Source organism: Plutella xylostella, chromosome 12 (genome assembly GCF_932276165.1).
Source record: "Plutella xylostella chromosome 12, ilPluXylo3.1, whole genome shotgun sequence".
Classification (NCBI taxonomy): Eukaryota; Metazoa; Arthropoda; class Insecta; order Lepidoptera; family Plutellidae; genus Plutella; species Plutella xylostella.
Genome location: NC_063992.1, coordinates 472,879 through 591,342, shown reverse-complemented (window position 1 = coordinate 591,342; position 118,464 = coordinate 472,879). Strand labels below are relative to the sequence as shown.

General features: G+C 40.4%; 10 protein-coding genes across 12 annotated transcripts; 4 read left to right on the top strand and 6 right to left on the bottom strand.

Moving 5' to 3' along the window:
• Positions 1-334: 334 nt before the first annotated feature.
• On the bottom strand, positions 335-71,648 carry LOC105393502 (apoptosis-resistant E3 ubiquitin protein ligase 1). 3 transcript variants are annotated; one of them, XM_048624794.1, is made up of 18 exons: positions 71,377-71,648; positions 53,066-53,231; positions 34,930-35,138; positions 32,845-32,984; positions 32,309-32,449; positions 27,069-27,180; positions 24,166-24,347; positions 23,319-23,517; positions 19,353-19,549; positions 18,547-18,714; positions 17,984-18,161; positions 16,853-16,998; positions 15,722-15,865; positions 14,578-14,748; positions 13,663-13,815; positions 12,161-12,355; positions 1,683-1,858; positions 335-1,401 (listed from the first exon to the last, which is right to left on the bottom strand). In XM_048624794.1, exons 1-17 carry the CDS (start codon positions 71,540-71,542, stop codon positions 1,688-1,690), a joined length of 2,838 nt encoding a protein of 945 aa, XP_048480751.1. In that variant the 5' UTR covers positions 71,543-71,648; the 3' UTR covers positions 335-1,401; positions 1,683-1,687. The 3 variants fall into 3 exon arrangements, with proteins under 3 accessions (XP_048480751.1, XP_048480750.1, XP_048480749.1); XM_048624793.1 differs by lacking the exons at positions 335-1,401; positions 1,683-1,858; positions 12,161-12,355; positions 27,069-27,180; positions 71,377-71,648 and adding exons at positions 26,606-26,717; positions 69,801-70,192 and having other exon boundaries at positions 13,404-13,815; XM_048624792.1 differs by lacking the exons at positions 335-1,401; positions 1,683-1,858; positions 12,161-12,355; positions 27,069-27,180 and adding an exon at positions 26,606-26,717 and having other exon boundaries at positions 13,405-13,815.
• Positions 71,649-72,525: 877 nt separating this feature from the next.
• Positions 72,526-73,938, bottom strand: LOC105391327 (peroxiredoxin-5, mitochondrial). Its single transcript, XM_011562791.3, has 3 exons — positions 73,757-73,938; positions 73,399-73,665; positions 72,526-72,900 (listed from the first exon to the last, which is right to left on the bottom strand). The coding sequence occupies exons 1-3, from the start codon at positions 73,859-73,861 to the stop codon at positions 72,703-72,705; spliced, it is 570 nt and encodes a 189-aa protein (XP_011561093.2). The 5' UTR covers positions 73,862-73,938; the 3' UTR covers positions 72,526-72,702.
• Positions 73,939-74,265: 327 nt separating this feature from the next.
• LOC105391329 (transportin-3) lies at positions 74,266-85,338 on the top strand. Its single transcript, XM_048624548.1, has 13 exons — positions 74,266-74,539; positions 74,671-75,564; positions 75,756-75,935; positions 76,266-76,444; positions 76,945-77,158; positions 77,711-77,866; positions 78,416-78,642; positions 79,125-79,286; positions 79,816-79,971; positions 81,684-81,868; positions 82,618-82,724; positions 84,124-84,260; positions 84,530-85,338. The coding sequence occupies exons 1-13, from the start codon at positions 74,420-74,422 to the stop codon at positions 84,588-84,590; spliced, it is 2,778 nt and encodes a 925-aa protein (XP_048480505.1). The 5' UTR covers positions 74,266-74,419; the 3' UTR covers positions 84,591-85,338.
• Positions 85,339-85,953: 615 nt separating this feature from the next.
• LOC105393493 (chromatin assembly factor 1 subunit B) lies at positions 85,954-89,669 on the bottom strand. The gene is made up of 7 exons (XM_011565264.3): positions 89,476-89,669; positions 89,081-89,317; positions 88,551-88,759; positions 87,785-88,054; positions 87,317-87,523; positions 86,884-87,029; positions 85,954-86,714 (listed from the first exon to the last, which is right to left on the bottom strand). Exons 1-7 carry the CDS (start codon positions 89,602-89,604, stop codon positions 86,101-86,103), a joined length of 1,812 nt encoding a protein of 603 aa, XP_011563566.3. The 5' UTR covers positions 89,605-89,669; the 3' UTR covers positions 85,954-86,100.
• Positions 89,670-90,631: 962 nt separating this feature from the next.
• On the top strand, positions 90,632-93,251 carry LOC105393494 (60S ribosomal protein L44). The gene is given in 3 exon segments (NM_001309095.1): positions 90,632-90,667; positions 90,810-90,983; positions 93,086-93,251. Coding segments are annotated over 3 exon segments (315 nt in total). The 5' UTR covers positions 90,632-90,664; the 3' UTR covers positions 93,224-93,251.
• A 314-nt stretch (positions 93,252-93,565) lies between these two features.
• Positions 93,566-94,686, bottom strand: LOC105393495 (WASH complex subunit 3). The gene is made up of 3 exons (XM_011565266.3): positions 94,517-94,686; positions 94,265-94,429; positions 93,566-93,915 (listed from the first exon to the last, which is right to left on the bottom strand). Exons 1-3 carry the CDS (start codon positions 94,571-94,573, stop codon positions 93,625-93,627), a joined length of 513 nt encoding a protein of 170 aa, XP_011563568.3. The 5' UTR covers positions 94,574-94,686; the 3' UTR covers positions 93,566-93,624.
• Positions 94,687-94,846: 160 nt separating this feature from the next.
• Positions 94,847-96,560, top strand: LOC105393496 (pre-mRNA-splicing factor SPF27). Its single transcript, XM_038119536.2, has 5 exons — positions 94,847-95,009; positions 95,128-95,291; positions 95,518-95,730; positions 95,926-96,079; positions 96,348-96,560. Exons 1-5 carry the CDS (start codon positions 94,935-94,937, stop codon positions 96,474-96,476), a joined length of 735 nt encoding a protein of 244 aa, XP_037975464.2. The 5' UTR covers positions 94,847-94,934; the 3' UTR covers positions 96,477-96,560.
• Positions 96,561-96,992: 432 nt separating this feature from the next.
• On the top strand, positions 96,993-98,758 carry LOC105393498 (ubiquitin thioesterase otubain-like). The gene is made up of 5 exons (XM_011565270.3): positions 96,993-97,147; positions 97,241-97,540; positions 97,728-97,949; positions 98,119-98,229; positions 98,614-98,758. The coding sequence occupies exons 1-5, from the start codon at positions 97,040-97,042 to the stop codon at positions 98,698-98,700; spliced, it is 828 nt and encodes a 275-aa protein (XP_011563572.3). The 5' UTR covers positions 96,993-97,039; the 3' UTR covers positions 98,701-98,758.
• Positions 98,759-99,159: 401 nt separating this feature from the next.
• Positions 99,160-101,872, bottom strand: LOC105393499 (putative E3 ubiquitin-protein ligase UBR7). Its single transcript, XM_011565271.3, has 2 exons — positions 101,577-101,872; positions 99,160-101,236 (listed from the first exon to the last, which is right to left on the bottom strand). The coding sequence occupies exons 1-2, from the start codon at positions 101,739-101,741 to the stop codon at positions 99,338-99,340; spliced, it is 2,064 nt and encodes a 687-aa protein (XP_011563573.3). The 5' UTR covers positions 101,742-101,872; the 3' UTR covers positions 99,160-99,337.
• Positions 101,873-102,100: 228 nt separating this feature from the next.
• Positions 102,101-103,040, bottom strand: LOC105393500 (radial spoke head protein 9 homolog). Its single transcript, XM_011565273.3, has one exon. The coding sequence runs from the start codon at positions 102,964-102,966 to the stop codon at positions 102,151-102,153; it is 816 nt and encodes a 271-aa protein (XP_011563575.3). The 5' UTR covers positions 102,967-103,040; the 3' UTR covers positions 102,101-102,150.
• Positions 103,041-118,464: the final 15,424 nt, after the last annotated feature.

Here is a 118,464-nt window from a genome sequence, read left to right as displayed (position 1 = left end):
TCAATTCTTATGTTGTACAGATCATGGCATTGTTATTGTTTGTGTAGTGTCAAGTGTCACTTAGTGACAGTGTCAGTAAAATTTTGACGGCATTTGTTTCTGTTCACGCATTTTTCTAGCCGTAAACATTTAAAAACTTAAAAGTTTAGATGAAAATATGCATAGAATGAAACGTAACACATGCTAAATACGTTTAGCTAAATTACAACTTCAAATGAGCCGTGCAAGACAATACAAATTGTGTTTAGTATAAATACGTTTATTGAGATAAATGCGTTTAGCTAACTAAAATTAAAATATCTTTAAATAGGAAGTCACGCAAGCCGGCCTCAAAGTGTCAATGGAATTTTAGACACGACACCAACAAGTAATTTTTCTATTGTTAGTTCAGTGTTGGTTTTCATTGGGGTTAACAACAATTAAATGTTGATAAAATTACAACTTTGAGATTGAATTTAACTCTACTTGGTAGGTACTACCGTCTAATGTTAAATATTTCAATTTATTTACAAATAAATAAACAATTTATTATATTAATTAAAATATAAAATCTGCATAATATTTGACTAGAAATAAAAGATTCACAGATAGAGATTAACAATGGTGTTTTTTGATAGGCCTGAGTTAGTTTGAATGGCGATTTGATCAAGGGTGACATTACACTGCATACACTTAAGAAAGCTAAAGTAGAATAATTTGATTGTAAAATTGGTTCATTTCTCAATATAGTCTCAGTGTAACTACACCCTAATACTTAAGAAGAGTTCTAGATTATTCCTACTTATCTAATAGTATCTACGATACACGAGAGGTATTTGTTTATTTACATATAAGATAATATTAATACAATAAAGTACTTGAGGGAGACATAACTTCCGATCCATTTCTTTTCAAAAGTAAATAATTTCCTTTTGCGTCATTACTTGTGAATAATTTACGTATGAATTTTCCTGCAATGTTGCCGGCACTAACCAAAAACTATAACGGCTATGGCGATCTTATCTTACACAACCAGTTGACAATTTCACGGATTGATATTATTGTCATACATTTTCAATTCCATATTCAACCACAAAGGTAGAAATAGGCAGGAGTTAGCATTAATTTAGCCTCAACAATTTAATCGGTTAATAAAGAGACTAGAACGAGATCAATTAATTAGTAATTCGAGCATTTTTATAAATACAAAATTGTCCTACGATGCTAGACTATACCTACTACACTTATAAAAAAATAATAAGTTTGGACATTTTTGTTTAAGTTAACGCAAGCCAACGACGACGAAGGTTAATAATAGAAAGTACAAGTTTATACTTTTTACCTGCAAAGTTTGGTTCCTAACATCCAGCACATCCATTGATTGATTAACTGAACTAAGATTTTCAATCCCCAACGATGTTTCTGTAACAAAAAAATATACGCATTTTATATAGGTTTTTCTCATTTAACACAGACTGTGTTTGCATTCGGCCACAGTATTCGTCAATAAATTTTGATTTTAGCACAATGGTGTATGTTACATTCTTTTTTAACAGCGCCGACGACATTACATATTCAATTTATAATTACAGGTTTCATCAAGAATCGAAATATTTTTTCTTTTTGTCTCAACGTGCCCTTTTTAACACCATTACAGTGCACTATACACAGCTGGTTGAAGCACGTGTGTCTATAACCCTCACCGTGTCTATATGAGCGGGAACCCCTCGCCACCCTCGTTGATGGCCCACAGCAGCGCGCGCACCAGCTGCTCGTAGCTGTCGTAGTCCGGCAGACACAGCTGGTTGAAGCACGTGTGTGCCGTGGGCAGGGCTCCGAAGGTGGGGGCTAGAGTGATCTGGAAGCGCGGGTTGAGCTCCTGTGGGGAGAAAAAATCGTGAGTAAATTTCTTACAGAATCTCCTAGCTGCTCATGTGCCGACAGGGACCTCAAATAGTACCTAACTAATATTTAATCTATGTCTCAAAGATTTAGCGGTAGGCGCCGATGCTACCAGATCATAAATACCAACACAGATAGCTATGATAAAAATGATATTGATTGTGATTATTAAAATAACTATTCATAAGCTTTAAAGAACAGCAATTTTCTAGGCAATAGAATATTCTTTATTTTTACACACACAAGAACAGAATTACATAGCTTATATACAAACACATAGGTACAAAAAAGGCGGTCTTATCACTAGAAGCGATTTTTTTTACAACCTTTGGGTAGAAGAATCTTTATTTATTTATTATTTTTATTTATTTTATTTATTAAACAATGAAAGTACAATTTTATAGGATCATAAGATCGCAGTAAGTTGTCTGCACACTTCACTAGGCAGGCCCGTGCTGAGTGAAGGTTCTGTTCCGTTCCTCATTATGCTTTAAATTTTATTAATTATTATTGATGCGTAAATCCCTTAAGGGGTATCGAAAGATAGAAGCAAGTGGACTGTATATGTTATTTTTAATAAATTGACTTCCTCGTGGCTGATCAACAAGTAGAAGGCTTGAACATACCTGCAAATTCCAAAGTCGTATGCTCCTGTCACCAAAGTACGCTCTCCAAAGAACACAATGCATCCAGGGTATTCGTCACAAGATTCACAAATCACAATTGATATTAATTGTCCAATATTGTCCAGTAAAACAGAAAATTAATGCGGAAGAGTATTTTTCACTCATAACGCGCCGGCGACCATCGATCAAGTGACGTCGTATTCGCCGGGTTCGGCGCCGCCGATTGGCCGAGGAGAGGTCCGCGTTTCAAACGGACCAATGGCGAGCAGGTTCACATATTCCCGTGTCAAATACAGGATGCTCAAGCCAAAAGCAATGTTGCCATGTTTCAGCAACCACAGGAAGTTATAGTAGAAAAAGGAATGTTACAGTAGAAAAATATTATGAAATTAAATATTAAGACCGGCGTAACCATTTCCCCCAGCCTTGAAAGGAAGCCTTTCAAAGTTTCAATTGAACCTTATTAAATATAATGATGTATTTAATTTGTTAAAATATATATATATATATATACATTATATATGAAAACATTACAAAACCTACATAAACTATCTACCTAACTTTGTTAACGCTATATTATATTTACTATTGAGTTGGTAGTGGGCAAAGTTTTACAACTGGCCTTTGGTAAATGCCATGCTTTGTCTTTACCGATGCTACACGAATGACACCGTCTTTTCCTTTGAAGGTTTGAATTATGACTCCAAGAGGCCAATGTAAAGGAGCGACATTATCTTGTACAATCAATACTACCATTCCTTCTTTTAAGGGAGAGGATACTGTGTTCCACTTCTGCCTAACTTGTAGATTGTGTAAATATTCTCTACGCCATCGCGTCCAGAACGACTGCACTAACTTATCCAGAAGCTCATATCGAGATAGAAGATGTGGAATGGTGTCAGAAAAATCACATGCTGGTAGAAATTTGAGTGGAGCTGTATGTAAGAAATGAGCTGGTGTTAAAGCTACTGGATCTGAAGGGTCTGAACTAAGAACAGTGAGAGGCCGTGAATTTAACAAAGCTTCAATTTGAGTGAGAACTGTTTGTAGTTCTTCAAACGTTAAAATTTGCTGACCAATGACCTTGAATAAATGACTTTTTATACATTTTATGTTACTTTCCCAGCATCCACCAAAGTGTGGAGCATTTGGCGGAATAAATTTCCATTCAATACTATTTTCTGCTAACTCCTTTTCCCAAACTGTTTTATAATCTTTCGCTAGGAAGGTATACAACTCATTCAGATAAGAACGTGTTCCAATGAAATTAGTCCCGTTATCACTGTAAAAACATTGAACCGGGCCACGTCTAGCCAAAAAACGCTTCATAGCTGCCATAAAACAGGCTGTGCTTAGATCACTAGCTAATTCTATATGGACTGCTCGAGTCGTGAGGCACGTGAATAGGCAAATGTAAGTTTTTCTACTTCTGATACCTCTACCACGACAAGGCGTTGCCTGGATTGGACCGGCATAATCACATCCGGTATGAATAAATGCTTTACCTACTGCTTTCACCCGAGGTGCAGGGAGATTCCCCATTATTGGGAATCCCGGTTTAGGTTTATAGCGAAAACAAACGTTGCATTTTGTGACAATAGACCTAATAACACGTCTAGCGGATAGTATCCAATATTTAGCACGGAGTACGGAAGTTAAAAGACCAGGTCCGGTATGTAAACATTTCCAATGGTAATATCGAATGAGCATTTCAACCACATGATCATTCCCGGGAAGAAGAATAGGATGTTTAGCATCGTAACCTTCATCTGAATTTGTCAAGCGGCCGCCAACACGTACAATGCCATCATTTAGAAACGGAGTTAATTTTCTTAAATTCGGTGAACAACATTTTTCGTTTTTTATATTTTGAATGTCCTCGTTAAAGTGAACTGACTGTATCTCTCTAACAATTAATTGTTCGGTAAACTCTAAATCTGATTGGACAATCCTTCCACTCGGTATTTTTTTTATGAATTTTAAAATATAAGTTGCAACGTTCAAAAACCTTTGCCACGAAGAATAATTGCGAGCCAATTTATAAAAGAATGGTTCTTCATTTGACTGTTTTGTTGTTGAGAGTGAGACCGACTTTAACTCAGGGACCTCTTGAGTTTCACACGGTACAAACGATTTAATAGGCCATTCATTTTTTGGCAAGCTAACCCACGGGGGTCCATGAAACCAAAGATGATGGTTCACAAGCTGAGTTGGAGTTAATCCACGAGATAAGCAGTCACTCGGATTTTCGTTTCCCTTAACGTGAAAAAAGTGGTCTGGAGACAGATTGTCCTGAATTTTTGATACCCGGTTGGCAACAAATGTATGCCATCTATGTGGAGAAGAATGAATCCAGTGTAAAGTTACGGTGGAGTCTGAAAATGCCAAAACAGAATTTATAGGATATCTCATAGAATAAGTTTCGAAAACCCTTTTCACTAACATTGAAAGCAATAGCGCCGCACATAATTCGAGACGGGCTAATGACACTATTTTCAAGGGTGCCACTTTAGATTTAGCACATGACAGCATTACTGTTGTCTGGTCATGTTGATTATCAACTCGGATGTAAACCATGGCACCATATGCCTTTTCACTCGCGTCTGCGAAACCAATAATAGTTACCGAGCAGTCCTCTACTACTCCTATGTGTCTAGGAAATCTCAGTTTAGCTATTTCGGGAAGTTCCCTATGGAACTGATTCCAGAGTCTTATAATTCGTTGAGGAGGAACATCATCCCAACCTATCTTTGCAATCCAGAGTTCCTTTATTAAAAGTTTTGCATATAGAATAATTGGTGCCACTAGACCCAAAACATCAAACAAACGAGCTACTGATGATAGTATGTTTCTTTTAGTGCAAGTACGATCGTCGGTAGTTACTTTAAACGCGTATTCGTCATCAACAGGGTACCAGCAGAGACCCAGAATCTTTAAAGTATCATCTTTATTAAATTCGACATCTTGTAACAGACGGCTATCTTTAGGTATTTGCTCTAATATCTGTTGTGAATTGCTACTCCATTTAACTAAGTCAAACCCCCCAGCCTTGAACAACTGAATTAATTCCTGTGAGGCCGTTATAGCTTGTTCAGCATTTATGAGTGAACTAGCAACGTCATCCATGTATAAGTCCCGATATACTATTTCTTTCGCTACAGGATACTTATTACCTTCATCTTGAGCCAGTTGTGAAACTGTGCGTAATGCCAGAAACGGACTACATTTTAATCCAAAAGCCACCCGGTTGAACTCTAATTCGTTTACATTGGCTGTGGTCACTGAGCTGTCACGGGAATCGCTGTTGCTTGGAAGGGGGTGATACAAGATTCGTTGAAAACGTCGATCTTGCGGACGAACACCAATTTGAAGATACATTTGCCTTATATCAGCCGAAATAGCGATTGGAAATAATCTCATGTTCAAAAGGATGGTGAACAAGTCACGTTGAAGATTGGGACCCGTATGTAATAAATCATTCAAAGAAAATCCACTACTGGATTTAGCACTAGCGTCTAATACAGGCCTAACTCGAGTAGAGGTTTTATCATCTCATAAAATCGCATGATGCGGAATGTAAAAATGTTTACCGTCCATGTCCTCTGAAGTTACAGTGGATAAATATCCTTGATCCATATAATCCTGTATGACATTGTCATACGCCCTTTCTAAGTCAGGTTGAACACTGAACTTACGTTGTAAAGATGAGAATCGGCGTTTAGCTGTTTCTAAAGAATTACCGAGCAAATCTGGGCTAAATTTAAACGGCAAAGCTACCTCGTATCGTCCAGAATCATCACGGGTGACATTTTTAGTATAAATATCTTCGCATTGTTTATCGTCGGTACTTAGAATATGTTTTGAATCTATTTCATCAAGTTCCCACATTTTGCGAACTAAAGATTCTATTTCACAAGTAGCCACAGCATGACAGGCTACAGAAGTCATGGACTGACTTTGAGATGCTGTAGGTGCGTCCCCTAGAATGATGTATCCTAAAACAGTTTCTAATGCATCTGGGAATCCGTGCTCACCAGTCACTTTACCTGGGCGTAGCATTTCAGCAAAGAGGCTCACTCCTAATAACAAATCTATCTCCCCAGGTGTGCCCCAGGTGTCATCTGCCATGGGAATATTTTTCATACTGTTGAGGAAGTTTTTATCAACAGGGCATGTCGGCAAGTCACTCGTAATTTGATTCAACACTAATGCTTGAATGCAAAATTTTGAATCGTTGAAACGAGAGCGAAAACTGACGTTTACGCTACCCTTTACTATCTGTGATGCACCGCCAATACCTTTAACAGTGATCGGTGTGCTAGATTCTATATTCAGTCCTAACTTTGTGCGACATTTTGACGTTATATAATGTTTTTGCGACCCAGGATCTATCAAGCATCTAATCATGACATCTTTACCATTACGACCGGTGGCATAAACCTGTGCGGTGGCGAGAACCTGAGTCATGGGTTTCGAGTCAGGTTTTGCAGCAGATAACGAGCAAAACGATACAGCTGGATTTTCCTCATCCTGTAGAGGTTGATCGGATTCAGCCTCTAACCTAGGTACTTCTTCTAGTTCAAGTGAATTCAAAACTTCAGTTATTTCACTCTCCTGATTTATCGCTACAGCTGCAGTACTTGATTGTACCGGTTGTACCTCGTTGCCAAAATGAAGTAACGAGTGATGTTTTGCATTACATTTTCTGCAAAACGTGTTGGAATTACAGTAATAAGCAGTATGTTGAGTACTCAAACAGTTAATGCAGTAACGGTTTTCCTTCACGAATTTAAATTTATTCAAAGCGGAGAGGTTAGCAAATAACTTACACATATATAGATGCGTATGCATAGCATTTTTACAAAGTTTACACGTCTTTTCTGAAAGAGAACTCTGTTGCGTAGAAACAAGCGTTCGGGGTGACGAGTGGTAACCGCGATTATTGGGTAAACGGCTGCTGGCAGCGGGTTGTGACGTTCCAGCGTTATTACGTGTTGGCGGCGCGGTTGACTCATTCGTGCGGTATAAAATTTTAACTTGTTCTCGTAAGAACTTTATAAATTCGTCATACTTCGGTACGTCTGCCTGACTACGAATCGCGGTTTCGAACGCTCTTGCGGTCTCGGAATCTACTAGTTTTAGACCCATATAGACAAAAATAAAATCACTCAAATCGCTAATGTCCAGTTGTTTAAGCGCTGCTATTGTTCCGGCGTATTTATCAACAACAATTTCTAATGTAGCTGCAGAAGGGTTGTTCATTCTTTTAAGAGCAAACAACTGGTTCAAATACGTCGTAGCTAAAGCTCGATTATCTTTATATTTATCTAACAATGCCTGCCAGATTATAGAATAATTCTCTCCTGCGGGAGCGATTCCAGCACATATATTTCTAGCCTTCCCAGTCAAATGGCTCATGAGATATTGAATACGCTCTGAATCTGTCAAGTTATTATTTTCATGGATGACGCGTTTAAATGTTTCGTAAAAATACGGGAAGTTCTGAATTTCTCCATCGAACGAGGGCAATTCGATACGAGGAATTTTTATATTAGATTCCTGAGTACAAGGAGTCGAGGCAACTGGCGTAGATGCATTTCGATTCTCGAGTGTATTCAAAACCTCCTTAATGAAATAATATAATTCATCAAAGGCTGACAACGACTGGTAGTTAATCATATAATCAGGATCTATCTCCATGTTTAACATGTTTATCTCATCTACTAAAGTTACGAATTCATTTCGTAATCGATCAACGCCGCGCGCTTGAGATACAAAGTTATACCGCGACTTTTCGTCCTTTTTTGATGCTAACTGAAACGTTGAATTTATTTGAGAGAAATACAATTCCCGTTTCGCTTCCAGTAATTTTATTTGCATAGCTTGCCTATCCATGTTGATACCCTTTTCAGTCATGTAAAAAGATTATACCTGCACAATAACTAATATCTAGTTATAGTACCTACAACTTAAGACAATAAACAATTATCTACGATAAAGTTCACGTAGTTATATCTTAAATACGTTTTAACGTAACGCAATTAATTGCGAGGACTGGAATCATTATAAATACCTAAATCTTGGCCGAAATCGTTCAATTACTCACATTAAATAAGAAGGCAAGTATTTATGTACCTACTAAAGATTATGCATTAATCGTTATACCCCATTTACACTCTCGCACGAGTGGCGAGGCGAGCGACAAGGCGAGGGGCGAGGCGCGAGTGTGAACAGACGCTCGTGGCTCGCCTCCTCGCTCGCCTCGCCACTCGCGGCGCTCGCGTCCGGAGCGGTTTTTGGGGCACGAGTCAAAGGAGCTCGCGTCGAGCTCGCGTCGCACGCGAGCGGGTGTTTACACTCTCGCGTCCGCTTCATTCTGGCTTCTACATCGTGCCGCGCAGGTTGTGTTCGTCGTCGTATAATTATAACGTAGTGTTTTTTCCTCAGTTGTATAATGGATTGGACGCAAGACGAAACATTTAATTTCATATAAATAAATATTTTAATAAAATAATAATAATAAAAAAACACTAAAACGTAAGAAATAAAAGCAGTACTTACCTGCTTAGATAAATATTATTACTGTCACATAGAATAGGTCTAAACCATGTCTAAACCTTAAATTATTTCTTACGTTTTAGTGGTTTTTTGAGGTCGTTTTTTTATCATTATTTTATTTTATTACTTATTTATACTTAGTTTATTTGCAATAATTGACAATCAAAATTAAGAAGCAAATGATACCTATAAGTCCTACTAGTCAGTAGTAAACACGAAGTAGTTGCTATATTATATACCTACCGTTGAGGAGTTCCCTTGACTACCTTCCGTTTCCATCATCAGATCAGCTCAAGGTCACCATCATATTTTTTTTAATGTTAAAAATATAGATAAGTACCGATGTACTTTCTAAATTTCATTAACTACAATCGGTTAATAGGTACCCAAAATGGAAATTCATAGCCTGTTTTTAACCCTTTACCCACCCTTGGAGGTGGAATCAAAATTTGAAAAAAATGGGACCACATGGGATCTCAAACCAATACATAAAAAAAAGAATTTTCAAAATCGGTCCATAAACGGCGAAGTAATCGGTGATCATACATAAATTCTTTATTGTTGCGGCTAAAACTTCGACGTCCTCCATCGTTGCTAGCTCAAAGACAACTGAACTCTGCACGAGAGTGTAAACACCCACTCGCGTCACACGCGAGTGGGTGTTTACATTCGCGCCTCCGCACGAGTGACGAGGCGAGCGAGGAGGCGAGGGCCGAGGCGAGAGTGTAAATGGGGTATTAAAAAGCGCGCGAACGTGATGAGACGTGTTCGGAGCGCGAAAATGACCTCACTCACTACTTACTATACGAATTAAATTAGAAAAAGATGCGAATCAAAGCAAGCAGGTACCTAATTACCTACATAAATCCCTAGGAGAGCTAAGTAATAAACAAAGTTAAACACTAACACTTTACTGAAAGCGTGCGATACTAATGAATATCTACACTCAATAAACAAGTACCTATGTAATAACAAGTACCTATAAATAAATCCCCATACTGTAGGGGGCGATGCGAGGCGCGAAATACGAGCACTAATAAATAAACAAATAACACTTTAAAGCAAGCGTGCGATAAGACTACCTACCTACTCAAACAGGTAAGTATGAATATTATTCCCTTACAATAGGGCGCGATGCGAAGTGCGTGCGAGCACTAGTAAATAAATATAACACTTTATAGAAAGCGTGCGATATAATACCTACCTACTTAGACAGGTAATAAGTAAATTCCCTTACAGAAGGGTGCGATGACTTGATCGATGAAAATAAATATTATAGGTATACTATACACCGTATAAAACATGTAAGTATAAACCTATCTGGCGCGGCGTTATATCTACTTATACCTACAATAATTTTAACAAGAAGTTTTACTGAACCCAAGCGAGAAGTACCTACCTACTTACTGCTTTGAAAACCTACAAACAACGAACGTTATAAACATACCTACCTACCTCGCCTATAAGGACGCTAACCTTGAATGAAATGAGAATGTAATTTTCTAGGTAAAGGTTGTAGATTCTTACAATGAAATAGTGTTAAGTACTTACTTATCCTACCTGGTTGGTTATACGTTTTAGTTATTTAGCTATGAATTACTTATGAATTTGAATAGGGCGCAATACCTATATGTATAAAATTAATTCTTATGTTCTCGTGGTAAACAAGCTAGAGTTAAAGAAGTTGTTATTGAAAACTAGTAAGTTAAATAGGCAATAGATACCTATGAGGAGCTGTTGTCGTTTGTTTTAACTAAATAGGTTTGTTTAAATAAATCTATGACTGCCAGTGCTGGCAATGGATGGTAGCCATTTTGAAACTCGAAAATGCGTAATTTTAAATTGTGAAATAATGGATAATGGGGTGTTAGTACGAATGTTATGTTAATGAAATATATAATGAAATGAGGTTTAATTCACTGTAGTTATATTTTAACAAGGTTCAATGCTACCTTGAGTAGGTAAAGCCAACTAAAGTCGATTTCCAATTGGATTATAACTTTTTGTAATCCTTAGGCATCCGGCTCGAAGGACCAAAAATATGATGCGTAAATCCCTTAAGGGGTATCGAAAGATAGAAGCAAGTGGACTGTATATGTTATTTTTAATAAATTGACTTCCTCGTGGCTGATCAACAAGTAGAAGGCTTGAACATACCTGCAAATTCCAAAGTCGTATGCTCCTGTCACCAAAGTACGCTCTCCAAAGAACACAATGCATCCAGGGTATTCGTCACAAGATTCACAAATCACAATTGATATTAATTGTCCAATATTGTCCAGTAAAACAGAAAATTAATGCGGAAGAGTATTTTTCACTCATAACGCGCCGGCGACCATCGATCAAGTGACGTCGTATTCGCCGGGTTCGGCGCCGCCGATTGGCCGAGGAGAGGTCCGCGTTTCAAACGGACCAATGGCGAGCAGGTTCACATATTCCCGTGTCAAATACAGGATGCTCAAGCCAAAAGCAATGTTGCCATGTTTCAGCAACCACAGGAAGTTATAGTAGAAAAAGGAATGTTACAGTAGAAAAATATTATGAAATTAAATATTAAGACCGGCGTAACCAATTATTAAACAAAAAACTAGGTACTTTAAACTTAAAACTTTATAATGGAATTTAGTCAGGTCATTATAATTTAAACCTTGATAGACCAAAAAATAATAGAGGTTAACCACCTGAAAGCCAGCGGGCGGCAGCTGCGAACATCCCGTAGTGAACTGCAGCAGCCGCGCCCGCTCCTCCGTGGTGAAGTTGGCCGCCGCCCAGAACCAGCCCATGAGGCGGCGCTGGACCCGCCCCGCCAGACCCGAGTGAAAAATCAGCCCTAAGGGTGCTTACATAGAGAGACTGGGTTCCCTATATCTACCCGTCCCGCGGTAACCTGCTGTTTATCTTTCTGCGTTCCCGGTTTTAAATATTTCAAAATCCCATAAAATCCCTTTAATATCTCAAGATACCGGTATGGGTTGATACAGGGAACCCGATTCTTTATGTAAGCACCCTATGACGTACGTGTATAGTGGTACACCTACATTTCTTTTGGTGGATCAGATATCAAAACATTAACGCATTCGAAGAGCTTTACTCACCTGGAAGCCAGCAGGCGGCAGTTGCGAGCATCCCGTGGTGAACTGCAGCAGCCGCGCCCGCTCCTCCGTGGTGAAGTTGGCCACCGCCGCCCAGAACCAGCCCATGAGGCGGCGCTGGTCCCGCCCCGCCCCCGCCACCAGGGCGTGAGCCTTCCAGTCCGCTACGGAGACTTCGCCGGACCCGCAGATTAGCAACTGGAAAAAAGTGATATACCTTGTTAGATAAGATAAGATATTTTTTACGGAGCAAGCAGTCTTGCAGGTCAGAATCCAGTAATACACCGATTATTGTTGCACCCTCTGAGTGGGTATGGGTAGGCAGTTACCTCCAGCTCGTTCTCGTCGAAGATGGCCAGCAGGTTGTGGGGATGAGCGTGGCGAGCCCGCGCAGGAAGGCGGCGGTCTCTGAGTGGGTAGGCAGTTACCTCCAGCTCGTTCTCGTCGAAGATGACTACGCAGATGTGTGCTACCCTGATCTCACCGAAGAGCTACTTGATAAACTCGACCGTCTGCTCAACTTATGCATTCGCTATATTTTTGGCCTGCGTAAGTATGACCATGTCACCGATTTTCGTAATAAACTCAAGTGGCTCAACATCCGTCATCGAAGGAATGCTCATATTGTTTCCCTAGTATATGGTATAGTTTATAATCCTTGTGCCCCCTCTTACTTAACTGATCGCTTTTCATTCTTTGACTTTACTGACCGTCCTCAACGGTCAAGTCGAAATTTGCTCTTTCGTACCCCAGAGCATAATGCGGCAGGGTATTCGGATTCTTTCACCGTGTCAGCGGTTCGCTTGTGGAACCAGTTACCATTGCATATAAGGCAATCGCAGTCCATAGAAACCTTTAAGTCTAAGGTTCGTCTGCACTACCTCCAGAAGCAGAACAATCAGCAGCAGATCTAATAAATAGTTTATCTGTTTTTGTTGTAGTATGTAAGTGAGACGATGATATTATTATTTTTTGTTATAGTAACTATATATTTAAATTATGTATGTAGGTATACGTTTATTTTATAATATTATGTATAAGTAAGTATATATTCTAGTGTTTAACAATATAGATATTAAACAAAATTAAACTGTCCTCATTGTCTTTCGCACTACCTATCACTTTCTCCACAACGCCCAAGGTTAACTGGAAGAGAATGCTTTTAGCATTAAGTTCGCCTATGTACAAAATTAATTTATGTGCAATAAAGAATTTAATAATAATAAGATGGCCAGCAGGTTGTCGGGGATGAGCGTGGCGAGCCCGCGCAGGAAGGCGGCGGTCTCTGAGTGGGTAGGCAGTTACCTCCAGCTCGTTCTCGTCGAAGATGGCCAGCAGGTTGTCGGGGATGAGCGTGGCGAGCCCGCGCAGGAAGGCGGCGGTCTCTGAGTGGGTAGGCAGTTACCTCCAGCTCGTTCTCGTCGAAGATGGCCAGCAGGTTGTCGGGGATGAGCGTGGCGAGCCCGCGCAGGAAGGCGGCGGTCTCTGAGTGGGTAGGCAGTTACCTCCAGCTCGTTCTCGTCGAAGATGGCCAGCAGGTTGTCGGGGATGAGCGTGGCGAGCCCGCGCAGGAAGGCGGCGGTCTCGGCCCGCACCCGCGTGCAGAGGCGCCACTGCGCCAGCGCGTCTAGGTAGCGGTGTTTGTTGGCGTTCGTTACCTGAAAGGAGGGAAGGGTTACTGGTGTGAAGGTAATGCTTGATTATAGGCGCCTGGATGAAAATAGACGCAGGAAACTGGCAGTTTGTTACGTGCAAGCACTGAAGACGAAGCAAGTGTGTTATAAAGATACTTACTCCCTTTTTTGCCATGCTGTTAGGTACGAAATTTCCTCTGAAATCTGAGAATGAATTTATGTTTTGAAACACCCGTCGAGAAGCCGGTGTCTTCATAGCCGTCACTCCCATCGGCTGTATGGCGGAACCTTTAATCCGTCGCGTGCTTTTGCTAGCGGCGTGACGTAGCAACAGGTCGCACTGCAGAACAGAGTCGCGAGCACAAGTTTCGATCCTCCGTTAACGTTGTGTATCGTCAACTGTCACTGTCAAAATGTAAGGCAAAGTTAGTTCCAAAAGTGACATTTGTTTTTTCCATATGTTAGGTGGAATTTCACAAAACGCTAAACGTATTTAGTAGCCTGTCATACGTCTGTCAGTTAGTACAAAATGTATTTAAAATTTTATTTAAATACGTTTAGTGTTTGGTAAAAGTGACCCTTCGTGTAGATTCGAAAATAATATCGAATCCTGTGCTCGCTGCACTGTAGGACGTCTATCAATGTCAATTTTAGAACTAACAAATTTGTCTTATATTATTATTTTGACAGTGACAGTTGACGACACCGTTTTTTCCATATGTTTGTGTAGTTACGCAAATAGTATCGAATCCTGTGATCGCTGCACTCCTCATGTAGTGCACTGACCGGCGTGACGGAGCCGCGCGGCAGCAGGTCGCGCTGCTGCAGCAGGCGGCCGCAGCGGTCGTACACGTCGTCGCAGCAGAACAGCTCGGCCGCCGGCGCCGCGTCCAGGTCCGTCTCCAGCACGTACTTGATGAGGGATAGGTAGAGCTCGGGGTCGTCTTGCTCGAAGTACTGCATTGGAAAGGAAATACGTTAGTTTAATTAGAATTATACAGAAATTTTACCTATATCTTTATACAGGGTGGCCCAAAGAGTGACGTCCAAAGGAAAATGTTTGATTCCTTAGGTCAAGGGGTAGCCAAATCACCCCCATGTATGTTCAGCAATTTTTTGTAGTTTAGAAGTTATGATTTTTTAACTAATTTTCTACGAAAATCGACCTCAGTGGATCAATTATGTTTTATTATTTTTTTGGATAACTTTTTTAAATTATTTTTTATTTTTGTGTCATCCTCTCAAGTTGTTCTTTTAACCATAAAAGTTTCAGCTTCCTAGCTGTAATGTAAGTTAGTTATTTTTATGTCGAAAGTTCAAATTATATCATCGAGCTAGACTGCTCTGAATTTTCTACTTGAAATTAAAAATTGAAATAGATATTCTCATGGTCCCTCATTAATTTTAAAAACTCCGCAAGGTTCCAAAATAAAATAAAAATAAACTATTGCTTAATGGGGTATTATTTGCAGAAAACAGCCTTCAAAGGTACTTGGGTGGAAATTACCTAAGCTCGATGATATAATTTGAACTTTCGACATAAAAATAACTAACTTACATTACAGCTAGGAAGCTGAAACTTTTATTGTTAAAAGAACAACTTAAGAGGATGACAAAAAAAATAAAAAATAATTTAAAAAAGTTATCCAAAAAAATAATAAAACATAATTGATCCACTGAGTTCGATTTTCGTAGAAAATTTGTTAAAAAAATCATAACTCCTAAACTAGGTACCTAAAAATTGCTGAACATACATGGGGGTGATTTGGCTACCCCTTGACCTAAGGAATCAAACATTTTCCTTTGGACGTCACTCTTTGGGCCACCCTGTATGTAAACCTAAGGCAAAGTACATACGTAAATATAAGACACCGTCATACAAACACAGTGACATCTAGCGGCTCATACAGGCACTATCTTGTACTAGTACCTTGTAGTGCACCCGGGTGCCGATGATCATGGCGAGGAAGGAGCGCGTGAGCCGGGCGCGCACCAGCTGGCGGTAGGAGCCCCCCAGCGCGCTCTCGTACAGACACTTGCCGACTATCTTGCCGGCCAGTTCGAAGTGCTTCAGCTGTGAACAAAGTAAGTTGGGAATAAAGTAAGTTTAGTACTTAAGTTTCGTCAGTCAAATCTGATCTCTAAAGTGGTGACCCCGACATGATAAAATATGCTTTAGTGTTCGTCTTCTATTCGTCTGTAAAAGTATCTTATAACGGTCTTATTCATAAAAAAACCTTAAAGTAGGTTTACTGAGCTCAATAGTTACGGAACACATTAAGCCTATTTGAGGTTTCGTAAAAATCTCTATTCATAATAGTTCCGTAGACCTTCAATAACTATAGTGATGCTAATAGATTTCACAGACCAAACATTTTGACATTTACCCTATTAAGTTGCCGGTCCGACGAAACCATAAACAAAAATAGCGAAAACTTTCATTCATTTATCAATCTCTATTATCTATGTTAGCCACGGCGCGGCACTTAAAAAAGTTTACGTTGGCTTAAAGGCGCAGTTGGCCAAGCCAAAACCCACAAAAAAATAATTAAATTTTTACGTTACCATGGCAACTTATTTTCAGCAAATATTAACTCACAACAAATGTCAAATCGTCAATAAAGCAGAACAGCTGTTGACCGGCCGCCATGTTTTTGTACAAGAGGAGGTTTACGGAAGGTGTCTAGTAGGGTCCAGCCAACTTTAGCATATCAAGGTTTTACGAATCAGTTGGAGAGTTCTTTAGCGCTATTGATCGTTTATGAATAAACATTTGCTTATAGCAGGCCTATAGGTCTCCCGTAACTTTTTATGAATAAGACCGTAAGTTTGTAAATATGAATGGATGGATGTTTGTTACCCTTTCACAGAAAAACGGCTAAATAAAGTAGGATGAAATTTTGTAGGCAGAGAGCTGTCACCCTGGATTAGCATATAGGATAGGCTACTTTTTCTCCGGAATTCCCGGGGGAAAACCTTTTAAGGCGGTCCGAAGCTCGCATGATCAGCTATTTCGTACACAAAGATGGTGGGAAATAACCAGAATAATCAATTTATATACCTTCAAATGCGGCGGTCTATCAGGGTTGGGGTGCACGAGGCCGGTGGGCGAGTCGTTGAAGGGCACGAACAGGCCGTGCTTGCCGTCGAACAGCTGAGTGCAGAGCAGCGAGAACCACTCGCGCCGCACGCCGCCCCAGTCCACGCCTGGAATACGTGGTTACGTGGATTAACGTTTGTGGAACCCTAGTGATGGATATGATCTTATTCGAGAGACTGTGGGTTAAACCATAGAGTTCGAGACGAGTGTTAGAAAAATACCGTATTTGTATTGTGTTTTGCTGCCCCTAGACACTGCACCTTTGTGCACCTTCCGAAAGTGACCTTCGTACCTCGGTTTTGTTGTGTTCCCGCTGGTATTGGGTTAGCCTCGGACTTTCTACTTATTGCGGCTAGCTATAATTATTTAGTACCGATTACCGAAATGTTTTCGCTTTAAACTCGCATATTTTCTGCTTTTACTTTTAGGTACTGCCATCTTTCGGATGTCTTTTTACATGATTGCGATCTAGTGCACCTCGCTACAGGAGCAGTGTTGTTGTGTCTATTTATTGCAGACACCGCTTTCACTGCCATCTATCGTACTTATTGCAGTAAGCTATTGTAGATCTCCCATATTTTTCGTTTTCTCTGCCATCTTTCGGTAATATTCGGTAGCTTTTCGCAAGCTTGCGCATATCGACTTTAGATGTCGATACATTCTGTCTGAACCATAGTATTTTTTGCGCGAATTTTCCATAAATTTTAGACCTTTTTTCCGACATCCTATATATCTAAAACTGACAAGTGCTACTTACCCTGTTCCTCCTGGAAGCTGACATCAAAGTTCTTGCACCAGTCCTGCATGGACAGATGCTTGGTGGCCTTCAATGAGGACGCCAGGGCAGCACGGGACACGCGGATGGCGATCTAGTGAATCTTCGCACCGCGTTATAGGAACAGACTTATCGTCTACTTATTACCGCTACCGCTTTCACTGCCGTCTATCGGAAGCTTTTAGCAAGCTTACCTGTATCGAGTTTAGATGTCGTTACATTCTATCTGAACCTTCGCTTTTTTCCGCGAATTTTTCCACATTTGTAGACCCTTTTTCTGACACCTTGTGAAACTAAAATTAACAAATCTCACTCACCCTGTTCCCCTTGAAAGCTGACATCAAAGTTCTTGCACCAGTCCTGCATGGATAGATGCTTGGTGGCCTTCAGCGAGGACGCCAGGAGCGCAGCACGGGACACACGGATCGCAATCTTGTCGTGCGGGTGCCGCGCGTGCACCTTGCGCACCTCGCTGTAGAAGTAGTCTTGCTTGTTCTGTGGGGGGAGGGGGGTTAGTGGAGGGGTTGAAGTTTATTAGGAGCTGTATACTGGTTTAACTGCGTGGACAATGGAAGACTTGAGATTTTTTATGGTTTTTATAGCTTGATAATAATTTCTCTTTACAAAACAATATTCTGTTTACAAAATAATAATACATACCTACCATATGGAATAATAAGATGCAAAATAAGGAAGTTAAAGAAAGAGAGCTATCGGTACGTTTAATGCAACAAAATAGAATCGTGGTTTGCGCAGAAACGCTCCATTGTTAGAGCGCTTGTAGACGTCCATTACCATCGTAGTCAAGTGTATACAACGGACGTCTAGCCCTTAGATAGCTAGAGTGACCTCTAGGCTTCCAGTCCGTGTCCTACTGTACCTTGAAGCTGTCGTCCCCGCCGCAGTGCTCGCTGCGCAGCTGCGTGAAGGTGGCGGCGATGAGGTCGCGCTCGGCGCTGCTGAGCCGCACGGGCGGGCCCGCGCCGTCCTCCACGGTCAGCACGCCGCCGCGGGAGTGAGGGTTGTCCGGGTCGGGCGACAGGATTAACTGCGGGGAGGAAGAAGTTCTGAAGGTTGCCGATAGATGGCGGTGAAACGTAATTAGTAATATAATAGATTAAGTCTTACGGCGATGCCGCATGACTGAGGAAGTGCTTTTAATGTAGAAGATAGGGCATTTTATTGTGTCTATTTTATCTATTTTGTCAAGGATGCGTTTCAAATCCTTTAATATTATTCGTTCCTAAATGTATTCGTTTCTTAGTGCGCGTATCTATACGCGTTCGTTTCTAGTGCGCGAAATACGTAGAGCGGATTTAAATGCATTCGTTTCTTATTGCACGCAATAGACAGCATCTATTTATGCATTCGTTTCTTAGTGCGCATCTAAATACATTGTGCGCATCCTATTGTGTCAAGACACAATAGACTAATAAGTCTATTCCGTCAAGAATGCGCTCTGAATCTCTTCTCTCAATCGCCATATTGTATTAAGTACCTTCGTTTCTTAGAATCTTAGTGTCATATATTATATATATATGCGAATATCATTCATTTCTTAGTGCGCGCATCTAAATGCTTCGTTTCTAAGTGCGCGCAATAGAGCGCATTTCAAGTATACCCTCCGAATCCCATCATAACTCCCCATGTAGCTACACGGCACGTCGGCACGCGGCGCACACGCACCCGGGTGCCGGGGCACAGGCGGAAGGCGGTGATCCTGCGCGGGATGACCTTCAGCACGTACTCCTTGAGCACGAGCTGCCTGCTGGTGAGGCAGCAGGACACGGCGCGCGGCTTGTTGCCGGCGGCCAGCAGTTGCGCCGCGTAGCTGATGTGCTGCTTGCAGGAGATGTTGCGTTGTACTATGGCTGTGTCCGATGCTGGGGAAGGAAGGGAGATTTGTTAGATTTTTTTTGGATAGAAAAGGTATTGGTTTGCTTACCAGTTGTTTCTGTAACCTAGGGGGATATATCAATGGAAAAAGCATAGTGTTGGATATGAGTAATACGCAAGGCGGCTCAGTTCACACTGGTTTATTAAACACCTTATGTCGGTGTCGCAGCACACGACTAGTGACACATACATATATACACATACGCATCATCCCTCCACCAATAGCTTACAACTAATACAATTAACATATCCTAGAAATACCTCTTATAATCAACCTTCGGTATATTTCTTAACCCTAAAGTAAGACGCGTTGGGACGGGTTCCATGTCTGGCGGCGGCGCGTCATCATCGTCATCATCATCAGCGCGGGGGCTGGCCGGGCCGGCGGCCGGCGGCGGCGCGGCGCCCGCGGGCGAGCCGTCAGGACGGACATCAACAGGGCTTCCGTTCTCCAGACTACTTCCCTCCCCACTAGTAACACTTGTGTCTAGATCGAAGTTATAGTGTTCATCTAACTGACCTTTAAACAAAATTATTTGGTTTTTATGTCTCTTGTGCACTATACCATTACTAATGTCCTTTATCATAAACAAAATCGATCCCTCTTTCTTTAAAATAATTCCCTTAGTCCAATGGAATCTATTTTTATTAATATATTGTTTGAACAACACAACATCTCCCGGTAGAAAGTCTTTCCGTATGATTCCGCCGTGATTATCATTCTGTAAGGACTGTTTATGTTGCACTTTGTTAGCTAACGGCGAGGGTGAGGGAGGCGCGGGGGGAAGCAGCAGGTCCAGCCTGGTGCGCGGCTGCCAGCCAAACACCAGACTGGCAGGACTTTCTCCTGTCGTTGAGTGGACGGAGCTACGATAGTCGAATAGATATTTGAGTAACCTATTATTCACATCATTCACCGAGCCGCCCGCTGAAAGTGCGCTCTTTATACCCTTTTTTACAATTCTTACGCAACTTTCTGCCTGGCCGTTGCTAGCTGGGTGGTACGCCGGTGTGGTCACGTGACTGATTCCGTTCAGTTTGCAAAACTGATTGAATTGTTCGGAGGTAAACGAAGTTCCGTTATCACTTACCAAAGTTCGCATAATACCAAATCTCGACATGTACTCAAATAATTTGTTAATTAAATTGGTCGACGTGATATTGTTTTTCATATTTACGCATTCTACCCATTTAGTATATGCGTCAACAATCACTAAAAACATTTCATTGTTAATCGGTCCTAAAAAATCTATGTGTACTCGTTCAAAAGGTTCGCTCGGATAAGGCCATGAAACAATAGGCGATCGCGGTGGCGTCGCGCGGAGACTTAAACAAACACTACAGTTATTTATCATATTCTCTATTGTTGTATCAATTTTTGGAAACCAAAACTTAGAACGTGCAACCGCTTTAGTTTTTACAATTCCTAGATGAGAATTATGTAATTCCGACAACACTTTTTGCCGTAATTTTTCTGGTATTACTACCTTGTGGCCTCTCATTAAACATCCCCTTTCATACGATAACTCTAATTTGCATAAAAAGTATGGTTTAATGAGCGGATCCTGAATTTTTCGTGGCCACCCGTCGCATACGTATCTAATCACCTGCTGAAGGATGACGTCATCGTGGGTCTCTCGGCTCAGCTGTTCGCGAGTAACGGGAAGCGCCCCCTCCACTACGAAGTTCACGTAGGCGCTCGAGCTGACGTCGCCCGCGCGCCCCGCGCCCGGCCCCTCCGACTCCTGACAAACCGGTTCCGGTAGACTGGCGCGAGATAAATAGTCTGCACTGTTTTCAGCACTTTTTACGTATTCTATAACGTAGTTATACGAAGATAAAAACAGTGCATATCTTTGGAGTCTGTTTGCCGAAACTTCTGGCACTCCACGCTGACTACCGAATATAGCCAGGAGCGGTTTGTGGTCTGTGCGTAGAACGAACGGCTCGGACCTTGCATATAGGTATTGATGATACCGGCGGACGCCGAATATTATGGCCGTCGCTTCTTTTTGGATCTGCGAATATTTGCGTTCCGCGGCATTTAAAGTGCGAGACGCGTATGATATAAGAATATTGGGGTAGCGTTATCCTTTAACTTTAATTTAATTTTAAATTTATTAAAGCATCCTAACCGGTTTTCGAAAACGTCTGAGTATTTTGCTAATATTGCGGATAATGAATTATCCTCTGCACTGGTAGGTTGATCACAATACTTAATAGGTGATAACTCTAATCCAAATTTTGATATAAAGTCACGACCTAGAATTGGCGGACCACCCCCTACGATAACATACACGTCGAGTACGAAGGCTTTACCCGAGTATGTTACTGGTAATTGTGCGGTACCTAGACACTTTATTTTTCCACCGGTATAACTTGTTAGATTTTTCCTACTCTGACCTAATGATACTTGTGAAAAATGTGAATAATAGGTCTTGTCAGATATAGCTGTAACTGTAGAACCGCTATCTACCTCAAATTTTAATTGAATATTGTTAATTAACACTGTTTCGATCATCGGCGCCCCGCCCGTGCAACGAATTACAAATAACTCACCATCGTCACCCTCGCTGTTAGCTTCAGCCTCCAAATATTTGACCGTCTTACACATCCTTCTCAGATGTCCTCTCTGGTTGCACTTGGTACATTTAAATTTTGCGAATCGACACACATTGGCTTTATGGCTCTTTCGACCACACACACTACACTTTTCCTCCGAAGGAACACTGGACCTATCAGGGTCTCGACCCTTGTCGATTTTAAACACTGCATCGGAAGCTGCGGCGGCTGGCGGCGCGGCGGCGGCGGCGGCGGCGGCGGCGCGCGCCGTGCGCACGCTGCTCGCCAGCTCCACCGCCTTCGCCAGCGTCAGCTCCTCGATGTCCATCGAGAATAGCTTCTCCCGCTCGGCTCCCGGCGCCATCCCCATCACGAACTTGTCCAGGAGGGCCTCCTCCAGGTTCTTGAACTTGCAGTGCGCAGCGAGGCCCCGGAGCCGCGCGGCCCACTGCGCGTGCGACTCGCCCGGCTGCTGCACTGCCACGTAGAAGTGACGTCTCTCGGCGAAGCCACAGCGCTTCTGTGTGAAGTGCTGGTCCAACGCCTTCACGATGTCGTCGTAGTCCACGACGTCCAAGGTCTTTGGTAGCACGAGGTTACTCGCCAGTTGGTAAGATTCGTCGCTGAGTGCGCTGAGCAAGATGGCGCGACGCTTCACGCCCGCCTTGTCCGACTCTTTATCCAGTTCATTTGCAATGAACCATTGCTGCAGCCTGCTCCGGAATGTCACCCAATCTTGGTTGTGGTGATCAAAGGTGGAGATTGCACCGAAAAACGGTGTAACGCTTGCAGCCATTATTGCCGGTGAACAATTTTCACACGCGGGTAATTTTAAATTCGCGCTCGTCGCCACTGTTGGATATGAGTAATACGCAAGGCGGCTCAGTTCACACTGGTTTATTAAACACCTTATGTCGGTGTCGCAGCACACGACTAGTGACACATACATATATACACATACGCATCACATAGGTTCGGGTAATTATGCTCACGATTAGTCAGGTGATAGGTACGTTTTTGTGCTCACAACATAATCCTCACGAAGTTCACCTTTACTTTTACTTAATTTAATTAACAGTATTCCCGAATTTGAAACCGAGAATACGAGACTAAAGTCTGCAAATTCATCTCTATATCTCACTTACTCACATTCACTGTACGTGAACACAACACAACAAGCGACAACAAGCTCACCGGACAGCACAATGAGGTCTATATTCGCGTTGTGCAGCGGCGCGTCCTCGTACAGCAGCGTGGCTCGGTACACGCCCGGCTCCGGTACAGTCAGCGACAGCGTCACCTGCACGTTCACCGCGTCGTACGTGAACACTCCGCAGGCGGACAGCTTCGGGTCCTCGGGCTGGCCCAGCCGGTTCATGCGCAGGGAGAAACCCTGGAATGGTAAATCAGAGGATAATTAGAATCTATTGTGTCTGGTATATCAATGGGCCACTTATGCTATACGCAAAAGCTTCTTAGATCCCCTTGGAGGTGCGCGATCCATGCAAAACCACTCAAAGCCATTGGTGTGCGCTATTACGACGAGCTCAGAATACTGTCCTATGATTCGTTCATATTAATTTCAATATGCATATATGGCGGCCATTTTGATCAAGTTTAGTGTAACTTAAAGTCTAAATAAATCAAAACAATTTGCAACACAGCTTTCATCACTCTAGTAGGGGGGTGTCCCACTATACTCAGTGTGGTCAGTGTGCGGCACGGGGTTGTCCCACTGGTCGCGCGGCGCCACGTGCACGCGGCGGGGGTGTCCCACTATACTCACAGTGTGGTCAGTGTGCGGCACGGGGTTGTCCCACTGGTCGCGCGGCGCCACGTGCACGCGGCGGGGGTGTCCCACTATACTCACAGTGTGGTCAGTGTGCGGCACGGGGTTGTCCCACTGGTCGCCGCGCGGCGCCACGTGCACGCGGCGGGGGTGTCCCACTATACTCACAGTGTGGTCAGTGTGCGGCACGGGGTTGTCCCACTGGTCGCGCGGCGCCACGTGCACGCGGCGGGGGTGTCCCACTATACTCACAGTGTGGTCAGTGTGCGGCACGGGGTTGTCCCACTGGTCGCGCGGCGCCACGTGCACGCGGCGGGGGTGTCCCACGCTGGCCACGAGCGCGGCGCCGCACAGTCGAACCCGGGACCGCCGCGCCACCACCGCGCCCGCCACGAACCACTTGCGGTATGGCGAGCCGGATACTGGGACGCCGCCTGAAGAGACAAGGGTGTGGGATGGTGAATATTGAGCTAAGGAGTACGTGTTATTATTTGATATAAACTCCGCAGTCAAATAATTAATATAAAAATTTATGGACTTGCTATCTATTCATGTGTCGCTCAATACTCCTTCCTCCTCCTATGTAACGGCCGCCATTCTGATTCTTTGTCTGCGGGCGCAATATTATTTTGGTAATGTAGGCAGAGGTGCTGCTGAGGCTATCTGGTGAAGATTGGGGAAATGACATACCTCTACGACAGTAGTAAAACATTTATTACAGCTTACTTATGTCCAGCATCGGATAATGATGCGTATCAGTGACTAAAGCTGGATTAGCGTTTGACAACGTAAATTACTACCCAATCAGATAACGGTCAGTGCTGGTTGCCCAAGGTTGCACTAGACGTAAACATAAACATAGATAACAGTTGATACTCAAAGAGGCTCATTTGCCATGGGTCTATACCTCATGTGATGATGGCTATAATGTGGCAAGTTACTTGGCGACCCTCCTTGCGGGGTGAAAGAAGTGGCGGGGGCGAGGTAGCACGACATGCTACACACGTAGAAAAGTGTGCCCGGATTAATCTCGCGATAGCTTGTAACTATTTCTGACGTAAGTAAAATTTTATTCTATGAGTGTTCCCGTAAATGTCATATTTAGCTTAAAATTTATAGTTTGACAGCATTAAAATTTGGATGTTTACCTTCAGAATATCTACCAATTTGAATTTATTTATGTAAAAGTGTTTTATTTTATAAATCAATTTCCATGTCACTTTCATGTTCACTCTCTGTTTGAACTTGTTCATCGTCGTCGTCATCCTCATCTTCATCATCGTTTTCATTAAATTCAATTATAAATCTAAGACAAAAACCAAAAAACATTATACCTACTTTGAAGTACGAGTATAATGTACTAGAGTACGCCAGTCATATTAGTTCAGTGTACACCTATAATATTTTATGTTTAATTTACATTAAATTATAAATAAACAATAACATACCTGTCCAATACATCGTCAAATACTCTATCAGATTTATAATATTCGTCTTAATTTTTTATGACATGGTCGTCACAATTTCTCCACTTTTCAGGCGAATAATTAGAGAAAAGCAACTCTAAGTCTCTTCATCTCTTTATCTAAGTTAGAGTCAATCGACGTTCTTGCGAGCTCGCCTTTCACGTACCACACACAATAGGATTTAATTCCAGGTGGTATGGGGGTAGGCGAAGCACGATATGACCATTTTCTTTCAAAATTTCATCAATTTTGTAATTTTTCTCTGTGTTTTGCTCATTAATTACTTTCATTAAATCACATAAATTTTGGTTGCTTTCCTAGTTACAAGAACTGACAAATGACGCACTGTCATATGGACTCTTCGTCTTTGTTGTTTACTTTTTCGTATCTGACTGCGCAGTACCAACCTTTAGCCGCGTAGCATGACTGATCCGGTACGCTGTTCTACAAGAAGCCCCTATATTGAGACATTATACGATTTTTTGTTTTTAACGTTATTTTGTTGACGAATTATAGATACCTAATAATAATATAATGATAATATTAAAAAGGCCTCAACACTCATCCTAAGACTAATGGTCTCAGGATCAATAATCTCATGTGGGTCGCACTCAAATTATGACGGACTATATAAGACATGTGGCCGCCTCGGCTGCGCGGCCGAGACTGCCGTAACAATGACATGCAGTGCACGCGTTGCCCTTCACCGCTACCCCTCCCGCTACCCGCTGTCGTCTTGGGTACCTCGTCCCCTCCGCGTCTTTCACCCCGCAAGGAGGGTCGCCAAGCAACTTGCCAATCTATAGTACTGACCGATCATGACGGAGATGATGTAGAGGCCGGCGGTTCTTCCGGAGAGCTTTTCCATGGTCCCTATACCTCCACAGACGTCATAACATGTTGTCCACGAGTACTGACCGATCATGACGGAGATGATGTAGAGCCCGCCGGAGAGGTATCTTCCGGAGGGATTTCTTCCATGGTCCCTATAGCTTCACAGACGTCATGACATGGGGTCCATGAGTATACTGACCGATCATGACGGAGATGATGTAGAGGCCGGCGGAGAGGTTTCTTCCATAGCCTATAGCTTCACAGACGTCGTCACATGTTGTCCATGAGTACTGACCGATCATGACGGAGATGATGTAAAGGCCGGCGGAGAGGTTACTTCCATGGTCCTATACCTCCACAGACGTCATCACATGTTGTCCACGAGTACTGACCGATCATGACGGAGATGATGTAGAGGCCGGCGGTGCGCACGGTGAACTGCACGCGAGCGGTGTTGGCCTGCGCCGGGTCCGCCGCCGAGCCCAGCTCCATCACTGTTGATATCACTAGTAGGAGCGGTGGCAGCTCAGTAGGGTAAGCGCCCGCTTCTCACGCCAGAGATGCGGGTTCGAATCCCGGCGGTGACATGTACCAATGAGTTCTTTGAGTTTAAGTACAATATATACCATCGCTCTTACGGTGAAGGAAAACATCGTGAGGAAACCTGCATATCTAGATTTAGCACATGTAAACCCACCAACCCGCACTGAATCAGCGTGGTGGGAAATGGTCCAAGCTCAGCAAGGCAGTTTAGACCTTGGGAATATGCACAAAGGTTCTATTCGAGAGAGCCAGGTGCAGGTACTAACACCCCCATAGAGAATGGAATAGATATCACTAGTAGCCAGTACTGACCGATCATGACGGAGATGATGTAGAGGCCGGCGGTGCGCACGGTGAACTGCACGCGCGCGGTGTTGGCCTGCGCCGGGTCCGCCGCCGAGCCCAGCTCCATCACCGTCGATATCTGCGGGGGAGAGAGGTGTTTGTGAGGGAGAGGTTTATTTATTTATTTATTTATATTTGGAAAACCAACCAGCAAAATACAAGTTTATGTTACATGGGGGTTATATGACATTTCAAGCGAATAACAGGTTTTCACATTTTTCTAATTTAGGCACTTAATTTTAACTAAGATGAAACAGTGACTTAATGACATTGTAAAACTGAAAATTATACAATTTTATAGTCTGAAGAAAAAAAAAAACAAGCAAAAAGAAGTAAGTTGAAGACTATCCCCCAAATTCATAGTGATTTTAGATACTATAAAGTAAGTTTAAAATTAACGTTGTGATATACGAGATTTAACTTTTTGACTGACGTAAAGAGTCGAAACTAGTCGACACTAGTACGATTCAAGGTACTTAAATTTAAACCTTGTTGTAAATTTACAATAGTGTCTATGAATTTGAGGGTAAAATATGTAAAATCTTACTTATGTAAAACCATATAACAAGCAGTATTATTTAAATTCTTATACATATTATTATGTGCATACTATGTTTATAGATTATATATATATACGCCCAATATAAAATATATAAAAGTAAATATATTCAATATGACAATACCACCGGACTATTCGGACTTATCACCGATTATTTGCACTACATGGGATCTAAAAGAAAGTTTATTATTATGAAAAATGTCAGCATCCTGAAACACGTTATTATAAGTACGAAGTAGACGGGTCATAATTGCATTTTGGCCATAATTAGTGGTGTGAGCCCTGGGAGCAAATATTGCTGTATGTCTAGTACGGTATTGTGGTGTGTTAAATGTTATATCTGCTAGTAGCTCAGGACAGTCCACTCTTCCTCGTAATATGTCAAACAGAAATCCCATATCCAGTAGTAAGCGTCGATCATACAGGGTTAACATTATGAAATCGTGACAATTCCGTGAATAATTACCGGAATTATTGCGTGTTTGGTAAGAGGTTTGCGTACCAAGACGGAGCTGTTTTCTCGTAATGTGGCATTAAATAATTACGACATTATTACTTTAACGGAAACATGGCTTTTGGACAGTATATTTGATCACGAACTATTCGACAGTAGATACTTTATCTGTCGTCGTGACCGTGATTATGTGAAGACAAAGCAAACCCGCGGTGGCGGCGTTCTGATTGCAATTAAAAAGGAACTACTATTCGAACCTTGCCCCCACTGGCACTCAAGCGCGGAAGATATTTGGCTAACCATTAAAATAAAAACTCATAGTCCAAATAAATATATAAAACTACATTTATGCTGCATTTACATCTGTGCAGAGAATGAGGGAAATTCCTTTAAATTGCAAATACATAACTTTACAAATAAATTACAAAATATTATGACTAATAATTCTACAGACCATTTCTTGATAGCAGGGGATTTTAACATGAGTTACATTACGTGGACTAAATCTGACGTAGGTGTGACTCCTTCTTACATAAATAGCGAGCCAGCTACAGATCTTATTGATACGCTATCGCTGTGCAATCTTACTCAGTTTAACTTAATAACAAATAAAGATAATAGAATTCTCGACCTAATTTTATCAAATACCACTTTAGAGGTTACCCAATGTTATGACCCGTTAATTCCGGAGGATCCTTATCACAAAGCACTCATCATTGAATATATTTTAACTGATTCATTGCCTCTTTCCTATTCTAAACAAACAAAATATATTTTTAACAAAGGCGATTATGCTAAAATCAACACAGAAATTGAAAATAAACCATGGAATCTTTTGTTTTCTTCTTTATCAGTTAATGAGGCGGTAACTTTATTTTATGACATAATTTATGAGCTTCGTGATAGGTATATTCCTACTCAGTCTCGTTCCAAATTTAATTATCCCGTGTGGTATAGCACAGCGTTAATCAAAATTCTAAAAGAAAAAAATAAATATTTAAAAAAGTTTAAGACGTACGGAAATTTATCAGATAAATGTTCGTTTGATCTTTTACGATTAAGAGCTAAAAAAGTAGAACGTGACTGTTATGAATCATATTTGACACTAGTCGAAAACTCGCTAATTGATAACCCGAAAGTATTTTGGAATTTCATTAAAAATAAACGTGGTGATTCCGGTTTCCCATCGACAATGACTTACTCTAATACATCATGCGACACTGGTCAAGGAATCGCCAACTTATTCAGTTCTTATTTTAGTTCTACTTTTTCAAGTTCATCGAACTGCACGGTTAACATAAATAACACGGACAATTCAGGAAACTCTGCTGGTGATCTCCACATAATTACTGTTGAAGATGATACTGTAGAGAAGCTTCTTTGTAACCTGGATATCAATAAATCCGCGGGTCCAGATGGGTTACCAGCATCTTTCCTTCGATACTGTGCTAGCTCTTTAAAGGTTCCTATAGGCATTCTTTTTAGAAAATGTTTCTCAGAGGGTAGCGTACCTATTATTTGGAAGTCCGCGTTTATAAGTCCAATTCATAAAAAAGGACCAAAAAAGCTTGTTGAAAATTATCGACCTATTTCTAAGCTCTGTCTTATTGCCAAAATTATGGAAAAAATTGTCTACGATCAGATGTATTCGGCTTTAAAACCAATATTTTCACCGCAACAGCATGGTTTCCTTAAGGGAAGATCAACTGTCTCAAATCTAGCTTTACTGAATGACTGTATTACTGAACGTATGGATAGGGGTGACCAAGTTGACGTAATCTATACCGACTTCAGTAAAGCTTTTGATCGAATTGACCACGCGCTTCTTTTGAATAAACTTCTAAGACTGGGTATAAGGGGTAACCTCTTTAGGTGGTTTTGCTCATATGTCGATAACAGATCGCAAGCTGTTGTACTCAACGGTTTTATGTCTCCTTGGTCTGGCATTCCTTCTGGCGTTCCGCAAGGGTCCCTTTTAGGGCCCTTACTGTTTATAATTTTTGTAAATGACATAGACTCCTGTTTTCAGCATTCTATGTGTCTATTATTTGCTGATGATTTAAAATTATTTCGCACAGTCAATAACATTGAGCAACAAAATCTTTTACAGGAGGACCTTATCAGATTTGACCACTATTGTCATACTAATAAATTAGATCTAAACATTTCAAAATGCTACACAGTATCTTACACTAGAAAAATCCATATTTTCCTATCTAATTACACTCTCAGAGGTTTACACATCCAGAGAAGTAATAACATTCGTGATTTAGGAGTTATACATGACTCGAAATTGGTTTTTGATCAACATATAGATGCTATAACTACAAAAGCTTTAAAATCCCTAGGTTTCATCATGAGAGTCTCTAAATCTTTTCGGTCATTGAAATCTCTGAAGGTTCTCTACTGTGCTTACGTAAGAAGTAGTCTGGAATATGCCTCCCAAATTTGGAACCCTCGGTACAAAGATTACGTCTCTAGATTGGAAAAAATTCAGAAAAAATTCATACGGTTTTTAAGATTTAAATTCCACTTGCCAAAGGAATCATATGAAATGTCTTGCAAACGCCTACACTTACTTCCACTTTATATAAGAAGAGAAGCTGCCGATATTTCGTATTTAATCAATATAATTAATGGTAAGACTGATTGCTCAGATCTAGTCGCAAAGCTTAAATTTTATGTCCCTAGTCGCCTACCCCGTCACCATTCCATAATGCAAATTCCACTTGTAAAAACTAATTATAGACAGAATTCATTTTTTATACGTGCGAGTAATTCACTTAATAAAATTTATAGCGATTCAGAGTTTGATCCATTCAGTAAGAAACATAGTAATGTTAATAGATACCTAACAGTTGCTTTTGTGAACAAAATAATAATTTAAGTCTAAGTCTAAGACAGTCTACCTAATAATCTTATCTAGTTTTAGTTAACTTAGTTGTTTTTATTAAGTAAAGATATTAGTGTTTTAGTATTAGTGTGTGTTACAGCTGGTGTCGTGTAACGCCTACGTATAATAACTAAGGATTGAGTTCTGGAACCGGTCTCAGCGCTGAATAGCGAAGAGATGGGTTCTAGAATTCAATCCTTACCATTGGAACCATATGTGGGAACTTGTAATTGGCTAGTAGCTGTTTACCTGATATGTTCATATTGTGTTGTAGCTGTAAGTTCTCCAAATATTATAAAATAAAATAAAATAAAATAAAATAAAATAAATTTAAGTATTTAATGAATTTCATTTGTAACCTTTCTATTTGATCTTGATAAATGGTATATTGTGGTGACCATATTGGACTAGCAAACTCCAACACACTTCGTACGTAAGCATAATACAGTGCTTTGATGGACTCAGGTTGGGAAAACAATTTTCCTGTGCGTATAACAAATCCAAGGTTTTTATAGGCTTTGCTGGTAATTAAGTCAATGTGATTACGGAATAATAATTTGTTATCCAACAAGACACCCAGATCACGCACCATGGCCACTCTCTCAATCATAACGCCATTAAAATTATAATTAAATAAAAGAGGGGTTTTTTTTCGTGTAAAAGTTATAGTTTGGCATTTTTTAACGTTTACTTTAATTTTGTTACGAGTATAATATTCAAACAGTTTATTAAGTTCTGACTGCAGGGCGATACAATCTTCTTGGGTCTTAATTCTTAGGTAAACTTTTTTGTCATCAGGTTGGTTGGTGAATAGCTCCGATGGAAGAATGTGGGGTATTCGGGATGAAAAGTGGTGTCGTCAAAATCTCTTTGATTCCTTCCTTCCATCCTTCTTCTTCTTAGCGTGTAGACTACAAACTAAAACAGTCATAATTGGATTAATTGGGCAACAGATACTGCACTGCCGGTAGCGGTGGGGTGACGTACTGCTTCGACACATATACATATACACACATGTATTCCTCTCGAAACTTCCTCAAAGACTAAAGACAAAGGTCTTAAATCAATGCGTCTACTGACTGGTATGGAAAGAGCCATGCTCGTGGTTTCTCTTAGGACCTGTGATCAAAGCCGGTTTAAATACTTCCAGGTCACCCAAGGCTAGTCATATCCAGGCTCTAGGATTTCGTGGTTTCTTTTAGGACCTGTGATCAAAGCCGGTTTAAATACTTCCAGGTCACAACCAAGCCATATCCAAGCTCTAGGATCCAGTCCAGGGATACTCTCATCTGTTCCCTTACCTTCCTAGTCCCGTGCGCGATGTTGACGGCGAGCTGGTCGGTGTCGCACACGGGGTAGGGCTGCCCGTTGCGCTGGAAGCAGTGCACCGTGAAGCACATGCAGTCGCCCACCTCCCGCGGCTCCGACCAGCCCCACTCCACCTGCGACAGGGAGAGGTTATGTAGGAGTGTGTGACGCTAAATAGGAAGACGGTCTAGAAACTTCCAACAAATTGGAAGTACTAACAGGCGTGACGTGAAGAAGATGGGACAGGAAAAATTTATTTTTTCGGTTCATCGGCTCATGTTTAACTATTCAAGCTTGGGGTGCAATTTGCCTGAAATTAGAGCACGAGGGGGGAGGGGGGGGGCTGTACTGACTCACCTTGCAGCTGGGCGGGTGCAGGTACTTGCCGGTCACGTACTGCAGCAGCGAGTGCTTGGCCTCGGGCGCCAGCGCGGGCTGCGTCACCGCCGCCAGCGTCACCAGCCCCGCCACCGACACCGACACCACCAGCATGCCGCCTGCGGGGGGAGGGGGGGCTGTACTGACTCACCTTGCAGCTGGGCGGGTGCAGGTACTTGCCGGTCACGTACTGCAGCAGCGAGTGCTTGGCCTCGGGCGCCAGCGCGGGCTGCGTCACCGCCGCCAGCGTCACCAGCCCCGCCACCGACACCGACACCACCAGCATGCCGCCTGCGGGGGCAGGGGGGGAAGGGGTTAGTTGAGGAATTACTATAATATGTAATAGTTACATAACTAGTTTGGGGTCGGATGGCCATGTGTGAGATATCCCCCCCCAAATTATTATTATTATATTATTATGTGGGGATATCTCTCACATGGCCATCCAAACGCAAACTAAGCAGAGCCTGTAATATGGGTATCAGAAAGCTGATGTCGTACGAAAATCATATGAATCAAACGAAACAGAGATATCATTTCTTACATTTTTCTACGGATCGGCACGATACCGACAGTTAAATATTGTATAACCATAATATTATAGTAGCGTCTCCCGAATACCCTATTCTCTACGGAACCCATTTTGTTCGTCGCTTGGACCAATTAGACTAATTAAATTTTGGTTTTGAATTACTTGTAGAAGGCCAGGGAAGGTCAAGGTGAGTTTAATTTAACCTCAATTACATGTTTTTCAATAGTACAAGGCAATTTATGCTGTTTTCCTTTATAACGCCACTATTCCAAGCTACTGTAGCAAAGTAAACAAATATCCTCTAAACAAATATTTTCTTTCAGCTTTTTTGCTACTTGATTATTTCAACTTGGCAACTCAGTCAATGACCCAGCGATGGGGTAACCATTCGCTATTGATACTAAAATGACCGGACACTTGCCGATACATCTGTTAATCAGACTATTATTGATGTATGAATAGGTATGTGAATTTGCATTGTGCATATTGTCCAGAAGAAACGTAACAGGCATATGTTATAGATCCAAACTTAAAAAAGGCATCGTCAGCGTCGTCGACGGAATTACAGCCAGTGAGGCCCAAATCCGATATCCTGTTGTAACTTTCAACTCTGTTGTGTGTAGAGTTTAATAATGTATCTTGATTGCTATCATAATAAACCGCCTATATTTTTAATACGCTGCTATTTTTTCACATTGTCACCCTACCGGGGTGGCCAACCTCCGTGTCGAGTACTCTGATCAGAGTAACTAAATACATACTCTCTGAAGCTCCGCTAATATATCTAATTTCAGACTTGTCTCTCGCTATACTGTGAGCTTTTTTTGTGACGAGTTGATGTAATGGCAGATAGATTACTCTCATTTACAGGGTCTTTAAAGAGGTTGAGTATTGCCTTATTAGATGGGTTGCTGTTGCTAGCCTCTTTTCGATCTTACTAGTCCGATTAGTTTAGATTAGAATGAATTCGTAGGTACACAATTAATATACGTAATTACGTTTTCAGTGCCCTTCGCTATTTAACATTAGCTATAGTATATAGAAGTTATTTATACCAATACAGAACAATGAGACCGAAGATTGATGTCGCCGAGACCGACTAGCGGACAATTTAATGAGTTTCCATTAATCTGAGAAGGGGTGAGCTTAAGTCTCACAGTAATCTTGGCTCACTTAACAAGGAGTTACCCGCATTCCCTGAGGTGCGGCGGCTGAATTATACCAACAAGATACTTCGCTATTGAGGCAAATTGTATTAGACAGGATCTATTTAGCTCGACTGGTTTACTGGCACCACCCGAGGTGCTCTCATTCCATAAATAAATGGATAATTCCTTTAGGACATAAGCGAGTTCGGAATAGGAATTTCATTTATAAAATAAAATAACCTACGTCTTTTCTCAAATATTAATCATAAAGCAAAATTGGTTGCGTAGGTGGTGCCTTGATAAAATTTCGGATAAAACGTTTGGCCTTTAAGATTTACTCTCGAATATTAATTCCATTATCTAACAAAGGTTTATTGAAGTATGTCTGAAATATGTTCATATTTATGATTTATAAAAGGTTAAAGTTTCTCTCTGCAACTCGGGTAAGTTTGGTGGTAGGTGATGGCCTCCACACTACTACCTGCACAGGCACCCATGGCCTCCGTTGTGTCCCAACAAAAACATCTGCGACAGACGTCCGCTCAACCTTACTCACCCCAAGTCCACGCATCCTGATGCCGACTATTCTTCACGACCGCGCTCCACAGGTCCGCCTTGAGCGTCTGCAGCTCCTCCTTGCCCGTGGGCAGCGAGCGGCGCGCGGCGCTCCACGGCGCGAAGTCTTTGGCGTCCAGCGCGTGGCGCGCCGTCTTGTCCTCCAGCCAGTACACGTCTTCGAGCGAGGACACGTCCAGGCTGAGCAGTCTGCGGGGAGAGGGAGGGGTTAGAGGGATAGGCGAATATAACAGAAGTAGCTTTTCCCACAATCTTAAGTCGCTCCACTCACTGCACGAGAGACGAGGCGGCATCGCGGCGGCAACAAAGAGGCGAGACTTCGCTATATTTTCTATATGCGAGCCCAGTTCGACGCTTACGACAGATAGTCGATTAGATAGTCGAGACCGCCTCGACTCTAGCAGTGGGCGCCTAAGGCCTAAAGGGTTTTAAGTGGGAATTCCGGTATAAAAAGTAGCCCACGTGTTAGTCACTTTCATACATGCAACACATCTGTGTTTGAAAAAATAGGTGCTCTGGGGATTGAACCTGGGATCCTCAGCACAACTTTCGGCAGCTACTATGTATATAATGGCCAAGTTGACAAAATTGTATTTTTTGGAAGAAAGTGGTAAAAAAACATATTTTGCTATCCATTGCTTTGTTATGTATATGTCGCAGGCATCTGGTTTAATCTCCTGTTTGATTGAACCGCTAGCCCGTTCATTGGATGAAAATTACAACTATGTAAGTAGTTTGAAATAAGAATTATTTGTACCGCCACCAACATTCCCTGTGTATAAGAAATTGTTAGCTAATTATAGGCTTGTTCGTTCTGTAACTGGTGCCTTCAGAACTGCTCACGCAAAATTAGAGTACATAAAGTGAACACAACTACATAAGCATACCTAGACATAATTTAAATTTTATTTTATTTATGACTGCAACGTCTATGACTATAGTTAGTTAAATAAACGACACAAATCATTTCATATGCATGTAGAAAATGTTCCTATATTTCATTTTCTTTAACGTAAAAGTTGTCAGAACAAAGGAAGCCCAAATCAAAACCATGCAATATCTGCAGCAGTTAATGGAGCCATATAACGTTGCATACCTCGTATTTCCGTTTACATACTACCACATACTGGAGTAGTCTACATAGTGTAGTGTAGGCACCGCCGGCATAGTGACAGTTTCCAGATCAGTTTGCGGTTCAGAGTTAATAATAAAATAAATATGTGGGGACATCTCACACACGGCCATCCGACCCCAAGCTAGGCAGAACCTGTGTTATGGGTGTCGGACAGCTGATATATCTACACAAATACATAGATAGATAGATACTAAATATAAATATAGTTTACGACCGCCGCGGCTTTTCATATGCGGTGCTGTTCCGGCGAAACCCTCTTATCAAAGCTTTGTGTTTACACAAAGAAAAAAAAGCTTCCTTTGTTCGCGGAAAGCCGCTTAAATGTTTGCGCGCGGTCGCTCCCGCTTCATGGATAGTGCTGGGCGAAAAATAAGCTTGATAAGATTGTTGTATAAGCTATTAATAGGCTTCCCAATTTTAATTCGAGTGTACAGTCTGAAGGCGCGTTCACACTGCTTTAATGTAAAGGAATTCCCATTCAAAGTTCGTGTGCCCACGGCGTTAACACTATGGGAATTCTTTCATTGTGTTAGGTTGTTTGCCCTAGGCTGTAATGTTGTACCTAGTTTTTTGTAAATGATTGCAAAGGTATTGCAGGTAACCTACATGAAAAAGTTTCTTTCTGTTTATGCAGTTTATGTATGTAGTTCGTACAATATTCAAAATATAGCCATCCATTACAGCACCGCACATAAAGTGCACCAATAACAATAACACCAGGACATAAAGTGAACGAATGAGTTTTATTCACAGCCAGGTGTGGGCCACCGCCGGCCGCGCCGCGGGCTGTCGGTGTTGACCCAGTTAGTGGTCGCACATGCACAGCTAAGTGCAGCGAGAGTCACCACGGTTTAAGCTTATGACGGGACATGGAGAGTAACAGATCGGTCCAACTTTAGACGCTTTGATATTTAACATCAACAAATATATTTATAATAATTTTAGAACACGATTTTAGAAGAACACGAACAAACCAATGATCAAGGCAAAATAAGTATTTAAAGATTGTTTCTAAATCCATAACCGTTGCCTTATTTTTCAGGTGATTATGAAAGGCATGAGTAAAACTTACACAAACACTTTACACAAATAATTAAGTATATTTACAAAATATTTCCCCGCTAATAGTCACTCTAGTTTCGAATCAAAGCATACACACACACACACATGCACACACAGATGTGTGTTTGTAAACAAGCTCGCGGGAATATCGCCGACGAGAAATGTTCTGAAATATGAATAGCAAATACTCACAGTTGGGCTTTTATAGCGAGAAGGGTCGACGCCCCGTTACACCGATACACTTAGGTCTCATGCTCGACTGAATACTAGGCTGTATTTTATTCATGTAACTACCCAAGCCAAAACAAGTATAAATACAAGTATAAAAATAGGAGAGATACTTGTTTCGGCTTGGGTAGTTAGAACTATCTAGTATATTAAGGTGCCTAAGTGCCAGTTTTTTGATCCGTGGTCAACTTTAACCATTAGTTAAAGGACGTGTCAAGCATGACAGTTTTTTGATCCCTAGTTAACTCAATCATTGGTCAAAAATGGCGACCATTAGTTAAAAACCACCCAAATTTGTATGCAGCTGTCATGCTTGACAAGTGACTTGACTAATGGTTAAAGTTGACCACGGATCAAAAAACTGGCCCTAAGTCAAGAGAGTTGTGATATACAGAATGTTGCAATAGTGGTATAGAAAGCTGAAATAGGGTGACTCCGCGGGTTCATTTGAACAACTTTCAAAATAAAGCACCAGGTGACTTTTTATCACAGAATACCAACGAGAAAACCATTAATTTTAATACAGTAACATTTAATTGTATATCTATACTTCGTGTTAAAGGTGTTTCTTGTACTGTTATATGTTATAATACATTTTATTACTTAATTATCAACGGACACGATACATTATCTAAAAATACAATATCAAAGATATATAAACCACGAGATAAATACACGCTTTAAGTCCGCCGCCCTATAAGCTGAGGTTAAATATCTTACGTAACATTGCTAGCGGTAGTGATTTATGTGCAGCGCCTAATGGCCGCTCGCAGGATACGCTAAATTGCCGCTTTTATGCTAAACGCGTGGTCACAGCCGTGAATCAAACCCGCGCCCGTAACATGACGAGGGTGTGGGCGGGACGATTATTCTGAGCTTCAGATGCCGTGTGGTGAGCGAGCGGATCGTCAGTGCCGCTTCAAGGGTTCGTTATCTACGTAGTTAATGTGACTTTATCGCGATTCGGCATAACTATGGCGCTGTGATTGAAGGAACGCGCATTAAACAAGAGAGTTTATCCTCTGACTGGTCAGCGTTCCGGCACATCCACCGTTCTGAAGGTGATAACGTTTTAGTTCTACATACATAAATGTATTAGCAGGAAAGCATTGCCCCAATAATGTAATCAATAATATATTCTATTTTATTATTGATCATATAGAATCACGACCACAACAGAAATATTTTTACCGCCAGAATACGCTGACAGTTTGTTAACAAATATGAGGAAAATACTGCGAACGGATAGCAAATACTTTTTGTAAGTGAGATGCCATTAATGTGTGTGTTTGAAGGTACTGTGTTGTGCACATTGGTAGTGTGAGTAAGGTGTGTGTATGGATGTGTGTGTGTGTATGTGTAAGCCACAATATTAAACACAGGTAAAACGGCGTCAATGTTGACCTATTTTTTATCTATAGCTTTAAAAAATATTTAAACAATTAAGAAAAAAATAACGATGATGATTAACGATTTTATTTATTGTTCATTTGTACACACACATAAAATAAATTTAACTACTTAACTTATACTAAACTATCTATATATTTTACAAATAAAAAAGATAATAATATAAAATACTTATAATAACATCCTGAAAATATTTGTACCCCTGGTGGGACCCGAACCCACAATCCCCGATCCCCACGATGATGATGTTTTTACAATGAAATAACCTTCCGGGAAACTTTTTTCATGAAGTCGAATTGCATAAAAATCTATTTAAAAAATCTGGACGGCTATCAACGATCTTAAAATTCTTAATGTACTACGACACTTCGTAGCCGGCAAATTGCTACGAGCGACGCTACGAGCTACGACCGTAGCCGAAGCAAATAACTTATTCCTATCGGCCTAATAAAACGCGACCACGCGTTCACTGCATTCGAGAGTTGAGTGCCTCTGCTGGCTTGTTATAAAGATGTGACCAGAATTATCCTAACTAATATTATAAATGCGAAAGTAACTGTGTCTGTCTGTCTGTTACTCTTTCACGCGAAAACTACTAAACGGATTTGAATGAAATTTGGTATACATATAGCCTAGAGCCTAGAGTCTAGACCCTGAGAAAGAACATAGGCTACTTTTTATCCCGGAATTCCCACAGGATTTTTTTTAAGGCGAAGCGAAGCTCGCCGGAACAGCTACTTTTAGATAAATATTCTAGTTTACGACGCGCTATGTGGTTTTCAATAACTTTGTTCTTTACAAATTGTTGAGAATGAATTAGTTATTTATTCAAAGTCAATTAAGTACTGCTGTCCGTTTAAATTATTTTATTCATTTTAGAAAGCCATAGACAATAACTCGCTTTGCATTACCATGAAAATAACCAGGAATTTGCAATGATTTCAAAAGGAAGGATAGGCCCTTCAGTACATTTTACTCAAACCTTCTTCATACAAGCAAAATAACTGTTATCTGTCATAATTTGTTTGAACTATGTCAGTGCCTAGCAACTATCTTGACGACGTAACCTTGTACGTGCTTTAATAATTTACCATCCCGGACATTGTTTTATTATTTGCAGGCGCCATATCAATAATTTAAGACAAATCCAACTACTAAAATTAAAACTGTTTTGGGCTGTGGACCTGTAGAGCGTCCCGTACAAATGGACTAAAAATCACGCTCCAAAACGTAAGTGTGTGCAACAAGAAAATGTTCTCGGAGGATAGTCAACAAAAAATGACGTCCGCACAAGGTTACAGCGCGCGGCCATTGTAGACTTTGGTAGTAAAATAATTATCACTTTATAATGTGTTTATTACTTAATTTAATGGTAATTACCGATGATACGATATTCGATGTTTCTTTTTGACCTTCGTATAATGGTGTTTGCAGCCTTTCACAACACAACTACATATTTATCACAAGATTCACAAGACCATCTCTCGGCCACAGACAACTGTCGACTGAGGAGCGTTGGCCCTAAAATTACGATTTTAGGGCCAACGGGCGGGTTCCATTTTTTTGAGTGGGAGGCCCTGTCCTTACGCTAGTAATATATATGTCAATGGGAATTTGTGAATCATTTAATTGAATTCTTATTTTCTAGAAATAAATTGGGGATTGGTCAAACTACCTACCTACAAGTACATACATACATAAATAATGAAATAAAACTACATCAGGTGGGCAACTCTATCTGCCTACACGGGTTATGTATATTATACCAGGAATATTCTAAGCGATAAGGCGTATGCTATAAGCGTGCTACGCGGCTATGCGAATGCTACGAGCATGCTACTTGGCTACGCGCATTCTACGAGTGCTTACGTACTGGCTACGGTGCTACGACAATGCTACGCAGGTGCTACGAGGCTACGGATGTGCTACGTGTATGCTACGAGGCTAGTTGTATGCTATCTTTTCTTCACTGTAAGAAAATTTATTATATTTAAGATTCAATATATATTATACTAGCGCGGGATAAAACTTGAACACGCTCAGGACACAGTAATGCCTTAACCGCTGAGCTTCTTTCCTTCGAGCCCAAGCGCATAATTATCTTGATGAACCCACGGTTATTCCACGTGCATATATCTCAGTGAACACTACTGAGGCCGCTAGTGCCGGCACTTACGACACAAGCTTCCGGCAGCGGCTGAATAATTCCCCACTTACCATTTATTTATGTTCCGACCATAGACTTAGTATATACCGGCGTATACTAAGTCTATGGTTCCGACAAATACTCGCCTCGCCGCTATCCGCCTACATCACCGACAGGTTACTTACTGCCTCAACTTACGCTTAGATATGGTTATTTTAAAAGTAATTTATGATACGGATAACAGTTTTTTACGTCAACGGAAAGTTAAGTTGTTGTAACCAAAGTGCATCTTTATTTTACTTCAAAACTTAAACTTGATAGTGATAAACGAAAATCGGAGATGGCGTTAACGTGTACTAAAAATATCATTCAAATACATACACGTCATGTACTATACACACCCTAAAACAAACATCAAGAGTTGCCTCCTCCACATTCTGTTTAATTATGTACACATCCAAGAAACACGTTTCATTTCCCTGAACCCTTATTCCATTAGTGTTAGAGCCTATTGGTAGATATGCCAAGTCTCTAATTTACTCGTATTTCCTCAATGGAAAACCGTGTGTAGTGAAACGGAGGGACGTTCTAATATTCATTACATTACTTTAGTGAAGAGCTGCTGTTTCGTTTGATCATCTCAACATACAGTTGATATATTTATGGGAGACTATTTATTTCCAGGAATTAGATGAAACTTAATTAGAATACATAGTTAGTTGACTGTGGGAGCTAATACAACAAATAAGTAAGTTATGACAAAAGCTACACGAGGAGACCCAAAATTGTGAACTAAAATAACATCAATTCTGGGAACAAGATCCATATCCATAGACAAAAGTAAACAGAAATCTTAACCAATCACATTACTTTTCTTACATTTTGATGAAAGGAACAAGTAGGCCGACTAGCAAACAATAAAGAGGAAAAATAACAAAATGATGAAAAGAATACATTATCTGAAATTGAATTTGGAATGTTCAAATTTCGAAATTGGAAGCGGTGTACACGAGCGAGCATTAGCGAAATGTAATAACCTCGGAACAATGACCCTGGGAGAAGTAACTGACGAGCTTCACGTCAATTAATATTTCATGGATTTGATACTATTCAGCCAGCACGACCGTCCACAGCTTGAAATGAGCTGATGGACGCTCCAATATAAGTGATTTATCCTCACGGTCTCATGGTCATGTACCCAATGGCTTACAATTCCCGTGTTCTTAACTAATTCGATATTTTAAATTCTCAATAATAGGTCGTCATATTATCATCAGTTCAACAGGCAGATTGACTCCTCACACGTATAACAGTCCTATTTTTCAATCGAGGTAAAAATCCTGACACGCCATCACCCACAGTGCCACCCCGGGCGGTGCAGTAACCCAATAGCGGGCGCGCGAGGTAACCGCATTAGGCCGCCTGCCGCCAATCTGCGGCCGGACCAGGCAGCTGCTAATCACAGTGACATACATTGTATGAATTTAACAGCTTGAGCGCAGGATTCGTTTTGAGTCGTAATAAATAAGCTATACTGGGGCCCTATCGCGAAGTTAAAATGTAATAACATTCAGGAAGTAATTAGTGTCAAATTACAATCCGAAAATCATTGTTGTTTGTGCAAAGCAAGGTTCGCGATAGGGATCCTGGATCACAAAAATACAAAATAGCGATTCTGAAGGCCAACTTTAATTATCTCTGGTAGCAATTGTGAAGTTTTAAAAGCGAAATCGGTGATAGGTAACGCTGGAAAGTCAGAGTAAGGACTCCAATGCTGGCTAGTGACTATTACATTAGGGAAATTCAGTTATCGGTTATTACTTATTACGCGAAGCGATGGGCGAATGGAAATATGTTATGCAAAATTGTTGGAAATTGGGTTACACTATACAAGTACACAGGTACCCTCGAAGCACCTACGAGTATGCCAAAAACCTATAAACCAGTACGATAATTCCTGATTTTATAAAAATGTCAGACAAAATTAGAACTTTCGTATTATAACTTATACTATACTACTAACGCAAAGTCCACGTAGGTACATAATTATAGTTAGTCAGTCTAACAGTATCACGTAGTCGTAGTTTTACTATTTATTTGTACATTTTGTATAACACATTTTTTATGATTGTAAAGCTCAAAAGCTCATTTCATTTTACTGGATAGAATATTATCAGGTCTATCTTTACGGATTGCTGGTTTTATAAAAATGCAAATTTTATGCTAGTGTGTGAATTTTAATAAAATGCTAACACATACACACTTGACTCTTATAAGCTCTACGGTAAAGGTCGTAGGTAGGAACATAATATACACATGTAGAGATTTTAAAAAGTTTGTCTGGTAGAGATTACTGTAAGCAATAAGGCCGCCTCTTTGTACCTTCTGTTTTATTTTGTAATTTTCGTTCTTAGTGCAAATAAAACCTAAAACCTAATAAAGTGTATTTGTATTATGTTAATAATAATATTCGCCGTCATACTAATATGTATATATTCGGCATAATGATGGTGATTTCATTAGCGGGCTCTTGTCTGCGGTGGGTCGGCGAGGATGAGTGAATGCGACAACGACAAAATAATTTATATTCGTTTTAGTGGAGTAACTGCTTTTGTTTTTGTACCTATATCTTCAAAACTTAAGTACCATTATCTGGTAGTTTCATGGCATGGCCATGTCTCGTAAATAATATAATGAAATAAAATCAGTATTTTAATAAATAATAAACTAAATGACACAAGGTGGTGATATAGAAGGTCTCGGTTTTGCAGCTATTTCTTACAGTCATGTAATTTTTCAGGTAAATTTTATTAAAATTCTCGGAGTTCATAATTAAATCTGCAATGTTGCAGGCACTATGCGGGTTAAATTAAAGCTGGCAGAGATGCGACCGACGCCGGCATCCCTTCATGAAATAGAGATGGTCACCGAATCACAACATTATCTCCAGGGAATAAGGCTGAGGTGGAAAACGGGTTTTCTCCGTTATATTGCATAACAGAGATTCAGGTAGGTATAGTTTTATTGTTAAATGATTGTGTTACCGTATACTTAAGGGCCCGTACAGGGTGACGTGCCGCGCCAATTTTGGGTTTTCAATGCTCTTCACACAGCACACGCAGTGACACGCACACATGTAAGTTTGCACAGTGGGTCGATAAACTTTTACTCGCCAACTTTATTGACAATTATGTTCAAGTACATTTTGGGTGATTTTAGAGTAAGTAAGTATAATTCTTACTTACACTGGTAGGCACCAGGAAAGAGTAGAAATTAATAGGGGTGCCACTTTACTCTATACTCGGAACCCGATTAGCTTTCTCAAACAAATGTGGTATTTACTTGTAGAAAGGTAACTACAAGTATTAAGGGCCCGTACAGGGTGACGTGCCGCGCCAATTTTGGGTTTTCAATGCTCTTCTCACAGCACACGCAGTGACACGCACACATGTAAGTTTGCACAGTGGGTCGATAAACTTTTACTCGCCAACTTTATTGACAATTATGTTCAAGTACATTTTGGGTGATTTTAGGGTAAGTAAGTATAATTCTTACTTACACTGGTAGGCACCAGGAAAGAGTAGAAATTAATAGGGGTGCCACTTTACTCCATACTCGGAACCCGATTAGCTTTCTCAAACAAATGTGGTATTTACTTGTAGAAAGGTAACTACAAGTATTAAAGTGTAGATAATAAGTTTCGGGCATCCTCCAGCCAACTGAACCCCGACGACAAAGCAAAGTAAATACATAGTGTCGCAAAAGGGCTATACTAAGCCAAAAGGGGATGACTCAAGGGGTCATTCTGAACAACTTTTGTTCTACGAGATTTGCAAATTCGCGAAAAAAAATATTAGTTTTCCATGGTAAAAAGTCACATGTCCAACAAAGTTAATTTCCAAAACTCGTAGAGCAAAAGTTCAGAATGACCCCTTGTCTTACTCCTTTTTACCGGACTGCCGAAAGAGGAGGGTAATGTTTTTTGATTGTATGTATGTATGTTTGTCTGTTTCTTTGTTCTCTCCTGTAGCCTAAACGGCTTGATAGATTTTGATGTATGAGGTATTGTTAGAAGCGTATTGATGGCGCGATGGTTATAGGCTATGTGACGTTCTATTAAAATGTACATAGCGCCCTCTAGAGGACATAACGTGATGATCGAAAAAATAATAATTCAACTTTGCCGTGTAAGGTATCAAATGAAAGGGCTTGATTTTCACATTATAAAAATATGCATATTGAAGGTATTTAAATAACAACATCAAAATTATTGAAATAAAAAATGATCATGAACTACTGACGTAAAATTTCATAAAATAAAAACAACTAAAAAGTTACAAATAAAAAAATACAATTATAAACAAACGAAAAACCCGACTGTACGCTAAAAACATGAAAACAAGTCCCAATGTTAATGGAAAGTATCGCAGGCGGGGACCAACTTGACCGCCACTCAAGGCCGTTTTCTAAGTAACATTCAGCTAAATGGTGAACCCTCTGCTGGTCCCCGCCTACGATACTTTCCATTAACATTGGGACTTGTTTTCATATTTTTAGCGTGCAGTCGGGTTTTTTGTTTGTTTATAATTTGTTTAGTACTATATACCGCTTTTTCAATACCTGTAAGTAAGTAATATTTTTTGGTAGCAGCATAATATTTTTAATTAATTTTAGGGTTTCTAACGTCAAAAGAAAAAAAGCAACCGTTATAGGATCTCTTTGTTGTCCGTCTGTCACCGCCCTTTTTCTCAGAAACGGGTAAAGATATCAAGCTGATATTTCACATAGATGGGGAGTAGAGATGCCACGAATATTCGGCAACTATTCGGTATTCGGCCTATTCGGCCAGTTTTTTCAGTATTCGGTATTCGGCCGAATAGTGCGTACTATTCGGGCCGAATACCGAATAGTAAATCATGTAAAAAATGACTTGTTATTTTAATCAAAATTGTGTTTATTTCCAAATCACAACATTTTAGTACTTAAGATTAATCAGTAGTAAGTTGTGCTGGATAAAAACGAGCATTTCAGCATTTTTGGTAGCGCACGATTGCGCTTTTCATTGTAACCATCCTCAGAAAATAACCTCTCACTATAAACGCTACTTCCAGGTGAAGAAAGATAAGTTTTTGCAAATTTCATAAGGTTCGGGGATTGTTTTTTGTTTGCTGACCACCACTTGTAAGGATCGGCCATCCGATCTAGGCGAATTATTATCAAATAAAAATTCAACTCGTTTGCCACAGCATTCTGCCTCCTAATAATTAGCATTTCTCATATAATCTGTAGTGACTTCTACAAAGCAGTTCCAGGAACAAAAAAAACAGGTTGTAGCGCCGAATATTCGGCGGCCGAATATTCGGCGCTTCAGCCGGCAGCGTCGCCGAATATTCGGTATTCGGTATTCGGCCAATTCACTATTCGTGGCAACACTAATGGGGAGTAACCAAAAAAAAATATTATGGTACTCCCTGTCCCACACAAGTAAATTGGGGCTTATATTTTTTCCAGTTATTTTGATGTGTATCCTTTTTTTTCTTTGTTGTTTTGTATAAGTATGTGTTTGTTTTCTTTAAATCTGTATTTTTTTTGTTGTTGCTGTCTATGTGTCGAATAAATGTATCTTTATCTTCAAGTCACGCTATCTATCGTTTGTTTTTTTTGTGGCTACTGTCTATAGAAGAAATTCCGTCATTGACAATTTTACGTTACGAATTTATTTTTATTTATTTTATTTTTATTTTTACATTTTCGTGGAGAACCAACAGCATTTTGTTAATAAATAATTATTACTTATGAACACATAACAACTTGATGCCATTAACAGAATGAACTTAGTAAACCCAGTAAACCTAACACATCCAGAGGAAAAATAAAATCTCTTTCTCTCTCTCTGAAAAACATACCCAAACTGCCCAAACTCGATGCTTTTAGCTATTAACATCTATGAAATAAAATTGAGCCACCACCGTGTTACAGCCCTCATCAGATCCTCACGAGGCCATACCTCAACCAGCACCAAGAGACTGTATTTTTGATCCCTAACCTAATGTTCGTGGGTATTGTCATCACTTAGATCCATTCGCTATATTCCTGCTCCTCATCAGACCTTTACGAGACTGTAATGTCACGAGAATATTGCACACTATCTAATTTAATTTAATGTATTGAATATACTGGAAGAATTATGCTTCCTCAATTTCAAATCAAATTATGTTGGTGTCATAAAAGTTGAAAAAGTGCAATGACAACCAATGTGCAGTGATTTTGTATCTGTACACGATAAGATCGCTAGCTGTCAGTGCTGCCTAAACCGACGTGACCCTTCTTTGGAGGCCAGCGGCCAACTGAGTCAAACGTCACTTGTGTTTATGATTTTATAACACAGAAAGCCGCCATAGATATTTGTATGAAGATTTGAGGGAAAAAAATTGCTCAAGTTTGGGATTAATTTACACAAAATAAGTGTATGTTTATTAAAAAACAAGGTATTTAGCGCCTAGTCCAAGCCTTTAACTTTATAATTTGATAAGAATCATATGAAAATTCTTGATGATTACGACACAGTTGTTACAATACGGGAGTGGTTTTTCGTCATATTCTGAATTTAATTTACAGTTATCCATAAGCATTTACTTAAATTCGAATGATTCAGCACCTAGCTAGACTCTTCGACTACCGGTGTGATTTTTTTCAAGGCTGTAGAGCATCATTTACTACATAATTCTATGACAATGCCAACCCTCGATTACCTATTGCTGACCCTTAAAGTGTAGATAATAAGTTTCGGGCATCCTCCAGCCAACTGAACCCCGACGACAAAGCAAAGTAAATACATAGTGTCGCAAAAGGGCTATACTATGCCAAAAGGGGATGACTCAATCAGTCATTCTGGACAACTTTTGTTCTACGAGATTTGCAAATTCGCGAAAAAAAATATTCGTTTTCCATGGTAAAAAGACACAGTCATGTCCAACAAAGTTTCTATTTTGATGTATGAGGTATTGTTAGAAGCGTATTGATGGCGCGATGGTTATAGGCTATGTGACGTTCCATTAAAATGTACATAGCGCCCTCTAGAGGACATAACGTGATGATCGAAAAAGAAAAAATTCAACTTTGCCGTGTAAGGTATCAAATGAAAGGGCTTGATTTTCACATTACAAAAATATGCATATTGAAGGTATTTAAATAACAACACCAAAATTATTGAAATAAAAAATGATCATGAACTACTGACGTAAAATTTCATAAAATAAAAACAACTAAAAAGTTACAAATAAAAAAAAACAATTATAAACAAACGAAAAACCCGACTGTACGCTAAAAACATGAAAACAAGTCCCAATGTTAATGGAAAGTATCGCAGGCGGGGAACAACTTGACCGCCACTCAAGGCCGTTTTCTAAGTAACATTCAGCTAAATGGTGAACCCTCTGCTGGTCCCCGCCTACGATACTTTCCATTAACATTGGGACTTGTCAAGAAAACTCAACAGGGGTTTCCATACTAAAGTGAACAGGACTGAAAACCATCACACTTTTTACCTTTAAATTGCGCTAATTTTGTTAGTTTTTCTGTTGAATTTTGTCCACCTTTTACGATTGTTTTGGCCATATCTTGGTGATACCTAAATCGATTTGATATTGAAATATCTCATTTGAAAGCTTATAAGTTGACAATGTTTTTAAGCTGAAGTGCACAAAAAATTGTTGTATGAAATTCTTTTTTAATTTAACTTATTTCTTTTTAGGTTTTGAATATTTTAAAAAAATGTTTATCTATTTTGAGGTATTGTGTCTAATTTAAGTCAAATAATGCACATTTCATTATTTTAATAAGTTTATTAAGATGTTACTAATTCAAAACAAACAAAAAAAGTATTGAAATATGGCTAGTTTTTTTATTTTCGGTTTTAAACATGAAATTTTGGCAAAAATTCAAAAAATCTTTAAATATTAAATATCTTAGAAATGGTTAAGTTTCGGATAATGCATTATAGGGTATAATCGACTGGAAATGCCTTCCTCTATCACCTCCTGAAAGGATCAGGTCTACTTACCAATAACCCTGTATACCGCTTTTTCAATACCTTTAAGTACATTTTTTGGTAGCAGCATAATATTTTTACTTAATTTTAGGGTTTCGAACGTCAAAAGAAAAAAAGCAACCGTTATAGGATCTCTTTGTTGTCCGTCTGTCTGACTGACTGTCTGTCACCGCCCTTTTTCTCAGAAACGGGTAAAGATATCAAGCTGATATTTCGCATAGATGGGGAGTACCCCAAAAAAAATATTATGGTACTCCCTGTCCCACACAAGTAAATTGGGGCTTATATTTTTTCCAGTTATTTTGATGTGTATCCTTTTTTTTCTTTGTTGTTTTGTATAAGTATGTGTTTCTTTTCTTTAAATCTGTATTTTTTTTGTTGTTGCTGTCTATGTGTCGAATAAATGTATCTTTATCTTCAAATCACGCCATCTATCGTTTGTTTTTTTTGTGGCTACTGTCTATAGAAGAAATTCCGTCATTGACAATTTTACGTTACGAATTTATTTTTATTTATTTTATTTTTATTTTTACATTTTCGTGGAGAACCAACAGCATTTTGTTAATAAATAATTATTACTTATGAACACATAACAACTTGATGCCATTAACAGAATGAACTTAGTAAACCCAGTAAACCTAACACATCCAGAGGAAAAATAAAATCTCTTTCTCTCTCTCTGAAAAACATACTTAATAGCCTAAACTCGATGCTTTTAGCTATTAACATCTTTGAAATAAAATTGAGCCACCACCGTGTTACTGCCCTCATCAGATCCTCACGAGACCATACCTCAACCAGCACCAAGAGACTGTATTTTTGATCCCTAACCTAATGTTCGTGCGTATTGTCATCACTTAGATCCATTCGCTATATTCCTGCTCCTCATCAGACCTTTACGAGACTGTAATGTCACGAGAATATTGCACACTATCTATGTCAATGCCAACCCTCGATTCCCCCTTGCAGACCCTTAACAGAGCCATGTATAGTGTCAAACTTTAAATTTTTAAGGTATTACAAATGAATACGCTACGATAGCGGTGGTAGCTCAGTCGGGTAAGCGCCCGCTTCTCACGCCAGAGATGCGGGTTCGAATTCGAATCCCGGCGCTGACATGTACCAATGAGTTCTTTTCTGAATTTAAGTACAATGTATACCATCGCTCTTACGGTGAAGGAAAACATCGTGAGGAAACCTGCATATCTAGATTTAGCACATCTAGATATGTGAACCCACCAACCCGCAGTGGACGAGCGTGGTGGGAAATGGTCCAATCTTAGGAAGGCAGTTTAGACCTTGGGGATATGCACAAAGGTTCCATTCGAGAGAGCCAGGTGCAGGTACTAACACCCCCACAAAGAATAGAATAGAATATAATAGAATAGGATACATGAAGTACCTATTCAAAAAAAAAAACAAAAAAAAAAAAACACGCACTCACGCCTTGTACTAATGTACTCCCTTGCGGGGTAGGCAGAGGTGCATTGCTGCACCCACTTTTCGCCAGAGTGTTATGTTAGTCCCAATGTAATAGGGGGCGGGCCTATTGCCATTTTACGGGCACATCCAAGACCTGAGAACAAATATCTGTGTTTAAACAAATATCTGCCCCAGCTGGGAATCGAACCCGGGACCATCGGCTCAGTAGTCAGGGTCACTAACCACTACGCCATTCGGTCGTCTGAAGTATTCATATTTAATATATGCAAATTGCTGGCCATGTGTGCGGTGGTCGCGGTAGGCACTGGGGTCAGCGGGGTGCGGGGTGCGGGGCGCGGGACGCGGCGGGACGCATCCGCACAGAATCTTGTCCCGAAATAATACAACTAGGTACCCTTTGTTTGGTCAAACTCATTAATCTTAACTTTTTGCTTCACTGAGAAATAAGCGTTCAAATTCTACTTTTGATAATTCCCTATTTTACATTGCAGGTAAGCACAATTAAAATAAGGGCTGATTTTTCAATAGTCAGATAAAAGTTATCTGAGGAATAATTCTGATGCTGTGGCGATTGAATGTTTGTATTAGACAGTGACAGCTACAATTTTATTCCTCAGATAACACTTATTTGACTATTGAAAAATCAGCCCTAAGTTAATAAAAAGCCCAAAGTTGGCCAAGTACTTTGTAGTATAAAGCGGCATGCTTTAATCTTCCCTTCAATTAAACAAGGCCCTTCCAGATTCCCGCTCAAAACAAACCATTAATAACCTGAGCATCCGAGCAACAGCGTAATAATAAGTCGCCCGATTCAATTGAACCTCGCGCACAAAGGAGTCCCAATAATTTACGATTACGGCGCGAGTCGCGGAAAACTTTCATTCGGGGGAATTAAGTGAAAAATCCATAAACGCTTCCCGGGTGAGCGGGCGCGGGCCGGCCGGGCGAGACTAACGGCCCGGATATTAAACTCTTTGTCCCTGCTTTACACCATGTACCTTGCTCTGTGAACCACTTACAGGCCTCACAGCTGATGTAACAGAACCAGCCTCGGCCCGCCTAATGATGTGGTGCCGCCCGCCACCGCTACATCAACTATCGCATTATCTTTTATCGTGTGGAACACATGCACTAGTTAACAGTTACTAATGATCCGGAACTACTGGTCAAGGCCACAGTTCTCTACCCTTTTTAACGTAGTACGAACATAAACACTACAATGTCGGGTCGTACTGGGGTGCATTGTGTGTTTTATTTTTAGTTCCTCCCTATCATTTCATTGAAATCGTATTCCTTCTGTTGAACTACAAAATGATTTTTCGTATATCCGAAAGCCAAGCAGTAAAGAATTACGTTACTTTACCGTTTACACGTTAAAATATTCGTCTACAAGTGGAATATCTCTCACGGGCGGTGTCTGTATTAAACCCGAGATTTGGGCACCGAACACATTACCCTCTAGAGAGAGTGAAAACTGGCCTCGTTACCCTTACTACACCATTAACTTTAACTGAGCCACTTGTTTTAAACACCCGCTTAGAGCATATTATAGCCTACAGATTATATTAATTTAAGGTAATATTAATGTATCGTGTTGACGACAAACGCACAAAGACCCTATAATACCTGCGTCCCCAGACTTTGGCAAACCGATACTGCACCGTCATTGGTCACATGCCCGTACTGTGTGTTTTATACTGTTGTTTAATGTGTCTGTAATGTGTTCATAAATGTGTCTGTTATGTAAAAACACAAATACAGGTATGTGACATTTTTTGCATCCGAAAATCCCCACATTTATTTAAATTATCATTACTTTTATGAATATTAGGAGGTGATACTTCACTTCAATTTCGGTATCAATCTCAGAATTCCAAAGTAAAGCAAAGAGTGTTGGTATTAGATCTACACAAAAAAGCTCTCCGGCTTTATAAAGAGTCTTGACCTCGGATAGTGCTTTGAAAGCTCCGAGTTATTACAATACCTGGAGGGCTTCTTGAAGAGGGCTGGAGGCGAGGCCCGTGTGTAGAGCTAATAATACCGAGAGGGAATCAATTTAGTCTCCTCTTTGACAACTGCTCATAAATCTACAGGATCCACGTGATGAATGGGGCGGGCGTATTGATTGTGATGGCCGCGCCAATAACTCAATATCTAGGCGACAGCAGAAAGCGCTATTGTGGGAACGCTCATAGATTTTTCTGTTGCAATATGTAAGCCTCTCTGTGCGCGAAAAGTATTTTCGGTACAACTAGTCGTATGTAGGTAACATAGTTATTGAAGGACATATGAGATAATTTGTCTAAAGAACATAATAAAAACGTTCATTCGAAATTAACTAACCACCAATAAATAATGTAAGTACGAGTTTAAATGAAGCTGCACAAAATGAATAAATTGCTGTGGAAGCAACTGACCGCTGCATTGTTAATGAAAGTTCATTATTTCAGCGAACAGAACAAAATATTATGGTACATCGGTATTTTTTTGTTATTTATTTCACAAATGTGTAGAAAATACGCTTTCCGTCGGAATCGCCGCTGCCAAGCGTCTAAGTACCTCATTGGCGTCTAATCACTGGCACAGATTACCTTTCTTTATTACAAGGCGAGGCTAGATGTAGGTACTAGTAGCGCACTGACCTAGAGTAGGCGTGCTGCAGGCGGTGCGTGACGAGCCACTGGCGCAGCACGAGGCGCTGCTGCAGCAGCGTGGCGGCGCGGCGCAGGCGGCGCTCCTCGCTGGCCGGCAGCTCGGGCAGCCGCTCCAGCTGCTCCGGGGACCCGCAGCCCGACAGCGTGGAGATGCCTGCGGGGGGTGAGGCCTGTTAGTATTTACGGCGGTGGTCAGAGATGTTACAAATGTATGATGTTGTCTCGCGCTGCTTGATCTTGATACCCTTCTATGTCAAGTATCATGTCAGACCGTCTAATTCTAGCCGAATGCTCTATAATAATTTTGTTGGTAAATTGTAACCTGAAAATTTGAACGGAACAGTCATTTGCAGTATAAAACTATTGTTCTGCTAGTGCTGGAAGAAGTTCCCTAACCAAACATAAAATTAAATCAAAAACTCAATTACATCATCGTGAATATCCCTCCTTTCTTTCTTATCTAATATTCATAAAATGTTGTGAAGGCATAAAATGTTAAATCTGCAGGATTCCCCGGAGAGCATTCCAATTGTTTCGTAGCGTCGGTAATGTCGGCCGCGCGTGACGTCACGGATTGAGGAGCGGGAGCATCTTCACTTCTGAGATTACAGGGACACGTTTAATGATAATCATATGAGGTTCTATTTGAATAAAGTGGGCTATAATAAATCAACAAAGGACAGATAATTCAATACCTCTGATTTATTACCCGTAGTATTATCGTACATTCGTCGAAATCATATTTTCCAAATGTAATGTTTACGTTCGATAAAAGGTAATTATAAGAGAAATGGTTTCCATTTCCTCGGTGGCCCTGGCACCGCGTAACATAAGTAACCTTCACCTTTCTACATTTCCATAGCTGATAAGAATGAAATTGATGCTTAGGTTTTATAACTTTCCCGAATAACAATTACAAGCTAATCATAATTAAAAAAGAAAACACTAGAATTTATAATAATATACCATTATTAGGCACTAGTTTTTATTAAGTCACGCCATGTAGTTTTCTACAGACTGGACTAGGACCAGAAATGAAGTTTTGTTGCGCCTCGGTTGCCTGGCGATGGGACGACCTTGACTTTCACAACGATACGTGTCGCAGGAACATCGGCGAATACTGGCCAACAGAATGCCGTAGCTGAAAATTCACGCATAGCCTACTTACAAGTAGCGCCGTGGAAATTAAGGAAGCCACCGAGCAACCCTTTATATTTGTGTAAGAAGCGCTTGAAGGCTTTTCTTTAAGTATACGTTTTTATATTTATAGAAAGATTATTAATTACATAAACTTAACGGCTCAGATGCTTGGTGTAATTTAAATGTGTATGTGCCGCATCCACAATAAGGTAAATAATTATATTGTAATAAGTATACTGTATAGCCTGAGCTAGCGTGCCTCACGAACGTTGGCCGGGGTCACGGATACCCATCGTTCACTCTTACATAGTCCCTGGGAACTGCTTCGAATCACCACCGAAACAAACAAAAATTGTACTAATTTGAGTGGATGAAGAGCCATGCTCCGGTTCTTACAAACTAAACAAAAAGGCCACTTCTGGTGAACAGAAGGTGCACGCTACGTGTTGCGAACTACACCAGCCGCAGAAGTTTAACCGCTAAATCACTGCAAATCTTTTGTTCAAGCGCGATGTTTTAGAAAGATTACTTTTAGTTGTTGAGAGTTTTGAATAGGTTCTAAGAAATTGTTGTTTATATTTATAGAAGTGGACCCTATTGTAACGGTGAACACGACACCGTAGTAAATAAAGTAAAAGGAAACCTTCGGAAAAGCGATACTATTAACGAACGCCTGTTTTGTATTGATTGGTGAACAAAGATAATAATAATATTGCTAATTGGGAAACACACACCTACATACATAACGGAAACGTACTATGAGGTGAGTGTATTCTAGTCACGTGACTACTTCAGCAAAGCAGAGATATCGCACCGAAGAGAAAGAGAAACTGAGATGTGTATAAACTTCACCAGAGAAAATCAACCTGCCTGGTTAGGTTAGGTTAGCTCGGTACCTCAGTACACTCTAGAAGTGTTATGTAAATGAATGAGGATTAGGGAGCGTCGCGCGATGCGACCCTTTATAAAGTACTAATTCTACGGTTGAAGACTTTCAATTGGCACATATTAGGTAGGACAAAGACAAAGATGCAAATAAATATACCATCTAGGAACATTGTAATTCAGTGAAAGCGCATTTCACAGATATTTCCACTCGGGATAACGCAGAATTTGTGAAGGTCAATCTCCCTGTTCATCCACTCGGACCACTTCCAGCTGAGGAAGCAGCTCCGGAGCCAACCAAGTTAAAAAAAAACCCTGAAAATGATAGGAAACGGACTCATAATAACGTAACGACTGATGATGTAACCGATTTTTATAAGAGAACTTAGCGTTTAATAGCAACGATGCCATAGACAGGTACCTACTTAAGTACCTCAATAAGTACCTATATTTTCTCAAAATGAAATTAACTTAGAACTCGCGCGGATTTACAAGTTTATAACTGACCATTAGCGATAAGAAAAGCCGAACTTCCATTAAACCTGTAATAATTATGAAAGCAAGTTACGTTTATTGAAAAGCTCAAGAAACTGCCAAACTTGGTCATTTCGGAGACTTGTTGTGGCTAATTAGCCCGCCGCCGCCGCCGCCGCCGCCGCTAGCTCTACATTAATTCCAGAACGGAGTTATGAATATTGTAGCCACTTGCTCATTTTAAATGTAAGATAAAGTTGAGGAACTTTCGCAACCCGAATACTAATTAATCTTAAAGTTTTTTATAAACCAAATAGATTTAGGTACCTAATCTCATTTAAAATATATGTTATTATATGCTCAGACAATCCCTGGCCCATTATTACATACTCCTGTACATGTAAACTCTTAAAAAGGTTGCATTGTTTCACTGACTTCTCAGTTAAAATGTTCAATGGCAAGCATTTCACCTTTCCCACATTGAAGCCTGCAGGCGTGAGGTCCCGAATAAAAACTCCACACTACAGCAGAACATCTAATTAGGCAAATCCTTCTTACGTACTGGAGGGTTACTCTATACTGTCGAAAAACGAACGGACGAGAGCTGTCGTGCAATCGGCACGTTTAGACGAGATAGAGTCGTGGCTCGAGCAGCAGCGCTCCGAAACTTCGTTTTTCGTCATATAGTGTGACCCCCTTCTCCAGAACGGCTAGTACAGGGGGCATTTAAGACGTGACAAAAGTTCAGACTAGACTCTTGAGGCTGCAAGATGTGAGTGAGCGCGATGCAAAACTTATGTCACGTCTTAAATGCGCCGCCCCGTACATACTGCTCTCATTAGTCCGGGGCGGTATTGACGAGGTAGTCGCGAGGTAGTCAATAGCGCGCACTTGTTGCGGGGCGGGGGGAGGGGGGCAACGACCTGCATGTAGGTCGCAGGGCAGCACATGTTGCATCCAGGACCCAGGTGGAACGGGGTAAGGACCTGAATTTAACTATAGGTAGGCAACATACTTTCGGTGGCCAGAAGACATTTTTGTATTTTATGTTCATAAATATTCTACACAAAATCAAATTTATATCCCCTTTTTTCGGTTTCAACATACATAAATGTATTATTATCATCAGCAAACAATCATTTACTGCTTTAATTTCAAGAATGTTAAGTCAGAATTCATACAGGCAACATTCATGAAATTAACATTTACACTCCAGGAGTGCACAAATTATCAATAGTAGTTCTCTTTGAGATCACACACTGCACGTGCACACGGCCTCCCGAAGCCCTATTTCCATTACCAGCATTGGATGGAAATGGGGAAACTGCGATTGCCTCAATACAATCTGTTTACCATAGGAAACCCACTAGCACGGTCGGGCTAGGTATTTTGTCGGCACGGGCAAATATGGTAATTTTACAGAACGTTTCAAGCAGGATTTAGCTCGTAGCGGCATTTATTATAAAGTCACTATTTGAAAAAGTGACATAGCTGATATCAATCTACCTACCCACCTGTATGATGAGCTTATTGTCATCTATAAATTGCTTGTTTTTGACTTGACTAAAAAAATACTTATTCATCCATCCACTTGATTTCTGAGGGTGAATCCCTCATTTCGTTTCTCCAAGTCGGAACACCTGGGTTCGACACGTATTGTCGAGTTTAATTAGTGTACGGCGGCCTTCACTGTGTGTATTCTGATTAAAGCAGACATGCCTTTGTTTCAACCGAGCGGCTTATTGGACTAATCGAGGCTACAATACGGGCTAGGTACCTCACCTATACGTATACAATTAACCAACATGTGTTAAGCACGAATAATGGCCGACCTCAGAGGTAATCCGGAAAATGATTGAGCTATGTCTAATTCTTACTTCCATGGCTATGTATTCGACTGTGGTGGAGTGTGGAGTGTAGTGTTTCCCCTTTCTATTTAGTAACTGCCGAAGTTATCCCCCAAAAAGAGAATATTTTGTTTATATAGTAAATCCAAATAACGCTTGCGAATTGTGACTATTTGTGACCCAGGCACAAACGTAAAACTTTTAAGACCTTTCTTTTTCAGCCACTGGTTACGAGTATAAAGCTTTGTTACTTTTCGCAAAGGAATAAAGCAGATTCTATTATTTTCACTGTCGATGCCGATTCCACAATAGAGTGGTCAAAGACTGCTATCGATTATTGTGACCTTTTGCGAGGACAAAATTCAGTTTATTTTTTATAGCAGTCATTTAAAGTAGGGGTCAGGAACAGATATTTGTTAAATACTTTTATCATGTTCAGTGTGTGAATATAACAAGGTGTTATTGATATTATCACTTTCAAAACAAACAAGTAAATTGAACTACCTATTGCTTTTTTAACATCAAGACTGATTCAATTTAATATGCCTGTGAGGAAAGTGACAGGCCGCGGTGGCAACTACTGGCGTGGCGGGAACTACATCAACAAGAGCAAGGCTCTTAAATTTAAGAAGAAGAAGAAGTGAGGAAAGCAGAAGTACAAGTGACCCAAAAAATCCAAACATCCATGATATGTTTTTTAAACCTGGTCCGATCTATCTCGGCAGGATTTCCCTAGCTGCGATCGTTCGACAAATGAAATTCCTTGCAGTGAACTACGTTAGGTGGGTCGTTAGGCGTTACTTGCACACACGTGGTCCCGCGGGAGGCACAAAAACTTTTATCTACAGTTTCATATCGGCGTCGTTTGGCGCGCATCCAACGCAGCAATGCAGATGGACGTTTTCATTTACCGGCTCCGGCCGAGCCTCGTGTATGTGTTAATTACTATTTCTGCCGCCTCGTGGAAGAAAAATGCCCCCGCATATGACGGTTATAAGGTTGTAGTCAGGTCACCGAACATGTTGTTACAGCCCCTATGTTTGCCGCTATGTTTGCACCCGAAATCAAGATTTAAAGCAATAGCAAGGCAACTTAATTACTTAATGCTCCTCTGCCAAATAGGTTCAAGTTTTTACGGCCCCAATTGGCTACGATTCAAAGCTTTTTGTTGCAAACCATTCCCATCCTATTAAGTTTCAATTACGTAATCACAGCTACTTTCATAAGGTTTAAGGTACTTTATTTCTCATAAGAACATTATAAAAAACATTCACTCAAAATGAGAACTTAAAATTCTAAATACTTATTGTTACTTACAGTCCAACTACAAAGTCGTGAAAAACGGAAGTGGATCCTAACTAATCGTTTAAGATCGTATTTCGATCATCTATCATATTTTATTTTTAAAATGTATGTGAAAGTAAGTAAATAACTGATGATCATAAAAAGTCTTAGCAAAATCGCACTCTTTGATATCAGGACTTTATAGTTTGACTGTAGTAAATTATACTTATTACTAAAAAACGCGACCAATGGATTCCCCACAGGCTGACGGAATCATGCCGATATACAATGCAACTTCAGATAATTAAAACATCGTAATAATCTATTCAAAGTAATGAAGCCACAAATTTCGGTAAGTAGGTAGGTACTATCTACTATTTATAGTTAAGCTAAAACTAGTAGTATATAAGTACTTATATACATATGTTAGTATACAATAATATAAAAAGGTAGAATTTTTAAAGTTGTTATAATAGGCCAATGGTTGTGGGTAGTTTGTTTTAAAACTACTTATTTTGCTCGTTAAATACTTGGTCTTAAGGGCTATTATTAAGTAAGCAAAGATCCGACTGCTGGCTAAGTTCGTGAAGTATATTTGTGATCTGCTCCGTTAAGGGGATCCCTAAAGCTAAAATGCTAAAGTCGGCTTGATATACTTGATTAGATTGGAAAAACGGTGGCTTCTATCACATTGATAAAAATATATTTTGTAGCAGAGGGTATACTGAACATGTTAGTTGCTTACAAATTGGTGCAGGATTATAATAAGTATGTTAAAAAAAATTGCAAACACACCATGTCTTTTGCCATTTTTTGACTTATTATGAAAAAACCCTCGAAATCAGAGGGCCCATTTTCATGGAATCTTATATGTATGTGTAGGTAATTAAATTCTTAACAAAGTTACCTTAAAGAGTTGGATTTAATGGACCAGAAGTCAACTTTTTTTGCAAAAAACTAATAAATTCCGGTTTAAAAATGATGACACCGTGACAGATTTCAGATTTCTTCAGTCGTCGCCCTGGTGGCGGCCTGTTAGGAGCGATACCCACGCCATTTTATTTTTTATCAAATATTTCACAAAAACTGATTAAATCAACAAATTATGACTACAAGTATTATAATACATATGCATTTGCTATGGAAAGTTAATTTTCTAATCATTTTAGATGCAGAAAAGCCGAAATTTCTTAGAAAACATTTCGCCTTTTCGATTTGTTTACATTTTTTACTATAGAGTTACAGATGCATAGATAAAGGTAAACATTGCACATAATGACACTTATTAGATTCTCCGAATAAGAACTATACGGTCAATGCAGTATGCCAAAGCGCGAGCCTGTTTATATTCTGAGGGGTAATTTATTTTATTTTAACGCTTGTGTATGGTAGGTAAGCTACACAATATACAGGGTGTTGAAAAGTAAGTTCATAATTTGTTTTATTTGAAACCAAAAACCGTAGTTAATTAAAAATATATATATTTTAAGATGTGGTAGTCTGTACACTACAGGTTGTTAAAAATAAGTAAGTATTTTTAAAAATTGAAGATCTAAAATTTACATAATTTTTTAAATCTATTTAACAAGCTTTGCAAAAAAGCGGTTAAGTGCGACTGTATCTCGCCATGAAAAAAATGAAATGTTTACTGTAGCTACGTTACAAGTGGAATAAAATACCGCATAATATTATGTACAACTATGTAAGAGCCTAGTTTTAAAAAAAAAACTCATAAGAAAATATTAAATACACAGGTTTTTTAACCCCTGAAGGAAATAGAGGGGTGTTATAAGTTTAAAGTAAGGGCTGAATTTTTTTTTTAAATTAGGGTGATAGGTAATGTATATTTTTAATGATTTTTTCAAATAGATAAATGTTATACCATTTTTAAATTGCCATAAAATTACCTATAGTTATAGATATAGAAAAGGGCAGGGCTACCAGTGCCCATTCGCCACTGCAACCTAAAAGATCTATAAATTATGACTCCCCATGCCGAGTCTCACTCTACAGGCCCAGGTCTTTTATAAACCTGATATTACCTATACAGAATGTTGCAAAAAGGGTATACTGTGCTGAAAGGGTTTGACTCAGGGGTTATTCTGAACAACTTTTGTTCTCCAAGTTTTGGAAATTCTCGAAAAATAAATTCGGTCTCTATAGTAAAAAGTCACGTGATCGAATAAGTTTCTATGTAAAAGGTTTTGTTACGTGAATTTTCAAAATTGTAGAAGAAAAGTGGATCAGAATGGCACCTAAATCCACTTTTGGCTAAGCTTTATACCCTTTTTTCAATACCTTGTATAAAATATCGTCAGCGTCACCTTAGATCGTAATCATCGTAACTCCTCGTGACCAAATTTTAGAGGAGACAAAAATACTGTTTTATTTGTAGTTCTAGTTGGCATACTACCCACCTAAAGTTTTTTTAACTAGCCTAAAAATGATTTGTTTAGACAGTCTATCTTCCTGTTCAACCGCAGCCTGAGTGCCAGTGACTCAATGACTGAAAGGAGGCCATTAGTGCTCCTAAATAAATAAAGCAGGCCTGTAGATTATCTTTCAGTGTACCGACACATCTGATTGCTGTAAGAGCCTGATAAGCTCTTCGAACGAGTCATACCTCTGTGGTGGTACGGTTTCCACCTTTCGGACAGTCAGTTTGGCATCCGAAATGCGGATTCGAATAGTGGGTACAATACTTTGCGTTCGTTCACTGTCGGAGCAGGATAAGAACCACGGGCGAGTTGTTGCGCTGGCTGTTTGCTTAAAAATAGTAACCGCGTTCAACTCTATCCCCTAGAGGGCGAACCTTTAGGGCGGCTCTTGTATACCATCACTTGTCTTCTTATCTGCAGAAAATTGACAGAGGTCATACGTGTCTAACAAGTACATTAAGGATGCGAAAAGAGAGGGTTTGTTTTCACTGAAGAAGTTCAGTTGCGGAGTTCCACAGCGGTAGGTCTTGGACCCCTCTGCTGTGGAACTTGGCATACAACGCGGTCCTGCAAATCAAGCTCGCAAACGGCGTTAGCACAGTGCATTTTTCTAATGTCACACAGGTCGTGAGGTAGGCTGAGAGCCTCCTTCGGGGATGACATCCCAATGATTCAGTACGAAAAAATTGCTGCAGCTGTGCTCGCCATGCAGTGCATGGGCTACTTCCGAATCTGGGGGGCTGTTGCAAAGGAGTCCGTTGCCTCTATACGGTACGGGTTCCGTGCGATCTATGATCCTTCCGGGAGCACCTGTCTTGTCAAGTCGAAGAGAATGGCTCGTATTCGACGCAACCTGCAGTACTGGTGGGATTGGTTGGAGGACAGGACAGCAGGAAGCTGCAGCAGCCGTCATGCTGTGATTCGACGCATAGATGCAAAAAAAAGTTGAAAGTAACTTCATGTTAATAAAATATTAGATCTTAATTTAACAACATAACATTGCAAAAAAAAATTAACATTGTTGAGTATGTTATTGTAATTTACTAAAGTAGTAATAAAAACAAAGGCTTATTGCATAGTTTTCGTTCACGTTCGCCTACATCGCACGTTGTATATGAGAATAAAGGGTATAATTACTAAGTTTTCTTGTTTAAAAATCACGGTTTGGGGTTTAGAGGAAAACAAATGGTAAAATGCGGAATACAGTTTTTTTTTTTCGAATAAAGAGGAAAACATGTGAATTCAAAAAACGTTTCTATTGACACCAAAGAGTACTTTTCGCCGAGAAAAGTGGAGTTACAATGTTTGCGATCTAAAGTGATGATAGAACTAGAACTTATTTTTTCAGTTCACCTGCTGTTGAGTGAAATCGTAATTAGGTAAATGACTCCTTGACATGAAAATAACTTTTTTTTTATAATCGTTATAACAAAACCGTTTTTTTTAATACAGCAATATTTGTAGGTGTACTTACAGTGAGCAAAAGAGCGCAGCAAGGTGTAAATTTTTTGGTTTTTAAGAAACAAAAATATTATTTCTTTCATATCCCAAATACACATAAGTACTTAAAAAAAAAATACACACTCTCGCCTTGTACTAATGTACTCCCTTGCGGGGGTACTTACATGTTATTATTTTTCTGGTGACCTCCCCATATCCCTTTGCCAGCTACGTAACCTTTTGTGACACCCTGTATATGCAGAGTTCTGCAAACTACTGTTCTGCTTTTGAAACACCAAAAAAAAACAGGTCGTCTAACTAAAAGGTCATGTGACCAAAAAAAAATTATATGAAGAAGCGTTTTTTTTCATGAATATAAAAAATTACGTAGGATAAAAGTTTTTCAGAGTGACGCCTGAGTAACGCCCTTTCGGCTAACTATGCTTTTTTATTACACGGGGGCAGAGTTTAATACAACACCCTGAACTATTAAACTCTTATAATATTTTCGCGATTTTTTTACATTCTGATTTCATTTCCTGGCTTAGAAATAACATCAATAACATGCTGCACACGTAGGTTTCGGCATAGTATTAAACCCTTTTTGCAACAACCTGTATAAATATCGGCACGGGTACGACTTTATATATAATTAATTATTAAATATTAAAAATACTTTCATATAAAAATAAATATTTTCGTATCACAAAACAATATTACTTACTTAGTATATTTTTAACAAAGTGGCATGTCTTCACTTTTATGTTTTCGAGTACTATGTTAAAATTTCATGTCATTGTCCGTAGAACGCCCCGCATACCTCAACCCCCCCTCACTAGATTTGACAGATTCTGATTTTCTTCCAGCTTTAGTGACAGCCTTAAGTGATTTTTTATGGCACATTTTAGGATAGTATATGTTGGGATACGAGATAATTTTTATTTGGCTGATTATGATGATGAAGATGATTAAAAATACGTATTGTTCATGTTTTTTTTTTTTTTTTTTTTAATTATTTATGTTGGTTTTGTTATTATTATTTACCCATATGAGTAGTATTATTTTCCTTGTTTTTTCCTTGTAAATTAAGTAGGTAGGTATATCGTATTAATATGTTATTACTATTTTTTCTATTACTATTTAATTATTGTTTTAATTTGTGTTATAATATGTTGTTTCAATAGCTTCTTGAAAATAGGTAAAGACTTGGATTCTTTAATTATTTTGGGTAGTTTATTGTACATCTGCGCTCCCTGAAAGACCAGACTTTTTGTCCCGTAGTTTGTTCGGGTTTTGATTAGGGTTAACAAGTTTGCACTTCTTGTGTTATACTTATGTTGTCGTTTTTTTAAGGTTAAGTTTGAATGAATACTTTTGTTTAAGATTTTATATATTAATACACATGTTTTAAATGTAAATATTTGATTAATGTGCATAAGCTTAGTTTCATTGTAGATTTTTGAGGTTGATTCTAAATAATCGTAGTGAAATAGGACTTTTATGATTTTATTTTGTGCTATTTGTATTTGTTTCAGGTATGTTTTGCATGCTGAGCCCCATATTTCTATCAAATATTCAAGGTGCGGTTTGACTAGGGAATTGTAAATTGTGTACCTTACTTGTTTAGGCAGACATCCGACTATTCCACGCATAGCACCCATGAGTGAAATAAGTTTTTTCCTAATCTTATCGATGTGTGTTTTCCAAGTTAATTTGGAGTCGAGTATTAAGCCAAGGTATTTTTCCTCATTGGATTTGTGAATAATTTCACCATTAATTTTTAAATCGTCATGTTCCTGAATTTTTTTGTTTTTAGCTGAAAAGATTATGTAACAGGTTTTTGAGGCGTTAATAGTAAGCAGGTTGTATTGAAACCACATATTAAGTTTGTCTAAGTCTTCCTGAGCCTGAGTTATTAATTGTTGGATGCTGTGGCCAAAGTAGAATAAGCATGTGTCGTCTGCGTATAGGGCGATCTTACCATGTAATCCTATTGTGTTTATATTATTTACGTATATCAGGAATAACAAGGGTCCCAGTATGGATCCCTGTGGCACACCGAAATCAACCGGCTGGGAAGCACTCTCAACAGAACCAAATTTAACTAATTGTTGCCGATTATTTAGGTATGATTCGAATATTTTATGGGCGTTGCCAACTATGCCAATACTGTTTAGTTTTTGTAGTAAAATTGAGTGGCTTACAGTATCGAATGCCTTTTTTAGATCGATAAAAACACCCAGTGCAATTTTTTTATTGTCTATATTAAGTTTTATTTCCGTGACGAGGTCTACTGTAGCAGAAAGGGTATTAGATTTTGGTCTGAAACCGTATTGTTTGTTAGACAGGAAGTTAATTTTAATAAGATGTGATTCCAGACGATTATATAAAACCCTTTCTAAGATTTTAGATGGCATGGGTAAAACTGACACTGGACGGTAATCACCGGGTGTTGACTTATTTCCAGATTTGAAAATAGGAACTACTTTTGCTAGTTTCATGCATTCAGGGAAGCGACTTTCCTCAAGACAGTTGTTTAAACACGTAGTTAGTTTAATTAGTACCAATTTTTTAATACATTTTATGCTTTTAGCGCTTATGCCATCAATTCCAGTACTTGTGTTAGGGTCTAGTTTGTCTATAATTTTGTTAATTTCTGATGTTGTACATGATTCAATTTTGCTTAGTTTAGTGGTGCTAGTCGACCCATTAGTTATAATATTTATGTTGTTATTGTGAAATTTAGGTGGGATTTGATTAGCTAGGGTAGAACCAATCGTAGAAAAGTAATTATTAAAGCAGTCACATATTTCTTTTTCGTTTGTTATCTCTTTACCATCCACGATGATCTTTGCCGGTATGCTATTCCGTTTTTGTTTATTTTTTGTTAACTCGTTTATTAAACTCCACATCTTTTTTGGTTTATTCATACATTTGTTGAAGGCTTTTTTGTAAAATAGGTGTTTAGTTTTTTTAATAGTTTTACTTAACCAATTTCTTTTATTTATAAAATCTGTGTGAAGATTAGTATTCTTTGGGTATTGTTTTAGTTTTCGCCATAGCTCGTTTCTTTCACGAATGCCATTCATAATTGTTTTGTCTATCCAGTCGTCTTGCGGTTGATTTAAATATTTAATTTTGTCGACTTTATTTTCACATATTTTATCCTTTATGTAATTGTTCAGGTCTTCATAATTTTCTGATTCTAATGTATTTATTGATGACTCCACGCTTTTAAACAATTTACTGTAGTCAATAGCACTGTATTGAAGTTTTTGTCTTTTTTCATTTACAAACTTTTTAAGTTCCAAATAGATTTGTTTGTGATCTGCTAATGGGGAATCTATAATAGAAAATAAGAACTTTTCATTTTTAAGGTTAGAACATGAGTGATCAAGGATTGTTTTACATGATGTCGAATCTCGTGTACAGTATAGCTTATCGATTTTATTTAGTATTTTAAATCCGGCCCCTTTTAATGTTTCTTTATATTTTATTGTAGTTTTGTCTGGTTTTAGCAAATCAAAGTTAAAGTCTCCAAAGATAAGTGCCCTTTTTGTCTTCTGTAATTGATTTTCGTATACTTCTAAAAATTCGTTGGGCTTGGTATCCCCCGGTTTATATACCACCCCTATATCTATACAGTATTTTTGAAGGTGGATCCACAAATAGTTATTGCCTCCTACGTAATGATCTTCTATTAGGTTGTGATTCAAACTATTGTGTACATATATTGATACACCGCCACCTATACGATCATTTCTGAAATTATAATAATGATGATAGTTTTCTATTTCTGATGATATTACGTCAGCCTGTGATTTAATCCAAGTTTCAGTAAGCAATATTATATGAACAGTACTTGGAATGGACTTTAGAATACATTTTAACTCGTCTAATTTACCAGGTTTTACTATACTACGAACATTAGCATAAAACAGTCTTAAGGACGAAGAACAAGTTGTGACGCTTTGATAGTCGTCGAATATTTTATAGGTTATAGTGGCATCTTCTTCGGTGGTACCTGATGTAACGTTGCTGCTTGCATTCAGTTGGAGTTTTTTGGAACTTCTTTAGTGATTGTGGGTATTCCTTTTATGTACTTTATTATAAGGTGCTCTTCTCCACCTGCTTGACGTACTTTCAGTTCATCCTTTACTTCATTAAAATAACGTCGCTGTCCAGGTGTTTGGTCCGAAAAAATTTTGTTTTTTGGTCCCAGCTTGTTTTTTTGGCGTAGTATGTTCTTAGCAGTAGTATTTGAATCAAAGTGAACTTTCAGTGGTCGAATTTTATCAGCAGAATATTTACCAATACGATGAACCAATGTAGACTCTGGGCAGTCGGCAAATATAGTTCTAATGAGTGCCATGACTTCGATTTTGTCTCTCGATCGCCTGCTAGCAGAGTCCTCGTTCTTCGGTTCGTTAATTCCCGTAACCAATATATTTTTTTCCCTCTGTAGTCTGTCCTGACATTCACTTACTAGTCCTTCGTAGTTTTTTTGATTTATGGATGGTAATGAAGATAGAACTGGTTTCTTAAGTAGTTGTAAATCAGTTTCTAGGGATAAAATCTTAGTTTCGTTTAACTCCGACTGTTTTTTTAGGTCCGTGATTTCAGCTTTAATGTTGTTCTGTTCTTGAGACAACTTTTCGTTTGCTATTTTAATCTCGCTGATTTCGTTCCGTATGATGGCAACATTATCACAAAGTTTACTTAAGCTGTCATTTTGAGATTTAAAAAACTCCTTGAAAGAATCCATCATTTCTGTTCGAAACAGAGATAAGGATTGACCAACATCACAGCATTCCGGTTTTTTTCTTTTTCTCACTGTTATTAGTTGTGAACTTTTAACATATTCATCTGCTAGTTCAGGGTGCTCTGTATGCGCAAGATTGGGCTGCGATTGAGCGTGCTGTAGGCATGGTTCATATGGCGGAGTACGGCTCATCATATTGATTTGTTGATTATGTCTTATTGCTTAGAAAATAAGGTGCTTACGATTTGCCGCTCCGAGCTCCGGTACGCCGTGAATGAGGGAGATCAAAAATAGCAACTGCCTCTTTCACCCGAGGGGGTGAAGAGCAGCCCGCTGGCCGCTGCCGCCCGCTGAGATGTTTAGAGCTTGTTTCGCCGATTGACACGGGAAAATGAATTGTTTGCCCCGGTAATTGTGGTCACTTAGATATTAATGATTTTGGCACTTATGATAATTTTAAGATAATCAGCACAAAACACGTCCGCCCGCAACGAAATTCATTGGACGCTTTCATTGTGTCAGCATAAATCAGGTTCATCGCAGTTCCATTTTACAGCTTTTTCAGCGAGCTCGGAAATAACACGGCAGTAAAGGGCTTCATAACACGGAATCTAGACTGATACAATCTGTATTATTACAAAAGTTTCGGGTCGAGGCTCGCTGATACCGGCTCCGAGCCAGGTGCGTGGATTCCAATCTAACTTGAAACTAGGCTAACACAATAAGGCTCCGGAGCCGGCGCCTCCCGACACGGACGATACTGCAGTTAGCTTAATGTGCCCCAACTAGGCACCTCACAAACACTTCCAAACATAAATATAAACCTGCAAGACGGCGGCGTTTGTTCAAACCCGTGAATGAAAACGTGACCTTTAAAAGCTCTAGAAAAAGTATTCGGCACATCGTAACTTGGCACGCATGGGCTGTAAGGACGAGTCGAAGAAACACACAATTTCAAGGCCACTGGGTCGCAAAGAAGCACAAGCTACTGTTGAACCGATTCCAAGTAGTGTGTACTACTTCCGACGGCACATGTATCAGCTTTTAAAACTTAACTCGCGTGTTCTTAGCCAGTGGAATAGCGTTCTAACTGAGCGTAATGGCATCCCACCAGTCGTTTAGAGACGATAAAGCAACCAAATCTCGGTGAAACGGTCGCAATTTCAGTACATGCAAACTCATTTGTTTTGGTCCTAAGTGGATGTTGGTTCTTCCATTTCAAGTCACGTAGAGTGAGTTTGAATAGATGGATGTTTGCGGCGGCCGGCGCCGCTCCCTGGACATCGTGCTCATCTTTCATTCATGTGCTGTGCACTAGTTTAAGTTACCAATTGGGGCTTTAATTTAAATTTGAAATTGTCTTCGTAATTAATTCATAACATTATATATTTTTATAAAGTAAGCTGAATAGCATTTATCAACGTCAGCCCCTTCGTAGCTTGTTCTAGAAAGCGGAATGAAAAATGTACCCACTTTTTGTTTGTCCCTTTGTTTATAAAGGGAAACGATTACTCAGTTAACCGGAACTCCGCAAATTAGTCGTTTTTCTCGGCTTTTCCGCAAATCTTTTTTCCTAAAAATACAACTACTTTGTACGGAAGTCCACCCCATTTGTGAGTTTTTGTTTTGCTAGTTAGCTTTAAACTTAAAATTTACTTTTTACCAACAGTTACTTTTGAAACTCGGCAAAGTACCTACTAAAGCAACATTCACCGGAATCACCGGTAGATGAAGTTACTGTTCAGTTTCCAGCGAGGCGCCTCAAGCTCGCCGCCGGATGGATGAACTCTATCTGTTTGATCTCGCCGCCGCTGTTAACGTCACCAGTGATCGATGATGATTGAGGAGCCGAGCCGCCGGGCTGGGGTCCTTACAGGTACATACTTAGATTAATTGCTTCATGTATTAGTAGTATTGGTACCTTCTTAGGTAAAACTTGAGGTAACTTTGGAACATAGAGAGATAACAAGTATTGCCTTCGGACAAGCCATTCCTTTGTTTACTTATCAGTTATCAGACATTTATCTACGGTTGCAGAATATTATTAGACATCATATTATATGAGTAGATTGGATCGGTAAGTAAATGGGCAGCATTAAGAGCTGTACGAAATCGGATTACCTACTACTGTGCCGAAACTTTTTTATAGCTTTACACGTAACTTACTTATGCTTGATTTACTTTAGTAAAGCTATTTCTTTGTCTACTTACAGATTTTTCAATAAAAATAACCTATTATTATTACTAGAAAAACATTTTTGCACGCATAACTGCATGATGTTGATTTTCTATTAATCAAACTTTACACTCGAGTTGCACTTCTGCCTACTCTACGTTTAAGATTAAAAAGAGCCCCTTTTTCGGACAGAGAAAAAACTATTCTCTGATTAAAGATTGACGATATACGATGATTAAAAGCATTTGACTTTGTCTTCGACTGTTTATGTTTATACCTGACGTGGTGGACACAGTGGACAGCCCCGAGAAGCCGGACAGGCCGGACATGCGGCTGTTGGACGGCTGGATCATGCCGATGGAACATATCTGCGAGTCCTCGTACTGCCACACGCCCGGGTCGAAGTTGATGTCCAGCTTGCGCACCTGGCTCCCGAGGAACATCGCGGATAATCACTCGCTACACTAACAAAGGACTCATCCGATCACCACTCAACTCCTGATTACATTGCACGCAACAGATTATAAATAAATCTATACATATGCTCAATCATTAATACAAATTCGGGTCATATTCATTTATGATTGGAGGTGTGTTATTTGTCGATATGCATTTGTTTCGTTGGCGGGCGGCGGGAGACGTGCGGCCGGCTCGGAGGCGGCGCCGCGACTGAAGGACTGAAGTTGAAGGGGAGGGCTTCAGGCTGTGGCGGCGCGGGGAGGGGGGGGGAGGCTACGTCACGGGCGCCCGACCGGGACCTCGCCCTCTACCTACATATTATTGTACTTCTGTCCTGTGGATTCAGCACAGCAAATAGGTACTTTAGATTATTTATTTTTTACATGAGTTGTGGATGAATTATTTTGTTTTAGTTTCACAGAGTACTCAACAATACATATTATAATTACCTATTTCCTTCTCTAACTAAATGATTTCTAATAGAAAACAAGAGAGGTTCAACATTGTGGTTTCATAGTAAAGAAAGGCAATAAGGAACTTTGATTGTTTATGCATAGAAAGCCGAGTTGTTCCAACCAATTTTTATTGTACACTTTACAGGTATGCAGTACATTTACTTACACAGACGAAAGTCTGACCTAACCTTCAATAATCAAATATTGATATGCCATAAAAATGCATTTCCACTCGGTTATTGGCTTTTTCAATAATAATACCAATGCAATATTGCATAGTCGGCATTAATTGCCTTAATATAAGTCTGATGCACCCAGAACAGTCAGCAATCAACACTATTCTGACTGGTTAAACCTTTCACAATGGTAACAAAACCCTAAACAGACCCTAGTGTTTGTCGCAGACATGATAAGAAGACTGGAGGTTTTCAACATGGCCTCGATCCTCATCCAACTTAGGTAATTATTCACTATGCTTAGGCGCCAAACCAGGAACTAAATAAGCAGCTTTCACCCCTTGGGTAACAATGTACCACTTGATTCAAAAAATTATAACAACAATTAAGAGTTTAATATTCTCCAAACCTCTTGGAATCCCTAGGATCTTAAGAAGAAAAGTAGGTTAAATACAAGTGAATGCTAATCAATTAATTTATGATGAATTAAAAAAGAAATTGCATAGATGAGGCTACCCCACTAGGCTTTGTAACATACTTTTCATCTCATTCTAACAAGAATATTGTGTGGAAAAGTTATTAGAAAGCTCTAAAACATTTTTAATTCATACCGAATGTGAGGAACCCTTGACCATCAAGAGTTGTTATTGATTTCTTAACCTACAAGACCCACAGCTATGAAACACACTTACCAATGAATATTCTAGAATCATAGGTAATGTAACTACTATGGTTATTTAATCTGATAATGAAGATTACGTACCCAGATCTTTGTAGAGTTTCTTGTAGTCTCCAAGTTCGTTTTGTTCTAGCCATTCGTCCACTTCGTTCGTTTCATCGTTTAAATACTCCGACACCATATACCGTCCGAAATAAACAAGCAAACACATGAATAGCACTGTAATGAAAGATTGCGCCAATTGCCACATTTTAAACGATTTAATTCATGATCTAGCTTTTATTTAGAAAATACGCGTAAATAAACAAAAGTCGGACGGACAGCCATCCATGGCCATAGTTAATAGTGTTGTCATTTGTCATGTCAGTGTCACTGTTATTTTATTGACACATTAAAATCTCAGAATATTCAATTTCAAATTCATTTTTGATTTATAATTTGTTTTTGAACGGCCCGTGAACCGGTATTGCCAGAGAAAGTATTTTGATCATTTTAGTAGTTTTTTTATAGTTTAATACTATACAACCCTGACAGTGAGAGAGTTCTGATAGTACGTACGTTAAACACGAGTCCGTGTTCATAATATCTAGGAATGCCTCTCGTCGAATCCCTTTAGTTTTATAAAATCCGTCTAACTTTAATTATTCAGAATAATAACTTCGTATGGTCTATAACAAAAAGGTTTTTCTTTTTACCTATGATGGTCGTGACCTACTTGGTAATGTTGGTAGGTAGCTACGTCATCATCATCATCATCATCAGCCAATCATTATCCACTGCTGGACATAGGCCTGTCCCAAGGAGCGCCACAACACTCGATCATCGACCGTCTTCATCCAGCCATTACCGGCTACCCGTCTAACGTCGTCTGTCTGGCGGGCCCACGCTGCGTTTGCCTGTTCGTGGTCTCCACTCGAGAACTCGTTTACCTCAATGGTTATCGGTTCTTCGGCAGATATGACCAGCCCAATGCCACTTCAGCTTGCATATTTTCACATTTCACAGCTTAGTTTATTACTTCTATCCACTTCTATGGGTATTCTATATTTTTCTAGTAATTTGAATCCAAGGGATATTATTATTTAGTAGTTTTAAGTTTGTCCCCACATATTATTATTATTATATTTCTTCATATATCTTCACTCCTTTTGGAGGTTTATTCCCTATCTCACGGGCGTAAGCTTATTATAGGTACTTACATAATACATATTTTAAATGCAAAATAAAGTGAAGTTAAGGATCTTATATTTTTATTGATAGTGTTTCTTTATAAAATTTTGATTGCACGTTATTGTAGTATTTCATATCACGACAAGTGCTCCATAATCTAGATAAAGCTAAAATGTGTTTCCAATCACAATAACTAGAAAGATAACTAGGGATGAGTGTGTAAGTTTTCATGATAATGGATTACTTCTTGACTTTGATCTTGTCTGCCAACGAGCATGAGAGGCCTGTGCCATCTGGTTCTACGTTCAGTTCTTCTACTTTCCCGTCACAGAGAACCATTGAGAATCTTTTAGAGCGAAGACCTCCGAGTGGGGGCAGATCAACTCCTAGATCCAAAGCTTTCACGAAGGTACCACTAGGGTCAGCCAGCATGCGAATCTGAAATAAATTTGGGAAATTATTAATATTTATGCGAATTAAAATATAAATTGACAGGTCTATATTGAAATACCTAGTTAGTTCTAATGCAAGTAGGTAGGTAACGCCTGAATAATTAAATGAAATTAAAATACTGACTACACAGTAGTGAAATGAAGACAAGGTCATTCACAAGTGATCCAGACCCAAGTCCATGCATAAATAATGGCTTATTGATTTCAATTTGTATAGGTATCCTGAAGGTAGATTAGTTAAATGTTTCACAAAATTTATATTTTTATTACCTAATATCTTTAATAAATTATAGGAAGTTATATTAAGCAGTCACACCCAATTAATAATCTTAAATACAAAATCTTCTAAGTACTCAGTATGCATATTGCATACCTATTTGTCGACAGCCTAGATTCGAGCGGGACTATCGAGAGTCAACATGATAAAGAGGTTATAATGTCAAGACAAAAGCAATTAACTTAACAAATTTATGCATTAACTTACCTTTCCCTTGGTGTTGTGCTGTGCACCCCAGGCAGCCATAACGTAGGGGTCATTCACGGATACGCAGACTATCTCTCCAACTCCATCTTGTTTTAGTGAGTCGGCTTTTTCGACATAACCCGGCAAGTGGGTCTTGGAGCAGCCCGGCGTGAACGCGCCGGGTACGGCGAACAATACTACTTTTTTCCCAGATGATAATTCAGCAATATTAACCTTGTTAGCAGGTGAATCTTCGAACAAATCAATGCTTGGTATTGTGTCTCCAACCTATAGAAGTTTGAAATAATGTATTTAACCAGTATAACATGTACTTAAATTATGTAATAAGTAAACAAAATGAAATTAAAATGTATCTTACCTTAATAGCCATGGCTCTGAGCGTTGTATGGATTGATCGTGCGGTTACTACCTTAGCGAAGGCTGAAATACCACGAATTACCGTTGAAGTACCCGTGAGAACCATTTGTGATTATTATAGGTACCTGTTTTTTTATTTATTTGACAACTTCACGACCTTGATAACCTATTGATCGTCTTCAAATGACAGTTTAGCGAAATGTCAGCTGCGTTTGGTTTATACAAATTTTGGGATTAAAAATAAGTGGTTAGCGGATGTATTTACCAAGATTTTACCCATGATTTACCATATGAATATTTTGGCGCAAACGATAATTCATGATTAAATATTCATATTTATAGGTACTTATATTTAAAAACAATGTTATATAAAAATATATAAAGTACTTTTACATTATTTTATACGATGGTAGTATATTAAAATGGTGGCGTGACAACATAGTTGTTTTTTATTGAACGAAGTAAAAGAATGAATGAATACATTTCGATACTTCGAAGAATGAAAAAAATGAATGAATGAACTAAACTAAGTGAAATGAAAACGTTTCAAATTTGGCTTGTTTTATTTCATTTTTAATTATTTTGCCTCATTTTATTATTATGATAGTGGGTGCAGGAAAAGGGAGTAGGTAATAGATACCCAAACAGAAATAACGCTACCACCATGGAGGCGCCATCGATAGATACAGTCTACCAAGCCATCAGTGCCTTGTACGAAACCAATCCCAATGCAAAAAATGATAAAGAAAAAGCCTCTACTTGGCTCGGGGATGTTCAGAAATCTGTAAGTAAAGCTTTCTATTCATATATTTACCTAGAGAGTTATATAAATCACTTGTATAATTCGGTGATACTAATCTCACACATACATATTCTAACCAAAAATTACCATAATTTTAATAATTCATGTTTCAGATCCATTCATGGAAGATAGCAGATGAACTGTTGCAACAGAAAAAGAGTGAGCAGTCGTACTACTTCGCGGCGCAGACGATGCGGTCCAAGGTGCAGCACAACCTGGCGGAGCTGCCGGCGGAGTCGCTGCTGTCCCTGCGCGACTCCCTCGTGACGCACCTGAAGGAGACCAGCGGCGACACCAGCCCCGCCGTGCTCACGCAGCTGTGCCTGGCGCTCGCCGACCTCGCGCTGCAGATGCCCGTCTGGCAGAATTCCATTAGTGACTTTATTAGCAATTTTTCAAACGGCAACGCCTTCGTGTTACTAGAAATACTGACTGTGCTGCCACAAGAAATAGACTCAAGTAATTTGAAATTAGGAGAAAACCGAAGAGAAGACATCAAGGCAGAGTTGAGGTCTAACTCGCAAATAGTGACCATGTTTCTGAAGGAAAGCATCATGGCTCACATGCAGAACACACACATAGCACTGAAAATAGTTAAATGTATGACGTCTTGGATCCAAGTGAGAGCTATCAATATTCAGGATGTGCCACAGAATGCTGTGATAGGGTATAGTTTGCAAGTGCTGAGAGAACATGACTCCATCAACACGCTGCACGATGCTGCATCAGACTGTATATGTTCCCTACTGCACTGCTTAGAAGAAAATAACAATGACGACAGTGTTGAAAGACTTTTGTTTAACAGTGTGTCTGAGCTGGAGAGTAGCTACCACATGGCCGTGGCCAATGAGGAGGAGGAGAAGGCGGCCAACTACGCCCGAGTGTTCACCGAGCTTGCCGAGTCTTTCTTAGAGAAGATCATCCTGAGTGCTTCCAGTGGGGAGAGCCACTTTGCCGTCAGATCTCTGGAACTGGCCCTAGTCTGTGTCGGCCATCATGATTATGAGGTATCTATGATAGAATATACTTTATTATGTAGCAGGTAGACAACCTATCTTAATCATATAATTAGATAATTGATATTTAGTTTGCTAAATCATAATATTATGATATCTATGCCAGTTTCTTCCTTTCTTATGATAGCCTACCTATTCCCATTCCACCTAAAATTATTCTTCTTTAAATATTTTCATTACAGGTGGCAGAAATAACGTTCAACCTATGGTACCGTCTCTCGGAGGAGGTGTACCAGAGAGACTACCAGCCCCTGACGGACACGTTCAAGCCCCACATAGAGCGGCTGATCGCGGCGCTCGCGAGGCACTGCCAGTGCGAGCCTGACCGCGCCGACCTGCCTGATGAGGGAGATGACTTCTATGTAAGGATGCATTGGTTATTCTTGGCTTTTTCACTAAACTATCTTCATGAATGTTTTAGAATCAAAATATATTCTTCACTTTTGAGATAAAATCACCTGAATAAATTGAATACACACTGGATCTACGTATGTATTAGAGGTGTCACACACTAGCAGATACAATAAGATGTGACCTGTAGTCTGCAGAATATTCAACTGATTCAGTTAGGTATCACACAACACAGACTCAGGTATGGCGCTGTGTGTGTTACTTATGTATAAAGGGCAATATTGACAGATATAATATCTTACGGCACTCTACCTCACTCCCCTCACCACCCTCCTCCGCAGGAGTTCCGCACAAAAGTGACCGAGCTGATCAAGGACGTAGTCTTCATCGTGGGCTCGTCGTGCGTGTTCCGGCAGATGTTCGCGGCGCTGCAGGCCTCCGCGGCCGGCGACCCCGCGCCCTGGGAGCAGACCGAGGCCGCGCTGTTTGTCATGCAGGCGGTGGCTAATAATATACTGCCGTGAGTTTGGTTTTAGGCTGCTATAGATATGGTTGGGTATTCCAATAAAATAAATAATATTTGTCCGTTATATGGCTGCGTTACGTATTCTGTCTTGTAACGACAAGGCGGGCGTAACGCAGAAATTACGTATAGGGAGCGCAAATATAGAAAACTGTGACCCAAGGAACATTAGTAAAGTAAGCTCTGCATACCTAACGGATTCGCTGCTAGTCTGCAATACATGTGATAAGGTCGAAAAACGTATAAATAGATGTTGAGATGATGCATGTAAGGCGAATTTTGAAATTATTTGCTAATTCAGTAACAGTTTGTAGTTATCTATTTGCTGATTTAGCGAGTGGTACCATTATTTTACTAGTATTTATATCTATTGCTGGCGTCAAATATAAAATTGCTTCTTTATCACCAAATATGTAGCCCTGTAATACATCCATCTTACTAACCCTGTATTTTAAAAAACATGTCAATCCATATTCACCTCTTCCCCCACCCCACAGAGACGAGAACGAATACGTGCCGAAAGTCGTCGAAGCCATCCTATCAGCCCACGCGTGCAAGCACCCGGCCGTGCGCCGCACGTGCATGTCTCTACTGGGCGAGCTGTGCGAGTGGGTGGAGCGCCACGGCGAGTGCCTGCCGGCGTGCCTGCAGTGCCTGCTGCGCGCCGTGGCCGAGCCCGCCACGAGCCTGCAGGCCGCTGCCGCCGTGCACGTGAGTGTGTGTGTGTGTGTGTGTGTGTGTGTGTGTGTGTGTGTGTGTGTTTGTGTGTGTGTGTGTGTGTGCCTGCTGCGAGCCGTGGCCGAGCCCGCCACGAGCCTGCAGGCCGCCGCCGCCGTGCACGTGAGTGTGTGTGTGTGTGTGTGTGTGTGTGTGTGTGTGTGTGTGTGTGTGAGTGTGTGTGTGTGTGTGTGTGTGTGTGTGCCTGCTGCGAGCCGTGGCCGAGCCTGCAGGCCGCCGCCGCCGTGCACGTGAGTGTGTGTGTGTGTGTGTGTGTGCCTGCTGCGAGCCGTGGCCGAGCCCGCCACGAGCCTGCAGGCCGCCGCCGCCGTGCACGTGAGAGACTTGGGAAAGATATCATGAGATAACAACTTCGACCAAGATAGGAGGCGCAGATCTTCGACACGACACAGTCATTGTTAGCCACTACCTTATTCTGTTATTTAAATTACTTCAGAATCAGCCCTATAGCTCATAAAAAGCCTGTAATATCGCGCTATTCCCCAAAACCTCTTGCAAATAACCGAATTTCCCCATAAATTCTAGAACATCTGCAAGGCGTCCCGCGCGTCGTGCGGCGCGCACGTGCCGGCGCTGCTGGAGGCGACGCGCGCCGCCGACCAGCTGCAGCTGCCGCCGCCCGCCGCCTGCCACCTCGTGCGCGCGCTGGGCGCCGCCCTGGGCGCGCTGCCGCCCCCGCAGGTACTGCAGCTGCCGCCGCCCGCCCCTGCCACCTCGTGCGCGCGCTGGGCGCCGCCCTGGGTGCGCTGCCGCCCCCGCAGGTACTGCAGCTGCCGCCGCCCGCCCCTGCCACCTCGTGCGCGCGCTGGGCGCCGCCATGGGCGCGCTGCCGCCCCCGCAGGTACTGCAGCTGCCGCCGCCCGCCGCCTGCCACCTCGTGCGCGCGCTGGGCGCCGCCCTGGGCGCGCTGCCCCCCCGCAGGTACTGCAGTGTAGCCGCCCGCCCCTGCCACCTCGTGCGCGCGCTGGGCGCCGCCCTGGGCGCGCTGCCGCCCCCAATGTCAGTGTGGTCTACCAGTTACGGCAATAGACCTGTCACCAGGAACGGAACCTAGATGCCCTGAGAGGGAGCCTGATGGCCTTTGATTATGGTTACATCTATTGTTAAAATACATAAACACACGTTTTCTCGTTGGAAAATCTCAATCAGCCAACAATGGCTTACTGCTGACCTTTCTCAAGAAGCTTTATTTAGCGCAAACCTAATCCACTTCACCTTCTCACTCCACAGCTAACCCTAGCCCTGCAAGAAGCCTGCGCGGTCCAGCTCTCCCCGCTCTCCGCCCTCGCCACCCGCCCGCCCGCGTCCATCGAGCGGCACTCAGTGACTGACCCGGGGCGCTACCTGGACCGGCTGGCGGCCTTGTTCCGCGCGCTGGAGCCCCCGCCCGGCGCCGCCGCCGCCGCCGCGCCCGCGCTGCTGCAGGCCTGGCCGGTGTTGAATGAGCTTATGCACACGTGAGTTGCGGTCTGATTATCCGTACACACAATGCTTGCGCAAAGAGAATAATTACTGTTTAATTTCGGTGGTAGAGCGAATGGCGCAGTGGTTAGTGCCTCTGACTGCTGTTCCGATGATCAGGGGTTTAATTTTGGAAGAATGATTTTATGGTAGTTAGTGCTAAATGTTTGTGTTGTTGAGGTATATCTGAGGTAGGCAAGGTAGCACAATGAAACGACCGGATAGTTTGCAGTGCGTTTATTGACTGATTCATCATGGCAGGCAGCACACACACATACGTATTCGTACTTCTATCTATGTGTGGGTAGGTATACCACAGTTGTTCAGTATGTTATAAGCATTCAGAAACTGTATTCTAAGTTTAGCACAAATGAGTGTGTCCATTGTAGGTAATAAAGATCCTTATACCAATGATTCAAAGCCGGCAACCTATGCAAAACTTTATATTTATTTTATTAATAATTCTTCTCTCCTCCAGCTACCAATCCAACGGCCGCGTAATGGAACGGCTCTGCCGCGCGTTGCGCTTCGGGCTGCGCTGCGTCGGCGCCCGCGCCGCGCCGCTGCTGCCCGCGCTGGCCGCCCGCATGGCTACATTGTACCACCAGCACACGCACTCCTGCCTGCTGTATCTGGCCAGGTCAGTGCACGCACACCTAGATCACAGGTGACCTAGTGTAGCTGCTGTGACTTAGATCCTGAGACTGGTGCTCAGTGTAGCTTTCTGGCGCTTATACCTAAGGCCTAGCCAGTTTAGTGCCATACACACCTAGACCACAGGTGACCGATATCACCTACGAGAGCATTCTTGGTTAGTTGAAGCTGGAAATAATGCTCAAGGAGTTTATTTTGCCATTTCATCTCCTCAGTGAAATCGATCGAGCCTTAGTGAAATAGTGCTAAAGATGATTCGGGACGCGTCTTTGTCGCTATAAACTAATAGCGTGAACCGTTTGAACACATTCCACTCGCATTCACTCAGCTCACCCCGTTCCGTGGAACGGGCCCAAAAACTGTCTTCTGCGTATCAAATTGTGTACCTAACCCTTATTATATTATACCCTTTTTGCAACACCCTGTATAGTTCCCAGTGTAGAAACCTTCATATCCTATCCGTCTAAACTGTATCTTGTTCTCATCGGTTCTTACCTTTACCATTTGTTATTCAGTATCCTAGTGGACGAGTTATCGTCGGAGGCGGCGTGCGTGGCGCCGCTGCTGTCTCTCCTGGAAGCCCTGATGCCGCGCGCCTTCACCCTGCTGCAGGACGGCGGCCTGCGCGACCACCCCGACACCGTCGACGACCTGTTCCGCCTGTGCATCCGGTGAGTCGACGACCTGTTCCGCCTGTGCATCCGGTGAGTCGACGACCTGTCCGCCTGTGCATCCGGTGAGTCGACGACCTGTTCCGCCTGTGCATCCGGTGAGTCGACGCCCTATCCGCCTGTGCATCCGGTGAGTCGAGGACCTGTTCCGCCTGTGCATCCGGTGAGTCGACGACCTGTTCCGCCTGTGCATCCGGTGAGTCGACGCCCTGTCCCGCCTGTGCATCCGGTGACTCTCTGCGCGAGCTGTCAGCTATCCCCCACGCTGCTGCGGGATACGTTTGGTCCTTCGAGCCGGATAAGTCACATAAAGTGGACTAAAGAATAAGGGCCCGGCCACAACACTGCGTTGCGACGTCGCATCGCAAATTTTTTTTACAGATATCATGCATCTGTATGGAAAACCTTCCAAAACAGTCACATACAGTTCCCCAAAATTGATAATGCGCATAGAAATCTTCGCCATTGTTCGGCAACGCTCGTATTTCCCGAGCGCCAGAAAACGATATGTATTTAGAGTGGTTAAGTGCATTTTGTACCTGTCTTACTAATATTTATATTTTAAGAAATTTATGTAACTAACTTTTTATGGACTTACAGTCTGCAATAAATGATTCAATAATAATAATAATAATTTTCTTCATGCATTTTTTTTAGATTTATGTGTTTGGTGCTAAAAGATATATTGATTTATCAGTAACGAAATTTGAGTCCATAATTCATAATATTGTCATAATATTAAAATTTACTTCGAAAATGTTACAGTACTTTTCAAATGTCTTACTCAAGCTGGTGTTAATATGGAAGAAATAAGGTTTGAATAACAGAAGGTTTATATTAGAAGAAGAAATATGAATTTCAAACACAGGTTTAAATTAAAATCTCAGTTCAAAAGTATTTACAGCGCTGATCATTCACAATAATATTACAATTACAAACTTGGTTTTTTGGGTGTGGCTTTATTTGCAAAGTGTAGTCTATCAATGTGACGTATATTTTATTCTTAAATGTGCCTCATAATATGGCGTCAACAAAAATAATTAAAGTTGAAATTAAATTCACATTTGAAAAAAATAACAAGAACGATGTGTAATTGCAGCTCTTTATAATTCCACAAAAGTAATACTGATCTTGACCTTGAGACCCTTGACTGGTCGGTGACAGCCACCGACCGCCCAAATTGTTTTCGATTATGTGTCACATGATATTGACTACTATTTTTTTCGAACAAGGATCAAAATACAAGTGCTTTGTTTAAGGCTCTTACGATTCAATGATTCGGGTGTTTCCGGGAATACGACAGTTTGCGAAGATTTGCATGCGCATTATTAACATTGGAGAACTGTACTTTTAAAATGCAAGCCTGCAAGGCTCTAAGAAAGAAGGCAATTAATGTCCTAAGTTAGATCCAGGCTGCAGATCTCTACATTATAAAAATTGTGTGCATTATCTCTATAAGTAAACTTACTTTCCACTATTATTATTGTTGGGGTTGATTGCTGCCCGCAACAACGGGGTTGATAGTTTGATAGGGTGATTGCCGAACCGCCGCGTGATGTATGATACTGAAAAGACGTCGTAATGTGTGAACGATATATTGAACACTGAAATATGATTATGTAGGTACAATTGTCGCTAAGTCTAAGTAGGTCGACTAAGTAAATGTAAACTAATGCCTAGATGTTAACTCTAACAATTATTATCACCCGCAGGTTCTTACAGCGTATTCCCCTGGAGTTCCTGTCCTCGGGCGCGATGGACGCAGTAGTGGGGTGCGCCTCACTGGCCGCCGCGCTCGACCATCGCGAGGCCAACTCCTCTGTCATGAAGTTCCTGTATGATCTGACACGGGCGGCGAATTTGAGCACTAATGATCCGATGAAGACGCGGGTTAAAGGTTAGTTTTGGGTGTTGCTGAGTACCTACTAACGTTTTTGGTTTATGAACGAAATGTATTTAACACGGAAAAGAAAGAATCTGGAATTTGTAGCCAAAAATGTGATTTATAAATTAAACAAATTTAATGGTGCGTGAACATCGATTGGTTGTCCATGTGAGGAAGTTTGGTAGTAGCGTACAAAGGATTTCACGAAAGAAGCCTCCGTAAGTGACGTACATATATCATCAGCCGCATCAATTTCTGAGGCTATTCTATTCTCTGTTGGGGTAACAGTACCTGCACCTGGCTCTCTCGAATGGAACCTTTGTGCATATCCCCAAGGTCTAAACTGCCTTCCTAAGCTTGGACCATTTTCCCACCACGCTGGTCCACTGCGGGTTGGTGGGTTCACATATCTAGATGTGCTAAATCTAGATATGCAGTTTTCCTCACGATGTTTTCCTTCACCGTAAGAGCGATGGTATACATTGTACTTAAATTCAGAAAAGAACTCATTGGTACATGTCAGCGCCGGGATTCGAACCCGCATCTCTGGCGTGAGAAGCGGGCGCTTACCCGACTGAGCTACCACCGCTTTACCCGACTGAGCTAGCACCGCTCTACCCGACTGAGCTACCACCGCTCTACCCGACTGAGCTAGCACCGCTCTCTCTCTTTCTGGGCTAATTTTACGGACAAATATACCATAAAATGTAAAACCTTATTTACCAGCCGCATTGCTCTCAACAGCATAATCTACCTTCCAGAGCTAGCAGACAACCACATAAAGAACTACGGCGAGTCCCTAACCTACGCTCTGCTCGAGGCCTCCGTCTTACACCTGCACGGCTACATGCTGGGCGAGGTGGCCGAGGTATTATATTTTTGAATATTAGAATGGACAACATTTCATTTTCTTTACCCTATATTTTTATTAGCTATTTGGAAAGTTTATAAAAAATAAGAGGACCCGTATTTTTTTATTTTGTATGTACATTAATTTTTGCATTTTATTTTTAACTTTAAAGTTAATTATTTTAAAACCGGAAGTGGCGTCACATATTAGGCTCAATTTTTATTTTTGTCTATTGCCTTAGTCTCAAAAAAAACATAAATGACACTGACAAGTGACATTTAAACTTTGTTTACATGCCAACCAACAAATGGGTCATTTTCAAATGACATTGATATTTCTGATGATACTTATCATGTAAAAAAATAAGCAGAAGCATTTTTTCAGCTGTGTAGGCGGTGGCATGCCCTGGGACATATTATATAGAGGTCATCTCTTAATACGTACTAATCAATAAAAAAAAAAATAGTCAGAAAGTGTCAGAACAGAATTTATGAAAATGACCCAAATAAACAACAACGTCACGATAAAACATCAACGTCAGTCAAAAATGAAAGTGACAGTTACTTTGTTTTTAAATCTATAGGCTTTGATCATCAAAATGCATCGCACCTGAAGCATGACGTCATCAGCACTTTTTTACTATTTTATGATTTTCTCGAAAATTATACATCCAAAAAATACAAAAACTTTTTTTTTGTGGCCTTTAGAGCTAAATCTCGAAAGGGTTTTCGATTTATAGCAGCTTTAGTTTTTTGAAATGTTGTCCATTCAAATATATAAGGTATTATAAATATATAAGGTATTATATATTTATGAATGAGTGACGTCCAGCGAAGCGTATAGCCTATTAAGCAATAGTTTATTTTTATTTTTATGTAATTTTGGAACCTTGCGGAGTTTTTAAAATTAATAAGGGACCATGAGAATATCTTTTTCAATTTTTAATTTGAAGTTGAAAATTCAGAGCAGTCTAGCTCGATCGTAAAATTCGAACTTTTGATAAAAAAATAACTAACTTACATAACAGCTAGGAAGCTGAAACTTTTATGGTTAAAAGAACAACTTAAGAGGATGACACAAAAAAAAATGCTTTAAAAAAGTTATAAAAAAAAAAAAACATAATTAATCCCCTGAGGTCGATTTTCGTAGAAAATTTGGAAAAAAAATCATAACTCCTAATCTACTAAAAATTGCTGAACATACATGGGGGTGATTTGGCTACCCCACCTAAGGAATCAATCATTTTCCTTTGGACGTCACTCTTTGGGCCACCCTGTATATATATATTTTTTTTGTTTTGTGTTTTGCGTACTATCCTGTGTTTGTGTTATTAGCGTATATGTAAATTGTTTTTCTGTGTAAGTGGTGTATTCGTGTAGCTCTAAATAAATGTATTTTCTTTCTTTCTTTTCTGTAGGTGCTGGTGGAGCTGGCGGCGTGGCAGCGCGCGCGCGGCGCCGACTGGCTGCGGCCGGCGCTGGCCCGCCTGCCGCGCGACCGCGCCGCCGCCGCCACCGAGCAGCAGTGCTGGCAGTTCCACCAGTACGCCATGAGGTGAGCTGTTTATTAACTCCGACGGAAAAAGAGAGGTGTTTTAAGTTTAACGTGTCTGTATCTGTCTGTGATTACGTATCTCCCATATCATTTATGACCGTGGTATCTGTTGTTTAACGTCAATTATCAGTTACAATCACTGATGCCAGCTCGACTACAGACGCTTCTATTGAAAAAAATACCGAGTCTAATCTAAACTTCGGACCAAGTAGTCCGACATATGGTCAATGAGCTAACGTATACTAACTAGGGTATTTACCTATTTTCAGAGTGGAGAAAGTGAAGGAGATGTCCCGAATGCTACGAGACTTCGCGCGCCTCTACCAGTGAGCAACACGCGAGGGGTTAACTTATTGATGCAGTCACTAGTCCTACCAGATTACAATTATATTACTTTTAAAACTCAAACTCACTGCATAATAAGTTCGCATTCAAGACTGGCTGATTATTTATCAAAATCAAGTGTTCGGACTTCCCACGCATATGTCTGACCTCCTCACGTATATGAATTCAGCTTTACAATCAGACCATTACCAATACATTGACCACTCACAGAAGTAAATGTAATTCAAATACCTTAATCAAAGGAGGTCAAAAATATCTGCGTGGCGGTCTGTACATTGAAACTAAATAGCGTTCATTAATAATATCGAGCTTCGAGAGAATAAATATAACGACGTAATATATCATTCATTATGACTAGATGATTTGATTATAGATAGACCTAAAATTGTTCCAAAGCTATAGAAATCTCGATTAATGTAGAGTGAATTCTATAGCTATTCTAATGTATGATTGACAAAATATTTATTATAATAATAGAGATAAGCAAGACGCAATAACATTTGCATTTCATTTGTCTTTCTTTAATACTTATTTGAGTGAATTATACAGCCAAAATTAGTATTCTTGTTGACAATATCCACTGTCGACGTCTAAGTAATAGTAGTAGGTAAGTATTGCCACTTTGTTTATATTTGAATTTATTTTGTTATACACCTTTTTACTTTTGGATATAATGTGTTACGAGTTAGGTACGCATCTGATTGTAAATAATAATATTAAATGTTTACTAGTATTTACAACTTTTATTTCACTTATAATTACTAAAATAGATATGTCGCAGGCATCTGCTTTAATCTCCTGTTTGATTGAACCGCTAGCCCGTTCATTGGATGACGCTATTCAGTTGTATGACTAGGCCGAACGTTGATTGTACAAGCATCACAAAACGTCCAACTAGTAAGCGGACTTAAAATCAGTCAGGTGGTGAATAAAACAAATATGGCGTCTAACAGCGAACAGCTGACACAAAAAGCACTTGTATTGTTATTTTTTGCAAATAAATTAGCTTTAAAGTGCGTTATTTATGTTAAAATAGTGTGACAACATAGATTTACCTATTATTACACCGCCGGCGGATAGTTTCAAAGAAAAAAATGTGCTGAAACTGGATAATTATGAACAACAATATCAAGGTACGTTTATTGTTATTGTTTAGTTAATTTGTGAGATGAGAGCTTTATAACATAGTCTTTTTGTTGACTCTTGTCTGGTCATGTTCATCCTAACCAGACATTACAAAGTTGCTATACTATATCCCATTTAACGACTTAGCTGAATAACGTTCAGTCAAGACGTTGGACGTTACAGTCGACCACTTGACGAGTTGTTCTTTAGTCATTCAACTGAGTAGTGTCATCCAATGAACGGGCTAGCGGTTCAATGAAACAGGAGATTAAACCAGATGCCTGCGACAGATACACCTTGTCAGATATGTGTATAAAATACTGTTACTATAAAATTACATTACATAGATTCCGCTAAATCCATTATTGTATCACAGTTTCCTCTTAGAATTCTTAGGACTCGACAGTGTGACGAAGCTGACGCGGCGCGGCGCCTTGGGGCTCGGGACCACCTTGTTAGCAGACTCGCTCACATCAGTCACTTTCGCTTGTTTGAAGAAGTTTCCACTGTCTTTACTGCCTTCCGCTTTAGAAGTTTTAGGAGATTCCGTCATTTTGCCCTCCGGTTTACTCGCTTCATCTTTCTTGCTTTCTGGGGATTTGTTCTCGGGCGTTTTGTCTGAAGATTGACTTTCGGATGATTTGTTTTGTTCTGTTTCTTCGTAAACAAGTTTGATATCTTCACTGTCTTCTATAACGATGGACTCTATGGTCTCCTTGGGCTTCACAAACTCGCTGCTGGAGTTGTCTGACCAGGAAGTCATGGCAACCTCCTCTAGAACATCTATTTTAACGGGTGTTTTTACCTTTTTCTCTATTTTAGCCTTCTTGGGTGACTTGCTGTCCGGCGCCTTGAATTTAATGAACGAGTCTATTTTGGGAGTGTTGTTGGATGCCGTGGGTTTGGTCTCTTTCGTTTTGATTGGCTCGGGTTTGGGCGTGGCGGTCGTCGCTTCCGGTTCATCAGTCTCCATCGGTTCAGGGGCTGAAATATCACAACATTTTATAAAAATAACATGACATACAGCAATGTGGGTGATTCAGTATACTTTGTTTTTCTTTCCTTTGTTTTTGATTGCAGACTTTTAGTTAGAAACTCTCCAAAAACAGTATGAAACAAAAGAAATAGATTGCTCTCAGTAGCATATTCTCACCGCTAGTAGCGTTGAGTGCCATCTCCTCCTCCTCAGTCAGTTCCTCGCCGAGCTCGTGGTCGCTGAAGCTGATGACGGAGCAGAACCCGTCCGTGCTGGACGCCACCAGCGTGCGCCCGTCGCGGGACCACGTCAGGTCCGTTAATCTGTGGGGGGAATGGTACTTTAGGTATATGTATGTGAGTTATTGGTGCCTCTTAGCGTGTCTTAGCTGGAGTAGCATTAATTTGTAACCGTAGTAGTTATGGTTTCGATTAGCCGTCAGTGTATCGGAACTTCCGATTCGGAAGCAAGTTACAGCTGGCGATTCACGAGGTCCAAGGGATGCGGATTGTACCGTGACTTAAAATCCGTCGAACCAAGTCCAAGTTTCTACACCATACGTTATTGACAATCGCGCACAGAAAGATATAAACTCAACATTTCCACTCACCTAGTATAATGAATATTACTAATCAGCGCGACGGGCGTCCGCTGCTGTGTGTCATACACCAGCACGGAGCCCTTCGTGGCCACCGCGAGCAGCATCCGCTTCTGCAGCGGGAAGGCGGGCGGCGGGCCGGCGGCTCGCAGGCGGTAAGCGCGCGGGCTCCAGCGGACTACTAGGGCTGCGGAGTCGCATGGTAGGATGCAGGCTGGCCTGCGGGGGCGAAGAGATTTAATTACTGAAGGGTAAAGGTTATGTGTAGGTAGGTTTGAAATGTAGTAATTGTTTCTTTGGCAGGTGACTTGATTGAGTGTTATGCCATGTTTAATCGTCGGTAAACAATCGGCGATGTGAATGATAGCGTGTTCTGTACTATCTTAAAAATCATATGATCTTGATTTCAAAATCGTGAACAACTTTACACTTCATGCAAGCATATGTGTTGGTAGCTTTACGGTAGAATGATCTACTCACACTTTCAAAGAGTATCTGGTATAAACATGCACCGCATTCATCGGCTTGGCGTCCAGCTTCCCCTGCTCGGGCTCCAGGCGGCCGGCGGGCACGGCCACGAGCAGCCCGTCGGGGCTCCACTGCAGGCGCCGGTAGAACGTCTGCAGCGTGTCGTCGTGGAACAGCCGCAGCGTAGTGTTGGCCAGTGGGTGGTCGGCGGGCAGAGGCAGGATGGCCTTGCTGCTGCGCGATGTCACCTTCTTGGTGGACACGTCGAATGTGCGGAATACTCTGGAATGTGGATGTAGGTTGGGGTTAAGTTTGAGAGATGAGTGTCAGACGTAGGGTGAAGTTGTCTTTTTCACAGAAGATAATCAATGTTAGATAAGTGCTCTGAACATAAGTGTTGAAAAGATAGATGGAATGGATAATTAATTAATTATGGCAACCTTTAGGCAGGATTGAAGGAGATGATAAACTTCTCTTCTCTCAGCCTATCGCACTACCAACCACTTTCTCGACATCACCAAAGGTTAACTGGTAGAGAATGCTACTAGCATTAAGTTTGCCTTTGTACAATGATTTTTATGTGCAATAAAGAATTTATAATAATAATGATAAGATTTGATTTAAGACAAATTAGCTAAGAAGCTAGTGTGTTGCACTAAATGAGCCTCCCTTATTTATTTATTTGTTCCCCCTCCCTTGTTGACATAACTGTACCATACATCCATCAACACCTGTTGCTTGCTTGTATCAATCATTATAAAATTAATTAAGAATTCACCTGTCCGAGCTAGTAGTAGCAATAAGCTGTCCCTTTGGGTCCCAGGAGACTCCCTGCACGAACCCCTTGTGGTCAGTGAGTATGGCGGTGTGGCGGCCGCGGGACACATCCCAGATCAACAGCTTGTTGTCTACAGAGCCGGACGCCAGGTGCAGCGAGTCTGAGCTCCAGCTGAGGTCAAGGACATCTTCCATGTGGCCTCGTAGAGTCTGGAATGTGTTGCAGATTGGTACATACAAGCCATAAACATGCAACTCTGAATTGGATGAAATACAAAACAGTTGATTAAGATGAAATAGCTAAAGAAACAAGACTTTTTATTTTACAACATGGTAGTACCCTAATGTTTCTCAGCATCATTTTTACCAAGCCTACACCCATACCAACTGCTGAGCAAAGACTCCCTCTTTAGCTATTCACATTGCTAATGCAATATTTTTTAAGCAGCTACTCTGCATCTTTGTAGGGCAAATTCCATCATATGGTACATGCTTGTTTCCCAATAGTAGCTTCCAAAGAACAAAGCTAACCTTCAATATAATCCACGACTCCTTGTACTGCTCATCTCCCTGCTCGAGGCTGGCCGGGGCGGGCTCCTTCTCGGCGTTCTGCTTCCAGATGAAGATGATGGCCTCATCGTCCCCCGAGGCGAGCAGGCGGCCGCTCGGCGCCCAGCGCACCACGTTCACCGCCTTCTGGTGCCGCGTGAGGTCCGCCGCCACCTCCACGTGCGCCGACCCCGACTCCGACTGGCTCAGGTACCAGATCTGTGTATGGAGGAAATAAGTTTTAGGATTAAGGTCATCTTTTACATTTTATTGTTTAGGGATCTGTTGACAGTCATCATTAGCCTCCTCCTGGGCTCCTGGTTGAGAATACAAGTTGAGAGTGATAATTAAAGTAGTTTTAAATGGATTTTACAAACCAAAACATGAGAATCCGTGCCACCTGTGGCCAGGCGTAGAGGATCATTTGGAGATGACACTGGTTGGAAATCAACGCTAAGAACGGGATCCCGGTTGTGCCAAGATATTTCGGGAATGGAGTACTTCATTGTTATTATCCTTATCAATTTAATTTGTAAACAAAATTATTGTTGAACAGACGAAACAGAACACAAAAATTACATCTGTCACTATTTTGGCGCGTAAAGTAAACTCGCCGATTTTTTTAAAGTGTGTTGCCTATTCTAAATAACTTAACAAAAGTGGTAGAAAGAAAATGTGTCACTTCACTCATCTCACTCATGTTCAGCTAATGATTGGCCATGCTTTTTAGGCAGCTGTTGCATTTCCATTATTGATAATCATAATAATATCAGCGGTTCCCAAAATATTTTTCTGATTACACCTACCGAGACGAGCAGAGAGGCGTGACAGTAGCCGCCTCGGGCTAGTGACCGGCCAAGGGCCAGGACATCGGACAGTCACTGGGGGAATTTCTGGGACCCTAGGATAGGTAACCTACATACAAATGGCTCCATAATGGAATATTTCTAACTCCTGGAAGAAACAGAACAGGCCGTCTAAAAAGAGAAATTGATGATTTTACTATGTGTGCCCTTCGTCAACAAATCCGGACATTTTATACATTTGTAAAAACGTTATCTAAATAAATATTTATTGGTTTCACTATTAGCCTTCATATTAACACCTTCTAGCTTGAATAATGAGCTTTTTTGTGGATGGTAAGTTGTTTTTAAATACAGAAATAGGGTAGGTAGTGAAAGGCAAAATTTCAAGTATCAAAGTCAGTTTTGTTTCGCTATAAAGGGTTGCTACATGAAAGATAGCTGCGCCCTCATTTAATTTCAGGACTTTATAGTTTCACTGTGTCTTGTGTAAAAGTGTAAACCATATAAGTAAGTAGTACATTGCTATTGTGCGATATTGTATGTGCTACTACTTAATTTCAGTATCTTCATATTTTTGTAAAGCCCTTGAAGGCCTTTCACGATTTTTAATCGTTGAAAATGAATGAAACTATTCATTTGAGTATATCAAGAAAAAACTAAACGCAACGCAGCTGTTTGTATTTTTTTAACATCGAAAGAAACCTGGCAACACCGATCTCTTTTTGACGTTTCGTTAAAATCGTGCGAAGCAAATACCAAAATGGTTCGTGTTTTTCCCAATTTTTATCCATTTAAATCTCAAATAGTGAAATGAAATGTGATTTAAATGAACCGGTGAATGTTCTAATGTGCGTTCCTGGACCCATTCCTGGATATATTTTACAGTGAACACTTGTTATTTTCAGGTAAACGTACCCAAACAGCGCAGGACTTACTGCAAAAAATGCAAAGTCCACAAGACCCACAAAGTGTCTCAGTACAAGAAGTCCAAGGAAAGGCACGCTGCCCAGGGTAGGAGACGTTATGACCGCAAACAACAAGGTTACGGTGGTCAGTCAAAGCCCATCTTCAAAAAGAAGGTAAACATTTATAACCTCAAATGTAATAAGTAATAGGTGTTCGTATTTCACTATCGCCTGCTTCTCGTTGTACCTCATAGTATCATTTATTATTTCGCTTTAATATCCAAGGAGTTTTTCAAGTGTGTAGAAATGTTTTGTGTTAGTTTCGCAATTTGCCGGTAAAATCAACAACTGTTAACGATACAGATATTTTTATATACACTCGCGAGCAACCAAATCGACTCAAGCCTTCACGGCGCACATATACATTGATTTTCCTAAAACGATAAATGGTAAATATAAAAGTGATATGTCATTCGAAAGCTGAAGAATTAGGCTTTCAATTAAGATCAATACCATAAAAAAAAACTAAGCGCAGATTTAATGACGCATTTTAATTGCCCGTCAGTGTTAATTACCTCATTAGGAATCCACGCCTTGCGCTACCTGATCCCGCTATAAAACCTTTCCACATCCGGTGTACCTTATCAGTCGCTTGTTGCAAGTTGACCGGTACACATCTCGTTGCATTGTATTCCTTGTTTTCGCAAACCCATGGATACCACACCAGAAGAAGCTGCTCAAGTTGTTGCCTTGCTGCAACAAGGGTTAAGTCAGCGAGCAGTCGCTGCCCAGCTCCACTTGAGCCAGTCTGCTGTATCCCGAGTATACAGACGGTTCCAAGAGACTGGTGCCTTCAATCGAAGACCAAGAACGGGCCGCCACCGCTGCACTTCAGAGAGAGACGACCGCTTCATTGTCTCAACCTCGCTGCGCAATCGACACCTTACGGGCGTTGATGTGCAGCAAGAACTGAGACGTGTACGACAAGTGGCTGTCAGCGAGTGGACAGTGAGAAGACGCTTGAAGGAAGCCAACTTGACACCAAAAAGACCTGCATCAGGCCCCAAATTGACTGCAGGCCACCGACAAGCGCGTCTTCAGTTTGCTCGAGAGCATCTCGATTGGAGCATTGCGCAATGGCGGTCGGTCCTGTTTACTGATGAGTGCAGAGTGTGTCTGCATGGCAGTGACAGGAGAGGCCGGGTCTACCGGCGTCCGGGGGAACGATTTGCCCAATGTTGTTTCGCTGAAACAGTAGCATATGGCGGCGGTTCCTGCATGATGTGGGCTGGTATTTCTCTAGAGGGAAAAACCGCACTTGTTTTCGTGCCTGGAGGCGGCCGAGGAGGCGGGTTAACAGCTGATCGGTACATCACCGACATTCTACTCGGTCATGTTGTGCCCTATGCAGAATTTGTCGGTGAAGACTTCGTGCTAATGCACGACAATGCCCGCTGCCACACGGCACGAGTCAGTCGGCAGTTTCTGAGAGAGAAGGAATTGCGCACGATGGACTGGCCTGCGCTCAGTCCTGACCTGAATCCCATCGAACACTTATGGGACGAGCTCAAAAGAAGAGTTCGGGCCAGGAATCCAGTCCCTGCAAGCGTGGACGAGCTGAAGACAGCTTTATTAGAGGAGTGGGACGGCATTCCTCAGGAAACTGTCAAAAAGTTGATAAGGTCTATGAGAAACAGGCTGCAGGCTGTAATTAGGGCAAGAGGGGGCAATACAAAGTATTGATTTAAATAAATAAATTTTTATCTTAACATTTTTTGTTTAATTTGTATAATACGATACCCATACCCTTTTTTCCTAAATTCCCGTTTTTCCTACAATTGCGTTCAGACATCATTTATTTCAAAAATGATGAATGGATTTCAATAATAATGATATCAAATTAAAGCTGACATCTTAAGCTTTTAAATGACATATCATTTTTATTATTTCTATTCATAATTTTACTTGTATTAATGTATGTTTGCGCCGTCAAGGCTTGAGTCGATTTGGTTGCTCGCGAGTGTAGTTAAGAGACTATTACACATGATTTAATAGTGACCTTTAACAGACATCAGCTGTTGTTAAAGGACAGAATAGTTACCTATCTGTGCACCTAATTTTATAGTGTCTCATCATAATTCTGGTTATTTGCCGAATATTGATAATCAGCAAGAATCTTTATAGTATAGAGTATAGATAGCTAGTTTGCTAACTTACCCTAATCTTTGCACGTTAAATGTATCTAAGTTTTAACACGATTAAATTATCTGTTTTAGGCTAAGACCACCAAGAAAATTGTACTCCGTCTTGAGTGTGCCGACTGCAAGGTGAGGTCACAGGTTGCGCTGAAGCGTTGCAAGCACTTCGAGCTGGGAGGAGACAAGAAGAGGAAGGGACAGATGATCCAGTTCTAGGCTGACCACTAATAAATAAGATAAAACTCTACTTTCTGACTATTACTTACGTCCCTAACCCTATGAATTTATGTATGATCCGGATAGTAATTCTTTCAAACTAAACTTTATAGATAACACAATGACATAGGTAATGCTATTAGGATTATAAAATTTGGCTAGGTAGGTACTTAACTATGTTTCTATTTTTTACAAATACTCAATCGCCCACCTATGCATGACATTGTGATCCTTTCCACAGTTGAAAACCTAGGTTTTCATAGGTACCTAGATTTTTTTGGAATTCATAATGAAAGCAAAATAGATTTTTTTTCATAAATATATTTTTATTGCTTAAAAATTACAGAAAAATATACAGTATCTGTATTAGGATCATATACATTTCATTCAACAGACACAACTCATTTCTTGACTATTTTCTCAAACACGCTTGGATCTAGTCCCTCAAGAGATACTTTCAACTTAACAGCTTCCAGAGGCACTCCTACTTGCACCATCTTCACAAATCTGTCATATTCAGGGTGACTTGGAGCTGGAGCTGGGGTCTCAGCTTCTGCTGGGGGTTCCTCCATCGGGGTGCTGGCTTGTGGAGGTTCCGGGTGCTCACTATCATGAGGTTTTGATGAATCTTTTTCAGAGTTATCTTCTGTTTTAGGTGTTTGTGTATTTGCAACTTCTGGTATTGATGCTAGCTGCAAGGTAATATTTTAGTGTAGAGTATAGTAATGTTCTAGTTTCTAGCTTGGCACTAAAACTACTTAGTACACTCATTGATTGCATATTGCAAATATTAATATATTACTGAGGGACTATTAGCTATCTACCAACTTCATTAGATACCTACTGTTGCAAATGGTGCAATAATGTAAGCCTTTTATGCTATCAATGAAATTTAATAAGTTCTATAAAGTTTCAAAAATAGAAATTTTAAGTTTCAACAATTTAACACCAGATTAACACCAAAAGTTGCAATTAAAATTTTACATAAGTATACTATTTGATGGTTTCGCACAACTATTACCTAAATACTGATGAACTCACCCTCGTCTCTAATATAACCAAAGCCGCTTCGGCTTTCTCCAACTTCCTTTCAAACTGCATGAGTTGTTGCTCACATTGTTTCATGAAGTTATTTAGAAATTGAATCGTAGATAAAACAAAGTGGTTTACAAATGCTAAAGTGCGCTTCTGCTGTAAGGCTGCTACCTGTAATAGAAAAGCAAGGGTATGAGATTTCCTCTTTTTTTACCAGATATTTTAAAATAAAATCGGACTAAAACTAAAATACTGAACCTTTGATAGATCCAAATTAGTAGGATCTTGATCAGACATCGTTTCCTGCATAGTCATTGTTTTGTGTCGTAAAATGCTTTCATACTGATTAAGTAAAGATTACGTATAACAAGAAAATCACGAATTATAATAATAAAAAGTTTTAGAAATAAGCGAAATTTCTTCTGAACTTCTATCAACAATCAACTAACAGAGGAAAATGAAAAAAAACACAGTGCCACAGAGTAGGCAAGGCACAGGCAGTGACACTGACGGGCGTATTCTGTGAATGTGAGGCATATTTTCATTCTCGTTTATTCTGTGGAACGTAGATTTGATATGTCAATGTCAAATAGCCTATGTAGTCTGTGATTCTATGTTGATTTGATTTGTTTTCATACAATCTTTCCTGAATTTCAAGTGTTGAATTCGTGTAAAAATGGCTGGAGAAGTGGTTGTTGACGCTTTGCCTTACATAGATCAAGGATATGACGATCCTGGAGTCCGGGAGGCGGTAAGTTATAACTTAACCTCAAAGCCAAGTTAACTGTATTTTTTTAGGCTTTTTCCCCATTAACTCGGTATTTACTAAACACAAATGATGCATTATTCACTATACTTGCCTATTTCAGGCCCTGGCTATGGTGGAGGAGGAATGCCGTCGGTACAGGCCCACAAAGAACTATCTAGAAAACGCTGGTCCGGAGCCGAGCTCTGCGTTCGAGACGCCGGCGCTGCAGCGCGAGATGGAGCGCGTGCAGCAGCGCCTGCCCATGGAGCCGCTCTCCATGAAGAGGTATCAACATTAACTACGAAAATCTGCACTTAGAATGCTTAATTTCATAATTATTTGCTGGTTTACAATGTGACTAAGAATGAAACCGTTTTTGCCTGGTCTTGTTCATTATAAGACCCTTATCCATTATTTACGGGTCAACCTGTATTGATTGAATACACCTATAATAATTCTTAAAACCTCTTTCTACTCAAACTAAAAAGTTTCCAAACCTATAACATTTCAGATACGAGCTGCCCCCACCGCCGGCGGGGCGGCTGGGCGAGCCCGGCGCGTGGGGCGAGGCGGTGGACAACTCGCACGCGCAGCTGTCGCACCAGGCGGCGCGCGTGCTCAACCTCGAGCTGCAGCTGCAGTACGGCGCCGAGGCGTGGCGCTCCTACCTGCACACGCTGCAGGCGTTAGTTAACAAGGCGCAGAACCAACATTCTGAGCTCAGGTTTGTGTTTGATTGGGTGTTCTTGATTGTGAGCTGAAGGTTTCCTTGCCAATCTATGTTAAATTACTTTACTGATTGAGTTAGAGGGGAGTAGTCATATCAGTTGAGTTTTAAAATTCACTGAAATATTCTTTGTGTTGATAAACTTTTAAATACATATAATTTTAATCATTTAACTATCATACCGCCCTACAGGAAGCAGATAGCGGCAGTGAACTGGGAGCGCAAGTGCTCGCAGACGGCGAGCGGCGCGCGGCTGCGGGCGCTGCGCCGGCGCTGGGCGCAGCTCGTGTCCGACAACTACCGGCTCGAGCGCGCGCTCATACAGCTCGAGACGCAGCTGCAGAAGGTAACCACATAGAGGAATACATGGCGGCGTCTGGAGTGAGCTTTGGGTGGCTTAACAGTGCTTGCCAGGATAGATATATGTATAGATTTCAGAATGCGGAATAACGTAGATACAAGATAAACAAGACAATAGCAGGCCTACCAACGTGGTCATCTATACGCATCTATCCGACAGCAACCATAATTGATGACTTGATGAGGAATGATGATAAAGAATATTTTGATATCCAGTTTTTACATTTTATCAAACTTTTCTCTTTTTATTGCAGGCCCGAGGAGAGGCGACAGACGATAACCTGCCCGCCAACCTCGAGATCGCGAAGCTGCTGCCCGACAAACTCAACTCAGAGACTGAGAAGGAGGTGCAGAAGAAAATTGAAGACATGTTTGCTGACTAACTTACGTAAAAATAATGATACTTGCAGTTGTATGAATGTATGGCGTGCGTGTGTTTTATGATTAGGATAAGGTGTAAATAAAAATAAATGATTAATAATAATGAATAAACATTACGGAATTTTTATTTCACTCTACTTCAGGAACGTTTCTATGGCCCTGTTGTTTACAATATTCATTCTGAGCTATAATCAGGATCACCAGAAATCATGGGTCGGTCCAGGTAAATAAAAGTCATCCGATCGGACTGAGCAAGCAGTTAGAAGCAGAAACTGATGGGCGTGGTGGGACTGATTTTGTCATAATATCAACGACGGTCCTAGTTTTTGCCTTAAATGTTTCTGTAAGATGGATTGTATTGTGAGAGAAGTAATCTGGACAACCAACATTGGACTGGATGAACACTGAACAATGATATCAAATCAGAAGAATTTGCAAATCAATCATTATTATTCTGAAGTCATAAAATAACTGCGACTGAACGGACCCTTATCATTCGAATGTCATTTGTTTTGTTTGACTTTTCGTCATCTGTCTGTCAAAAATTGTCAATTTATATTTAAAAATGGCGGAGGATGCATCAAGCAGTAGCGGTTGCACCGGCAATTTAGCTGATAATTCAATAAATCAAGATGAGTTGATTATGAAACAGCAGCGAGAGATAGAAAAAGAGGTGTGCTTTTTATTCATAATATTTTTTTTGTTCAGTCATCCTTATTTTCACTGTATGGCATTGTGTACGAAATCGTGACTGTTTGTTTTGCAGATTTCAGAGTCAATACCGCTAGTCGGAGAGCTGGAGGACATTACTTCTTTAGAAAAGGAATATTTCGAAGACCCAGTCTACCTCTTAAAAGTCAAAGATCTCACTTCGAAGTACAAACATATCCGCAGGACGCGGCCCGATGGCAACTGTTTCTTCCGAGCATTCTCCTACGCTTACCTCGAGAACTTACTCACGGACAAGACAGAGTATGAAAAGTTCTATGAAATTGCCAAGAACTCCAAGGACATCCTTGTAGCATTGGGCTTCTCCCAGTTTACAGTGGAAGACTTCTATGAGACTGTAAGTGTGGTATTTATTTGAGGTTACAGATGGACCCTTTGTCTCTTTGTTTGTATACCTTTGTTATCATTTACTGTTTACTTTTTGTGAGTCAATTTCACCTTTATTCTAAAACCTTTTTTAGAACTAGAACTCCATCTTTTCAGGTGCACACCATAGAGTAATTTTATTTTGTTTTTTTTTTAAGTTTATGGAGGTGGTGCAGCGGGTCGGCGAACAGGCGGCGGGCGCGGAGGGGGCGCTCCCCGCCGCCCGCGCCGAGCTGCATGACCGCTTCAACAAGCAGGGCTACTCCGACTACATCGTGGTGTACCTGCGGCTGGTCACGTCCGGGCAGCTGCAGACGCAGCACGACTTCTACCAAAACTTCATTGAGGGCCCTCGCACTGTGACTGAGTTCTGTCGGCAGGTAGGATAGTCAAGTTAAATATTGCTTTTTTCTGTCTGTGTATTAAAATGTTGTTATAATCATTGACTGGTATCATAAACTCTTGGAGACATGGAACAAGATTTATTGGATCAGCCATAAGACATTATATTAAGATAAACCACATAACATAGAAATATTTGGCTTTCAGGAGGTAGAGCCAATGTACAAGGAGTCGGACCACATCCACATCATAGCTCTGAGCAACGCACTGAATGTGGGAGTGAGGGTCAAGTACATGGACCGCGGGGAGGGCAGCCAGGTAAAGATAGCTTCTTTTTAAATAATCCTTCATGTTACAACATTCAAGTTCTAAAGATTCCTGTTAAAGTTCTATTTACTATTCTCTTTTAGAGTAAAGTTGTTTAAATCTTCCATGTAGTACACTCCCATAGCAATCCTTTTAAAGAAATGAATGTTTCAAAGACCTGATAAAATTCCACACTGTGTAGGTAAAATTCATAACTGCTCAACTGCAGCTGTAATACGAAAATAGCAATAGTCAGAATTCAAGCTAAAAGTTGTGTTGCACCCTTTTTATTTTAACTGATTTTTAAGTGATAACGATAACACTATGCTGGTCTTTACAGATAACAGTAGGCTGCCATTGTCAGTATTCTGATCATTGTGTTTTTGATTTCCTCAGGTGATAGCGCACGACTTCCCGGAGGGCGCCAAGCCGCTGGTGCACCTGCTGTACCGGCCCGGCCACTACGACATCCTCTACGGGTGATAGGCCGCCGCCTCCAGCTTGTTCGTCTTGATTATAACATTAATTATACTTGTACCTATTTGCGACTTTTATTTTCACCTTTTCGTACGAGATTAGCTATCTAGACTAAGGCAATGCTAACTTGGCAAGGTTTAAGGGCGCCTTCAAATTAGTCGCTAAGTGTCGCGCGGAAGCAGCGCTGCAGTCTAAATTCCATATAAATTATTAACTAGATTTAGATTTTGACAGCAGCGCGGCTGCAGCGCTGCTTCCGCGCGACAATTAGCGACTAATTTGAAGGCGCCCTAAGATAGTTTTCTTTAACTGGTCGAAAATTAAGATATCCTAATAAAAAAAATAAGTGAAATTATAAAGGACTGCTCTAATGCTGGCCCTTTGTTTCTTTTGCACAGTGAGGTTTTGTGGGACAGAAAGAATTTCAGCCAGGATCATAAAAATTAAAATCATTAATTATTATTATAAAATTAAAATCAATGTATTTAGGTACTACTTCAAATTATCACTTAACATTACAATTAATAATCACCGCTAGTAGTTACCGTACGCTAGATAGGTACATCATGGTTACACATAAAAAGACATACAAGGTTACGCATAGGGAATGCAGTCATTAAAAAATTCAAACGTCTAAAATTGTTTATCGGCAGAAGTAAACCCCATCATCCTCTCTCTTGGGCTTGATGCCCGCGAAGAATGCCTTGATATCCTCCTCCTTCACCACCTCCTTGCGGTCCTTGAAGCTCTTCAGGAAATCCAGCAGTTTGTCCCGCATGTTGTTGTACTCCGTCAAAGCATTTATCTGCTGAATCCTGTCCAATGAAGACAGAGCTTCTAAGCCTTTCTCGTACTGTGTGGCTTTCCCATTTGTTTTTTCCTTACCCAAAGCTTCGTAAGCACTAACTGTATCTTCTGGATCTATTAAATACAGCACAGACAGGTCTTTGTACATGGTGAGACATTCACTGCAAGCGCAGAGTTTCTGGCGGAAGGCTGATGGCCAGAATGTTGCACCTTTAAATATTCTCTTCACACCCTTGGGCCGAACACATGCCTTATTGTCGTCTAGTTTTGGCTTTTTAATTTCAGATTCCTCCTGTATTTCTTCAGTTGATAGTTTTCGTTTGTTCTCCTTATTTTCATTGACACAATTTTCTAGAGTTACTGACATGTCGGAAATATCTTCTGAAGCACCATTAGTATTCTCAGCAGCCATTTCTACATCAGCTGTGGTTTTGTCTGTAATACTCACATCAACTTCAGCTTCTTTCTTGTCAGCATCTTCAGTACTGCTGGGGGCCTCATCAATTTTGACTTCATTGTTTACATCAGATACCTCAGTCTTTTTATCACTTTCTACACCAGTAGAGCTTTCAACTTTTTCAGTAACAGTCTCAGTGTTGGTTTCCACCTTTTGCTCTTCTGTGTTTTCTACTGGTTTTACTTCAGTATTTATGGACTCAGGTGTTTCATCACCTTCTGCAAGAAGTTTATCAATAGCATCAATCTCTTTATTATCCTCCGATGGATCAGCATCACCACCAGGCCCTTTTTCAGAATTTGCTTCATCAGTGTTTGCAGCTGTTGATATCTCATTGATTTTAGACTCATCTGAAACACTTTTTTCATGAATATTCTCCTTCTGATTATCAATCTCATCAGGCTTTTGAGGTTCTGTATCTAACAGTGTTTTAGATTCTGAACTAGCAGACTCAATACTATCAGAAGCTAAAGATGGGACATCTTTATTTTCAGATACTATTTTATCTTGTTCTGGTAATGACTTCTCTGTTTCTGATTTAGATTCTACAGATTCTTCATCTGTTTTGTCTTTTTCTGGTGCCAATTCATTATTTTGTTCAGATCCAGTCTCTTCTTTTTCAGTTCTTTCACATTCTGTATCAGGGGTAACATCTTCCTTTGCTACAGGCTGTTCATCTGGTTTGGCTTCAGAATTTACATCTCCTACAATACTGTCATTGTTTCCTTCATCTTGAGTGGAATCACCATTCAGAAAACTGGAATCTTTTATAATACTATCATTGGTTACATCAACATCTTCATTTTCCAAGATATTAACAGAAAAACCAGTATAGTCATGAAGGAAATCATTCTTTTCCATACAGAGTTTGCAGATCATTTCAGAAAATTGATCACTACCAGGTACAGTTGCCTCTAAGTGGGAAGAGTGAAGCCAGTCTTCACACATGATGCACTGGATCATCTCATCCTCCACGGGGTTGTCAGGGTCAGGGTAGGGCCGGTGGCAGGTGCAGTAAAGGCCACTGAAGTTTTGGTTGTAGTTATTGTCATTGTTGAGTTGGGTCTTGCTGGGGGTGTACTGGCAGGGGTGTGAGTTGAAGTGGGGGTTGCCGCAGTCGCAGCGGAAGTTCCTCTTGGTGTAGAGCTCCACCAGCTCGTGGCCCTCGTGGCAGTTGAGGCTGCAGGCGAGGCACACGCCTGCTCTCTTCGCCGGGTCGGCCTTGGCCTCGCTGCAGCAAGTCAAGCAAGCATAAATAGCCTGCCTCTTGATGTAGCCCTGAAAACATTGAATAAGTATTGAATTTCGGTGAATAATTAGAGATATGTGTTGAGAAATCGGACAGTGAACTTACAAGTACAAGAATTATACTTAAGGCAAAATTTTAAGGCAATATTGGTCTCCCTAGCTGGTATGTATACGTACAGGGAGCTACAATAGGTTTATGACTAGATATCACTACATTAAATAGATGGAATAGTACAGAATTCATTAGTAGAGATGTAAAATTATCAGCTGTAGAACGTACGAATTGGATTTCTTTGTCAGCCATGTTTGTATGGTTACATGGGTTACGCGCTCTAAATTTAATAATTTATTAGATCTCTATGTTTATTACCTTCGAGTAAGTGCACTCTTTATCATCGGAGGCCCCGAGGACGGCGTTGGCATCGTCTTCGAAGTCCTGTTGTTCCTGGAGAACGTCCATCATTGTTACGACTTTCTCGCCGTCGCACTCCGGCATCTCAGCGTCCTCGGGGGTCGACACACCGTTGGTATCCATAATGAACAGCTTTCTAATTATATACTCCGAAAACAATAATGTCACACGTTAAAACAAAGAGATAATTTAGAAAAGCCGGTTACAAAAGGGCGCCGCGACAAGTTGCGAACGGAACGAAATAAAATTCAATTTTCAAAGCAGGAAAAAAAAGTTATTAGTTGCCAGTCTATTCTATGGTTGCCAGTATTTTTCCCCAAAATTTTACCAGTTTAGATCAGGGTACACCCTGGCAAATAAGTTTAGGGTACAAAAAGGACACTATAGAATGGCTTCTAAGGAAATAAAGTTTCTTTCAATACAGTATTTTTCATTGCTTGAATACCTGTATTTAATTGACTAAGATATTTAAAGATTTTATAAGCAAATAAAATAATGTGTAGAGAGAAAAGGACATTAAAATAAATTGATTTTATAGAAGAAATGGAACGTCCCAATTTTTACGACCATTCCCGATGTACAAAAACCCCGCATCAGGTGTTTTCAGCTTGTGAAAGTACATCATGCCTGGCCAGTAGAGACTTTTCAAGTAGACCACAGTTCCGCTCTGTTCCAGGCTGAGATTCCAGCATCCGCTCGGGATGTCCCGGTCTATGGAGTCGAGGAAGTCCATGCTGTAGTTGTAGTCTGGTCTGGTGAGGAGGTTCGTGTTCCATCGCTGCTGGGCCGGCCTGACGTGGAGGTAGGACTGCAACTGTTTGCCTTCCGAGGCGTCGAGGCCGTAGAAGTGCGGGTTGATGACGGCGGTGCAGTCGGGGCGGCGCAGGAGCTGCCCGCGCGCGCACACCTCCGCCTCCTCGCTGATGTTGCTCACGGTGGCCGCCAGCCGGCTCTCCTCCAGCATCTCCTTGCATTTATCAGGGTCATCATCTTCTAATTCTTCATCATCGATTTTCAGCTTCAGCGTGGGATCGCCGCGGAACGGGAACGATGTAATTAAAGATAGATGCTTGTACTTCTTCTTCGCTTTCGGTAGGAGGGTCCAATAGTGGAAGTCCTTTGTGTAGAAGTACTTGCGGTCTTCGATGGCGTCGTGTGTGATGCCGACGGCGAGGTGGTAGTCGCCGTCGACGGCGTGGATCTGCCCCCAGTACTGCACGTGCGTGAAGTGGCTCTCGGCCTGCAGCAGCGTCAGCGACTGCTGCAGCCGGGTCACCAGCTCGCTCGACAGCATGGCGCCGTTCACGTTCGCGTACTTCTTGTAGTCCCACAGTCTGTGGACGTTCATGGTAGATTTAACATAAAAAAGGGACAAATCGCAACAAATCAATAGCGTTTAGTTGGCTTTGAATGGGGCCATGTATTAATCATAATAAGTGAGTTGTCGTTGTCAATGTTGTCAAACATTCACACCTCGATGCCTTGTTCTAAGGGACCAAGGACCATTAATTATTATTTGGAGAGAAGACATTTTTCCTTATTTTTTATTAGGGTTCCGTAGCCAAAATGGCAAAAACGGAACCCTTATAGTTTCGTCATGTCCGTCTGTCCGTCTGTCCGTCTGTCCGTCTGTCACAGCCGATTTACTCGGAAACTATAAGTACTACAGTGATGAAATTTGATGGGAATATGTGTTGTATGAACCGCTACAAAAATATGACACTAAATAGTAAAAAAAAGAATTGGGGGTGGGGCCCCCCATACATGTCACTGAGGGATGAAATTTTTTTTTTCGATGTACATACCCGTGTGGGGTATCAATGGAAAGGTCTTTTAAAATGATATAAAGTTTTCTAAAAAACATTTTTCTTAAAGTGAACGGTTTTTGAGATATCAGCTCTCAAAGTCGTAAAAAGTATGTCCCCCCCCCCTCTATTTTTATAACTACGGGGTATAAAATTCTAAAAAAAATAGAGGTGATGCATGCTAATTAACTCTTTCAACGATTTTTGGTTTGATCAAAGTATCTCTTATAGTTTTTGAGATAGGTTGATTTAACTGTAATTGCTGCTACGGAACCCTTTGTGCGCGAGCCCGACTCGCACTTGGCCGGTTTTTTCATATATGGGCCTAGATAATGTTCTATTCTACTTCATCGTTAGGCATTTTAACTACAGTGTCACAAACTTATCTGTTCCGGTGAGAGCGAACTAAATTGATCTATATCTGATTACTTACTAATGAATTACATATTGATAAAGATTAGATGGGTTCCATAAAACAACAACAGCGAATTACCACTACGGGCAAACATAAAAAGTTATAGAATGAAGAAATATTAGACATTTACGTGAGCTCTCACCGGAACAGATAAGTTTGTGGCACTGTTCACAGTTCGCATCCTTCTTAATTTAATAATCAATGTTATCATATCATTATAAATTTTATTTATACCTATAATATAGAGATAAATAAATAAATAATAATAAATCTATCTACTTATGACATAATTTATAGCGAAATGCAGCGAAATCCCAGTTGGCTACCAAGGAGGTTTCTTATGTCAATTATTTTTAAAACATGAAATAAATATTTTGCTACCGGCCCTCTGGCGCTCGTAACTTGTAACATGATGCGGCAAGGCAATATGAGTTCCGACTTCGTTCCAACTTCTTATTAGAATTTACACGAAGAAGATTTTCGTTAACTATAATACGTATCCTTACGAGATTTAAATTTATTTGAATGGTAGTTAATCGTATAAAAGATTTTTGGTCTCTTTTTCGTTACGCGCATAAAAATTTCTTTAACGGACACGTCCATTCGCTAGAGTACTTTATACAGCAGCTGTTTTTATGTAAATAGTATTTTATTTTGTTCCTCTGCTATACAACTTGTTTATTCAGGGTATTTTAGACCGTTTTTTTGTTTTGCTACTGAGCAATAGATGGCGCTAGTAGTCAGAAAAGTCATGAAATATAACTATTTTTTCTCAATCATTTTATAATACGATATGAATTTATTTTCTGAGACTATAATATCTAATATTATATCCCACTAATATTATAACGGCGAAACTTTGTGTGTGTGTGTTTGTTTGTTATTTTCTTCACGGCAAAACAGCTGAACCGATTTTAATGAAATTTGGTATTGAATTAGCTGACACCATGGATTAACAAATAGGCTACGCGGAATTCCGGAGAAGCGAAGCTTGCGGGAATACCTCGTTACATAATATAAGTTGCTTTGGCTTACAATACAAAATAATTACCATACTCACCACAGAATAATAACTCTATGCCAAGACCCCTTTTCATACCACCTTGTAAACGAAGGTAGGTTTTATGTGTTTGTTTAGTTACTTAGGTATCATTTTATAAATGAAATGATCTAAATAAAAATGTGTCAACTGCCCATACCCCGCGCCCCGTGCCCCGTTGCAGTGCAGACCCAGTGGTCTCGGGTTCCCTCGTTATCCAAACACGTTCCGATTTCCTTGGACTGATGCGTGTTTCCATTATGTGTGCCTTTCTTTAACAACACCTACATTCTACAATCTTGAGATACGTAATGAGATCCTGATATCATCAGATAACCTAAGTACCTACTACTTACATAGTTACTTACCTACATAAAACAAAATGTTCGGGCAAACTCAGAAAATATCTTTAAGTAGGACCTAGGTATATGTTCGATCTGAAAATAGTTGAACTTTTAAACATTTTCAACATTTCTTCTTATTTTTTGAATATTTGTTACAATTTGTAATTTATCGTTAGGATAGGTTGCAAAATTGTTAAGTTTGGGCAAATATATTATAATAAGGAATAAGGGATGAGAAGAGTTTACAGTCTTTATTCTGCTAAGCTAAATGAAGACACCGTAAGTACCATCTAGATCGTGTCGCGACAGACACAGGACACAGGAGCCAGACCGCACCGGACACCTTGTTACCACACAAACAAGCCGCGCGGGAAACTACCGGAAGCACCGGAAATACGACCTCCATGTTTTTCTAAGGCTCTCTAGTTTATCAGCAGAAACAAGAAGCCTAGAACTATTGTACTTATATAATTAAAGGAACTATCTTGTCTTGTCAGTGTCAGTGTCCTTTTTAACCTACTTCGAAAAATGGAGGAGGTTCTCAATTCGTCTGTTTGTATGTTTTTCCGTTACGAAACTAACTTTTTAATAGTGTCGCTATAGTTTCTTTGTTGCCAGTGTCACTTTTTCATAGACAACAACTTACTTTATAGAGTGAGGACATGTTTTTAGGGTAGCGTTCGGAAGCCGGGCAGTGCTAACCTCTTTGTGCCTGAGGTCCAATTCGGCACGCGCCGGCGCTCTTCAGCGGCGGAACGTGCGATTGTCTCGCGATCGACACCCGTGATTATGCCATTATGCGACTGTTGTCGTCGTTATTAAAGCACGTGCTGTCGGAAATCGATAAATATCGGGTTTTGATACGTCACTTGACGTTTAGTGTTCTTGGGCTGGTGATGGTCCTTCTGTTTTTGTCTCCGCAACCCGTGTCTGGTGTTGATGGTTTGATTTAATCTTCACTTTAAAGAATAATCGATACATAGCTTTGGGGAAATTTAAAATAAAATACATTATGTGGAAGTTTCAAACTCCAACAAAGGTGAGGGCAGGGCAGGTACTTTCTAAAATGTCTTAAATGTTAGAAATGTGTTAGAAGCACGTTTTATACTTAGGTATCTAAATAGGTATTTAATTTGACCATAGGAACCGTCTAATGACTTTCTATTACTAACACTACTTATGTTCAATTTAACCACTAAAATAAATAAACTTCATAAATAAGATCCGAATTACTGTTACGTAGTGAAGACGTAGTAGCCCTGCTGGGACTTTCTAGACTGGTCTTTTAGAAGACCTCAGTAGTGCCAAGACGATTGTTGTCTGATCATGATGATCATAATTATAAATGATGTATAGATTCGGATATGTAATACTTCAGTGGGTATGCCGATATCAATTAGGTGACTAATTTTCTCCCACAGTCCCTTCCAATTAGAGTAATCTAGAAGTCCCCTGTCCGGGTCCATGTGTGCTCCATTCAAAATCGCAAATCAACTCTGATTGACTTGTTTTCAAACGAAACACCGGCTGTCTACCGTTCGGAAAGCATGCAGGCGTGCGAGTGAGCAATCTGAATGGGATCGTTCAGAAACAATGAGCGTGTGTTCCCACCGCCGCGCCCCGGGCCGACTCCCAATATTTTTAATCGTTCTTTATTATTTTTTAGTTCTAATTGTTTTCGAACGAGAGGTTGGCGGTCATGCCCCGGGGCGGGCGCCGTTTTGTCTGAAACCGATACCGTTAAGTTGCAAAGAAAATAAGTTCATGCAATGAGCTTTCAATGAAGTGTTTTTGTTGCATTTTTAAGCTGTTTATGTATGTTTCATTATGTTCATAATAATATATTGTGTGTTGCATGTGATCATTATTAGTAAGCTTTAATAATAACGTAAGTATTTAACTACAGATAGTTTCTTTAGAAGAATAGAAGTTCCACAACGAACTCTCCCTATTATTTTTAATGAAGGAGTTTCACAAGATGGCATTTGGCAGCATTGTGTACGAAAAATAATATCTAGTAGGTAACCAAATTACTCACTATCGAGTACAATAATGTGTAAGGCAGTTATTAAAACAATTATAACTGAATAGAGAATTGAATTATTCGGAAATAAACCAACTAACATAATGACTCTTCAAAACTAAATCACAATGCATTCCCACAGTTGTACTCAATAAATTGCAAAAATCGAGTGTTCTTTTCCCACAATTAGTGAAAAGAAAAAAATCTTGAGCCCGGTCGAGTGGCGATTTCTGAACGCATTTTGACAAAACGCGCGTTTATTGGCTGTTTAATCGATCGAAACGTCACAAACAGGGGGGCAATTGGCGCGAATTTGAGATTAAGGTTATTTGTGTTAAACACACGGTATTGTGATTGTTCGTCCGCCCCGGTGGCCGAGGGGCCGGGGGCAGAGCGACGGAATATCAATTGCTCTTTAGTGAACATTCTCATGATCAATATGCGAGATCAACGGCTTCTAGTAAGTAGTTTCGTGTCCGTTTACTAATTATTATTATTTCAATACTTTTCTTGATTTAGTTATAGTTTCTCGTAACAATTGGCTTCAATATGACTCTACGCGCCTGTTACCAAAACAGAGGCATGTTTAGAGCCTAATAAAAGTATCAAATTGAACACCAAAATGAAAAAAAATATATTTATCGGGAAGCTGAAATCCTCTGCTTTAAAATTAATGTACATTGTATCTCAGTAATGCCCTTTAAACACCTATAATTTTTTTTTTCACCTATATTTTTTTTTTATGCAGCCTGTGTCGTGTCCCACTGCTGGGCAAAGGCCTCCTTATAAACTGACCACCGTTCCCGATCATGTGCTTCCTTCGGCCATTGAGGCAAAAACCTGTCGAGGTCGTCTCGCCATCTCCGCCTGGGTCTTCCGCGTCGCCGACGTCCATCACTGGGCACCCACTCGGTGACAATTCTGGCCCACCGGTCCGGGTGCATGCGACAGACGTGGCCTGCCCAGGCCCACTTCAGCTTCGCAGTCTGTGCGCCCACATCAGTGATACGAGTCGAGGAGCGTAGCGTGTTGTTCCGGATTCGGTCTATCCTTCGTACACCAAGTATAGTACGCTCCATCGCTCTTTGGCAAACCTTGAGTTTGGACTTCTGATGTTCGGTCAGAGACCAAGTCTGTGCGCCGTAGGTTAGGACAGGCAGTATACACACATATATATTTATGTTCGGTAAATTCTGCGGTTTGCTAGACCGGGACCTTAATAATTAGCAAGCAAGTAAGTTTTCGTAGTGTCAGCTATTAGGTTATTTTTTTACTTCGAAACTTGGTGTAATGTAATGTAATGATGTAATGCTGAAACATTATTCCTCCGCGATATGTTGCCAAGCTCATTGTTAGTTATAATGGGCTGGTAAATGCAACGGCCATTATAATCTCAGTGCACAACATAATCATCGTGTTGTTATCTCGCAGTGTGAGCCGTGGGCCACGTGGCGCGCACGCGACCCACGCTCCATCACGACTGAGTTGAGTCCTGGGAGTGGACACGTAGCTGTCAATGTTGGACAACACACATTTTCAGTTGTATCTATCGATAGAAAGCTTTCAGAATTGGTTTTTCACTGTCCCTCAAAACCTATTATACCGTATTTCTATGGGTTAATAACATATTTCATACATACATACATATGCCCACGACTGTAAACCCCGAAGGGATAGTCAGAGGTGACTCGCAAGCGATTCACCCGCTTTTCGCTTTACATTTGTACTCACGTGATAGGTCTCGAGCCGTATCGCCGTTTTTGAATGAGTACAATGCACTGAAGTTTCGTGTAAGTGGGCAACCCGGCTGTCAGATGTTTTCAAGCTGCCCGAACGCTGCCGAAGCAGCAACCGGGACCCACGGCTTAACGTGCCGTCTAAAGCACGGAATGTTCCCCATCCAATAGCTGACCGTACCAGTGGTTGCTTAACCTCAGTGATCGTAACTGATCAACTCGACTACGGACGCTCCGGAAAAATATATTTCGGTTGTAATTTTCGTGTTTGCATGCATTCGATAATATTGTAAAGGGTGTTTCTGTATCTTTTTATGAGTGTCGTAGGTATCAGCAGTACACACAAGGGTGCTGTCAGTGTTGCGAGCGTGCGTCCAGTGCGATGGGGTTGCCAGTGAGAATAATTGGCGCCCCGCGGTCCGCCGCGTGCTAATGTTTTCATAATGACGAGTGGTCCGCGGATTTAGTTGTTGTTTTGAGATTCCGTATTATTCCTCTAATGAAAGTCGTTGGTTGACGGTTTTAAACAGACTGATTTATTCAAATTTACACATAGACAATACATAGACAATAGATACGAGTTTCACCTTGTAGGCTCATCACCTATATTTTGATAACATTTTAACACCCCCACTTTATCAAAATAACAAAATTTTCAGCAAATTACAAACAGTGGGGAGGCAAAACTACGCATAAACTTAACATTTCAATATATAATGATAAACAAAGTATTCAGCTCTGTCTTGGCTATTCTAAATTAACAATTCCAAGATCTTTCATAAATTTATAATGTTTAATACCTGGCAAACCTTTAGTTAGCAAGTCAGCGGGCATGTTAGCTGTTGACAAATACCTAGCTTCAATTAATTCATTTCTTAGAACATCTCTTATGAAATGGTACCTAACATCTATATGTTTGGACCGCTTATGTGACTGATCATTGTTTGCCAACTTTAATGCACTCTGGCTATCATTATACATAACAATTTTAGTACTAGAACCAATTATTTCAAGTTCTAATTTCTGTAAGTATATCGCTTCTTTGAATGCCTAATCACTGGACTGAAGGTCTCTTGGTAATCAATACCAGCCTTCTGGGTAAAACCCTTGGCCACAAGCCGTGCACGATATCTCACTTTATTGTCTGAATCATATTTCTTTTTAAACACCCACTTGCACTGCACTACACTCGCGTTGCTGGGAGTGTTGATAACTTCCCACGCTTGATTGTCTTCAAATGACTGCAGCTCCTCTGCCATGGCCTGCAACCACATCTGTCGCTCTGGTCCACTGATAGCCTCTGCATATGTCAGTTCGTCATCTCCTGTTGTAGCACACATGTTAGCGAAACCATATCTATCTGGCTTTCTCCTTTGTCGCTTCTCTACTACTGGTACTTCTTGAACCGGTGTAGCAGGTATCTCTGAAGCTTTTTCTGTATCCTGCGGCACTGAACTGTCTTGTCTTATGTTCAGATCTTCTCCACAAGATTCTGACTCTATGTTTTCTGCCTCAACATTCAAGTTATCTGATTTAGAAGAACTTGAGTCATTCAAAGGTCCCAGTTTCACCACAGATTCCTCTTCTAATTCCCCCACTGAATCTGTGCTCTCTAGGGAAACAGTCACTGTATCTGGACGCTTGGGTTTCTCTTGAATAACAACATCTCTACTTGTAGAAACTTGGTTATTTACTGGGTTATAAATTCGATAGCCCTTGACATTGTCACAATAACCAACAAGTATGTGTCTCATGGATTTCTTGTCCCACTTTGTTCTCTTTTCTTTAGGAATATGCACCATCACAGTACTCCCAAATACACGCAAATGTTGCAGATCAGGTTTCCTACTAAACCACATCTCATATGGAGTCTTTTCAATACCTGAAGCTATAGACCTGTTCTTAAGGTATACGGCAGTGTTAGCCGCTTCCGCCCAGAACTTCTTGTCCAATTCTGCTTCGAAAAGTAAGCATCTAGCTCTCTCCACGATGGTCCGGTTGTTCCTCTCACTAAGCCCGTTCTGTTCCGGTGTGTATGGATTCGTTTTCTGATGAATAATCCCTTCATGCTTCAGAAAATCTCGAAATTCATTGCTACAATATTCACACCCATTGTCTGTTCGCAATATTTTTATTCTTTTGTTTTGATAGTTCTCCACCATTGACTTAAACTCTTTGAAACAAGTCAGTGTTTCACTTTTGCACTTCAGGAAGTATATAAAGGTCATTCTGGTGTAGTCGTCAACAAACAGTAAAAAATATCTTGCACCACCTATTGATTTGCATTCCATCGGTCCACAGATGTCTGAATGCACAATCTGTAACATTTCTGTGGCTCGTGTGCCAGTCGGAAATGGTAATCTTGACTGTTTTCCTTCACAGCATACTTGACAGCTAGTCTTACTTGTCACAAATTTGTCTGGATAATTTATTCCACTGACTAAACCTTGCTTCATCTTGTTCATGTCTGTACTGTTTAAGTGCCCAAGCCGTCTATGCCATGTCTCTCCATCTGTTGTTGGTGATGATAACAAACAGGCTTCATTTTGCACGGTTAACTTGTATACATTATTGACAAGTTCCGCCTCAGCAACTATGTCACCTAATCTGTTTCTTATCAGGCATCGGTCAGGTTCAAACACAACACTATTTCCATTCTTTATTAATTCACTAACTGATAACAAGTTCGTCGCAAGTGTCGGTACGCACAATACGTTCTTCACAGTGACCTCGTAACCGTAACTCGTCGTGATTTCTACGTCGCCGGCACATAACACTGGCACTGTTGTATTGTCTGCTACTGTGATTTCAGGTAAACTTCTCGAGTCCATTCGTTTTGTCAACCAACTTTCGTTTGCAGTCATGTGTGCGCTGGCTCCAGAATCAACATACCAGTCGCACTTATTAAAGTTACCGCTCAGAAAAACAACACTGAATGCATTTGTTTGCTTTTTCTTCTCTGTTTTGTCGTTTTTCAGTGGACATTGAGACATATAATGTCCAATTTGTTTACATTTGTAACATGTTATTGTTTTGTTGGTTCTGTCATTTGAGTTTGACATTAACGTATTCGTGCCATAGACATTCGGAGTCGGTCCGCCATGTTTGCTATTGTTGCCAACCTTACCATGTTTCTTCTTTTGCCAACTTGACGCCATGAATGCTGAGTTTTCATTTCCGTTCACTACGAATGAGTCGCCATTTTCCATATCTAACAATTTTGTTTTTATGGAATCTGCGGTGATCTTCATCCCGGAATGCTCGATTGCCATGATCATTGGCATAAACATGTCTGGTAAACCGGCCAGTAACAATGACCCAACCCAATCATCGCTTATTGTGAATCCAGTTCCACTTAATCGTTGCGAAGTTTCTACAATTTGTGTAACGTAACTGGTCATATTTTCACATTTTTCTAGTCTGATGGAGATTAAATGACGTAACAAGGTTATTCTTCTTGAAAAGCCCGAATCATCAAACAGAGACTTTAGTTTTGTCCATAACTCCTTTGTTGTCTTCGTCTCCTTTATATGCACAAACAATGATGCGTCAATAGTCAGGATCAATTTAGCGCGTGCTCTGGCATCTGCTGCTATCTGTGCTTTATCTGTCGTCGCTCCTTCTTGCTTGAGGTACTTGTCCGTGTCCTCAAGAACTAGCAAGTTTTGAACGGCGAACGCCCAGTCGTCATAATTTTCACGACCCTTGAGCTTTGGTACACTAGCGAGAAAACTTGAGCTCATCTTGATTTTCTGATGTCACACGCGTAAAATAAACCAACAATCTAACAATAACTCTTCAATTTACATTATAACTTTAATTTTCTTTGCAAAATTTGGTGGCCCATAACCTCTAATGAAAGTCGTTGGTTGACGGTTTTAAACAGACTGATTTATTCAAATTTACACATAGACAATACATAGACAATAGATACGAGTTTCACCTTGTAGGCTCATCACCTATATTTTGATAACATTTTAACAATTCCTAACGGGGGCGAATGCTTGTTGTCCAAATAAAACAAATACCCGAACTAGATGATAAGAGGACAGTTTTTTGAGTGTGCTCTCAAGAGGTGGGTAGATAAAGGGCGATTTGTAAAAATATCGTGTGAATTTTATATATTTTTTACGAGCTTGTCTATTATTAAGTAATACATTTTATTAATTACTTACTTATTACAGACATTGATTGGTATTCAAAATGTCAAGTAAGTTGGCTGATCTAGATGCTTGCCGTGTTATTATCTAATAACAACAAATTATATTACATTTATAAACATACATATACATATATTGATGTTAACACAAGATAGGTTCTAGTGAACTCTAACTGAATCACTCCATATCCAAAAATGATGAAATAAAAAATAAATCGATGCGAAAACACAAAACATCCACAACAAAATACGGCACGCAAATCGGCGAGGCGCGTCGCGGATAATTCCAATTAAAATGGACCCAGGTGGCGCTCGGCTGGATATTGTTATATTTTATAAAAATACGCGCCTCGACGACATATTAACAGCTCGAGGCGCAATCGGTTCCGATGTAATTGCTTTATTAAAGTGGAATCCCTGCGCTTCCTCTACCGAGGTGATGTATGGACTCAATGACATTGTATTTTATATTGTATGTTAATTTATTGCAAAACATTGTAGTCTAAAACTTTGTTAATAAACTCACCTACATTTCGGATACAACGGTAGTTTCTATACCCATTGTCAGAACATTATACGTTACAAGACTCCTGACACATATTTGATGAATTGTTATGGATGTTGCTGCAACTTATTATAGACTACTTACCCACATATTTTCTCCAACAATAGTCGGAATTCAGGCTTCTTTAAAAAGTTAATCTGTTGCTTCTTTAAACATAAGTAGAGCTGAATATTAAACGATTGGGAACAAAGGCGTGTGGACATGTGGCCGATGGCAGAGACAAACGTGTCCAAGTGTGGACAACAGGAATGCGGTAGGCAGAGATATGCATGAGCTTACGTTATTCTGTCCGCGCACTAAGAACAAACGACTTGTTGAAAAATTAACTAAGAATGCTCTCAGCTGATAATGAACTGGAGTTAAAGCTTCTTTACTCCGTGACTGTATTTTGAGATCACTTCGCTTCGACTATTTTGTACAGAATTGTTCCAGCGAAGCCTATGTTTCGTGTTACCACTTTCTTATTTAAATGACAAGTAGGTTTTAATTTGTAAAAGTAAATCTTACTGCTAGTACATTTGTTCAGTTACGTAATAAATCTTACTCTTAAGTGTTGCGCATAAACAGAAGTCATCGTTTCTTATTATTTTCCTATGATGTCTGTTGCAAGTCACTCTATTCATTGTCGTGCAGCCCGCAGCTTACCTATATTATAACAAAACTGTAACATACAGCAAGCAACGACCCTTAAAATGTCAAAAGATTTACTCCTTACTCCCACATAAAGACCTAAACAAATGAAATAAATTTTGTATGTGTAACTGCCTACAAATAAAGGGTGTACCGACAGCATCTGCATGATGTGCGGACGAAACGATCAATTATCGCCATTGTCGGGACCGACAATACGTCTTAGCACGTCGTCGCGCCATATTGAGACATTCGTTACTCTATAAACGACCCACGCTCCTTGTGCGCGTCATCGATACATTCGAATGTAATCCCTGTTGGGGAAATTTAAATTTGTATTTGGAACGGCGGGACGCGTGACAGGTGCGTTCGAAAATCGAGTCAACCTCCCACTGCTTGCCGACAATGCGACACCAGTTGTCGGACAATGCCGTGGCACAGACCCCATTCTGCCTCCACGTGAACCAACCGATGACTTAATTAAATTGGAGCCATCTCCAGGAAGGTGGGCAGATGATTTGTCTGTCAGAGTTTATATGTAGGTCTCTTGAGATTGGCAAAATCGATCTTTCGTTTGTAAACATGAGGTGGGTTTGGCGAGAATGACAAATTCTCACGGTTCTTACCTAACTTTGTATTTTTTTTGTATAAGGCCGATGTATGAGTACTAATGTGCAAATTTGTAACTTATAAGTACATTTAAATCACTTTCGTGACTATAGTCATATCGACAAATACGCTACGTTCTCGGCAGCCTGGGAGTACGCGACATCGCCGACAAACTCCAAGAAAACCGCTTGCGATGGTTCGGACATGTCAAGAGAAAACCACCTGACTATGTTGGAAACGAAGCACTGCGCCTGTCCGCCCCCGGTCGGAGATCCCGAGGAAGACCTAAAACCAGATGGATAGACGTAGTGCAAAAAGACCTACGACACTGCCAAGTCTCTGAAGACGACGTTGGAGACAGGGCGAAGTGGAGAGAGAAAACGAGGAAGGCAGACCCCACCACCATATGGGACACATAGCCTGAAAGAGAGAGAGAGAGAGTCATATCGACAAATCGACATGTAAGAAGATATTCTGAAATTACTTTGTAAGAACGGCACTTATCCGTAACAACACATTACAAGCACGCTTTCCCTAATCCCTTCGCGGTGCTCCAAAATCTATATTATCAAACGAAAGCCAAATCGCAAATCTGTCACTTTCGGACAATCAAAGCGGCGCGCAAAAAAACATGCTTGGAAAAAACATTCGTTAGCCGCAAAAGAACCTCTCGGCCCCCGGCGGCTAAATCCGATCGACTTCACCAGAAAAGAGCGCGCAAAAATATCCAAAACGATTGTCACTGGACACGAGGCAAGCGACAGATGCTCGAGAAAAAAAAACATTTATAGATGCGTTCAAAAATCCCATTATTAAAGGCGATTTGTGGGGGTTACCATGTGAATTGTTTCGTGAATTGAGTGCAATGGAGTGGCGTAAAGGGGTGGCTTGTGGTGGCTTACTGTAATTGTCATTTATGAGTTTAGCGCTCTCATAAATCTATAGTGTTATAGGTTTGAATAGGGTTTCTGTTAAAATATACATATTTGTTTTTAATAAACAATAAAGTATCTGGAATTTAGACAACACACGTATCTCTGTCGGTCTGACCTCACGTCTCGCAGCGGCGACTTTTTTTTAATTACGTTCGTTTGATTCGAGCACGGACGCATTGTTTTGTCCTTTTTGATTCTAGAACTCGATGACAGTAATGTCCGTACCGTTTAAAAAGTTTATATTGTGTTGATTTCTATAGTTGTGATTTGTGATATTTGTTTTATATTTATTTATTTAGGCAACTGTGATCGAAATGCATCAAAGTGATGATAACGAACGCTGCACTATTCTAAAAGAAAAACTAAAATATTTTACATTACACCATGGGATTTCTTCTGAAAATGGTTTTGCATAATTTTTCGGCAATTATGTAGTCTAAGTAAGTATATTGTTATAAGATTATTTCTTACTTTATAGCCGTTTGCTGTTTGACATCAGTAAGTTCATTATTATTTATGATCACATAATTTATATTAACAAAAGCTCTCTGATGTCCATTATGTAATTTTTGTGCGTAAGTCGTTGTGGCCAGGTGTGTTTTGAAATTTCTTCGGTTCCTTCTACAGCGGCACTTTACTTAAATTTCGAACACGTACCAATAACAATTTATTTCTATAAAGTCACTTTACATTGCCAGTGGTTTTAAGTGTCCTTCATAGAATAATTTATTACAAACTGACTCTTATTTCTAACTAAGTAAGAATAATTTTTTATTAGCATTTGTACCGAGTGTGTACTTACTTGTAGTTGCCCACTCATTTCTTGTGTGTTTTTAAATAAAGGCCCGGTACATAAAGTGTGTGTTTAAAATAAAATTTATAGCGTTGTATTGTTGTCTTTGTCGACGCAAAACTGTTGCTCAATTGGACGGAAAACGATTGTTTTTATTGGATTCAATGCGCACTTTATGCACAAAGATCTTATCAAAAGGTTTTTTTTTCATTCGTCAGCGTAATAACCTACTCAAAACAAGAAATAGGTAAGAAAGTAAAATAGTAAGTACTTACTAATTAATTGAAAATATATTGTACCATCTTACTTACCTGTCCATAAAAATGTATCGTTTTCTAAAAAAGCAACATTGTAAAACATTTCCCTACAAAGCAGCGCCCTCAAGTGTCTTGAACAACAAAGAAGTTGTTAAAAAACCGGAATATCCGGTAGCATCCGCCGGCGGACTTCCGGTGCTCGACTCGCGCGCGCTCGAGGGCCAATCCAACATGGCGACAATATTAATCAATATTTCAACAATATTAGCTGAGCGCTGAAGTGGGCTCGCTTTAAGATGAGACAGCCGCTCCAGAAGTAGGTATTGTGTCTTGTAATCTTGTTATTACGGTTTTGTAGCTTCAGGCGTTTTTTCCTACCTAAACGTACACATTTGTAAAGATGAAATGGGTTTAATCGGTTTATAGGTAAGATTGTAGATCGTGGGTAGACGTTGCTTGCAACACCTGTGGTTAATGGTTTAGATTTTTTACGTTACTAAATACACTTACATTCAATAAATAATAGAAAGCCTACCGTGGGATGGGGTTTAAATGCTTAATAACATCATCAGTTCATGACAAATGAATGGATCTTCAATTCATCCTACTTATTTTATCCAATACATAAATGCTAGCGGTCTAGACTTGCTACAGTCACGTCAGTAAACTACTCGAAGTCTGAATTTACCCAATTATAATCCAATTTTAAAAGTTTTAAAGATACATGTTAACAACAATAAATAATAAACAAGAGCGCCCTGTACAACAGCGCGGGGCGGCGCGGGCGCGGCGGGGCGCAGTTTGCATGTTGCAACCCGGAACAAGGCCAACCTATAATTATCATGTGTTAATTATAATGTTTGGCTTTATTGGTTTGGTTATTTGGCTGTCACTGACGCGTATTTTGCAAATAAAAACTTGATTCCAACCGATGAAGGAAACTCATAACCATTAACGACCAGTAATTTAACCAATGGTTGTATCCGCGATGGACGATGGAGTCTGTTTATTTGATAACACAATAATGAGTACAATTTAGAGGGCTTCTCTGTTGTTTTTTCATCACTTGTGTTGATTTGTTTTCCGACACTCTCGCTTCATCATGGCATGGCTTCTTCTAATTTAAAAGTTTCATTTGAAATCTATTATTTATTTGTTCGATGTATTACTAGCGATACATTTACATCCGTATCTATTCTATTCTCCATAAATGTTATCTTTATAATATATTTTTTTACACATTGTAACTGTTTTTTTTTTGCCTCAATGGCCGAAGGAAGCACATGATCGGGAACGGTGGTCAGTTTATAAGGAGGCCTTTGCCCAGCAGTGGGACACGACACAGGCTGCATAAAAAAAAAAAAAAAAACTGTTTTTTGTTTTTAATTACTTTTTCTAATGAATGTATTTATTATAAACTCATTCTACACTGTAATACTCTTTGTAGTGCCTACCATTAAGTTATAAAGGAAGAGCTTGTTATCTAAAGCACAGGTGATGAGACTAGTTTAGTTAACAATCTAAATTCTTTATTTA

Excerpts from the sequence above, each read along its gene's own strand:
- LOC105393495 (XM_011565266.3), bottom strand. The coding sequence starts at position 94,573 with ATGACTATGCAGGAAACGATGTCTGATCAAGATCCTACTAATTTGGAT. Across the intron at positions 94,430-94,516 it reads CTAATTTGGATCTATCAAAG|GTAGCAGCCTTACAGCAGAA; the intron begins GTTCAGTATTTT and ends TTTCTATTACAG. Across the intron at positions 93,916-94,264 it reads TGGTTATATTAGAGACGAGG|CTAGCATCAATACCAGAAGT; the intron begins GTGAGTTCATCA and ends ATTACCTTGCAG.
- LOC105393499 (XM_011565271.3), bottom strand. The coding sequence starts at position 101,741 with ATGGATACCAACGGTGTGTCGACCCCCGAGGACGCTGAGATGCCGGAG. Across the intron at positions 101,237-101,576 it reads AAGAGTGCACTTACTCGAAG|GGCTACATCAAGAGGCAGGC; the intron begins GTAATAAACATA and ends CAATGTTTTCAG.
- LOC105391329 (XM_048624548.1), top strand. The coding sequence starts at position 74,420 with ATGGAGGCGCCATCGATAGATACAGTCTACCAAGCCATCAGTGCCTTG. Across the intron at positions 79,287-79,815 it reads TGCCTGCTGTATCTGGCCAG|TATCCTAGTGGACGAGTTAT; the intron begins GTCAGTGCACGC and ends TTTGTTATTCAG. Across the intron at positions 84,261-84,529 it reads TTCCACCAGTACGCCATGAG|AGTGGAGAAAGTGAAGGAGA; the intron begins GTGAGCTGTTTA and ends ACCTATTTTCAG.
- LOC105393502 (XM_048624794.1), bottom strand. The coding sequence starts at position 71,542 with ATGTGGCAATTGGCGCAATCTTTCATTACAGTGCTATTCATGTGTTTG. Across the intron at positions 27,181-32,308 it reads TCGCGCACGGGACTAGGAAG|ATATCGACGGTGATGGAGCT; the intron begins GTAAGGGAACAG and ends TCTCCCCCGCAG. Across the intron at positions 24,348-27,068 it reads CATCATCTCCGTCATGATCG|GCGGCGTCCCAGTATCCGGC; the intron begins GTCAGTACTGGC and ends TTGTCTCTTCAG.
- LOC105393498 (XM_011565270.3), top strand. The coding sequence starts at position 97,040 with ATGGCGGAGGATGCATCAAGCAGTAGCGGTTGCACCGGCAATTTAGCT. Across the intron at positions 97,950-98,118 it reads TGACTGAGTTCTGTCGGCAG|GAGGTAGAGCCAATGTACAA; the intron begins GTAGGATAGTCA and ends TTTGGCTTTCAG. Across the intron at positions 98,230-98,613 it reads ACCGCGGGGAGGGCAGCCAG|GTGATAGCGCACGACTTCCC; the intron begins GTAAAGATAGCT and ends TGATTTCCTCAG.
- LOC105393496 (XM_038119536.2), top strand. The coding sequence starts at position 94,935 with ATGGCTGGAGAAGTGGTTGTTGACGCTTTGCCTTACATAGATCAAGGA. Across the intron at positions 95,731-95,925 it reads AACCAACATTCTGAGCTCAG|GAAGCAGATAGCGGCAGTGA; the intron begins GTTTGTGTTTGA and ends ACCGCCCTACAG. Across the intron at positions 96,080-96,347 it reads TCGAGACGCAGCTGCAGAAG|GCCCGAGGAGAGGCGACAGA; the intron begins GTAACCACATAG and ends TTTTTATTGCAG.
- LOC105391327 (XM_011562791.3), bottom strand. The coding sequence starts at position 73,861 with ATGGTTCTCACGGGTACTTCAACGGTAATTCGTGGTATTTCAGCCTTC. Across the intron at positions 73,666-73,756 it reads TCAGAGCCATGGCTATTAAG|GTTGGAGACACAATACCAAG; the intron begins GTAAGATACATT and ends AAACTTCTATAG. Across the intron at positions 72,901-73,398 it reads AGCACAACACCAAGGGAAAG|ATTCGCATGCTGGCTGACCC; the intron begins GTAAGTTAATGC and ends AATTTATTTCAG.
- LOC105393500 (XM_011565273.3), bottom strand. The coding sequence starts at position 102,966 with ATGAACGTCCACAGACTGTGGGACTACAAGAAGTACGCGAACGTGAAC.
- LOC105393493 (XM_011565264.3), bottom strand. The coding sequence starts at position 89,604 with ATGAAGTACTCCATTCCCGAAATATCTTGGCACAACCGGGATCCCGTT. Across the intron at positions 89,318-89,475 it reads GCACGGATTCTCATGTTTTG|ATCTGGTACCTGAGCCAGTC; the intron begins GTTTGTAAAATC and ends CTCCATACACAG. Across the intron at positions 87,524-87,784 it reads ACCAGATACTCTTTGAAAGT|GCCAGCCTGCATCCTACCAT; the intron begins GTGAGTAGATCA and ends TCGCCCCCGCAG.